Source organism: Schistocerca gregaria, chromosome 6 (assembly GCF_023897955.1).
Source record: "Schistocerca gregaria isolate iqSchGreg1 chromosome 6, iqSchGreg1.2, whole genome shotgun sequence".
NCBI lineage: Eukaryota > Metazoa > Arthropoda > Insecta > Orthoptera > Acrididae > Schistocerca > Schistocerca gregaria.
This window is the reverse complement of record NC_064925.1, coordinates 4,417,604-4,554,172: the sequence shown is the minus strand read 5'-3', so window position 1 is coordinate 4,554,172 and position 136,569 is coordinate 4,417,604. Positions and strand designations below refer to the sequence as shown.

General features: G+C 39.5%; 2 protein-coding genes across 2 annotated transcripts; both read right to left on the bottom strand.

The window, feature by feature from the left end:
• Positions 1-20,266: 20,266 nt before the first annotated feature.
• On the bottom strand, positions 20,267-20,887 carry LOC126278217 (uncharacterized). The gene is made up of 2 exons (XM_049978153.1): positions 20,708-20,887; positions 20,267-20,527 (listed from the first exon to the last, which is right to left on the bottom strand). The coding sequence occupies exons 1-2, from the start codon at positions 20,877-20,879 to the stop codon at positions 20,364-20,366; spliced, it is 336 nt and encodes a 111-aa protein (XP_049834110.1). The 5' UTR covers positions 20,880-20,887; the 3' UTR covers positions 20,267-20,363.
• Positions 20,888-23,593: 2,706 nt separating this feature from the next.
• Positions 23,594-80,312, bottom strand: LOC126278216 (origin recognition complex subunit 6-like). The gene is made up of 6 exons (XM_049978152.1): positions 80,202-80,312; positions 79,194-79,332; positions 56,135-56,298; positions 53,522-53,596; positions 36,779-36,948; positions 23,594-23,914 (listed from the first exon to the last, which is right to left on the bottom strand). The coding sequence occupies exons 1-6, from the start codon at positions 80,270-80,272 to the stop codon at positions 23,799-23,801; spliced, it is 735 nt and encodes a 244-aa protein (XP_049834109.1). The 5' UTR covers positions 80,273-80,312; the 3' UTR covers positions 23,594-23,798.
• Positions 80,313-136,569: the final 56,257 nt, after the last annotated feature.

The window sequence follows — 136,569 nt, the reverse complement described above, 5'->3', positions numbered from 1 at the left end:
TTACTGACAATGTTGCTGTTGCTGTAACTGACCATGCAGCACATGCCCTGGGTAGTGCTAGAGCTCGTACAGTGTGATGACAGTTGTCCATTTCATGGTCAACTGTACAGAAAGTTTTACAGTCAGTTTTACATTGGCACCTGTACAACATCCAGACTACGCAGGAACTGAAGCATCATGATTCACAACAATATTCTGAACTTGCTCTTCAGTTACTGGCATGGATCAAAGTTGATGACAAGTGGTCATATAATATTAATGGAGTGACAAGGCACATTTTACAATACAGGACACAGTGAATACACAGAAATGCTTGACTTGGGGTACTATTAACCCATTAATGGCCACAACAATTTTCTGTTTTTGATTAAATTAAGTCAAAGTAGTCCTTTTAAGGGCAGCAACATGTTTCAATGACTAAAATATTAATTTTTAATTTTCACAATGTTTTATTTCACGTATGATAAAACATATGATGGGCATTTACATTTAGAGTTCAGTAGCACAATGTAAATTTTGTGCAGCAAGAAAGCAATGTTACAGCTACTTTTATTCATAAAAACTGACACATTACTCTTATTTAAATTTATAATCCAATCATTAATGGTATTGGGAATATAAAAATAAACTGGATGAAATCCAACATCACATTATATCAATGATATGTTCTGTTATTTCACACAATGTTTACCTGTGATACTGCTAAAACCCAGAAGCTGGATGAAGATGAACATTACATTTTATGCAATGAAATTTTGTGAATTTTCTGCAATTTTTACATCTCCTCTAATTTAGAATTTTGTCCACAAAGTGTCCAACATTGTCTCTGCAGATATCATTTGGTACACTGTTCCTGGATTTTGTCATGGTTGCCTGAAGGGTTATCCATTTCTGGTTACATCAATAGAGGTAGTGCAACACTTCATCAGAACCCCAATAAGCTTATGTTATTTATGTTTCTATACAGCATCCACATATTAATGAGGCTACCATTAAGGCAGATTCTAACAAGAGGCAAGTACTATGTCTTAGAGCAGATCTTCATTCTCTATAGACCTGTCAGTCTGTCGAAAAGATTGACACCTTCCCACCCCTTTGTTGTAGAGTTGTATTAAGCCTGGTTGAGGCACAGTTACATGTTTTCATTCTGCTTTATTCCATCTGTTGCAGGTTCCCTTGGTAAGACAATCACAGTTACAAGTTTTTGTTCTGCTTTACTCCATCTCTAGCAGGTTCCCTTGGAAAGACACTCATTGATTTGCAGACTTGTTGCTACCACCATCACTTGGCTGTTATCACGCCACTTTAGCAGTTAAAGTCATTCATCTTGGAGATCCACAAGGTTCCTTTTTTAGTTTTTCGTAGAGCTTTCTCAACCCCTCCCCCCCCCCCCTCTCTCTCTCTCTCTCTCTCTCTCTCTCTCTCTCTCTCTCTCTCTCTCTCCCCCTCTCCCCCTCTCTCCCTCTCTCTCTCTCTCTGGATAGTGCCAATGTGGTGTAATTCATGCCTGATGCGTAATTCCAAGTGGCTGAGAGTTGAAATAGTTGTCAATAAAGACAGCAGAATTAGAAGCGAATAAACCTAGACAATGTTTTTCTTTAACTGAAGTTTCCAATGTTTTTCCTTCTTCTTTGTCACCAGCACCAGAGTAAGGACTGAACTTCACAATATGGCCCTCAGATGTTGCAAGGCACCCAACTTTTAACCATAGTGATTAGGTTTTCCCCTTATGAATTTTTCTTTCATCTTGTTATGTCCTTAGTAGGGTTCCATGGCTTCATCTAAAGAGAACAAATGTCCTATTGACTGAACAAGTTGCAGAAACATGCTGTTGAGGTGTTTCAAAAGCGCATAATTTTGTAAGTTTCATTACTTAGATCTATAGTTGTGTTATCATTGAAATGCACAAAGTGATGGATTTTTTCAAACCTGTTTTTACTGAGTGAATTACTTACAAGGTAATTGTAAGTATCTGCCCGTCTCCCAACACATTCGAGGGGAATGGACTGTAACCAGAAAGAATAACGATTCCAAAATATTTGCATAATTCATCAACTGATAGTTCAAATTCTAAATATCCTTTATTAGCAGCATATTTCACTGTCTCTTTACAAATGTACTCCATGAATTCTTCATTGAAAACGTCCTTGAATAAATTTACAATCATCTTATGCGACTGCTTCATTTAAGCCATTAGAACAGGTTCTGTTATATTACCAGTGAAATATACTCAACTGCCAACGTTCATGTTTTCAGGTTTTTTTTCTCTCACAGGCTGCACAATAACATTGTTTCTGTTTCCTTCTAAAGCGGTCTGTACTTCCATTGGCTGCGAAAGAATTCCTTTACAAATGTCAGTAAAACTAATGAGTCTTTCATTGTCACTAGGAGTATCATCAGGCACAATTGGAATCATTTCCCATCAGGCGATGGATGAAGAAATAAATCCGGCTCATCAGCTCATTCTATTTCAATGTAGGTACTGTATTCATTGTTGAGATTCTCAAGTAGTGTTAGAATCTCTTCTGCATCAGCGGAATTGTCAGGATTATAATAGTATTCATTTGACCTGACAATGAAATATATCACCTAAGAATCTAGCAAAATGACCTCGGGAAACAAATGGTTCAAATGGCTCTGAGCACTTTGGGACTTAACTTCTGTACCCTAGAACTTAGAACTACTTAAACCTAACTAACCTAAGGACATCACATACATCCATGCCCGAGGCAGGATTCGAACCTGTTGCGCGGTTCCAGACTGTAGCACCCAGAACCACTCGGCCACTCCAGCCGGCCTCAGGAAACAACTGCATCTATTTATTTTGCTCTAAAAGTAAAAAAAAAAAAGAAACGTTTTCTGAATTGTGTTTCAAAGTAGTGATAGTTTCTCATTGAATGGCATATGATACAACAAAGTATTACTCTATTATATAATCCTAGATAAAGATTTTACAACCAGAAATATCATCATCCTTAATTATTATTCTGATCTAATCCTAAAACCATAAGCCACTCACCTGTCACTCATTATGTTGCTGGTTCAGAGTAGCACCAAAAGTAAATGGCTAACTGTGCAATAATGGTATTTTTGTGTCACTGAAAACTACCACAGTGTGGAGCAGCACCCACTGACTGTACACACAAATATTTGTAAGCAGCCTACACCATTCTATCTTGTGGTAACAACACAAAATAAAAGCACACATGCAATGTACAATATAATACACGATGGGCATTAATGGATTCTGTGTTATGCAAGAAGAACCACTGTACCTGCCATATGTGACTGTGTAGTAAGGATTCACAAGCATCTTTATTCTGAGTCTGTTCTTCTTCGAAGAGAATACACCCAGAGGGCTTGTCAGATGCACCGTAACATCTGCACATTATCGGACCACCTTGTACAGAACATGATTCTTGCTTTGGAAGAGTGGAACTGTGTAGAATCTTTGTTTTCATGCAAGGTGGGCAACATCGCATGTCACTCAAGCAGTGAAAGATCTACTTAATGCAACATTCCATAAACGTATATCTCCACAGGTTTTGCAGATGCGTGGCCTGTAAGATCACCTGATCCGAATCCATGTGTATTTGGCCCTGGGGATATCTAAAATAACAATTCACCAGGGACATGTCCCGTCTCACCTGATCTGAAGGCCACATTACAGAAACACATTGCTCAGATTCCACCAGTACTGCTGCCACCAACTGCTGATCACGTCATTTTATTGATGCAGCATCTCGTCAACATTACCTGTGCTCATATTGAACAAATTGTGTATGCAGCGGTTAATAATAAAATCAATACTATGTTTATTTCACTTGTTTGACCTTTTGTGCACATGTCGTTTTCCTAATCCTTACATACGGAAACATTTCTGTGCATCTTTCCTGCATTTACAGTAGCAGATTTGCACCGGGTGATCAAAATTGGAACTAATTTTTTTCCGCGTAAATCAATCCTACATTAACACATTAGAAAATCTATCAAGCTTCACTGCTATATTGTAATCAGAGCCCATACCGGACCTCCATGAGTAGCAGCACTTTAATTATAACCACCTGGTAAATGCTGATGTCACAAGCCAAAGATGAAGAGATTGTATGGAAAGGAATGGAAGGCAGAGTTACAGGAGAATACAGGTTCAATAGTAGGAATGAGGGAGGAGAAAGATTCCTTTACTCATGCAATCAATTTCAACTAGCAACAGCAAATACACTGTTCAAAAGTAGTAAGATGAGGAGGAGGAGTACTCTGAAAGGGCCTGGAGGTATAATGGTCATGTGGAGACTCTGATATGAGATACTGAATTGTAAGACATATCCAGGGGCAGATATAGACTCAGACCACAGTTCAGTGACGATGAAAAGATGGCCAAAACTTAAGAGAATGGTCAGAATGAATACATGTGTAAGGAAGTGAGATACTGAAGTACTGAGGAAAAAGCATGCGAAGTTCAGAAGAACGCGAAATCCTGAAGATGGGCTAAAATTTACAGACGCGCGAAATTTGGCACGTACTTCGATGCGAGATGCCTTTAATAGGTTCCACAACGAAACATTGTCTCGAAATTTGGTAGAAAATCCGAAGAAATTCTGGTCGTATGTAAAGTACACAAGCGGCAAGACGCAGTCAATACCTTCGCTGCGCAGTACCGATGGTACTGTTATCGACGACTGTGCTGCTAAAGCGGAGTTATTGAACGCAGTTTTCCGAAATTCCTTCACCAGGGAAGACGAATGGAATATTCCAGAATTTGAAACACGAACATCTGCTAGCATGAGTTTCTTAGAAGTAGATACCTTAGGGGTTGCGAAGCAACTCAAATCGCTTGATACGGGCAAGTCTTCAGGTCCAGATTGTATACCGATTAGGTTCCTTTCAGATTACGCTGATACTATAGCTCCCTACTTAGCACTCATATACAACCGCTCGCTCACCGATAGATCTGTACCTACAGATTGGAAAATTGCGCAGGTCGCACCAGTGTTCAAGAAGGGTAGTAGGAGTAATCCATTTAACTACAGACCTATATCATTGACGTCGGTTTGCAGTAGGGTTTTGGAGCATATACTGTATTCAAACATTATGAATCACCTCGAAGGGAACGATCTATTGACACGTAATCAGCATGGCTTCAGAAAACATCGCTCTTGTGCAACGCAGCTAGCTCTTTATTCGCACGAAGTAATGGCCGCTATCGACAGGGGATCTCAAGTTGATTCTGTATTTCTAGATTTCCGGAAAGCTTTTGACACCGTTCCTCACAAGCGACTTCTAATCAAGCTGCGGAGCTATGGGGTATCGTCTCAGTTGTGCGACTGGATTCGTGATTTCCTGTCAGGAAAGTCGCAGTTCGTAGTAATAGACGGCAAATCATCGAGTAAAACTGAAGTGATATCAGGAGTTCCCCAGGGAAGCGTCCTGGGACCTCTACTGTTCCTGATCTATATAAATGACCTGGGTGACAATCTGAGCAGTTCTCTTAGACTGTTCGCAGATGATGCTGTAATTTACCGTCTAGTAAGGTCATCCGAAGACCAGTATCAGCTGCAAAGCGATTTAGAAAAGATTGCTGTATGGTGTGTCAGGTGGCAGTTGACGCTAAATAACGAAAAGTGTGAGATGATCCACATGAGTTCCAAAAGAAATCCGTTGAAATTCGATTACTCGATAAATAGTACAATTCTCAAGGCTGTCAATTCAACTAAGTACCTGGGTGTTAAAATTACGAACAACTTCAGTTGGAAGGACCACATAGATAATATTGTCGGGAAGGCGAGCCAAAGGTTGCGTTTCATTGGCAGGACACTTAGAAGATGCAACAAGTCCACTAAAGAGACAGCTTACACTACACTCGTTCGTCCTCTGTTAGAATATTGCTGCGCGGTGTGGGATCCTTACCAGGTGGGATAGACGGAGGACATCGAAAGGGTGCAAAAAAGGGCAGCTCGTTTTGTATTATCGCGTTATAGGGGAGAGAGTGTGGCAGATATGATACACGAGTTGGGATGGAAGTCATTACAGCATAGACGTTTTTCGTCACGGCGAGATCTTTTTACGAAATTTCAGTCACCAACTTTCTCTTCCGAATGCGAAAATATTTTGTTGAGCCCAACCTACATAGGTAGGAATGATCATCAAAATAAAATAAGAGAAATCAGAGCTCGAACAGAAAGGTTTAGGTGTTCGTTTTTCCCGCTCGCTGTTCGGGAGTGGAATAGTAGAGAGATAGTATGATTGTGGTTCGATGAACCCTCTGCCAAGCACTTAAATGTGAATTGCAGAGTAGTCATGTAGATGTAGATTACGTGCACTTGAAGTTCTCTAAGGCTGTTCATGGTGCAATAACAAATATTATATATGCACTTCAGTTGACAAAAAACGTACAAACCTAAAAATGGAGTAATCAGTGAAGTTGCACAGGCAAATGTAAGTCACAAGGAAGGTAACTGTGAAGAAATTTTTGTTAATAGAAGAAATATTTCAATTCATACATGAAATACAAATATTTTCATGAAAAGATAGGAGCACAGCAATATAAACCACTTAGGAATAAAATCAATAAGACAGTAACGAATATAAAGCAAAATGGCTGCAGGAAAAAGATGGAAAAAGAAATGGTTGTCTGAAAGGCAGATTCATCATATAGCAAAAAGCAAGGTGACAACATTAATGGAGTAAAATGCAGTAGAGAGCATGTAGCACAATGAGGGCCTCTCAAATGACGATATCATAGAAGAAAATATGGATGTCAACTTGGAAAACCAGCAGATACGATATTAGATTAGAGTCTGGCACAGCTTCAGAAGACTCTCAATAACACTAAGTGGAAGGCAAAGGAAACATTCTTTCAGAATTACTAAAATCATTGAGGAAGTGGCAGCTGAAAGACTATTCAAGTTAGTGTGTAAAATTTATGAGATTGGAGACATACTATTAGACTTTCAGAAAAACATCACACACTTAATTCTAATGATAGCAAGGGCAGATAAATAAACGGATAACAGCATAACCAGTTTAACAGCTCACACGTCTAAGTTGATGACAAGAATAAAATACTGAGGAATAGGGAATAAAATAGAGGATCAAAAAGGTAACAAATAGTTTGGCTTCTTAAAAAGTAACAGCAATTGAGAAGAAGTGCAGGCAACACAACTGATATTGGAAAAATCAAGACACCTCCACTTTTTATTCAGGCTAGAAAAAGCACTCAATAAAGTGAAACTGTGCAATATGTGAGAAATGGGTATAAACTGTAGGGAGAGACGGATAATAAACAATATGTATAAGAACCAAGGGGGACTAATGAAAACTGGCCAATAACAAAGGCTTTGAATTAGAAGGGAGATAAGACAGGGACACAGTCTTTCACACCTATTATTCATTATTCATCCTATACATCAGAGATTCTGTGACTGAAATAAAAGGAAGATTCAGGAGTGGGAATATAGGTCAGGGTGAAAGGATATATGTGATAAGATTCACAGATGAAACTTCTATCCTCAGTGGAATAAGGACAAACTGCATGACCTGTTGAAAGGAATGAATAGTGTTCTGAGAACAGAATATGAACTGAGAGGAGACCAAAGAAAGACAAAAGTAATAAGGAGTAGCAGGAATGATAATGGTGATAAATGTAACATCAAGACAGGACATTATGAGATTTTAGAGTTCTGCTACCTAAATAATGCGTGATGGATGAAATATGAGAATATTAAAAACAAGACTAGTACAGCCAATGAGTATTCCTCACTACAACAAATTTAGTACTATGTAACATGGACCTCAAATCGAGATGGAAATTTGTGATAATGTACAGGCATGCTCAAAAGTATCCGAACGACCTGAATTGCACTTCGCCTGATTCACATGCAACCCGCATAACGCAGATGTCTAGCAGGTCCTCTAATCGCTCCTTGGTACAGTCGTTTGACTATTGAAACTGGTTCCAACAAGTCACCACTAGAAAACTTCTGTATCGCAGTACCTCAAGATGTAAAGTAATACTACGATACTACAAATATCAGGGAACACCTTATCACAGATAAGACTGACCTTAAGACTTGTAAGCTCACATTTATAACAATAAATGACATACCTGAAATGTTACCACTCTCATTATTACATCAGATAGGTAATGCACGTATTAAGTCGTCGTGTTCATGATTTCCTCTTCAGAGTAACATACTGTTCTTATTATTTAACAGAAAATGACATTAAAAATTTAACTTACTAACGAGCAGCTAGTTGGGAATATGTATGAACTTCAAATGACACGACGGACCGTCTCGTTCTGCATATGGATTCAAACCCAGGTCATCAGACTAAGCAAAGATTTCGTGACTGACGGAAACTAACAGTCATTCCTGGCTAGGCGTACAGAGAGTGATATACCTCAATTTTAGACAGTATAAGTTAGCAAATATCAACTTTAAATTACACAATGTAAACATTTTTAATGGACGCGAATTCCTAACCAACATCTGTTGTCCATGTTAACCAACTAGAAGGGATGTTAACTATTGATTCTTCACAAATAACTTACTTGAAATGCTGTGAGTTAAAGCTTTGTGTTCGAGAGGGATTCGAACCCAGAACCTAATCGGATTGATATCGAAGCACAATCAACTGTCACATATCGGATTTTCTCGACAGTAGGTAGATGTTTTAAGTGAAATGACGGGACGAAACATTACTTTTTTCCTTTCCTGGACTCGAACCTGGCACCTATCGCTGTCATATTCTAGAGAAAACGAACGTTAAATATGGGATTGTTACACCAGCAGCGACATGTGAGAATGTTTGAATTAGAAATAATATGACGAAGAGTTCAGTGCTGACTGGGAATCGAACCCCACACATACCCTTGTTGACTACACACAAAGAGACGTGAGCTACCGAATTTTTCTCCACCAGCAGCTCGGCATGATATCCTTGAACTTAGAGTGATCTCACAAATAGTTCTGTGTCTCATTGGTAGTCAAAAACGTCAGATATCGTTAGTGCTGACAACAAATGGAAATACATTAAAAATCAAAATTATTATCCACCAGCAGATAGGTGATCTCATGCTAGACCTTGATAATACATAATGAAAACTTTAGTGCCAGTCGAGGATTCGAACCCATTCCCGTGCAATATATGGAGATGCTGAATAATCTGCAGTTTTGAACAAACAACAAATTGTAGTCAAGCTGTATTGTCATGAAGAGGTCAAATTCCGCGTTAAGGGAGGTTTGAGTTGCATTCCCAGTTCAGAACCAATTTTATCGACGTGCAGGAAGTGCAAATAAGAGATGGAATAAGTGTCCTGTGATCCTACATAGCGTTTGTATTGTCACTAGAAATAAATAACTATTATAAGAAAGGTTACTAGTGGTAGAGTTTCTACATGTCGCCACTCCTGACTTTATTTTGGTTCAGCCTAATGTCTACTTGGTAGAGAAGGAATGTCATGATTAATATGAATTTCAGACCGCAATGCCATTACATCTTTACTTGGCGTAGCCAGAACAGAATAGAATCTGTCTCTCATTATCAAATATCAGCGGCAGAAGTTAAAATCGAACCCAGACTGTATATGAACCTATCATCAATTCAACAGACCACCGAATCCTCTTTTCTATGACTCATTTCTCTGGATGAGAATTCTGACACAGGCACCCTGTAGTGGTTTGCAGCATGTTCAGTACATTGATTTACTTGTTTGACCGAATCGCCATGAATTGCTGCCTCGGCTACCCAGTGCATTCATCCGACTCTATTTTGTAATCACCGAAATAAAATCACGTAATTGCCACCTACACAGAACTGCCAACAGTGTAGGATGCAGAAATTTAAATAGGAAGTGTTCCTTTCCACTTGAGCTACTATATTGCGCTATATGTTTGTTGAAAACGTCAAGCAGTGCAAAAGAAAAGCTGGAACTGTCTGTCTCTCAGAAGTCTAGATCCGGCCATATGCATTATCTCACAGCACTGTGGAATGCGGAAGGTCTGGAGGAATTGTTGTTGGCTTCCGGAGCTCTATTGCTACGTGTCACCTAGTAGTGTAACGGTAAGTGTCGTTCACCACAGATAAGACATCGTGAGGTAGAGTACAGGAACTGCTACACTTTTTAAAACGCAGTGCTGCTGTCTGCTGAAGTTATCAGTCTAATGGAACTTCCCTTCACTTCCACCCCAAATAGCCGCGATATTTTGTTCTTTTCAGGTTTAATAGACGGCCAGGCAGCACATGCATCAGAAAAGTACTTCCTACTTTCGCTGTCGTGTGGTAGTGGCATTTTATTCTTCTTCAAACCTTGTTTGACAGCTTTAACTCAGAACAAATTTTCTACATGCATGTAATCAATAAACTGCTTGTGCATTGTCAGACTATTATAGATAACACCTTTGCATACCTCTACAGAGCTGTTCCTAGCACAGCCGAGCATTGGCAACATCGTCACAAACATTTGGCAACACTGTGACAGTGCAATCACTTCCATGTACTGTACTGAATTGACTTACTAAATTCACTTGAATTCCCTTTATGTTTGAATGACTCGTTCTATACAATCCTCAAATAATCTAAGACACTGAGACAGAAAATTTTTAGGTTAAAGAAATGCTATTCTTCGATAAGTGACAACTTTTATTATCTTTCACGATGCATTAATGAGGGTGAGGACACAAGAAGACTAACGAACTATAATCAAAATACACAGAGACGCCAACTTGTCCGTCATCATGGTGTTAAGTCGAAAGAAATAGTTGGGTATTATTGCTTGCATCACCGTCATCCCATTGCCGACTTCTCGTACTGAGATTTTCATATCACCCTGATCACAAGACGCCGAGTTATACCATTATGAGAGTGGTGTGCTGGCAGCAGTGTGTCCATAACCCCATGGTACAGGACGTGCCTCGTTTCGCAATGACTCAGTGAGTCGTCAGTTCTATATGTGGTAGGGGCCAGCATGTGCGAGCTTTTTTTCTGATTTATTTTATGGAGCTGCGAATTTCCAGCAAAAATTCTGTAATGAAATCTGAAGAAAACCTTCACACATCAAGTCCTCTTGGTAACTCGACTCAGTAAGTTGTGTTAACGGTCATAGATCTCGGCTTTCTGACTGCCAAGCTGCTCCACAATACAAGCATCTCTGAGGAAATTCGAATCGACCGTCAACAATACGAATTTCAATATCGCTCTTCACGTAAGACTCCTATGCCAGGGTGATAAGTATGAAGGAAATGAACCTCTTGATTACTATAGGGCCTCTATGCTAAATTTCCACAGTAGCAATTAGGAACTCTCTGCAGACATTTCCTAACAGTGGCTCTAGCAACTTACTGTTTCTCTGGGTAGCTTCAAATATGGGCAATTTTGTCGTCTTAAATCCAATTAAATTTTTTAAATATCACTTTTGAAAAGCATTCACTTCTCCATTAATTAATCTGTGAACCTAAAAAAAGCAATTTGCCTGAGTAGCTAAAGAGCAGGTTCTGAAAGGTATTGACACAATGTTTCGCATCCATTTACCATATGGAATCAAAGAAAGAAACCAAACACATTACATTGCATTTTCTCTCTGTTCCTTACTAACACATATGAATCCATGACATAAACAAATGATTTGAAGAATATTCTGTGTTAGGAAAAAGAACAGGGAGTGACACTTTAATTATAAGCACACTGGATCAGAAACTATCAAATTAATTCTGTGCCACATTGATGTATTGCATACTAGTGTAATAAAATGTTGTTGTTGTTGTTATTGTTGTTGTTGTGGTCTTCAGTCCTGAGACTGGTTTGATGCAGCTCTTCATGCTACCCTATCCTGTGGAAGCTTCTTCATCTCCCTGTACTTAGTGCAACCTACATCCTTCTGAAACTGCTTAATGTATTCATCTCTTGGTTTCCCTCTACGATTTTTAACCTCCACGGTGCCTTCCAATGCTAAATTTGTGATCCCTTGATGCCTCAGAACATGTGCCACTAACCGGTCCCTTCTTTTTGTCAAGTTGTGCCACAAACTCGTCCCCAATTCTATTCAATACTTCATCATTAGTTATGTGGTCTACCCATCTAATCTTCAGCATTCTTCTGTAGCACCACATTTTGAAAGCTTCTATTCTCTTCTTGTCCAAACTATTTATCGTCCATGTTTCACTTCCATACATGGCTAGACGCCATACAAATACTTTCAGAAATGACTTCCTGACATTTAAATCTATACTCGATGCTAACAAATTTCTCTTCTTCAGAAACGCTTTCCTTGCCATTGCCAGGCTACATTTTATATCTTCTCTACTTCGACCATCATCAGTTATTTTGTTCCCCAAATAGCAAAACTCCTTTACTACTTTAAGTGTTTCATTTCCTAATATAATTCCCTCAGAATCACCCGACTTAATTAGACTACATTCCATTTTCCCATTTTCCTCGCTTTGCTTTTGTTGATGTTCATCTTATATCCTCCTTTCAAGACACTGTCCATTCCGTTAAACTGCTCTTCCAAGTCCTTTGCTGTCTCTGACAGAATTACAATGTCATCGGCGAACCTCAAAGTTTTTACTTCTTAAAATACTCATCAAATAAAAAGGGTTTTATGCCACCGTTGCTATCGAGAGTGAAACACAAGGTGTAGACTGATTTTATGGATCACCACTCAACAACATTAAAGCATTTTACAGTGTCGGAGTGAGGAGTGGAGCAGACGTAGGCGGCAGAAGGCGAGGGAGCACAGTGCCTCAGCCCCCGCCAGTAGGCAGCAAAGGGTCCCAGAGAACTGAGACACATGCGGTGTTTAGAGGCAGATCGTCGGCCAACAAATCGCTCGCTAAAATATTGTTGAAGCAAACTGTTATTACCAATGTGACAGAAAGCGAAATGTACTGTAGTTTCACTTGAATTACACTCATAGCGTCGGGACCGACAGGAAAGGGGCGATAAAAATTTTGTCGACGGGTGCTTTCATTTGCCAGAAGTCGTATTAGCTAGTCCCGCGCTTTACCTCAAGACTATGGTCATAGTTAAGGGTGAAGTACGCAGACTGCAGTCAAGATTTCCTCCAGGAAGTGCCTCAGTTACAATGTTGCCAGATGGAGCATACTGCCGGACATAGAATTCTGAGGGGAGCACGACTGTATTGTCCACCTTACGTGAACGACTCGGCGGTCAATTTTTTAGTCTAATACTGTATCTACAACACATATTGCACGCTGAAAACCCAGAAGAATTTAAAAAAGAAAATTAGTTAACTATAGCGTTCGAAGTATTGATAGTATTGTATACGTGTGTGTAAACGCCTTCCAATGCCCACTCAAGGAAGACAAGGATAGACAGTCTAGCTTTAATGTAATAAATACGCCTCTGTTGGTGGATAAACTCATACTCAGGTCACTAATCATTTTGAATATTTAGCAGTACTGTACACATTGGCGTTAAAATCGTTTTCAACCAATGATTCCCACAGTTACAGGAACACTACTTGTGATATCTCCTAGACAAAATACTAATGCAGTGCTATCAGACGAAAAGATCAACCTCTCACAAACTGTGCGAAGTTTGTTTTAGAACCTTTGTACATGGATAAAGAGCTTTTCCTATGACATATCTGTGAACGTTGCTGCATAAGGCGATTTAAGAGGAAACTAAATTCCTTCAGCTATAACAATGTTTTAAGAAATCGTCTAAACGGCACTAAATCGTGGTTTGTGAATCGTTTACCGGCCGTACTCTGCCGCATTTCGCTGGCTGGAAGGCAAAAAACTTAGTGACAAATTTCACATAAGAGGGGGACGAAAAGTCTCCAACTGGAGGTTATGTTGTTTTATTTAAATGATTACAAAATCGTGTAAAACGAACAGTGAGGTTGTCAGTATAAGCACATTACTGTTTTCAGTACGATGTTGTACTGCCCAGGGCCTATAATGAAAAACGGCCCGTGTAGGTCAGGCATATTGTATACAAATGTAGAAGAGAGAGCATCACTAAATTCTACAATCCATATGCATTGCATACACATAGAAATTACTGGTACAGTGTACTTGTGGAGCCCAATGAGTGAACTGCCTATTTTCCAGTGAGAAAGAGCACTGGCAAACATTATCCGCTACATTAGGTTACTTAAACTGGTGTCACTCTGAGCTAGAATTTATGGTCAGCGACTACGCCAATGAGTCAAATGCGGGTTTTGCAACTGTGTAATACTTTCTTACATTATAGAAGCAATATTAAATTTGAACTAATGTTGCTAAAAGTTAGAACTTGGATAGCTTAGAATGAAAATATTTCTGTTTATTGCAAAGGAAAACTATTGATTTTCTAAAATATTCTCTGTCATACACAACTTGAAACAGGTCACGTCGACCAAATCATATGGCAGAACTGACAGCGACGTATATCGGAAGGCAGTAAGATCCCTTGGCTTTTGGTTTGGCAGTAGTCGACAGCCATTTCTAGGCGCAAGTAAATGAAGAAAGGCAACGTGTTTTGTTATCAAGTAACGTCTTCATCAATTACTTTAATTTTAATGTAATCTACGAGTAGTTGCTGATGTTTGATATTAACATGAAAAGGATTCTGTAGACAGGGAAAGAACCTGTTTTCGGCAACTGCTTCTATAATCACCAAAATGCATTAAATGATCTTCAAGCACATGTGTTTCAGCAGCGGTCTGAAGAAAATGATACTAATAATGACGGTAATAATCGAATTATCTGGTAATTTCACACGTCACAGTGGATTTTCTCGAACTAAGAAATTTGTTAAACTAGTGAAAATTTCAAAATGGCTTCACATCGAGGATATGACGCCTAGAAGAGTCTTTACATCCTGCTGACATGAGAGTAGCATAATCTCCGCGTCAGAATCTTGCTTCTACTTAACCATTTAATAGACTCACATTTTTTCTCCCCGTGACTAATTTTGTAAAGTAAGTACATCATCCGTTACAGTACACTCCTGGGACTGGAAAATGTGGCCACAATGGTCTGGTGGAACGAACTATCACAGGTGCAATGCGTGGGTTCAGGCTTTTACTTTTGAGACACACAAACAGGTTTACTTTACCTCTGGTAACCTCAAGAGAAAGACGTTATAATCCAGAATCCGCATTAAACATCACGTTTATGCATTACCAACGGGGCAGAGCCGGTTTGTGTTGGAAAAATGACATTGGCGGAAGTCATGGTAAACAGAAATACTGTCAAATTCAAATTGTTCTGAGCACTATGCGACTTAACTTCTGAGGTCATCAGTCGCCTAGAACTTAGAACTAATTAAACCCAACTAACCTAAGGACATCACACAGAGCCATGCCTGAGATAGGTTTCAAACCTGCGACTGTAGCGGTCGTTCGGTTCCAGACTGTAGCGCCTAGAAACGCACGGCCACACAGGCCGGCCGAAATACTGTCGCCACTAAACTTACTTACATTAGAAAATTTTATTTTATTTGATGAACCGATAGCCATTTAAAGCAACAGGGCTCTTATTTTATTTGTACTTGATTGAAGTAGAGGCGCTGAAAAATTTGGTGCTGGACTGTGATTAGAATTCGTATCTCCTCTTTTGAGGATCTGAATCTCTCGAAACAGTATAGATCAATAATTTCGTTCCTTTTTCGAAGACTGCAGTCTTATATAGGTCTCCTCCAAAGGTAAGTATGTTGGTCCGAATCCTGATCCAGTACAAAAATATTCATAATTTCATTTTCACGTGCAAACCAGCCTGCTAGTGAAAATTAACGTGCGTTTTTAATGTCTGTTCATGTGTTGTCAACAATCGCAGTAGGCGTCGTTATTGCTGGTCAACCACGCACACATCTTACTGTTGGTGACTCAGCAACTGATACTTAAGCTGTACTCGTGGATGATAAAGAAGGACGGTAGGTGTGCGGTTCGATTGTCGCTCAGGCAGAAAAATTTGTACCCTTATTTAAGATTCAAACACCTAGCAGCTGGTAAGAAAAACCGATACGTAACATTTCATTTTACTTAATTAACAATCCGATTATGAGTTGGGTTCGTATCTCCATCACAGAACTTCTCATCATGCGCTTCCTCTTAAAAAGCATGCACTCTTTGTTACTTCTGAATGGAAATATATCAGACATCTTTCATGGTTAATTAACAGAGACGAAAGAGTCTTGATGCGAGTACCATTTTATTACAAAGACAGTCGTCTTTTATTTTCAAACTTAGATTTGGTTACGGATATTGGCGAAAATTTCAGTAATTCCTGACTCTTCATGGCTAGTCGGCAGTATGATATGATTAAATTAGATTAATTCTGATTAGATTAATACTTGCTGCACAGATCATAAATACGACATTTTGTAATGATGCGGAACGCGTCATTTTAATGAAAGCTTTCTTTACATACCATGATTAAATTACTTTTCAACTATTTTTTACTCTCTCTCCTTTTTTTATATTTATGCCTCTCTCTCTCACTCTCTCTGTCACACACACACACACACACACACACACACATACACACACTTTTTTTTTTTTATTTGTTTGTTGCGCTAGACTATCGGCCTGGCCGGAAAACGACAATAAATGAATCTCCTAGTTTTGAGTTCACTTATGAAAGAAATATAAAAATATCTCTGAGAGTTACTGATTTATGATGCTTAGTTTGCAGTCAGTTCTGAGTGTTATTAGTAACTCTACTCCAGTCCCTAAAACTAGTTACAGAAATGCGAATCAGATGCATTACGTATTTCAGCCCATGGCAGCCGCATCTCAGAGACGTCGGCTATGGTCACTTCCCAGCCCGCTGTAGGAACACATCTGTTCGCCCTCTTCCTGCTGGTACTGTAACAGATTTGGCAACAAGGCAAGGTATGTTTGGCGACTCTGTGATCGAAGAGTTACTTCCAGGTGTGCACGGAATTAAGACTCAAATTTCACTTGATTTTCTTGTCATATCCAATGAATAATCTGAGTTATTATTGCTTGAGGTGTAACAAAAGATTGTAAATTTACGGTTTTCAGTTCACTAAAGTCGCTGCACTCTCCTATCGCAACTTATCTCGTCTTTTAAATAGCGTTTTACAAGTTCTAGACAGTACTGGCCTCATAAGAGGAAGTTGAGACACATACAACTTTGCTGTTGCCTTAATAGAAATCTTGTTTTTTTTGTATTTGCTTCAATTCTTACAGGGAATAAGCAAATTTTTAGCTCAACAGATTAAAAGATAATCAGCAAGCTTAATTTATACTTATTTAGTCACTGCCATGTAATACACCACACCAGCTAAAATGCAGCCCCACTGTGAATGCCGTTCTCAAAAACGGAGTGAGTTGGTCGACATTTGCAAGGAGCTGGAAATCTCTCTACTACTGTCAAATGAATGGTAGCTGCTGTGAGTTGTCACATTGGAAGAGCTTCCGAAAGTCATGTACCTGTGGTACGAGTACCGAAGGTACCTGAAGTACTATCCGCTCCTGTGGATCCCGTGTCCTCTGCAGTAAGTATGGGATCTGTCATTACTCACCCACTTTACTGCCAGAGGCATCTCAGCGGGAGAGCTAGGCCTCCTGTACAGGGTGGACAGGGACCAGGAAGGACTCACAGCGTTTCACCGATCCCCCTAAGCAACAAATTTCAGGTGCTGTCTTTCACTGAAACTGAGCCTGTGGGCCTCGCTTCACCTGTTTTGGGGAATCTGTTTGTCCAATATCAAGAGGAGGCAAACACAAAAGGACAGGGGACTATATGGATTAATTGTTGGCAGTTCAAATGTATGACAAATGCATTACTGAAATGGAAGCAAGGGACATGAAAGGACACCTGGTGCACTCAGTGTGTAGCCTGGTGGCCTCATACAGCATGTTGAAGAGGCTATACCTGCGGCCATTTAGGGAAAAGGGTGCATCCAACTGCACTCTGTGGCACACATTGGAACAAATGAGGCCTGTCATCTGGGCTCAGAGGTCGTTACTTGTGCCATTCCAGTGACTGGCAGACAAGATGAGATCAGCTTTATGGAGTTTTAATGGACTCACAATTTGCAGCATATTGCCCAGAACTGATTGTGGCCCTTTGGTCCTGAGTCAAGTGCAATACTGAACCAGAGACTTCGAAGGCTCTGTGACTTCCTGGACTTTGCACCATAGGGTTGAGAACTGTGGGGGTCTCACTAAATGAGTGAGGTGCACACTACACATGTGAAGCTCACACAATACTAGGTACAGAAAGCTGGTTGAAATCTGAAACTGATAGCAGTGAGATCTAGGGGGAAGGGGGAAGGGGGGGGGGCAGAGTTTTATGGGTAAACGAAAGGCTATGCAAATGGGAAATGGAGATGATGCATCTGCCACAGTAAACATGAAACTCATATCCATCAAGATAGAAACTGAAGCTCCATGTGAGATTGATGGGTACACTCAGTATCAATCTTGGGCATAAAATGATAATTGGATTGTTCTATCACCCACTACACTCGTTTCTTGATGGAACCCAATGCTTACAGAAATCCTCAGTTCACTTGTATGCAAGTTCCCCAGTCACAGTGTAATCATCAGTGGAGATTTTTAAACATCCAAAAATCAAGTGAGAAAATTACAGTTTTGTTAGTGTTAGGTGTCATTAAAAAATGTCTACCTGGAAAATATAGTACAGAACCCCACTCATGATGGAAACATATTAGATCTAATGCCAAGAAATAGACTTTATTTCCTTGAGGGTGTCCACGTCAAAACTGGTATCAGTGACCATGGTGCAGTTGTGGCAATGATGATTACCACAGTACAAAGGAAAACTACAACAAACAGAAACTTGTTAATAAGCAGAAAGATGTTCAGTAAACCAGATAAAAAATCAGTAGTGTCATATCTCGATGAGGAGCTTGAAGCTTTCAGCGCAGGTCAGGAGCATTTAGAGAAACTATGACTCAGGTTTAAAAGAATATCTGACCATACACTGGATAGACATGTACCCAGTAGAACAATTCATAATGGGAGGGCCCTCCCATGGTAAAGAGTTCTAAAGAAACAGAGATTACTTTATAATAGGTGTAAAACAAACCATAGGGCTCTAGAGAAGCTAAATGAAACGTGTTTGGCCATCAAGAGAACGGAGCTTTTACTGACTACCGTAGCTGGGTACTGTCAAATGATCTTTCACAAAACCCAAATAAATTCTGGCCGGTTGTAAAGGCTGTTAGTGGCACCACAGTAAAGTGTCCAGTCCCTAGTGAATGAGACAGGAATTGAAACTGACGGTAGCAAAGCAACAACTGAAATGCCTAATTTAATTTTCAAATGTTTCTTTGCAAAGGAAAATTCATAAGAATTGCCCCCAATTTAATCCTTGTACCCCTGAAAAGATGACTAAAAGAAGTATTAGTGTCAGTGTTATTGAGAAACAGCTGGAATTGTTAAAATTGAACAGAGCTCCAGGACACAATTGAATCCCTATCAGATTATATAATGGCTTTGTAGCTGAATTAGCTCCTCTTCTATCTATAATCTATTGTAGATTCCTCGATCAAAACACCAAGCACAGTTCTTGGCAAAAAGCACAGGTCACACCTGTCTACAAGAAGGATAGCATAAGTGATCCACAAAACTACCATCCAGTATCCTTGACATCGATTTGCTGTAGAATCGTAGAACATATTCTGACCTCAGACATAATGACGTAGCTTAAACAGAATGACCACCTCCTCGCCAACCAGCATGGATTCCATAAACATCAATGATGTGAAAATCAACTCTCACTTTTCTCGCATGACATACTGAAGATTTGGATGAAGGCAGGCAGATGAATGCGGTATTTCTTGATTTCCGAAAAGCATTTGACTCAGTACCACACCTATGTAGATAGTCAAAAGTATGATCAAATTGGGTATCAAGTGAAATTTGTGACTGGATTGAGGACTTTTTGGCAAGGAGAAAATGCAGCATGTTATCTTGTATGGAAAGTCATCATCAGATGTAGAAGTAACTTCGAATGTGTCCTGGAGAACTGTTCATGTTGTATATTATTGACTTTACAGAGAATATTAACAGTAAGCATAGACTTTTAGCAGATGATGCAGTTATCTGTAATGAAGTGCTGTCTGAAAGAAGAGGCAATGGGAAAAATGATGGATGTCATTTGGAATCAGCTTTCAGGAGATGCAATTTAAAGTTTGAAACACTTTACGATCAAAGCTTGGGTGTGTAGTGTGAAGCTATGTGCACTAATACTTAAGAGTACTTCACTGCCTCATGTTGTTAATAAATTTTATAATTTTTATTTTAATATTACAGTCACTACATCCAATTTTCAAGTTTACTACACACTATTATCAGAAACAACAATGAATGTCAGATATGTGACACTGAAATAATACATTTAAGGCGATGTCTTTAGTTCTCACTGCTGCACCAAATACTTTGCTTTTTTCTGACACTTGCTCTTTGATTTTTTTCGTCTCATAAAATGGCTGTTTTCATGTAGCAAGCCCTGGCTGCTGGGCTTGCAAAACTGTGTCAAGTGTTGTAGGTCCCTAAACTTTTCAAGTAAGAGTGGGATGAGATCTGTAACAGAGCGTAAATGATATTATTTTCCTTCATAACTGCAGAAATTGATTTCTTGTAATGAAAGATTAATACTAAAACCACAGTGCCAGATATTTTGTTTTATTTTAAGAGCATGAAATGAGAGTAACCATCTTGGTTTGAAAAGTTCTCGGAACGCAACAGCAAAAGAGTACTTACATCGCTGAAACTTTTTATATTTTTTGATGTAGTCTCCTTGTAGGTTAATGCACTTGTTCCGACACAATTCCAGTGCCTTGATCCCATCTCGAAAATGAGTTTCCTCCAGGCCTGCAAAATAGTTGTCAACTCCAGCTATCAGTTCTTCGTTTGAAGCTGAATCTTCAACCATCAAGAAAAATTTTCAGTTTTGGGAAGAGATGGAAGTCTGACAGTGCCATATCAGGTGAACATAGCAGGTGTGGCAACAATTCATACCTTAGTTCGTGTAATTTTGCCATGGTGACGCACATGTGTGCGAGCGCGCATCAAGAGTCGCGGCACCCATCATGCAGATAATTTTTTCATTACTAATTCTTCAGTTAAAATGTGATATACCCTTTAGATGACATCTGACAAGCGTGAATAATTTCACGCACTTTCAGTCGGCAATCCCCCATGACCATTTTGTGCAGTTTTGCAATGATTTCTGGAGTAGTGACACATCTTGGCCGACCACTGTGTGGATCATTATCTAAGCTCTCCCGACCAAATTTAAATTCATTTGTCCACTTGGCAACAGCTGAATATGAAGGAGCAGAGTCCCCCAGTGTATTCTGGAAATTGGTATTAATGTCCTTTTCTTTCATACCTTTCTTTACAAAGTACTTAATCACTGCTCGAATATAGGTTTTTTTTTTTTTTTCCATCTTTGCAAATCACTACGCAGGAACAACAACAGAACCACGTCATTGCCACAGCTCTCTTCCAAGAGCACTAATGTGGCATGTGTTTACAGGCAACAGCCCAATGAATATCACTCATTTCATTAGCACTGATCTCCTGTGGTGATTCTGAGAACTTTTTAAACCACCCTCGTAATCCAGAAGAAAGAATTCTCCAAGATTTAGCTCATTAGCTGTATCCTCAACTTCATGGCGACATGGGCTATGGAAAGGTTGCTTTACTGGTGAACTCTCCCATGCACCATTGTAACAACAGCTCCTTTACCGACTGAATTCAAAAGAGCACTTCTTCTTGAACAGAAGTGATAAAAAGCAAGTCCAAGATCTGAGAAGTGATGCAAATCTTGTCTAGGATACACTGTTTTATTGAGTTTATACACATCAGTCCAATTAAGCAAAAATTTTGCTCATCGTAACATTTCATTTGATAAAATTCTTTAAGAATTTGTAATATCTGTTCAACACACACATTTTCAAAACATTTTAATGTCTTACACTTACAGTCTTGGTCGGAGTCATGAGATGATAAACACAGTGTCATCATTGGCTTGAACATTCTGCCATAGCTTCTTCTCTTCTTAAAAGACTTCTCTGTGTTACATACATTTTGAGAGTCATCTATGTCATCTTCTACATTTCCCATGTTATCGTCTTGCAAATAAATAACATCCATAGGGTGAATACGGAATAAAAGAAACAGATTTGGAAACATGTTGGAATGACAGTCATCATTTTTCCCTACGCCACAACTGACATCTAGCATTGTTTCCCCTCATAGGTAATTTTCAGATCATTACTACACAATCACTATCAGTGTCCTTGCTGTATAACACTGTATGTGCATTCTGTGTCTTCAGTTCTGCATTGCCACTCCTAACTCATTTTCGACAAAAAAGTGGCATCCACCATTTTTCCAGTTGGTTCTTCAAGTAGTAAGTCAGATTGTGATAAGATTTCAAAGTGATGCAAAGATTGTCAACTTGCTTTAAATATTCAAGAACATAAAATTGTGCACATCACACAATGAAAAAACAGTGTCCTTAGGCTCAGTTGTAGGTAAAGCAGGTAGTAGATTTCGGTTTATTGATAGAATACTGGGGAAGTGGAATCGTTTACAAAGGAGATTGCTTACAAATTACTTGTGCAACCAGTTCTAAAATATTGCTCAAATGTGTGGGACACACATCAAATACAAAAGGGGATATTGAATGTATACAGAGAAGGGCCACATGAATGGGACACACATCAAATAGAACTAACAGCGGTTATTGAATGTATACAGAGAAGGGCCGCATGAATGGTCACAGGTTTTTTGACCCATAGGAAAGTGTCAAGAGATACTGGAGAAACTGAACTGGTACTCTCTTGAAGATAGACATACACTATCCCAAGAAAGTCTACAAACAAAGTTTCAAAAACTGGCTTTAAATGACTCTAGGGATATACTACAACCCTCTACATATTGCTCACATAGGGATCACGAGGACAAGATTAGAATAATTACAGCACACTCAGAGGCATTCAAACAATCATTCTTCCCATGCTCCATACATGAATGGAACAGCAAGAAACCCAAATAACTGGTACATTTGGATGTACCCTCTGCCATACACCTCATGGTGGTCTGCAGGGTATAGATGTAGACGTAGATCCAACAAATACTCAAGGACAATGGATGTAAATGCAACTCTGAGATGCAGACACAGACGGGGAAGCTGTTGCAGGCCACAACATACCAGCCATAAGCCTGATGGGGTGGGGGTGGGGGGAGTGGTGGGAGGGGGAAGCCCTCCTCTCTCGGGAGAAGTGGAGGGGAGGAGGTGAAACCTCATATGCTATGGCTATTTTCACAGTTGACACTGATGGCGTAGAATGTTTGTTTATTGCTTATTTAGCCTGACCGTTTTACATATGACCAGAACAACACATACAAAAAACACTGCAAAAACATTCACAAGAATACTGATACTAAGCGAAAGGACTGTGCTTTTTTTAAGACATGGTAATGAACAATATCACAACACGTTAGAAACAGGAGGTGCATGGGTATGAATCAGTGAAGTACAGGTGGTACAACAACTGTTTGTATTAGAGGAAATCATACAGAACATTCCAAGAAAATAAACTGGATATCAGGTTGGGAAGAAAGTAAGTAAAGAAATAATAAGGAAAGTGCTCTATTTATCATAATTTCAGGACATAAACAATAATAAAATACATTAGTTGCACATGAAATCACTGTACATAAAAAATATACAAAGAACAAAGAAAATTAGCTTGTTATTAACTGCATGCACAAATATCTTTCTGAACACAAACAAGTAATTGACAGTATGTTAATCTTCCTTGTTCTTCCTATGAACACATCAGCAGTCATCTGATGATTCATTTATTTCCTGCAGCATTCTTCTCTTCCAGTCAGAATAGCTTTCCTCCTCTTTTGGAGGTGACTGACTTCTTCTTTTCACTGCTTTCTGCAAATCTGAAAGACGTGAATTGACTGCTAAAAGGGTACCAGTTTTTGATAAATATAACAGGCATATGTAGTTTCCTACTGACCTCTATTAAAAACACACAATAATACCACAACAGAGTGAGAAGGTAAAAGGATACGTGAGGGTGTGGGTGGAAAGACAAGGAGCACAGAGATCATAGATGTAGGTGGAAGAGAATTAAACGTTAATGATCAAGGAAACTACAGACAACACTTTTAAACTTGGTTCGACATTTAAAGAGTACTTTCAATCAAATACTGTCAATTCAGTTTCTTTCTTTGTTGGTTCTAGCTCTTTCAATTTCTCTTATCATCTCCGCAAATTGTTTTCTTTCTGATGTCCATATAACTCCTGTTATATTGGTTTTCCTATGTTGGAATTATTCTAATTTTAATAACAACGCTGTACAAAAAGACAGATTGTGGCTTACTATAAAGATGACACGTTGAGTTGCAGACAGCGGCAATTAAAAGACACTTCCACATAAGCTTTCGGCCACAGTCTTCATCTAAAAAAGAAGGAGAAACACACACCACTCGTTCACACGAACAAGCACACCTCATGCACAAGATTGCCAACTCTGGCAGCTCAGAGCAGAATTCTGGTCTGATATTGCAACCCATAGTTTCTATTGTTTAGTCTAAGTTTACCACCTTCTTTAAGGAATTTTTTTCTTTATTTGTGACTAACGAATATTATTTCTTTTCAGATCTTTTTTGTTCCTTTGCTCTGGATCATTGTTCATTTCTTTTATCACATTAAAATGCACATTACCTTTGAAACTTCCTGGCAGATTAAAACCGTATGCCGGACCGAGACTCGAACTCAGGACCTTTGTGTTTCACAGGCAAGTGCTCTACCAACTGAGCTACCCAAGCACGACTCATGCCCCGTCCTCATAGCTTTACTTCTGCCAGTACCTCATTTCCTACCTTCCAAACTTAACAGAAGCTCTCCTGCGAACCTTGCAGAACTAGCACTCCTGAAAGAAAGGATACTGCAGAGACATGGCTTAGCCACAGCCTAGGGGATGTTTCCAGAATTCTGGGCACATTACCCACTAATTCTCTGAAAGATGTCTAAAGCGAATTAATCTCTATGCCACTAATACTTCTGAAATTTTTCATTATTCCAACAGACTGCTTCATCACCACTACTTTTTCTACCATCTTCAGTATGTAAATAACAACAAAAATAATGATGATGCTAATAATAGTAGTAATAATAATAATAATAATTTTTTCAACCACCTTCAGTATATAAATAACAACAATAATGATGATGATGCTAATAATAATAATAATAATAATAATAATAATAATAATAATAATAACCCCATGGAGGCCTAGGGAAAAGAATAGGCCTCCGGTATGTTCTGCCACTCGTAAAAGGCGACGAAAAGAACAAACCACTAATAGGGCTAACCCCCCCCCCCCCCCCTTTAGTGTGATTAGTTGGTTCAGGACACAACTAAAGAAGCCTCGGACAAGCGCCGTCATGGTCGTGGACGACGCTTGAACCCTACGCCCGTCCACAATGGTAACGACACTGCTAGCCAACTGGAAAATGATTTAAATCCAAATAGAGGTGTTTTGCAGGATATGCTTCCTGCAACCACCCTAGAAGGAAAACAAAGACAGAGGATGAGATGGTCAGATGAAGTTAATCAACACCTCATCTTCTGTTATTACCAAGCAACAAACCTAGGAACCAACACAACTGGATACAGATCACAAGTATACACAACATTTATCACCAGATACCCAGAATTAAAATTTTTAACAGAACAACAACTAGCTGATCAGATCCGTGTAATAATAAAAAATAACAGGATACCCCAGGCAGAATTAGAAAACATCAAACAACAAGTACAACAAATGCTGGAACAAAATAATGTGCAATCAGATGAAGAAGAAAATACAGTAATGGACTCACACATCCCAGAGCAAACAAACAAAGAACAACATGCGTCAATTAAACAATCAGAAACCTTAAGACTGCCACCAGAACAAGTACAGATAGAACACGAAGTGACACACATGTTAGATATAGAAGAAAAATTTCAGCTGACATATATAGAAAACAAAGACACAAATACAGACATTAGACCATTCTTGCATAGACCGCCAAATAACCCACAAGTCGAAACAACAATAAAAACTATCACACACAACAAAATAAATGAAAACACAACTATGGAAGAGTTACAACTACTGGTTTATATAGGAGCACTCACTACACTAAATATCCACACTAGGCAGAGATCAGAACCAACCAACACAAAGAAGAAACCCACAAAACCAGCATGACAACACAGGATACAGATCATAATAGAAAAACTGAGAAAAGACATTGGACAGCTAACACAATTTATAAGACATCAAATGTCAGAAAAAAAAAAAAAAATAGGTTAGGTAAAATCACACAACAAGAAGCGATAGAGCAATTAGATGAAAAGATGTGGGAATGTGTTGTTTTATAAGTTTATGTTGTAAGGCAAGCTGTTGATGTATTATTTTTGCTACACTGTCATGTCTTCTGGGGTATTCTGTACTTGCTAGTATTGTACATCTGCTTGTGATGTGATCTACTGTTTCTATTTGTTGTTTGCAAAGTCTGCATTTATATGTTGTGGTATTGGGATCTTCAGTAATATGCTTGCTGTAATATCTGGTGTTTATTGTTTGATCCTGTATTTGCAATCATGAATCCTTCCGTCTCACTGTATATATTGCCTTTTCTTAGCCATGTGTTGGATGCGTCTTGATCAATGTGTGGCTGTGTTAGATGATATGGGTGCTTGCCATGTAGTGTTTTCTTTTTCCAATTGACTTTCTTTGTATCTGTTGATGTTATGTGATCTAAAGGGTTATAGAAGTGGTTGTGAAATTGCAATGGTGTATCCAGTGTATTTATATTAGTGATTGCTTGGTACATTTTGTAGTTTCTGCTCGTTCCGTAAAGAATTTTCTGAAATTGTCTACCTGTCCATAATACACGTTTTTTATGTCAATAAATGCTCTTCCTCCTTCCTTTCTGCTTAATGTGAATCTTTCTGTTGCTTAATGTATGTGATGTATTCTATATTTGTGGCGTTGTGATTTTGTAAGTGTATTGAGTGCTTCTAGTTCTGTGGTACTGCCTTTCACTACTCCAAATGAATAGGTCAATATTGGTATAGCATAAGTATTTATAGCTTTTGTTTTGTTTCTTGCTGTCAATTCTATTTTCAGTATTTTTGTTAGTCTTTGTCTATATTTTTCTTTTAGGTCTTCTTTAATATTTGTATTATCTATTCCTATTTTTTGCCTGTATCCTAGATATTTAGAGGCATCTGTTTTTTCCATCGCTTCTATGCAGTCACTGTGGTTATCCAATAAGTAATCTTCTTGTTTAGTGTGTTTTCTCTTGACTATGCTATTTTTCTTACATTTGTCTGTTCCGAAAGCCATATTTATATCATTGCTTAATACTTCTGTTATCGTTAGTAATTGGTCGAGTTGTTGATTTGTTGCTGCCAGTAGTTTTAGATCATCCATGTATAGCAAATGTGATTCCAGTAATATTGTATCCATAATTTGTATTATTTAGCATGTTGGATAGTGGGTTCAGAGCAAGGCAGAACCAGAAAGGACTTAATGAGTCTCCTTGGTATATTCCACGCTTAATCTGTATTGGCTGTGATGCGATATTATTTGAATTTGTTTGGATATTAAGTGTGGTTTTCCAATTTTTCATTACTATGTTTAGGAACTGTATCAGTTTAGGATCTACTTTGTATATTTCCAGTATTTGTAGTAACCATGAGTGGGGTACACTATCAAAAGTTTTTTGGTAATCAATGTATGTGTAATGTAGTGACCTTTGTTTAGTTTTAGCTTGATATGTCACCTCTGCATCTACTATCAGTTGCTCTTTACATCCTCGTGCTCCTTTGCAACAGCCTTTTTGTTCTTCATTTATAATTTTGTTCTGTGTTGTATGTGTCATTAATTTCTGTGTAATGATTGAAGTTAATATTTTGTATATTGTTGGTAGGCATGTTATGGGGCGGTATTTAGCTGGGTTTGCTGTGTCTGCTTGATCTTTAGGTTTCATATAAGTTATTCCATGTGTAAGTGTATCAGGGAATGTGTATGGGTCTGCAATGTAACTGTTAAATAACTTAGTTAGATGTGAATGTGTTGAGGTGAACTTCTTTAGCCAGAAATTTGCTATTTTATCTTTTCCAGGGGTTTTCCAACTGTGAGTAGAATTAATTGCTTTGGTGACTTCATGTTGCAAAATTATCAGTTCAGGCATTTGTGGTATCATCTTGTATGCGTCTGTTTCTGCTTCTATCCACCGTGCATGCCTGTTATGTTGTACCGGGTTTGACCATATGTTGCTCCAGAAGTGTTCCATGTCTGTTATGTTTGGTGGATTGTCTATTTTAATGTGTGTTATCTATTGTCTGGTAAAATTTCTTTTGGTTTGTGTTGAATGTTTGGTTTTGTTTCCTTCCATTTTCACTTTTTTTTATCTTCTAAGTCATTTGGCCAATGCTTGTAATTTCTGCTTCTTTTCATCTAATTGCTCTATCACTTCTTGTTGTGAGATTATTATTATTATTATTATTATTATTATTATTATTATTAAAAGAAATAATATAGCAGCAATAAAATGGTCACAATATCGTTTTCAGTTATCTCTGCCAAATACAAGACTTAATGTGGTGACCAGAGGCTGAAGCAGCTTACTTCAAGAAGCATCTGGCACAGGACATACCACTGGAACACCCAAGATGGAGCACCCCTTTGGTGCTTGTGATTGATGCAAGCCAAACAGCAGTGGGTGCAACTCTTCAACAAAAAGTAGGTGGCAAATGGCAGCTGTTCGCATTTGTTTCTAAGAACTTAACACATGAGTAGCAAAAATGAAGTGTTATCGACTGTGAGTTACTTGTTATTTATTTAGCTATCAAGCATTTCTGGCCATTTTGCAATTTTTATGGACCTCAAGCTGCTAGCAGCTATCTTTCAGTGAGCCGCACACCTCAGCTCACTGCGACAGTGTAGGCAGGAAGAGCCATCACACAGTTTACAATTCATGTGCGTCACATAACAGGAAAAACAATCCTGTCACAGACTGCCTACCTCAGAACTGTGCACTTTAAACTACATTCACTGGGCAGAGTTGGCATCTAAACATCAGGAAAATCCTCTCTTATGCAGCCATATGGAGGCGCAGTGAACGGCTCTAGCATCTGTCAGCTCCGAATGTGCCTGACAGAATTTGAAGTGATGTAGCAAAGGGGAGGCAACAACCCTAGATACCAGAACAATATTGTCATAACTTGGTACACCCAAGAATCTGATCTACAACCAATACAGTATTCAACAAATTGATGTGGCCTTTTATGACAGTGTAATAAGATTGGCAGGAATGTCTTCCTGCCAACCACTCACTTTCCAATGCCACCAACAGGATTTTCACATATACATGTGGACGTCATGGATCTGCTCCCATACACTTTGGGACAATGTTATTTACTCACTATCATTAATCATTTCACCTGGTGGTGAGATGTCATCACAATCCCATCTGCTGGGATGGTTGCAAGGGCGTTAGTGCATATGCAGTTCTCTAGGTTTGGCTTCCTCAAAACATGATCACAGATTGTGGGAGGCAATTTGAAAGTCAACTTCTCCACAAACTTTTACTGCAGTGCAGCTGCAAACAAGAGTAATTCTACCACATGCTCAAAACTGCCCTAATGTGTAATGCAACATTGTGGACCAAAGAACTGCCTCTAGTCATGGTCGGACTGGGACTGAGGGTAAAGGAAGACATACAGTAATCCTCTGCGCAATTAGTCAATGGGGAGCAGCTGCTGGTTTTGGAAGAATTAATCCTCCCGCTCAGTTGCTCCAGAGCTATGTACACAGTTCGCACAACAACTCAGTGCCAGAATGAGGAACATTCAGCACACTAATATTGTCAGACATGGCAACCAGATAATGTTTGTGTACAGAGACCTGTACAAAAGTACGACGTTTGGCTCAGTGATGGTGCAGTGCGCAAATCACTCAAATCAATCATTTCTCTGTACTCTGGATCGTAACGGGTAGTTTCAACAGAAAACCACAATTTCAGAATTGATAATAGCAGCAAGAAGGAGTCAGTTTCTACAGAGCAGCTCAAACTTGCATACACCTACATGTGCACTCCTCACTAACCTCACATAACTGCACTGGAACATAGAGAACACAAAAGTGACATCCGCAGAACAGGAGCAGCTCGTTCCTGCACCAGCAACCTTTACAAGAACTTCCTGACAAGTACACTGCAAGGTCCCTCAATGACCCGGTGCACCTAGTTCCAAAAACCAGGAGGGCTGATGTGTTGGCATCACAGATTTACTTTGTCACAGTGAATGAGCAAAGCTATTGCTGGCTATAAAAGGAATCTTTGCTTCATTTGGCATGGTGACAATTACGCATGTTAACCCAAAACTATCCACTATACCAGCAGCACAGCACGACTTGTGTGTGCTGACAAGAGATAGTTACCTCACATGTGGTTACAGTGTTGCCAGATTGCCACTCTTTAACGTCCTTTTTCTGCCAGTTGAACTCGCCGGAGAGATTTTTTTTATCATTGGCATGTGAGGATTCATGCTGTGAAGCCCGACTGCACAAATTTCACTTCATCCTGTATATAGACTGACTAATTCAATATAATGAAAAATAGCTCCCAGCTCTCCAACTGGATGACACCTTTAATATTGCTTATGAACTCTTAAACGATCTTACTCGAATAACTACCGCATAATAGGTGGGAAGCATATCAAACAACTTTTTTACTATCCTATATATTGTGCTCATTCTGAAATTGACAATGAATTGTACAGGGTAAGATCTGCTTATAGGAACTAGTCTGAAATCTTGGTCTAAAGGTGCTTGGATTCACTGCTATGAAGTTACATAGCATCAGATTCTGCTGATAGGAAGTAGCTTTACCTGAATGATTTTTTTAATTTTCTGCGAAATGTACTTTAATGTGTCCAGAATGAGATTTCACTCTGCAGCAGAGTGTGCACTGATATGAAACTTACTGGTAGATTAAAACTGTGTGCTGGACCGAGACTCGAACCTGAGCACACAGTTTTAATCTGCAAGGAAGTTACTTAAATGTGTGCTTTATATAAAAAGCTATTTTAACATAGTGGATTCTATATTGGCTGATACATTTAAAATCTTGTCCTTGGCTACAGCAAACAATAAAGCACAATTAAGTATCATTAAATTAAATGTATTGGTACTGCAGTAAACAAAGCACAATTCTCCTTAGTGGATTACTAAGAGCATATTTGAAATCTTACATCAGTTTTTCCACCAAGTACATTCAAACTGATTTCGACCCTGTTCTGATAAACTGATGGAAAATGGTTGAAATATAGAATTCAACTGACACTGATATTGGTGGAGATGGCATATCAGCTCACACAAGATGCAAGAAGGAATCCAAGTGTGATCTTGATTATGACAGAACTATTTTAGGGGACCAAGATCACAGTCTTCAGCACCTGTACTAAGCTACTAAATGCAAATATGGATAAAAAACAATAATCTCTCTCTCTCTCTCTCTCTCTCTCTCTCTCTCTCTCTCTCTCTCACACACACACACACACACACACACACACACACACACACACACACAGGGCATAAGGCACATGTAGCACAGTGATGATGATGATGATGATGATGTGGAGATGTGTGCTTGGAGGAAAGACAGGCGAGAAAGGAGAGACGGAACACGCCAGCAGTATTACAGGACTGAAGGATGTGTTGCAAGTGTACCTCCCATCCATGTAGTTCAGAAAAGCTGGTGTTGAAGGGAAGGATCCAGATGGCATGGATTTGAAGCAGCCACTGAACTCAAGCACATTGTGTTCAGCAGCGCATTCTGCCACTGCGTGGTCAACTCTGTTCTCGACTATAGTTGTCATCTGAACGACCCCTCACACACCCACATTCTACAGGCTCACAAAATTCACACCCCCAACAATACAGGATGTCTCAATAGGTTCCCTGTGCTCCCACTGAAAGAATCTTGGCTCTTAACTAATTAGTCTCTCATATCAAAGATACAACCACATCCTTCATCGACACTCTACCATCCCCGCCCATAACCACCTGGATCCCTACTCGTCACTGCTGATGCATCTTTCTACACACCAACATCCCTCAAGTCCATAACCTTGCTGCTATGTACACTAGCTCTCCTAATACCCTTCCAACTCCAAACCCTCTATATCTCATTCCTTAAACTCCTTTCAATTACATTCTCACACACAGCTATTTCTCCTTAGATGGGAAGATATATAAATAAATCTGTGGTGTACAGTCTGGGCACCTCCATAGCACCTCCTATGCCAACCTGTTTATGGGCCGTCAAGAAGGAACCCTCCTGGCCTCCCGAAACACCAAGTCCCTTGTGCGGTTCAGATTCATTGATATCTTCAAGATCTGTACCTTATCCTCATTCTTCTGCAACCGCAACACTTGACCTGAACCTCTCTGATGGCGCCATACATACCTCTATCCTTATCAAGTCCACTAACTACCAACAGCAGACTTGAACTGCATTTTGACAGCTTTCACCAATTCCAAACCAAATAATTGCTCCCATTTAGCCTGGCCACCTGTAGACAGCATGTCTACAATGATGAGAATACTGCTGCCCAGTATGCTGATGGTCTCACAAAAGCTTTCACAGACAGGCACTGATCCCCAAACCTAGTCTGCAAACAGATTTCCTGGGCCATATCCTCACACATTCCTCATCCGCACATTACCCTTACAAACCATCTGTAGAATGCGCTCCTGACCACACATCATCATCCTGGACTACAGCAACTCAATCATGTCCTTTGCCAGGGCTTCGACTACCGATCATCGTGCCCAAGAAAGAGGACCATCCCGTCAAGATCCTTTCCACCCTTCCTGAAGTGGTATTCCACCATCCATCCAACCTATACAACATCCTGGTCCATATGCCACTCCCACAAACTTGCCTTGTGGGAGGCCCAAATGAGAGATCTGCCTGGTTCACCCAGCCCATCCTGCTCTAATCCCTTCAAAGGCTTATCCTATCCCAAGCAAGAACCACCTCTAAAAGCAGTTATGTCATACACCACCTCTGCTGCAGTTTCTGCACAGCACTATATGTCAGCATGACCACCAACCAGCTGCCCACCAAGATGAATAGGCACTGCCAAAATATAGCCAAGAACAGAGCTGATCATTCAGTAGTGGAACATGCTGCTCACTGCAACACGTTCAACAGTTGCATTACAAACTGTACCATCTGAATGGCACAATACCAGCTTTTATGAGTTACACAGTCTAGAGTTATCTTTGCAACACATCCTTCACTCCTGTAAACCTCCTGGTCACAATCTCTGCTAATCCACTGCACCCACATCTTCTACAGAACAGTCCAGTCCCCCCTTCCTCTGTTCCTTTACCCCCTCCCAATCCATACCACCACATCATTACTGTCATCTTGTGTCGCAAGAACTCACTGGCTACAGTGACAGCATGTCGCATTCCTAACCCTTGCCCTTGCACCTCGCTGCCTCTCCCTCCCGCATTCCATCCCAGTCCACACAATGAGCTGCAACCATTGCAGCATAGTGTGTTCAGATGACACACTGTAGCTGTGCAGGTGTGTGTGTGTGTGTGTGTGTGTGTGTGTGTGTGTGTGTGTGTGTGTGTGTGTGTGTGTGTGTAGGGGGGGGGGGGGGGGCAGCAGTTCATCAACCCTTCCATACTCTAGCTTGTTAAAGTATTTGTCCAAAAGCCAGCAAAGTTTTCTGATCTTTTTTGTGAGAACATCAATGACTCAACATTTCTATGATTTGGTAAGTGGTCCCCCTTACTCATAAATTATTCACATAAAGATCAAATTACATGGGCAACAGGCTGCCCCATTTCCAAATCCTTTAATTCTTGTTAGCTTTTCTAGTAACTTCAATTTCTCCATTTGTGTCCTTAATTAATTTATATTCAACTGAAGGATAGGAGCTTCCTAGTGGGTGTCAGCAATTTTTCTCCTCTCTTGCTATTTATTGAAGAGGGGACAATGTGATGGTTGGAGAGCTCGCAGAGGAGCTTATTGGTTCTCTCTAGCTGATTTCAGTGTCAATATTATCTGTAAGGTGCTCTATTTTTTACTCAAAAAGAAAACTATGGTCTCATGCCATTGGACCTGGCAATATTTGTGTTCTGTCACTTTCGTCTGATACTACCTTGATTGAAACGAGGGGTCTTCTGATATGGTTGTGGTAGGCTCATTTGCTCTCAGTAAGCCTATATGGCTGAGACAATGAGTCCTATTGAAGCTATGACTATCCCTTTTGAAGATGGAGCGAAGGGGACTGCAGAGTTTAGCTAAAATCCACATTTGCATGAAAAATTCCAGGTACATGTGTTCATACTAGCTTGTGTTGACAGGGTCTGAGTTGAGGAACCTTTCCCCTAAGATGTGTTTATCATGGAAGCAAAATATGACACAAAACACAGAGAGGACTTTTTAATATGATAATCTGTCACTACTTCTGAATATATAATTTGCTTCATAAATGTCATTTTTGGTATTTTTGTTTCTTCAAATGTTGTTATGTTGTTACACAGATAAGACTCCAGGTTGAGTGTCCAACCAAAAATATTGTGCTCTTGTTTGGTCATGTGCATGGGATAGTTGACTAGTTGGTGATTAGTATGTATTTCCCACAGATAGCCTACCCTTGAAATGATAATGCTATCTCTCCTTGGTGCTAGCATTTGAAGTAGTGTGTTAGACTTGGAATGGACAGCTTCATCATAAATTGTGTGAAACCAGCCACACAAATGTAGCCATTCAGCAAAGCTTGTTGCTGATATTCATTTTATCCTACAAATCAGCAATACAGTCCCATTTACATTCTTCTTTTAGCTCTTTAATATCAATGCATATTGAATCTATGCATGAGAGAAAATTGCTGCTATAGATGATAATTTGATGAAGCTCCATCATTGCTGGATACTCACTTATTACTCTGCTGTGGCAGGAGGAGGAGGAGGAGGAGGTGGTGGTGGTTTAACATCCTGTAACTGATAGGAGCACTACACAGAAGTACACATACAAGTAAGAACAAGGGTAGGGAAGAAAATGAGTTGTGTCCTTTTCAAAGGTATCACCCTGAAACCTTTAGGTAATTTACAAAAACAATGGACAATCTAAACAGCTGGATGAATATATGACGTGCCACCCTCCAGAATGCAAGTCAAGAGTGCTAACCACTGCAGCAGCACACTTGGCATTCTATGCTCAGGCTTTGTGAAGTCCAATGGGAAGGGACTATCTTCCCATGCAGTGTTCTAGTTCTTAGAAAATTCACCAACTTCAGACTATTGGCCATGCACTGGAAGTCCTTTTTTTTTTTCTACACAGAAGGAATAAAACCTAGTCAAATGAAATCCTGTGCTATTTTTATGGTTGTAAAAACATGATTGACAACACCTGTTTCTTTGTAACTGTAAGTAATTCATTCTGGGCTGAGCTCTATTGATTATCAAAAGCCCTCTTTCACCGGTTGGTGTTACTGGTCGCAGAAGGCACAACTATTTGTAAGGAGGTTTTTCACTTGAGACAATGGTAAATGGTGTGCTCCCCCAAGCAGCAGTTAAATTTAAAGTGAATCCTGTCCCTGTCTCGTAAACCTGACAAAGCCTAAAACAACTGAAATGTAGCTTGTTTTAAAGAATTTGCTTTGATAACAAATCTTTCAATAACCACCACCCCATCAGCATGCAGCCAACATATCAGCATGTACCCGACACTGAGACTGAAAGGGGGGTGGGGAGTCTTTATATAGTTTTTGTAACATTGTTATTGTCTAGAGTTGAACTAAGATCCCAATTTCCTGTGAAAAAGTGTATTCCATTATGGCACTCAGTGGTCTTCACCAGGGTATGCAAAGAGCATATGTTTACAGAGAATTGTTACCACTGTCCAGCCCCCAGTTCAAGCACACCAGTTCTGCCAAACAAACACACACAGTCAAGGCTGGCTGAACTGCGTGACATGTTTGCCTTTGGCATCACACACAGAACACATGCAGCTTTTAAAATTTTGTGGAGATGTTTGACTTTGCTCTTTCCCACCCATGAAAATCTCGGCATACTCCAGTAATGATTTAGGAAAAGCTATGAAAATAATGAATCAACAATGTAGGAAAAGACAGAATGCTTCTTACCATGAAGAAGATGCATCAAGTTGCAGTCAGGCACACTTAAAAGATGCTCACATATATCTTTTGGCCAAAGCCTTCGTGACTAATGGAATTCTGGACTGAGATGTTGGAGTTGGTGGTCGTGTGTGTGTGTGTGTGTGTGTGTGTGTGTGTGTGTGTGTGTGTGTGTGTGGGTGCGTGCACGCACATATGTATGCGTGTACTTGTATGTGTATGCACGTGTGTGCATAGTGCATATGAGTCTCTCTCTTACCGATGAAGGCTGTCTACCTGGAATTAATTGGCATATCACATCAAGATTTATGTTCCGAAACATTACTACTAATCAATAAAGCAGCTGCCAACATTTCTTTTCCATAATCACAATTCCTTTAAATTCCACAAAAATCTCTTTCTGGATTTCTCAAGATTATTACTATAAAATGAAGGCAAGTTATACAGAGCCCCTGATTTAACACTTCAGATGTTCACTAATGACATTTTATAAGCAAAATTACATAATAAAAAATTGAGACTCAATGATTTAAACTCTACTTATGACAAAAAGTAACAATCACACCCAGTTCCTTACCATTCAGATTGACTTCTTTTGATATTGGTGCATGTTCTGCAGGTTCTTCTTTTTGTCTTCTCATAGATGCAACAGATTTGTCAAAATCAGCAACTAACTTAACAAACCCACTTTTTTTTAGATTACACATTTCCATGAATTTACGCATCTGAAGCTTTACTTTTCTTTCCCTGAAAAGATTAAGATTGAATGTCATGAGAAAACTGCTGTGCAATACTAATGGATCAAACAGTGCCACTGCCATGAAAGCTGTACATCTATAATTATCGCAGAAACTAAATTACAGTAAAGGTGCAAAACTATACTTTACAAAATAGCAGAAGGCAAGGCACAAACATTAGCTTTCAGGACCAAAGATTCCTTCTTACTGAAAAATCATGCACGAAATAGGGAGATTATTAGATAACGTTTGAAGTCGCCCACCATTTCATATTAAATTACAATCACTAAGATAGTGCAAGAAGGAAATCAACAATGAAATGTAAGCCACAAATAGGTTTTGTACACCTGAGAAGCCACAAGCAGCATGGAGGGTAGTCAACAATTCAGACTGAAGGGGTGAGAATACAGTTGGGTTTTTTATTGACTTTTTCAAGCAAAGAGAGTTTTTTTCCTAGTTTGGGTTCCCCCAAGAGGTAAATGACTTGCTTTTGTCTAATCCCAAGTTGAATGCTGGGGGTGGACATGGAATTGGGGAGGGGGAGGGGGGGGCCATGACAGCAGTTATATACACAAGCATGAATGCTAATCTGGCAATAGAAGTGTTGAAAATTAAGTGATGAGGAAATTACTAAATCTGTATTTCAATAGCAATGTGGAGAAAAACAATAGATGTCTTTAATGAAGCCAAGAGTACTACGCTAAGTGGAAGCATTGCTACAAGTTACTCATCAGAGCTTTTTAAATCCATGTGATACATCCTACGTTGAATAGGTAGCATTAGCGAAAGCAGCAGTGACTACCTGGACACATCACAGCATTTAAATAGTATTCCAGGCCAGCCAGAATGTGCAAACACTGCTTAAGTACCCAACTAAGCTGCATCCATTTAAGGAAACGTTTTTTTTTTTTTAAATAAATGTTTTAAATTACAAGTGAAACAAGAGATATAAGATGATATATATGAATATAAGGAAAAAATTATATCTAAAGAAGAAATGGCAAAAAGTATACAATGTTTAAAGATTAAAAAAAGCTTCATGATAAGAAGGAATTATAACTGAACTAGCTGAAAAAGATCCGCTTTGTTTTCTAAGAACATTCCAGATCACTCAAGAACATTGTACAAATAAATACTTAAATAAATCATAAAAGTGTTAGTGTTTGACACTCAGAAATACTCTTGAATACTCAAAAATACTCTTATATCCATTTAAGTATTCAACACTACCTATTCAACAGCACCCTAATTTGAAATGTAGTCCTCTTTCATTTCTTGATCTGCACTGAATTGCTGATCATGTTCTTCAACTAGTCTCTTGTTGGCTCAAATCACAGTTTCACTCTTACACTATTTGATCCAGTGCTCTATATTTGTATTTGCATGATGTTAACTAACTGTCATTTGTTCATTACCACTGAAATAAACCTGCAAAAATTTATAAGACTTGTTTGGAAATGGTGACAATGATTCAATTCTGTATCTGCTCTTTTACTGAAAACACAGGACTGAACTGATGTTCTTCACAGCACATGGAAGTAGCACCAAATTTGGTCATTTGAAAGTAAGCATTGTATGGTCTGATATTTTGTAGAAAATGTTTTGATTCCAGATTTTTTCCACTCATGTAGTTAACTAATTCTGGTGGAGAAATTTCCAGTAGTGCTAATCAAATTTTGCCACTCATGCAGCACATTCCGGCACCACAGAACTGGCACACATGATCCATTTTGCCAGAGACAACATGTTTGTGTTTGGTCTAGTCTCTATTGCGATCATAACGGAATGCTTATCATCATCATCATCATCATCTAAGACTGATTTTGCCTTTCAGCGTTCAGTCTGGAGCATAGCCCCCCTTATAAAATTCCTCCATGATCCCCTATTCAATGCTAACATTGGCGCCTCTTCTGATGTTAAACCTATTACTTCAAAATCATTCTTAACCGAATCCAGGTACCTTCTCCTTGGTGTGCCCCGACTCCTCCTACCCTCTACTGCTGAACCCATAAGCCTCTTGGGTAATCTTGCTTCTCCCATGCGTGTAACATGACCCCACCATCTAGGCCTATTCGCCCTGACTGCTACATTTATAGAGTTCATTCCCAGTTTTTCTTTGATTTCCTCATTGTGGACAATCTCCTGCCATTGTTCCCATCTACTAGTACCTGCAATCATCCTAGCTACTTTCATATCCGTAACCTCAACCTTGTTGATAAGGTAACCTGAATCCAACCAGCTTTCGCTCCCATACAACAAAGTTGGTAGAATGATTGAACAGTGCACAGATAACTTAGTCTTGGTACTGACTTCCTTCTTGCAGAGAGTAGATCGTAGCTGAGTGCTCACTGCATTGGTTCTGCTACACCTCGCTTCCAGTTCTTTCACAATGTTGCCATCCTGTGAGAATATGCACCCTAAGTACTTTAAACCGTCCACCTGTTCTAACTTTGTTCCTCCTATTTGGCACTCAATCCGTTTATATTTCTCACCCACTGACATTACTTTCATTTTGGAGATGCTAATCTTCATACCATAGTCCTTACATTTCTGATCTAGCTCTAAAATATTACTTTGCACACTTTCAATTGAATCTGACATCACAACTAAGTCATCCGCATAGGCAAGACTGCTTATTTTGTGTTCACATATCTTAATCTCACCCAGCCAGTCTATTGTTTTCAACACATTGTCCATAAATAATATGAACAACATTGGAGACAGGTTGCAGCCTTGTCTTACCCCTGAAATTACTCTGAACCATGAACTCAATTTACCGTCAGCTCTAACTGCTGCCTGACTATCCATGTAAAGACCTTTAATTGCTTGCAAAAGTTTGCCTCCTATTCCATAATCTCGTAGAACAGACAATAACTTCCTCCTAGGAACCCGATCATATGCCTTTTCTAGATCTATAAAGCATAGACACAATTCCCTGTTCCACTCATAACACTTCTCCATTACTTGCCGTAAGCTAAAGATCTTGTCCTGACAACCTCTAAGAGGCCTAAACCAACACTGATTTTCACCCAATTGGTCCTCAACTAATACTCGCACTTTCCTTTCAACAATACCTGAGAAGATTTTACCCACAATGCTGATTAAAGAGATACCTCTGTAGTTGTTAAAATCTTGCCTGTTTCCATGTTTAAAGATCGGCGTGATTACTACTTTTGTCCAGTCTGATGGAACCTGTCCCGACTCCCAGGCCATTTTAATTATCCTGTGTAGCCCTTTAAGACCTGACATTCCACTGTATTTGATGAGTTCTGACAATTTCATCCACCCCAGCTGCTTTATTGCACTGCAGTCTATTGACCATTTTCTCCACTTCCTCAAATGTGATCCTATTTCCATCATCATTCCTATCCCAAAACTGAAACAATACTGATCGCATTTTCACCTACATTGAGCAACTCTTCAAAATATTCCCTCCATCTGCCCAAGGCATCCACAGGATTCACCAGCAGTTTTCCTGACCTGTCCAAAATACTTGTCATTTCCTTCTTACCTCCTTTTCGAAGACTGCTAATTACACTCCAGAATGGTTTTCCAGCAGCTTGACCCATAGTCTCCAACCTGTTTCCAAAGTCTTCCCAAGATTTCTTCTTGGATGCTGCAATTATCTGTTTGGCTTTGTTTCTTTCTTCAAGATAACTTTTTCTGTCTACCTGAGTTCTAGTATGTAGCCATTTGTGATACGCCTTCTTTTTCCTTTTACAGGCTGCCTTGACTGTGTCATTCGACCAAGCTGTTTGCTTCATCCTACTTTTACACACTACTGTTCCAAGACATTCTTTAGCCACTTCTAGTACTGTGTCCCTGTACCTTGTCCATTCCTTTTCCAATGACTATAATTGACTACATTCAACTAACTGGTACCTTTCTGAGATCGCTGTTATGAACTTGTGCCTGATTTCCTTATCCTGAATTTTCTCCACTCTTATCTTCCTACATATGGACCTGATCTCCTGCACTTTCGGCCTCACAATCCCAATTTCACTGCAGATTAAATAATGATCAGTGTCATCAAAGAATCCCCTGAATACACGTGTGTCTCTCAGAGCCTTCCTGAACTCCTGATCTGTTATTATATAGTCAATGACAGATCTGATTCCCCTGCCTTTCCAAGTATACCGGTGATTGTTCTTATGATTAAAAAAGGAGTTTGTGATTACTAAGCCCATACTAGCACAGAAATCCATGAGTTGTTTCCCGTTCCTGTTGGCCTCCATATCCTCTCCAAATTTACCCATAACCTTTTCATACCCTTCTGTTCGATTTCCAATACTGGCGTTAAAATCACCCATGAGCAGAACACTGTCCTTGTCCTTTACTCTAACAACTACATTACTGAGTGCATCAGAAAAACTATCCATCTTATCTTCATCTGTCCCTTCACAATGTGAATATACTGACACAATCCTAATTTTCTTGCTAGACACTGTCAAATCTATCCACATCAGTCGTTCGTTTGCATACTTTATTGCAACTACGCTGGGTTCCATTTCTTTCCTGATTTAAAGCCCTACACCCCCACTGTGCTATTCCTGCTTTGACTCCTGACAGCTAGACCTTGTATTCTCCCACTTCCTCTTCTTTCTCACCCCTTACCCGAATGTCACTAACAGCTAAAACGTCCAGCCCCATCTTACTTGCAGCCCCTGCCAGCTCTACCTTCTTCCCAGAGAACCCCCCATTGATATTAATAGCTCCCCATCTCATTACCACTTGTTTGCCAAGTCGTATCTTAGGAGTCCCTGGTTTGTCAGTTAGAGGTGGGACTCCGTCACCTCCAAAGGTCCAAGGCATTTTTCTCTGTTTGTTGCCAGCATCATATTTAAAGTACCAGGGAAGCAGGTTGATAGCCTTACTTGCCCCAAGTCCCATTGGGTTTTACCCCTAACGGCTGAGGGACTAACTGGTGGATTTGATAGCCTTTGCCGTATGAGCACAAAGGTGACGACTCAGAATATGTCCGAGATGCCCAGCCTTATTCCAAAGTAACTGGTATCCCGACTGTCGGGACCACTTACTTGGCCACTCATACGTTGCCCGTGGTTCATGAACTAGGACATGACTACAGGAACCCACACCATGAACCACAAATGCTTCTCCTGTGAAACTTTAATTTCTACTACTTCTGCTTTGCACTTCCCATACACTAATGTTTTCTACATCTACATCTACATCCATACTCAGCAAGCCACCAGACGGTGTGTGGCGGAGGGTACCCTGAGTACCTCTATCGGTTCTCCCTTCTATTCCAGTCTCGTATTGTTCGTGGAAAGAAGGATTGTCGGTATGCTCCTCTAATCTCTCTGATTTTATCCTCATGGTCTCTTCGCGAGACATACGTAGAAGTCAATATACTGCTTGACTCTTCGGTGAAGGTATGTTCTCGAAACTTTAACAAAAGCCCGTACCGAGCTACTGAGCGTCTCTCCTGCAGTCTTCCACTGGAGGTTATCTATCATCTCCGTAACACTTTTGCGATTACTAACTGATCCTGTAATGAAGAGCGCTGCTCTCCGTTGGATCTTCTCTATCTCTTCTATCAACCCTTTTTGGTACGGATATCACACTGCTGAGCAGTATTCAAGCAGTGGGCGAACAAGCGTACTGTAACCTACCTCCTTTGTTTTCGGATTGCATTTCCTTAGGATTCTTCCAATGAATCTCAGTCTGGCATCTGATTTACCAACGATCAACTTTATATGATCATTCCATTTTTAATCACTCCTAATGCCTACTCCCAGATAATTTATGGAAGTAACTGATTCCAGTTGCTGACCTGCTATTTTGTAGCTAAATGTTAAGGGATCTATCTTTCTATGTATTCGCAGCACATTACACTTGTCTACATTGAGATTCAATTGCCATTATCTGCACCATGCGTCAATTCGCTGCAGATCCTCCTGCATCTCAGTACAATTTTCCATTGTTACAACCTCTCGATACACCACAGCATCATCTGCAAAAAACCTCAGTGAACTTCCGATGTCATCCACAAGGTCATTTATGTATATTTTGAATAGCAACAGTCCTATGACACTCCCTTCCGGCAAACCTGAAATCACTCTTTCTTCAGAAAACTTCTCTCCATTGAGAATGACATGCTGCATTCTGTTATCTAGGAACTCCTCAATCCAATCACACAATTGGTCTGATAGTCCATATGCTCTTACTTTGTTCATTAAGTGACTGTGAGGAAATGTATAAAACGCCTTGCGGAAGTCAAGAAACATGGCATCAACCTGTGAACCCGTGTCTATGGCTCTCTGAGTATCGTGGACGAATAGCGGGAGCTGGGTTTCACATGACCGTCTTTTTCGAAACCCATGCTGATTCCTACAGACTAGATTTCTAGTCTCCAGAAAAGCCATTATACTCAAACATAATACTTGTTCCAAAATTCTACAACTGATCGACGTTAGAGATATAGGTCTATAGTTCTGCACATCTGTTTGACGTCCCTTCTTGAAAACGGGGACGACCTGTGCCCTTTTCCCGTCCTTTGGAATGCTACGCTCTTCTAGAGACCTATGGTACACTGCTGCAAGAAAGGGGGCACGTTCCTTCGTGTACTCTGTGTAAAATCGAACTGGTATCCCATCAGGTCCACCGGCCTTTCCTCTTTTAAGCGATTTTAATTTTTTCTCTATCCCTCTGTCGTCTATTTCGATATCTACCATTTTATCAGCTGTACGACAATCTAGAGAAGGAACTACAGTGCAGTCTTCCTCTGTGAAACAGATTTGGAAAAAGACATTTAGTATTTCGGCCTTCAGTCTGTCATCCTCTGTTTCAGTACCATTTTGGCCACAGGGTGTCTGGACATTTTGTTTTGATCCACCTACCGCCTTGACATGAGACCAAAATTTCTTAGGATTTTCTGCCAAGTCAGTACATACAACTATACTTTCGAATTAATTGAAAGCCTCTCGCATAGCCCTCATCACACTACATTTCGCTTCTCGTAATTTTTTTTGTCTGCAAGGCTTTGGCTATGTTTATGTTTGCTGTGAAGTTCCCTTCGCTTCCGCAGCAGTTTTCTAATTCTGTTGTTGTACCACGGTGGGGAACTGAATGGGAAATCAGCAGCAATGGGAGTGAAACTCAAACAGGGGGGAAACTAAAAACAGGAGGAAATCTTAGAAAACTACAACAGAAAGGGGGGCGGAGATTGTAATCTGCTAAAATGTTAGATATATCAGGCAACAGCTGTAAAAAGGCACATAGAGATTAAAATAGAGGCTCTGCATGGGGTGCAAGTAGAGTTCGCAATTTGCACCACTGTTCCCAGCTTTTGTCAGGGCTGTACAGTTTGGAGCTGTGTCGAGCGTACCACTGACAGCCTTCATCGACTCGGTAACGGTCTTGGCTGCAGATTTCTATACCTGCATTATAAAATACAGAATTGTAGGATTCCCACTGTAGGGATGCACAACACAACGGGAGCATGTACTTGGGTAGCAGAGTACTTGTGGAGTGCAAATGGTGTTTTTTTTATTTTTTTATTTTTTTATTTTTTTTTATATAGGCTATACAGTAGTTTGAGGTACTCTGGTGAACACTCACCAGTCGATGCACAGATAGTGAATTCAGACTGTAGAGTTAAGACACTGAGACTGTCAAAATCTTATCAGTAAATTGTCAAAGTATTTGTGACAAAGTTCTCGAATTTTATTACACTTCAGGAAAGTTCTCGCACTCAAATTATTCTTGGGACTGACAGCTGGCTGAAACCTGAAGTTGAAAGCTCTGAGATACTTAGTGAGTAATGGAACACACACAGGAAGACAGATTAGACACCAAGCACAGGGAGTGTCCATTGCAGTTGACTAAAATATTGTCTCTGCTGAGGTCGAAATTGAATGTCACAGTAGTTATCAAGCCACATATAACAGGTTTAGGTGAAACGAATTAATTGGTGTTGTGACTGTTATAGTCATTCAAAGAAAATCTAAGGCCAGTCGCGAGAAAATATCCAGGTCATGCAATTCTAGTTATAAGCGACTTTAACCTACCACGTATAGACAGAGATGTCTATGGACTCAGTGCGTGGATACAGACAGATAGTTTTGTGAAGTACTTTTGAACATGTTTTCCGAAAACTGTCTTGAGCAGCTAATTCAGCAGCCCATATACAATGGAAATATCTTAGACCTTGCAGTGACAAACAGGCTGGACCTTATCGATGGTGTCAGTATAGAGGCGGAAGTTGGTGACAGTAAGTCATCATAGCTACTATTGCTATGAAAGTTAATACATCAGTTAAGAAGGCTAGGAGAGTGTTCCTGCAAGAAAATGCAGATAAGCAGTTGTTAGCATCTCATTTAGACAATGAACTGACATCATTTAGTTCCAGTATGATAGAAATAGAGGAATTACAAGCAAACTTTAAACGGATGGTAAATTGTACACTGAACAAGAATGTGCCCACTAAGTGGATTATGGTTGGAGAAGACCCACTGTGGTTTAACAACAGAATTTGGAAAATGCTGACAAAGTAAACACTGTTGCACTCTCAGTTAAAAAGAGAACGCACAAATGGTGACAGGCTTAGGTTAGCAGAGATTCATGCATCTCTGGAATGATCCATGTGTGAAACATTAGCAAAAGACATGACTGACAACCTGAGAAAATTCTGTTTCTTAGTAAAATTCCAAAGCAGTTCCATTAAGTCGCTCTTTGACACATTTGGTGTGGCAGTGGAAGACAGCAAAACAAAAGCCGAAGCTTAAAATTTCACATTTAAGTAATCGTTCATGCAGCAGTATAGCACAAACATACAGTCATTTGACCAACACACACACAATCCTGTATGAACGACAAAATAATAATCGTCCCTGGCATTGAGAAACAACTGAAATGATTCTAATCCCACCAACATACATTTCACATACGGACGACAAAGATAATATGCAAGAAATTAGGGCTCAAACGAAGCCAAATAGACAGTAATTTTTTTCTTGTTCTATTTGTGAGTGGAACAACAAAGGAAATGACTAGTAGTGCTACGGTGTGCCCTCTGCGATGCACTCTACGGTGGCTTGTGGAGGCTGTAGATGCGCATGCAGCTGTATCAGTACCAAAACTAAAATATTCCAAGGAAAGTGTGGCTAAAGAGTTTAAAACTGAGAAACAGATTCCATAAAATCTTCCTTAAAATATCGATCGCTCATTTCCCACATATATTTGTACATTAACACGTGCATACAACCTACAACTTGTCGGACACCCTGTAAATTGGTTCAGCAGTTTTTGCCATGAAAACATAAGACAGAGTTACTTTTTCATTTATGAGTATGGATTTAGTAAATCAAAGATTACATACAGTGCAGTAGGTATTACTGAGTTGTTACGATGAAGGAGCACTGAAGTACTTAAAATATGTTATTAAAATACCAAAACAAGCACAGAAAAAGCTGAAACAATAACTCAGGATATTGTGATTCACTGAACGCTAACATAGAAAAACAAATTCAGCTAAAATGTTGTGTACAGACATTTGTTCACCTCCACCATCGCACAATGGTGAGTGTTCTCACTGGAGGAGAAGCCCACACATAGCACAAGTGACTGTTTGGAGGTGTGTTAATATCATTAGCTAAGTGATTACATGCAAGGACACCAGTTTTTTCATTGTGTGTACCACGTATTCATCCTCGGCAAACTACTCTGCAGGCCCATTTCCTGAATTCTGACTTTTTGTAACTCCCAGTAATATGACAAAACCTTTCTTTTGTCTGTAGGTAAAGAAAGGGATCTTGGGTATGAACAAATTTAGATGAAGGCTACCATAGCTTTGAATGTGTCTCATTGACTTAATATCCTTTACATCACATATATCTCTATACTGAGAACTATGAATTCGTTGGTAGGAAAATCATGAGGACTGATTCAGACAATATCACCGAACAGCTGATGGACTATCCACATATACACACGACAACACTGTTGCATTGTTGTTGTGCTCAGATAAAATGCTACAAAACGCTGACATAAAAACAGCCTGGTATACAGGACTTTTTGTAATGTCGATAACTTTAATATTACTCTGGGCATCTTTCGTAATCAAGGTAGTGAATGGCTCTATCCTTGATCAGTCTTTAATACAACAATGCATCATCATGACAAATGGGAATCACTGATGAACACCAGGGCCTTACAGTTCCATAAGACTGTTCGCATTGGTCAAAACCTGAACTTAGGAATCTCAGGTTAGCCAAACCTGTACCAAACCAAACCAGGGTGCACTTCTTTTGGCATGACCTGAAAGGCACTTGTGGTTTCTTATTGAATGACATGGACATAGCAAGACTCATCTCCCCCTTCCCCCCCCCCCCCCCCCCCCCCCCGACCCCGTGTATTCTCTCTCTCTCTCTCTCTCTCTCTCTCTCTCTCTCTCTCACACACACACACACACACACACACACACACACACACACACACACACAGAGAGAGAGAGAGAGAGAGAGAGAGAGAGAGAGAGAGAGAGAGAGAGAGCTAACATATTAAGGGGTGACAAAAGAAAAACTAGAACATGTAAATACATTTCAATATTTGGATCCAGTAAGGGACAATACAGAACAATACAACAAATATAATTAAAGAAAGAACCCAAGCTCGAACTGGAGCATACTACACAAATTTCTAAAACATTAATCTTTTGGCTGCTGCAGACCTGATTGTTAAACACAGAGCTAAGCACCATGTCATTGTTTAACAGTCCACATCGGGGCTTCAACCTCGGCTGAGGCTACCCAAGCAGCCAGTCTCACTTTGTGCTGAATATTTCGGAAGTGCTTTCTACAATGTCTCCTTCTGTTGTTCCAGAATATGTTACTGCTGAGAGGCACATTACTGTACATGTAAGAATTGACTCCTGACTGAATTAACTGTTATTACAAATCCACAAAGCTTTAAACATGTATTTTTCTTAAATGTTTTCTGATACAATTTTGCTTACTAATTCCAATAATTTAGTGTTGCTTTCAATACACACCAGTAGTTGAGTGGTCCTCCATAGTTATAAGCCAGTAATACCTACTGCACTATATGTAATCTTCAATATACTAAAGTCATTCTCATATCATAAAAGCAAAAGTAACTCTGTCTTACGTTTTCATGACTGAAATGCTGAACAGATTTTGTAGATGAAATCTGGTATGGAGATAGTTTAAACACTGAAAAAGAGCATACGCTACTTTAGAATGTGTGTAGTATAAGATATTTAATGATTTGAACAATATTATGGGAATTGGGGAATATTTACTCTTTGAAAAAGCTACTCAACTCTTTGACTTTTGAACTTTTATATTTGTGAAAACATTTTTATTAGTAGATATGTTCTAGATAATACAATTCAACATAACGGATACAATGCTTGTACGATACTCAAATTGTTTAATTTATATTCACATACTAATATTATAAATGGGAAAATAACTGTGTTATGTTTTCATGGCTAAATCACAAAATTGATTTCGATGAAATTTGATCCTGAGGAACTGTATCACAAGACTTACTTGGCAGCATCATGAATGACTTTTGATGGACTACTTGAATGGTTATCGCATTGACTTCCTAAAATTTTTTCCCATAGTTGACACTATAATTATTATTTAAATTCATAATAACCAGCATATTTTGTCTTACACATTTTTCACAAAATCATATAATTTTTACTGGAATTCTTAATACAACTATCTTCACTATTTACTGAAGCGATGGGAGTGAGGACAATACTGTTTTAAAAGCTCTTATACTGTGTATCACTTTTCTTCTTCCCTGCTTTGCATGCTACACAATTCCTGGAGCGTCCTTTCTTGGTGGGATTGGGAGGGATAAACCTAACAAAACCTGAAAACGATTGCATATAGCTCACAAAATATCACGTCAGTAAATAGACCTACAATGAAACTTTGATTTTTTTTAAGTTCTCTGATCTTACATTTTCCCCAGCTCCTGTGAAAAACACATAACATCAATGCTAAAAATTATCTGATTTTATTTTTCTTCATAGTCAGGTTTAACTCCATTCTACATTCTTACTCGATGTTTTGCTTCAATTCACACCATTTTCTTCCTATTGACACTACACACAGACAGTTTACACCACTGGTGGTTCCAGAGTTAAGGGAACGTGGTAAGCCGGTGCAGAGAGGGGAGATGTGAGAGAGAAAATGCTGACGTAATACACGATCAGCATTGCCAAACCAACTTGCAATGTTCAGCTTCACCGCGCACTTATGAGACAGCTACTGCTACATTGTGGCAGCAATGGAAAAACAGGACAATCGACATGAAGTATTCTGGAGCGAGGCAAAATGTGATGAAGGGACCCAGCCGCCACGTTTTCTCATAACTCAGTCTCGTCTTTTTGGCTGCATTTCTGATGTACTGTATTCAGCAATATCGATTGTTAACCTTCAAATTCAAACACTGAGTTTAGAAGAATATGCCTGGTCAGAATCAAGGAAACCTCGGGCATTTCCAGCTAGTGAGCGCTTATTGGCTGACATCCTGTTACGTTACCCAATGGCCAGTGCACTCACCACACCACACTAAAGCCTAGATTTTACGAGGACACTGTGTTGCACACAACTGCCCTAACAGTCAATGTGCATGTGCGGCATGCATTTGTGCAACTTGTTGATAGGAAGCAACCTCTAACAAGGCACTTAGTAATGTATGGCCTAAGTGAGGCCTCTCTAGCTATCTGTTTATAATTATATGTAAGCACTCAATAAGAATCCTGTACAACCAGTTAAGTACAATATATATTATTTTTTGCCAACGACTTCTAATTATTTTAGTTTTTGCAGATACAGACCATGCAGCCAGCACCTTATTGACATTACTGACAAACCTACTGTTACTTATATGTTTCTATTTAGCATTGGCCACCAGTCAACACTGGTGACGACTTGTTCGTCATCACCATAACAGTTTGAACTGTTGTCCACCTGCTAACCACTGTGCCAACTCGCACTGTCAAGAGACAAAACTCATATGACTTATCCGTAGTGTAATGAATAACATTGTGGTTTAGAGATTTAGATGTGGCAAATTCACATCCTGCTATATGCTAACATTTTTTGTCCAGATTAACATAGTTAACACAGTCTGGGACTTCGTTATGAATGTAATACAAGTATGTCCTGCAAAATTTGTTCTTGAAACATTTCCATCTGATTAGAGAACAAAGGATGAAATAAATATTTGGCTGTCCATTTCCAAATATGTGATGATTTCCGAGTGTTTGGCTAGGCAGGAACCTAAGCGAACATCTTCCTTTTCACAAATACCTCACTGTTTATTTCCCAAATATATGGCCATTTCAGACTGAGTGGTTAGGCAAGAGCCAAAGAGGAAAGCTTTAATTGCTGAGACAAACAAGTAGTGATAAAATTCATATTCTTCCTTCTCACAAATATTTGGCTCTTTGTTTCCAAATATGTGATGATTTCCAAGTGTGCAGTTAGAAAGGAACTAAGGAGGACACCTTAATTGGTGCAAGTGAAACGATGAGCAGTAACATTCATATTCTCCCTTGTCACAAATACTTAGCAAGTTTGCACAACTACAAACACTTTACAGTAAAGAGTCCTCACTATAACTGAGATTCTCCTGTCACTTACGCATTCATAAACATCAACTTTGCACTATAGCAATCAACAAATCAAAAGCCTCGTTTCTCATCACCTTTATAGCATCACTACACCAGGATTATGTCAGGTCATGCAAAAAGTAGTATGAAAATTACTCAATCCACAGACATAAAATGACCTCGCCTTCTGGATGTTTACAAGCAATACACTAGAGGTCACTGTGCTTGCATCATCAGAATATGCTGCACTGCCATTAGCTACAGAAGGAACACACACACACACACACACACACACACACACACACACACACACACACACCGCAATGTTAATTCCAACACCTTTCACTGTATTACAGTTTTCAGTCTGATTCACCGTGTTCATCAATTTTTGCTTCTTTCTCAATGAGCACAAAGGAAAGATCTCTCAAACACACATGTTTTGACGTATAATTTGTAGTCATAGCAGGTCGGAAAATAGCTTGTTACCTCGTACCCAGATACCAATTTCAATTTTCTGACGAATTTTCGCTTGCTGTTATATACCTGTGATTTTTTTTAAGAACTGATGAAATTCATTACCACAAATTATTGTATAACTATTGTATTGTAGATTTATTGCCATGTATTGGAGAGGATTACGATTTTTAATCACATATGCTATTCACAAATATTTTTGCTCATATTTCGCAGGTTTTAATGTTTTCCCTGAGGCTGAATTTTCCTCAATTTTACATTTTTTAAGTCCGGACCACACGAAATCGTGAAACAGCAGTTTCACTGTATTTCTCAGCTTACCAATGGTATATAACATGTCATGCAATCTATTAACAAAGACGAAACAGTTAGAAAGAGCTATAGTGGCTTGGCCTGTCTCACAGTCAGCGACATAATAATGGACTTAAAACCTGTGAGCCTGCTGTATAAGCCAATGGGTTAATCATTAGAGAAGGACAGACTGCCTTTCTCTACTACGTACACTATGGAAAAAGAGCATCTACTGCACAGTTTTCACCCCATTAGGAGATCTGGCAATTTGTTTCTGAGATTTCCAATGATTTCTTGTTGATCAGAAATCTCAGATAGTTAGTAATATTTTGAACTTTAGTGTAACTCTGGAAATCAAGTGTACATAGTCCAAAATGTTCATCTTTTCCTGTGTGTTTTCTGGCAAAATAATTAATATGTGGACAGTCACATACGACCAGTTGTGTTTGGGCCCAAACAGTTAATGGAAATGTGCAAAAATGGTACCTTTGTATTGGAATATGCAACAAAATTTTCAAGACAAGGGAAATCTCAGTGTATCAGTATTTTTACTTATATGTGTGTGCTTCAGTATATAAACAGATGACTGTTTATTATTCTTGTCTTCCTGAAGCATTGCATGCAAAATATTTACTTTTATGCACTTGACATACAAAATAGATATTACGGTACTCCTCAAGTCTGTGTATTTGTCAGTATAGTATCTTCTGTTAAGGATAAAATGAAAAATAACAAAACTGCTTGGATCATTCTCTGGCTGACTGTTTTGCCCCAAAGGCAAATCATCAAATGCACAACTAAGTGGACAATCATTTCCAATCAAATCTGACACCATAACATGCTTTTATCACAAGCATTTCACTATCAATTATATTCCTTGTTGAGACCTTCTATGTTGACAGCTTAAGCCTGTGCTTTCAAAATCTGTAGAGGAGTTATCAGTTACGCTGACATTGAATAATTTATCCCCACTGTTGCTCTTTGTATCTCTGTTATCTGTTCCTATGAAAATAGCTGATGACCCAATCATTGTGATACCTATCTTGGTAAACAGTAACACACCATGTGAAACTGAATGCATAAAAATGGGAATGCAGCGGAACACAACTTATCAGCCAAAAGAGTGAAAAGCTACTAAGGTAAGGGGAAGAAAATCCACTGTATGGGTAAACTCGTCAACAACACACAGATATCCGAAGAGCGGTGCAACTACACTCATAATTGACACTCAGAGTACAGCAAGGTGGCACGAGTTAATTCATCAACAGTGACCAAGGAAAACACAGAGGAAGTGCTTCAACTCATCAACAGCACCTGTAGACTGGCGTTTCATTACAATTTAACTTGTCAACATCAGCCAAATGGTTAAAGAGCAAAATAATTATTAGTTGGATGAAATGTAGTACATGTAAGATACTCAATAGATCAGTTCTTACCTATGCAACAAGTGTCTGGATGCTAACAAAAGCCAATAAATGATGCTTACAAATTTTCTAAAGGAAAATAAATGGAAAAACTATAGCCCATTTGGCATCTGTGCAGATAAATGTATAAATAAATATTTTAGAAAATGAGGACACTGCCACATTTATAACATCACACAGACTAAGATGGCTAGTATATAAATAATGAATGATATGTGACTTTTAAAAGAAATTATGGAAATGGGTATAAGATATTATGGAAATGGATATATCATAACGGAAAAAGGAATAGACCAAAATTAAAATGTTTACATGATGTTATAAAGTATCTGGTAGCAATGAATGCATGAGATAGGAATGGGAAAGCTAAAAACTGACAAAATTAGGAAAATGGTGAAGCATGCCTACGCTAAAACTGAACTGCAGAGCTGTGTGAATCAACAAGGTACTCCTGGTGGCATTCCTGAATCCTGCTCTCTAAAGTCTAAATCTAATTACTGATAATTCTTATTTCAGAGATATTAAAATGCAAACTGCAATATAGTTCTAGAAAGTGATAGATTTTAAGGAAGAAGTCTTTATGTGAAAGCTACAAACATGAAGAGACAAAAGTGGAATATGACTTCAAATAATGTATACCTGTAACAGGATTTTTGTAATATGAATAATTTTGAAAATGTGAGGTTCCAATGAAAAGAAAATTCATATTATTGTATAACAGATTTAACTTAACAATAAACCTGAAATAGCAAAAACAGTTTTGTGATGAGGCTTACCTGCAAGCTACATATACTGCAATTATACCGTACATCTTGTCATTTCTGTCTGCAACAGCATTTTGTTCCAAATATCTGACAAGAAAAGCAAAGATTCATAAGACAAGTAAATGTAGGATGAAGTGCACTACCTTACTCTTGCTATAGCCACCATATAACTTAAATTAATGCACAAAAATATAACTTCATCGAAGTGACACATGTAATAATTATGAGGTAAGATAAAAACACCTTTCACACAAATTTCAAAGCTATAACTAATTACACTCTAGTTTTCTAACACAAATACTGTCCGCATATTTAGTAGCAGATTCTCTCTCTTCACTGGCTACAAAAATTATACAGACTAATTCAAAAGCTAAAAGTGATATATTCATAACAATGGACTGTAGTATCAGTGACTCAGTGGCTCAGATGGATAGAGCATCTGCCATGTACGCAGGAGATCCCGGGTTCGAGTCCTGGTCGGGGCACACATTTTCATCTGTCCCCGTTGACGTATGTCAATGCCTGTAAGCAGCTAAGGGTGTTCATTTCACTGTAATTTCATTATAACGAGCTGCTTGGTCACTGATGGTATCTGTTCTTACGGACATATCCGACATGTCTGAAAGAACAGACACCATCTTAGTATATACAGGGTGTTACAAAAAGGTACGGCCGAACTTTCAGGAAACATTCCTCACACACAAATAAAGAAAAGATATTATGTGGACATGTGTCTGGAAACGCTTACTTTTCATGTTAGAGCTCATTTTAGTTTCATCCACCTACGCTCAATGGAGCACATTATCATTTCATACGGGATACTCTACCTGTGCTGCTAGAACATGTGCCTTTACAAGTACGACACAACATGTGGTTCATGAACGATGGAGCTCCTGCACATTTCAGTCGAAGTGTTTGTACGCTTCTCAACAACAGATTTGGTGACCCATGGATTGGTAGAGGCGGACCAATTCCATGGCCTCCACGCTCTCCTGACCTCAACCTCTTGACTTTCATTTATGGGGGCATTTGAAAGCTCTTGTCTACGCAACCCCGGTACTAAATGTAGAGACTCTTCATGCTCGTATTGTGGATGGCTGTGATACAATACGCCATTCTCGAGGGCTGCACCAGCGCATCAGGGATTCCATGCGACGGAGGGTGGATGCATGTATCCTCGCTAACAGAGGACATTTTGAACATTTCCTGTAACAAAGTGTTTAAAGTCACACTGGTACGTTCTGTTGCTATGTGTTTCCATTACTGATTAATGTGATTTGAAGAGAAGTAATAAAATGAGCTCTAAAATGGAAAGTAAGTGTTTCTGGACACATGTCCACATAACATATTTTCTTGAATTGGCAGACTCAGAAAGATAGACATAAATTATCCTGCAAAAATCTACTCACAGACTTTCAAGAACCAGTATTAAGTGAAAAATCTAGAGATATACTTCACACCCATACATGATGACAATGATAATGATATCTTCGGCTGGGTGCACAACAACGTCTTAAGCACCACTCCCAGACCCCTAGACATCATTCCTGTAGAGTCTGTGATGACAAAATTATACTAACTGTGGTATGCAGAGGCATTTACGTAGTCATTCTTCCCATGTTTCATATGTAACTGGAATGAGAAGAAACCCTAACATGTGCTACCATGCTAAGTACTCTTTACCTACACTTCACAGCAGTTTGCAGAGCATGGAATTCACACATTATAGATCCTGCCAAATGCTTGACTATAGTAACATTTTCTCGTGTCTGATTGCCGACTTTGTGATGAAAAGATACAAAATTAGCTTAATATGTATATGTCAATTCACTGATATAACACAGAATAATTTTCTGGAGCAATTCTACATAGAAACACAAAGAATTCATTCTAAAGCAATGTGCCATGAGGATAATATCTAGTTACAATCCTGAACTTATATGTCACAAAAACAAGCAGTGCTACTAGCAACTGCTTCACAATACATTTATTCTTTTTTGAAGTTTGTTGTTAACAATCTGGAACTATTTGAAAATAATTTTAGGTTCATAAATATAACACATCAAACAAAAATAGCCTCCACTATTCGTGACTTAACCTTAGTCACATAAAGTAAGTAGCCATAAAAATCTATGACAACTCCCTTGTGAATAAAAGGTGACGGCAGATAGTTTAAGTTTCAAAAACGAACTGAAATGATTTCTACCAGACAACTACTACTCCACAGATTACTTTCTGAGTAGGCAGTATGCACATGGTTGGGCTATATTCATCAAATTTTGTCACTGACCGAGATCTTAACGGAAAGATTGAATTGCGTAAATGGCTAGCATAGCAGTGTTTACACTGATAAAATGTAACCTGCCAACATGTTCCACATCATGGTAAGATGTCACTAATAAGAACCATGGAACAAGGAAAAAGTACAAAACTAAACTAACAATCAAAATGTAATGGTTATGGTTATAACAAAGGACACATATATTATGGTTATAACTCATATAACACAATAAGTAGGTAATTTATGGATACACAAACACATGGAAAATTTGCTATGGATGATAGCACTGTTGCCACTATGAAAAATTTTAAACAAATATTAATGAGATTTTGAAGTTCACTTACTGATCCAAAATTGTCTGAGCAAAGTTGCTTATTTCAGAAATGCCAAGTTGTACACAAATTTTATTCACATCTAGTGTCTCCTCCATTCCTACAAGCTTTTCTATTATGCTGCGATTTGTTATGTATAATCTATTCTTCATTCCAGAAAGTCTTACATAGTCATCCTGGAAATAGACAACATTCAAATAATTTAAATCAGAGGAGCGACATATTATCATCAATCAAAAGAAAATGTTCTTTGTTACTGGACATTTCTAGCATCCTGCACATTAAATATAATACAATGTCTAAATCATCAATGAAAATTACTTATCTAATGTTAAACAGACCTAATTAATAGTTGTATAACACTAAAAAGATTTCCAATTTGCACATATAACTCAAAGACAATTTAATTCTGTTTTCCATTTTAGTTGCTTCATTTCTACTGAGTAGGGTAAGTTCAGGTGCTGAAAGTAGTAACACAATGCCTGCTCGTGGGAAAGCACTAGTCATGCAGTGGTATGTCAAGTTTCCTTCTATCATAAGTGGATATATAGTTTTTCATTGTGTACATTACAAATCAATAACACATATCACATAATTTAAAAAAAAAAAAAAAAAAAACCGGAAAATTTGTGATGGATGACAGTACATTTCTAATGAATCAGTAAAGGATATTTGCCAAACGTTACTGTGCAGAGAATGGAAGTAAATTTCACGGACTGCACAGGAACTTCAGATATCTGAAACAATTGTGCACAACATCCCCAAAAAGCAACTGAGACTGCATACATAGAAAGCCCAGATCCTACAGAGGTCACTGCCAATATATAAGGTGCAACAATGCCACTCCACATGCTACATTTTAAATAATATTGCCAGACAATAATTTTCTGAAATACATTAAATGTATTCACATTTCCGAATATGGACAGCCATCAACCGTATTATGGAATGACAACAATGAAAATTTGTGCCAGACCAGGACACGATCTCGAACTTACCACTTATCGCGAGTGGTCGCCTTCATGGCCAGACCCAAACTTCCATATGTTGTCAACCATGTGTCCTCAACCTGTGCGCACACATCTACTATGTATATTCCCATACAGTGCAGACATTGTCATTGTAAAGTTTAACGGGAAGCCATTCTATTTCCTTAATTTCTCAACCCTTGCTGTTGATGTTGTATGTTAATGACTTTGCAGACAATATTAATATGAGGGCTGTTCAAACAGTATCTGACTTTTCTTTACACAGTCAATCTTTATTCATATACAATATTGTGAAAAGAAAAGTTGCTACTCACTATATTGCAGAGATGCTGAGTTGCAGATAGGCACAACAAAAAGACTGTCTTTTTCTACCTATCTGTGACTCACCATTTCTGCTATATGGTGAGTAGCTACTTCCCTTTTCACAATATCGTTACATGCCATCCCGTGTTTTCCATTGTTTGATTTACTCAGATACAATTGTTTGACACTAATCACTTTCAAAGTAGTTCCCTGCAGCTTCTACACAGCCTTCCAATGTGCTGCTACTGCTGGAAGCATCGCTGGAAAGCCTCTTTTTCTATGCCGCACAGCTTCTTTATTGAATTCTGCATAGTGTCTTCCCTGCTCTGAAATCTGATCCCTTTCGGAGACTTGGGAAAACACAGAAGTCACTTAGTGCTACATGAGTGGAATAGGTAGGACGACAAACCACAACCGTGTTGTGTTTGGCCACAAACCTCTGAATTAATTGTGAGTAATGAGCGGGTGCATTACCGTGGTGGAGGTGCCAGCTGCCCGCTCCTCAACATCTGGTTGTTTGTATGTCACTGCTCCTTGAAGACAACGACAGACCTTCTTGATAGAATTCCTCATTAACATTAGTACCTTCTGTGGTGTCCTCGAGGCGAACCACATCACTGGACTCGAAGACAGTCAACATAACTGTCACACTGCTATGGTCCGGCCTTACTTTTTGGGGTGTTAGGCACCATGAATATTTCCACTGCAATAAATGTAACTTTGTTTCTGGGTAACATCCATAAGCTGAGCACTCATCATCAGTGATCACTGTGTTAAGAATGTTGAGATTAGTATTCACAATATTCAACATGCCCAGTGTCATCTCCGAATGAATTTGCTTCTGCTTCGGCACAAATTTTGCTGAGATCCTCCTGTGGTCTACATGTTCTGTTGAAATGAAATGAATTGACCCATTACCAATTTTAATCTGATCTGCAAGTTCTCTGATCATCATTCATCTATCCTGGATCACCAGGGTACTTACAGGATCAATAACAACCTCATTTGCAGATGTTAAGAGCCTATATGAATATGCTTAAGCTTCACTTGTGAGTAGTCACCTTCGAAACAGCTGTACCACTGCTTTATGTGTGTGGTACCCACTACTCCACCCCCGAACACTTGTTGAATCTTGCATATCGTTTGTTTAAACATGGGAATGCCAAGCTTAAAACAAGATTTGATACAATAACATTGTTCCACTTTTTCTGTCATTTTGTTCGCAATACAAAATCTGATGACACCAACTTACCAGTGTTCAGTCGTCAACAGCTAGCAACTGACTGGCTGTTTTGTAACAGGGTATAAAAGGGATGACCAAGGCAGTAGACAAAGGAGGCAAGGACATGGGTCCTCCAGACCCAGCATGTGGCAGGAGATGCCTCAACCCCAACCACTCACCACACCATCAGCCTCAAAATTGCTTAGAACATTATATCTTTCATGGAGAAAACAGAGAAACAAACCAACTGTTCACTTTCACAGAAAAGATGGAGAACCAGTCGAAGTGTCTACAAGTCATCTGCCAATTATAGAGGCAAAAAATTTGAAAGACCATGTTCAGCATGGAGAACCAGGGGGGCAACGTTACACCAGGATGTGTGGGAGGGAGGGGGGGGGGGGGGGCAAGAGGTGTTGCTCATTAAATAAACTAAAACTATGGAATAATCTGGTATGACTGATGTAGAGATAACATAGGACACTGGATTCCTTCTGTGAGGAATGAAAGGAAGAGCACCATGCAGTAGAAGTCCCCTCAACAGAGCGGATTTTATTAGATGAGGTAGTAGACCACTCTCCGAGTGATGAGAAGTCTTATTTTAGACCACGAAAATGCACTTGAGATCATGAAGTGAATGTAGGACATGTAATTTCATCTCTTGTCAAATAGTCAGCCATTTCACTTCACAGCATACACATGCAACTTGGGGCATAGAGAAAGATGACGGAGCATGCAGTATGGCTCAGGTCAGAGAGAAGGCCACAAATTGCAGATACGAGTATCACAGAATGACTAGAGTTACATCAATCAATAACTCGGAGACTGCTCATGGAGTCACTACAAATTAAAACACAGTCGAGGGAGGTGTGTTTCATAAAATGTGGGGTTCTGTTAGTGGCTTTTTTTGAGCTCTGCTGCAACACACTACATGTTCTCGGCAACAAATGTTGCTCTTGACAGGCAGGTGATGTGAGAGCTTATCCCGTCTACATCTACATCTACATCTACATGGATACTCCACAAATCACATTCAAGTGACTGGCAGAGGGTTCGTCGAACCACCTTCACAATTCTCTATTATTCCAATCTCGTATAGCGCGCGGAAAGAATGAACATCTATATCTTTCTGTACGAGTCTGATTTCCCTTATTTTACTGTGGTGATTGTTCCTCCCTATGTACGTCAGTGTCAACATAATATTTTCGCATTCGGAGGAGAACGTTGGTGATTGGAATTTCATGAGTCGATTCATTCGCAACAAAAAATGCCTCCTTTTAATGATTTCTGTGACACTCTACCCCATATTTCGCAATAACAGAAAACGTGCCACCTTTTTTTGAACTTTTTCAATGTACTCCATCAGTCGTACCTGGTAAGGATTCCACACCGCGCAGCAGTATTCTAAAAGAGGACGGACAAGTGTAGTATAGGCAGTCTCCTTAGTAGGTCTGTTACATTTTCTAAGTGTCCTGCCAATACAACGCAGTCTTTGGTTAGCCTTCCCCATAACATTTTCTAAGTGTTCCTTCCAATTTAAGTTGTTCGTAATTGTAATACCTAGGTATTTAGTTGAATTAACAGCTTTTAAATTAGACTGATTTTTCGTGTAACCGAAGTTAACGAGTTCCTTTTAGCACTTGTGGAAACCTCACACTTTTCGTTATTTAGGGTCAACTGCCACCTTTCGCACCATTCAGATACCTTTTCTAAATCGTTTTGCTGTTTGTTTTGATCTTTCTCCAAAATCACCTATGTAGATAAGGAACAGCAAAAGGCCTATAACACCACCTTGGCGAACACCAGAAATCACTTCTGTTTTACTTGATGGCTTTCCATCAATTACTACGAACTGTGACCTCTCTGACAGGAAATCACGAACCCAGTCACATAACTGAGACGATATTCCATAAGCCTGCAATTTCACTACGAGCTGCTTGTGTGGTACAGCATCAAAAGCCTTACAGAAATCCAGAAATACAGAATCGATCTTAAATCCCTTGTCAATAGCACTCAACACTTAATGTGAATAAAGAGCTGGTTGTATTTCACAGGAATGATGTTTTCTAAACCCATGTTGACTGTGTGTCAATAGACCATTTTCTTCGAGGTAATTCATAATGCTCGAACACAATATATGTTCGAAAATCCAGCTGCATATTGACATTAATGATATGGGCCTGGAATTTAGTGGATTACTCCTACAACCTTTCTTGAATATTGGTGTGACCTGCGCAACTTTCGGTCTTTGGGTATAGATCTTTCGTCGAGTGAAAGGTTGTATATGATTGTTACGTATGGAGCTAATGCATCAGCATACTCTGAAAGGAACCTAACTGGTATACAGTTTGTTCCAAAAGACTTGCTTTTATTAAGTGATTTAAGTTGCTTCACTACTCCGAGGATATTTACTTCTACGTTACTCATGTTGGCAGCTGTTCTCAATTTGAATTCTAGCATATTTACTTCGTCTTCTTTTGTGAAGGCATTTCGGAAGGCTGTGTTTAGTAACTCTGCTTTGGCAGCACTGTCTTTGATAGTATCTCCATTGCTATCGCGCAGAGAAGGCATTGATTGTTTCTTGTCGCTAACATATTTCACATACGACCAGAATCTCTTTGGATTTTCTGACAGGTTTCAAGACAAAGTTTCGTTGTGGAAACTGTTATGGGCATCTCGCATTGAAGTCTGTGCTAAATTTCAAGCCTTTGTAAAAGATTGCCAATCTTGGGGATTTTGCGTCTGTTTAAATTTGGCATGTTTGTTTCGTTGTTTCTGCAATAGGATTCTAACCCGTTTTGTGTACCAAGGAGGATCAGCTCCATCATTTGTTAATTTATTTTGTATAAATCTCGCAACTGCTGCCAATACTATTTCTTAAAATTTAAGCCACATCTGGTCTACACTTATAATATTATTTGGAATGAGAGGAGATTCTCTCTTAGGAAGGTGTCAAGCAAATTTTTATCTGCTTTTTTGAATAGGTATATTTTTCACTTCCTTTTCGAGAATTTGAGGATTTTAATATTCAATCTCACTACGACAACTCTGTGTGCATCTTATCTACAGTTTTAGAGCTGTCAGTGTAAATGATGACAGCACCCTGATACTCCTGAAGAGCTAAGAGGAACAGACACTGAGAGGTCATGGGTACGACTGAAACTGCAGGACTTGAAATAAATCAGTCCCAACTTGTGGTCTGGGTATTACCCGAGGGGAGGGCGTGCAGGGAAATGGGGAGCACATACTACAGAGGTTCAGTGGAGCTCCTGGCAGAGGGTTTCAAGGTGCACTCAGCTGATAATCCCACACGAGGCTCGGTGTTGGGATCAATGCCCATGGTATGCAAGAAGAATTTTATAAGTTGGATGATTAGGATATTTTCAGATCGTGATTTCGCAAGCGAGTAAAAATTTGTACCATCAGAACTTGTTGTGTACTACTTTACACACAATGGTAAGGAGGTGTGGGCTAGAGAAGCGTGCAACAGTTGTCGTCATACACAAGCTGGACAGGAGTAGAAATGATTAACAAACACACAAATACAGTAAAGACAAGTTTTACTTAACTTGTAGCTTTCTTCCAGCATTGAGAAGAAACTTTACAAAAGAACAAACAGCAATTAAGTCCTGCTATTACAAGAATCAAACTAAAGCATCATACAGTGTGAGGCTACTGCCACTCGTACACGAGCAAAATATCGATTGTTGACTAAGACTGAAGACTGTCACAGACTGTGACTGAGCTGTGTGTAGCTGCTGCCAGCCATCCTACACTGCAGGGGCAGAGGGCGCTCTTAGTTGAAGCAACTGAAGGAATGGCCCAGCAAGCGTGCATCACTGGATCCGCAGGGTCCCTGCACGACCCCTTCGGCATGTGTTTGCATTGCCAACAGTGACAGGCCAGTGAGCATGGTGTCGATCTATGATATCAGTGAAATGAAGAGGGAATATCAACACATTGATAAGGAGACCATCTACAGTTCTAGTCCAGAAGGTTCCCGTTGTCAGCCTCATAATGACAGACTGGTGTTGCTGATCCATAACCCTGACAACCGCAGCTCACTCAAGATTAGACCAGAGCCCAATAAATGTGGAGAACAGTAGAATGATGTGCACCTTAAGATGCAGGAAAGGAAGCAGAGAGCATTACACTTCTACAAGCACCTAATCTTTAGTCGACAAAGATGGGACAGCCAAATAAGCTTTTTTATAAAAAGGGAGACCCAAAATCTAAGACTGTGTGACAACGTCCAAGTGCAGGGTGCGTAAGTAGAATTCCGGGTCAGGATGGACTGTCATATGATGACAGAAATGCACAATTCGCATTTTCATGGGAGAGACCCAGAAGCCATGGAAAAGTGTCCACATGAAGGCCCTTCGGAGGCACCTTGGTGCTGGCATTCAGCCAATGTCACAGTTTGGGCACTATACCAAATGCCAAAGTCACTGACATATACTGCAAGGGTAAGCAGCAGTCCAACAGAGTACATGAGGCCATTAATGCTGATGAGGAAGTAACACTTGTAAGCAGGATTGCACAATACTGTTCTCTTGGAAAGCTGAGTAATGTACCAACTCTAACTCGAAACAACTGGTGGGGTAAAAACTGACAAACCAAAATCTGCTGAGATCCTCAAAGCCCCAGTCATAGAGGGTAAGTAAAATGTCATGAAGCCAAGTGGTGTGGTGTAGTAAAAAAAACTGCAATTAGCTGTTGGTGTTTATAAGAAGCCCATCAAATTGCTATTTCCAGCCCCAACAGATTGCTTGTTGAGTATCGCCCATCCCAGAAACAAACCTGATAGGGCAGACAAAAGGCTCGTGATTCAATGACATAATCATCATGTTATCATCCTTTCAAGCAGTTTGTAGGGCATGTTGGCAAGACCAATCTGGCAGTAGCTGCAGATGTAGGGTTTTTGTCTGGTTTAAGGATTAGCATGATGGTAATATTGAAAAGCCAAAATAGTTGAAGACCTCAAGGATATGGCACCTCTGAGTTAACAGTCGCATGTTGGATCATTGGATTATAAATTTAATCAGGTCCTGGAGCTGTGTCATGCGCCAAGTGAAGAGCCTGAAGCAGTTCCCAGTCAGCATAATATTCATCACATTATTTGGCAACAGGTGATGGACAATAGGCAGGTCTCTTCAACTTGGTTTTTATATGTTCAAAAGGTAGCAGAGTAAGAAGAAGAAGAAGAAGAAGAAGAAGAAGCCGACACTGTCACAAAGTGGGTCGCAAGGTGTTCAACAAGAACTGGGACTTGAAACAAACACCATCACGAAGGAACAGGCCAGGAATGGTGGTTGATCTTTGGTGGCGCAGAAGACTACAGAGCTTGGCCCACATCTGAGATGAAGAGGCACGTGGTCCCAAGGGGGAGATATAGTGCTCCCAGCATTCCTCCAAGGGGGGGTGGAGAGACTGTGAAAGGTGTCACTTGGGACACTGCACAGATCTTCAATGATCCTAAATAAATGTTGTAATGTCTTTTGTCCACCACGGCACCACTAGGAAGCGAAGAGGTTCTGTAGAAAGGGGAACAGCAGTTTCAATGGCATGGATGATGGTGTTGAAGACAACTTCCACAACTCCACAGATGCAATATGATATAGGGGTGCAGCTAACAACAGAGGTATCCCCCAACTGCCAGTTGGTTCTTCAAAGAGCCCAACATGGCAACTGGCATATCAGATGGTGACAAGGAAGTGACTGTATCACCATTAAAAACTTGGTTTTCAATAAAGCACAGTTTAAACAGAGTTTGAAAGGCTTTATGGTAAGTAAGTCCTTCTACTTTATAGATGAATGAATATCTTAGCTGGGACTGTTAGACAAGCTTAAGTAAAAGTATCCGTTAAATTTCAGTTTTGACAGCATTTAGTCACAACAGGCAAGGTTATGTATTCTGTGTATCATAAATTTATTAAAATGGCATAACTATGCTTCGTTCTGGCAGTGTATTAATTCTGCAAATTAAGCTTTTCCAGCCACCGTCAGGTGGCTTGCGGAGTACGGATGTAGATAGATGTATTCATATATCTTGACAATCTCCTGACAAATAATCAGGGAAGTGAGTATTACACTCAAATATGACATTACTGTTACTTGCCTGGACATCAACAAATTTCCTCTTGTTCTCAAGTGTGTGTTGTTCTCCAAGAAACACACTTCATTGGTAATCATTCCCCAACCCTTTGAAGTTACCGTGTTTTTTGTCAGAGCTGTGTTTTTCTGAGAGAGCACCAGAAGGGGGCTGTACATTGATCTGCACAAATATCATCAGTGAGTGGATTCCTCTTCATACCATTTTGGTAGCAACAGCAGCGCCAGGGCAAATGGCCCCAGAGATGTTGGTAATGTTTGTTTACTGTCAAGCTGTGCACTTATGTTGAGATGGCCACCCTAATCCAATAACTTAGACCATTCTTCCTACTTGGGGATAAGAGTGCACACCACCCACTTTGGTGACATACCATTTTGTCTGGTAGGGGCGTTCTGATTGACCAGCTTCTTTCCAATCATGGTGAGTCTCCCTCAGGTATGTTATTCTTACCCACCTCAGTGCTGCTCGTAGCATCTTTTTGGCTACAGATCTTAGTCTCTTCCTCCAATCTCGCAGCTTCAGTGCAAAGGTCACTACACAACAATCTTTATGACAGTGGACACTTAGATTCGGTTTTCATTCCACAGACCCAAAAGTGCGATGATTCAGAAACATACATTATTTAACTTTTAGTCAAAAATGTAAAATACATAATTTCTGGTAAAAACAAGTACATCACAAAAAAATATACAATATTGCACACTGAAGTGCCAAAAACTGGTATAGGTATGCGTATTCAGATACAGACAGATGTAAACAGACAGAATGCAGCACTGCAGTTGGCAACACCTATACAGGGTGACACAAGTAAAACTGTTTGTCGGAATATTTGGCGAAATACACATTGGATTAAGAAAAATGGTAACAAATGTTTTTCACCTCGAAGAGGGACATCAATTAACATAACGCTTGATCCCCCTGCACCACCACGGAGGCAGGTGACTTTAAAATCTTAAATAGAAATCCCTATTTTTATTGCAAATTATCTCTGCGAAAAAATATGTAACTTTTATATGAAACATTTCTTTAGTTTCATGATAGAAGGTGCTGTAATTGATACACATTAACATGGGATGACAATTGTTGCAAAACAGTAATATCTCACAAAAATGCACATCCAATTAGGAAAATCAAACTACATTATTTGATATTTGGGAAAATTCTATCATATGACACCATCTACCCTCCTGCAATGCATTCTTAGACTACATTTAGCATTACCCAAGAATGATGCCGTGGATGTAGTAGTAACATGTTCCCTTCAGCGTGCTTGATTTTGTTGAGTCCCTTTGCCTCTCACTATGGCAGGGTGCTTGATTACTGTGAATCCCACTGTCTCTCAAAAGTGTTTCACTGCAGCAAATGTTCGAAATGTTGTCCGTTGTTTGTAATGCACACTGCAACTCTGTGTCTGAATGACACAACACGGATTAGTGTCTCTGCACTAACATTTGCACATTCATTGCAAATTCGTTGCCTTACATCCACGTAAACTCTTGTGTGGGCCATGTTTGAGGACCTCCTCCCTCCTTGTGCAATCCATCAACCTGGATAGTTTCGATTCAAAACTTCTTGAGCTAGTCGTGATTAATGTACTAGGCATCCATTGTGCTGAAACCACATATCCAGTCTTGTTTAGAGTGGAACATCATCCATTAGTATGGGTAGAACATTATCCATGATGCTGCTATACATTTGACCAGTGACATAACCTTCTATGAAGTAAGGACCAATTACCTGCACCTGCATACCTAAAGTACGAAACACCCCATGGGCATTCATGTTCAACTTGTCTTATCCACTGGAGATTCTCCACTGACCAATAATGAATATTATGTCGATTCACTTGACCACAATTGGTAAAATTTGTTTCATTGGAGAAAAGTATCTGTGAAATGATATTATCAATGACTTCCTGTTGTTCCTGTATCCAGTTGCAGAAATTACAGTTTTTGTGAAAATCGTCACCATGCAGTTCTTGTTGCAGCGATAAATGAAATGGATGCCATTTATGTGCATGCGGTATGCACTTTTGCCAAGAACTAATGTGAGGATTTGCAGCAATCGCAGCTAAAACATTCAATGTGTTATTTTCGTTTGTCGCAGGCTGCAGTCAGACTCTTTCTCTAGGTTTAGCACTTCTCATTTCAGGAAACAGGTGGGCAATACTGTGAAATGAAGTTATAGACAGAACATTCCTATCGGAGAACAGAGTAGCATACCTTTGACGAGTTTTGTCAACATTTCTGATGAGATGTTCAAATGGCTCTGAGCACTATGGGACTTAACATCTGTGGTCATCAGTCCCCTAGATCTTAGAACTACTTAAACCTAACTAACCTAAGGACATCACACACATCCATGCCCGAGGTAGGATTTGAACCTGCGGATGTAGCGGTCACGCAGTTCCAGACTGAAGCACCTAGTACCGCACGGCCACACCGGCCGGCTGATGAGATGTGTACAGTCTGAATCATTCAAATAACATTCACAGTCTGACCATGGACTGAGTGAATGATCATGTTCTCTGCTTCATTTAAGTGTGGGAGGTGTCACATGATGTTGTTGTTGTTGTTGTTGTTGTGGTCTTCAGTCCTGAGACTGGTTTCATGCAGCCGTCCGTGCTACTCTATCCTGTGCAAGCTTCATCTCCCGGTACTTACTGCAACCTACATCCTTCTGAATCTGCATAGTGTATTCATCTCTTGTTCTCCCTCTACTATTGTTACCCTCCAAGCTGCCCTCCAATACTAAATTTGTGATCCTATGATGCCTTAAAACAGGCTCGTCCAAACTGTGCGCCTGGGGTGCTAGCACCCGCGATCGCCTGCAGCCAGCGCCCCGGGCGAATTCGTATGTTGTCGCAGTGGCTGAGCCGTGTCACATAGCTGGCCGTGCAAACCGCCCGCCGAGCATCGCCATGCTGCTGTGTGCGTGCTTTGTACATAATTGTCTTCTTTAACAATGTTGACTGTAAGAATTAAAGAGCTTTATAACCTTAATTCTATTTTTTAATAAGTATTCAAACTTGCTCGGTTAAAATTATTACGTACAAAACAGCAAACTAAGGATCCAATTTCTAAATTCTGAAAAGGGATACAAAAAGATGAAGCCCCAAGTATAACAAAAAATATTTACTTGTAACTGCTAATAGTAAGAATGAGACTCTGTATCCCTTACAGAAAATTATTTCTAAAATAGAATATTTATAACTCTAGTTCATTTAAGAAACTGACATTTTTCAGAAGAGGCCTATTGTACATAATGATGAGTATGCATGTGCAGTACTAATAGAATGAATCTGTGGGTCAGAAAACAACTAAGATGTTCTTAAATTCTTGTTTTGGGTATTGTTTTCTAAACCTTTGCGTAGTAATTCTGCCAAACGAAAACTAGTTCTTACTTAAACAGTAAATGGTTTGCTTGTTTTACCACTCATTGACCTCTTTTACAGAGGTGCGCTTCCTCTGTTACTTTGTTAATGTTGGATCTGACTGCGGGACAGTCCAGCGCAGCGCAGTGTTGTGCGGTCTCACTTGCTCTGCAGCTCCTATGCCGACACTAGCAACACACGGTCGCGGCGCTGAAATACCCTGCCTTGTGCAATTCTTGGATGAGCCTGCCTTAGAACATGTCCTACGAACCAGCACCTTCTTCTTGTCAAGTTGTGCCACAAACTCCTCTTCTCCCCAATCCTATTCAGCACCTCCTCATTAGTTATGTGATCCACCTATCTAATCTTTAGCATACTTCTGTAGCACCACATTTTGAAATCTTCTATTCTCTTCTTGTCCAAACTATTTATCATTCATGTTTCACTTCCATACATGGCTACACTCCATACAAATACTTTCAGAAATAGCTTCCTGACACTTGAATCAATACTCGATGTTAACAAATTTCTCTTCTTCAGAAACACTTTCCTTGTCATTGCCAGTCTACATTTTATATCCTCTCTACTACGACCATCATCAGTTATTTTGCTTGCCAAATAGCAAAACTAATTTACTACTTTAAGTGTCTAATTCCCTCAGCATCACTCGACTTAATTCGACTACATTCCATTATCCTCATTTTGCTTTTCTTGATGTTCATCCTCCTTTCAAGACACTGTCCATTCTGTTCAACAGCTCTTCCAAGTCCTTTGCTGTCTCTGACAGAATTAGAATGTTATCAGCGAACTTCAAAGTTTTTTATTTCTTTTCCATGGGGTTTAATACCTACTCTGAATTTTTCTTTTGTTTCCTTTACTGTTTGCTCAATATACAGATTGAATAACATCAGGGATAGGCTACAACCCTGTCTCACTCCCTTCCCAACCACTGTTTCCCTTTTGCACCCCTCAACTCATAACTGCCATCTGGTTTCTGTACAAGTTGTACATGGCCTTTCGCTCCCTGTATTTTACCCTGCCACCTTCAGAATTTGAAAGAGACTATTCCAGTCAACATTGTCAAAAGCTTTCTATAAGTCTACAAATGCTAGAAATGTAGGTTAGCCATTCCTTAATCTTTCTTCTAAGATAAGTCGTAAGGTCGTCAATATTGCCTCACATGTTCCAACATTTCTACAGAATACAAACTGATTGTAGATTGTAGTAGATTGTATTTTATTGGTCCTGTTGTCTACATAGCAGCTTATGCATAAGACATTGGACAAGTCAAGTTATAAATACACAGGCTGAAAGTAATTTCAAGGCATACATATTTAAGCTTACAATAATACACTTTACACGTAAGTAAGTATTTATATAACACATTTCATAAATTTAAATATTCTTCAATGGAGTAAAAGCAGTGATGCTGTAAATGACTTTAGAGATTTTCCAAATGTATTGACCTCAGTGATAGCTTTTATGTTTTCAGGAAGTTTGTTATAAAGCTTAACTCCCATGTGAAAAGTACCTTTTGGGCACAGTGCTGTGCTGATTTGAGTCATATGTAAGTTTCTGTTTTGTCTGGTAAAGTGCTCATGTATATCATAGTTTTTTTGTAGTCTCCGGTCCTTGCCTATTACATTTAATTTAAAGAACAAAAGGGTTTCCATAATGTATACACATGGTAATGGGGGAATACCAGATTTCTTAAACAGGGGTTTACAAGAGTCTCTAGGCTTGCACTCACACAAGATTCTAATGGCCCTTTTTTGTAGATTAAAAGTACTATTAGCTGTTTTAGAGTTTCTCCAGAAAGTGACCCCATATCTAAGACGAGAATGAAAGTACGCATGATATGCATTCAATACTGTTTTCTCACTACAGCACGATTTTAATAAAGACGATAACACGTTTTGCTCAGTTCTGCATTGAGATATTCAATATGCTTATTCCATTTGATGTTACTCTGCAGCCAAAGTCCTAAGAATTTGGTTTCAGTACTGTTACCAACTGGTTCGTCATTGATAGAGACTGATGGGATAAACATGTCCTTGTTAGGAACATTGTGGAATTTTAGAGCAAGAGTTTTCTTACTGTTTATTACAAGCTGATTACTCTGTGCCCAGTTACTAAGTTGTTTCGTGACAGTGTTTACTGTCTGCTGTAACTGTTCATCGTCGCCTCATTTTAGTAGAATCGTGGTGTCATATGCAAATATGATTGTTTTGTGTGAATCAATATTTAAGCTTAGATCATTTATGTACAGAAGAAACAGAAGGGGTCCCAACACGGATCCTTGGGGTACACCACATTTTATTTGTTTATAGTCAGATAACTGATTAGATACAGTTTTTAGTTCAATATTTGTGTGCTTGACGCACACTGCCTGCATACGATTTGTCAGGAAGGAACTGATCCACTTGTTGGACAGACCTCGAATACCATATCTTTCTAGCTTTGATAGCAGGATTTTATGGTCCACCATGTCAAAAGCTTTTGACTAGTCAATAAAGACTCCTATTGTTTCCTGTTTTATGTCCATCAGGTTTAGGATGGAATTGATGCACTCATAGATAGCAGTTGTTGTTGACCTCTTATTTCTGAATCCATGTTGTTCACTACATAGGATGCTGTTTTTATTAATAAATTTTATAAGTTTCTCATACATCACTTTTTCCAGTACTTTAGAGATGCAGGAGGAAATTGTGATGGGTCTGTAGTTATTTACATTGTCTTTATCCCCTTTTTTATATACAGGAATAACTTTTGATGTTTTCAACACATCAAGGAAAGTGCCTGCCTGAAGTAAGCAGTTGATAAATGTGTGAGTACTTCTTCCCCAAGGTCGGCGTCTACCAGTTTTCCCATTCATCTGTAAAGAATTCCCGTTAGTATTTTGTAGCTGTGATTTATTAAACTGATAGTTAGGTAATTTTCACATCTGTCAACACCGGCTTTCTTTGGCATTGGAATTATTATATTCTTCTTGAAGTCTGAGGGTATTTCGCCTGTCTCATACATCTTGCTCACCAGATAGTAGAGTTTTGTCAGGACTGGCTCTCCCAAGGCTGTCAACAGTTCTAATGGAATGTTGTCTACTCCTGGGGCCTTTTTTTTGACTCATGTCTTTCAGTGCTCTGTCAAACTCTTCACGCAGTATCGTATCTCCCATTTCACCTTCATCTACATCTTCTCCCATTTCCATAATATTGTCCTCAAGTACATCACCCTTGTATAGACTCTCTATATACTCCTGCCACCTTTCTGCTTTCCCTTCTTTGCTTAGAACTGGGTTTCCATCTGAGCTCTTGATATTCAAACAAGTGGCTCTCTTTTCTCCAAAGGTCTCTTTAATTTTCCTGTAGGCAGTATCTATCTTGCCCCTAGTGAGATAAGCCTCTACATCCTTACATTTGTCCTCTAGCCATTCCTGCTTAGCCATCTTGCACTTCCTGTTGATCTCATTTTCGAGACGTTGGTATTGCTTTTTGCCTACTTTATTTACTGCATTTTTATATTTTTTCCTTTCATCAATTAAATTCTATATTTCTTTTGTTACCCAAGGATTTCTACTAGCCCTCGTCTTTTTACCTACTTGATCCTCTGCTGCCTTCACTACTTCATCCCTTAGAGCTACCCATTCTTCTTCTACTGTATTTCTTTCCCCCATTCCTGTCAATTGTTCCCTAATGCTCTCCCTGAAACACTCTACCACCTCTGGTTCTGTCAGTTTATCCAGGTCCCATCTCCTTAAATTCTCACCTTTTTGCAGTTTCTTTAGTCTTAATCTACAGTTTATAACCAATATATTGTGGTCAGAGTCCACATCTGCCCCTGGAAATGTTTTACAGTTTAAAACCTTGTCCCTAAATCTTTGTCTTACTATTATATAATCTGTATGATACCTTCTAGTATCTCCAGGATTCTTCCATGTATACAACCTTCTTTCATGATTCTTGAACCAATTGTTAGCTATGATTAAGTTATGCCCTGTTCAAAATTATACCAGGCAGCTTCCTCTTTCATTTCTTACCCCCAATCCACATTCACCTACTATGTTTCCTTCTCTTCCTTTTCCTACTGTCGAATTCCAGTTGACCATGACTATTAAATTTTCATCTCCCTTCACTACCTGAATGATTTCTTTTATCTCATCATACATTTCATCAATTTCTTCATCATCTGCAGAGCTAGTTGGCATATAAACATGTACTACTATAGCAGGCATGGGCTTCGTGTCTATCTTGGCCACAATAGTGCGTTCACTATGCTGTTTGTAGTAGCTTACCCGCACTCCTATTTTTTTTACTCATTATTAAACCTACTCCTGCATTACCCCTATTAGATGTTGTATTTATAACCACGTATTCAACTGACCAAACGTCTTGTTCCTCCTGCCACCGATCATCATTAATTCCCATTATATCTAACTTTAACCTATCCACTTCCCTTTTTAAATTTTCTAACCTACTTGCGTGATTAAGGAATCTGACATTCCATTCTCCGAACCATAGAACGCCAGTTTTCTTTCTCCTGATGACGACGTCCTCTTGAGTAGTCCCTACCCGGAGATCCGAATGGGGGACTATTTTACCTCCGGAATATTTTACCCAAGAGGACGCCATCATCATTTAACCATACAGTAAAGCTGCATGCCCTCGGGAAAAATTACGTTTAGTTTCCCCTTGCATTCAGCCATTCACAGTACCAGCACAGCAAGGCAATTTTGGCTAGTGTTACAAGACCAGATCAGTCAGTCATCCAGAATGTTGCCCCTGCAACTATTGAAAAGGCTACTGCTTCCCCTTATTCATGATAGCATTATCAAAAATATAAAAAAGTACTTCAAATTTCTTAATCGGATCTGTATTCGTTTGAGATTGTACCATTTTGCAACAACGGTCACTTCACTTCCATGTCTGCTGATTACAGTGCCATCTATCATGAAACAAAAGAAATGTTTCCTACAAAAGTTTTTCACAGAGAATCCCAATCTGCAATAAAATATATGTGATCCTATTTAAGATTTCAAAGTCACCTCCCCACTCACTCCCAGAGATGCTGCAGAGGGCCCGAGAATTATGTTAATGAATGTTCCTCTTCGAGATGAACAATGTTTATTACCTATTTTTTTGACCCGATGTGTATTTCGCCAAATATTCCGACAAACAGTTTTGAATGCCTCAGCCTTTATAAGATGCCAAGTGTCTGGTAGGTTATCAAGATTTAAGTGAGTTTGAATGTAGTGTTATAGTCGGTGCACAAGTGACGGGACGAAGCATCTCTGAGGTAGGGACAAAGTGGGGATTTTCCTGTATGTCTATTTCATGAATGTACCGTAAATATCAAGAATCCAGTAAAACATCAAATCTCCAACCTCACTGCAGCCGGAGAAAGAACCTGCAAGAGTGGGTCCATGACAACTGAAGAGAATCATTCAACATGACAGAAGTGCAGCCCTTCCATAAATTGCTGCAGATTTTAATGCTGGACCATAAACAAGTGTCAGTGTGGAACCACTCAATGGATCATCATCAATATGGGCTTTCGAAGCCAAAGGCCCACTCATGTACCCTTGATGGCTGCACGACACAAAGCTTTACGCCTCACCTGGGCCTGTCAACACTGACATTGGACTGTTTATGACTGGAAACATGTTGCCTGGTCAGACAAGTCTCGTGTCAAATTGTATTGAGCAGATGGACATGTACATGTATGGAATCCACGGACCCTGCATGTCAGCAGGGGACTGTTCAAGCTGGTGGAGGCTCTTTAATGGTGTGGGGCATGTGAAATTGTAGAGTTATCGGACCTCTGATACATCTAAATATGACTTTGACAGGTGTCAGCATCCTGTCTGATCACCTGCATCAATTCATGTCGATTGTGCATTTTGACAGATTTGGGCCAATTCCAGCAGAAAATGTGACACCCCACATGCCCAGAATTGCTACGAGTGGCTCTCGGGAGTTTAAACATTCCTGCTGGTGACCAAACTCCCCGACATGAACATTATTGAGCATATCTGGGAAGCCTTGCAACATGCTGTTCAGAAGAGATCTCCACACTCTTGTACTCTAACAGATTTATGGACAGTGCTGCAGGATTCATGGTGTCAATTCCCTCCAACACTACTGCAGACAATAGCTGAGTCCATGTCACGTTGTGTTGCAGCACTTCTAAGTTCTTGCGGGGGCTGTATACAATATTAGGCAGATGCACCAGTTTCTTTCTCTCGTATGTGTGTACACCAGAACAAAAGTATGGAATATCGTAGAGTTTACAACAATGATTTCTTACAGCACACACATTGAGGTTTGTAGAATACCTTATTAACGAAATAAACATAATTCCTTCTGAAAACAAGAACTAATTTGTTTAGTTACAAAAAATCATTACAAAACAAAGCAGGCTCTCTCTTCAGTGTACATTTTGAAAGCAAAAACAATGAAAATCTTTATCTCATGATGATCATGTAAGTCTTCCCTGTATTTGGACGAGTTCTTCCACTTTGCGAGGCATGCTCTGGATGAGACCATGAAGTTTATCTTGGAGTGTGAGGTCCCACTCATCAATGGCAGCTTCACTGAGGTCATGAAGATTGTCAGATGGACTCGGATGCTGGTGGCCAATGCATTTGGTTGCTGTTGCATCTTTGAAGTTACCAAGACCCTGCTAGAGTACTGAGCGGTCTTGCATTGTCATCAACCAGGATGAAACTGTCACCAACTTCATGTCTGCAGGGCTTCACAGGCATTTGTAGGGCCCCTCTGAGATATTGGGGACCAGTCAAATTACCATGGTTAGGAATTAGAGGAGTCCACTGGCCCATCATTATTGCTGCCCACAATATTACACTTCCACATGCAAATGAATGGACTTCCTGAACCTATTGGCATTCCTGGTGTCATCTAGCACTTCTCCAAACCCTAACATGTCTAGTGTCTGGTCGCAAACAAATCCTTGTATCATCAACAAGCATGACATTACTCCATTCTGCAATGGTCCAATGTTGATGTGTAATAGTACATGTCCTCTGATTGCATAGGTTTGGCTGGTTCAGTGGTCTTCTGGAATGAAGATCACCCTGATGCAATCTTCTACACATTGCTTGGTCTGAACACAAATCCCTGTTGCCTAAGAGAAGTCATTTCCAATATTAATAACAGTAGATGTTGGAGGAAATTATGCTGCATTGGTATTGTCATACAAGGATGACCACTGCAAGGTCTATCGTTCACTTATACTGACTTTCTGTATTGTCTCCACACCTTAGACACACCACTTTGAGTGAAATGCAACCAATCGGCAAAATCTTACTGTGTAAGACCTGCTGAAAGTAAAGCCACTATCCGACTATCAAAGTGTTGCATGCCTCTACGTGGCATGTTACTGCAGCGCTGAATGCAAACTGAATTAAGCTGTTGTTGATATTGGGCTGCTTGTGGGGTCATGCTGTGGCAGCGGTATGTTTACGTGACTGGGAAATGGCGGATACGTGTTGCAGCATTTCTGGAAATTTAATTCCATGGGGTGAAAGCTTTTTTTTAAATATATCATTATTAAAGTACTACTGAAGTTTTTTAAAGCTACATCTACAAAAATTGGTATTTGACTTCTCAGTTACAGATAAAAAAATCCATGTTTCAGTGTTTTTGGAAGTTGAACCCCTAAGGGGTGAAAAATGGGATGTAATTTTTTTGTGGAAATATTTTATTATGAAAAAATTTTTAAAGCTAAATATATGAAAAATAAAATATGGCTTCTCATTTAGAAATAAAAAATACATCTTAAACTATTTTAGGAAATTCAACCCCTAAAGGGCTGAAAGAGGGTCAGACTGAATGAATCACTGACTTATTATTGCCCAGCCCAAACTGCTACGGATAGAAACCTGAATTTTGGAGAGGGTGAGGATCTTATACTGTAGGCATCATTGAAAAAGAGAGTGGAAGAAACTCCACTCCTAAGGGGGTGAAATAGGAAATGAAACGGTTTTTTGAAAGTATCTCACTATTACAGGTATTTTCAAGCTCGAACTACGCAACTGGTATTTGGTTTCTAAGTCACAAAATACATGTGTTTCAGCATTTTTGGAAATTCAACCACTACGGGGGTAAAAGAGTGGGTGAAAGTTTTTTTGGAAATGAAAAGCACTAAAGGATTTTTAAGGTTACATTTATGAGAGTTGGTATTTGACTTCTCAGTTAGAAATAAGGAAATAATACATGTTTCTTTGTTTCTGAAAATTCAGTCCAAGAGGGAATGCAATAAGGGATGAAAATTTTTAAGAAAATATTTTGTTAAATTATAAAAATTTTAAAGGTAAATTTATGAAAGTTGGTAGCCCAATATCACTTCTCAGTTAGATATAAAGAAATAGTTATTGATGGATGAAAGTTGCTATCGAAATATCTCCACAAGAAAGCAAAAGACATGATTAATAAAAACTTTGGACTACAGCTACCAGAACAGTTCAGAAGTACATTCAGAAAAGACCATGCTTATTCGGCGTTAGCACTACACACTTACAAGGTGTTGCAATTTGTGAAAAAAATAAAAATTCAATTAAAAAGAAATCTCTGCAGGCCATACAGTGTTCACGAGCGAAGCAGTGGGTGATCAGCTTGTGTGTGTGTGTGTGTGTGTGTGTGTGTGTGTGTGTGTGTGTGTGTGTGTGTGTTTATATACAGGGTGATTCAAAAATGCATGTAAATATTTTAAGGGTGTATTTGTGAGGTAAATATAAGACAAAAATGTTCTATACAATTTTTGCTATACTTGGCTTATTACAGAGTTATGAACAAAACATGATAATACATTCAATACAACGTAAAGTATTTACTTCCCAGAGTTCACAGTTTAATTACAGTGCATTTGGACTAAAAATGCAAACTGGTAAATAAACGTGACGTAACAAACTGAAACAATTCCTCGCGAATACTGTATTACTTTAGTTCCTGTTTATTGAACTAAATCAATGCAAAATAACTAAGGAAAATACGTGAAGAATTTACAGACTGTACTGTACTGTATTTGCACAAATCTTAATGCAATGCATGTTCAAAATGCTGTCCCTGCACTTGCAAACAGACCCGTGCCCGTCGCAGCAATGATCTCTGCACATTACACAGTCCGTTCAACTCTCCACGAATAATTTCACAACCACCTTCAATTCTTTGTTGTAGCACTTCTCTGTTCGGTACTGCAGAAGAATACACCAATGTCTTTAGTCGGCCCCATAAATAAAAGTCTAAAGGGTTCAGGTCAGGTGATCTGGCTGGCCAAGCAATTGGTCCTCCGCGACCTATCCATCGATGTGGATACGCATCATTGAGGTATGCCCTTACGTTGCGGCTATAATGGGCAGGAGCACCATCGTGCATAAACCACAAGGTGGCTCGTGTTGCAAGAGGGACATCCTGTAACAATCCAGGCAATTCCCCCTCCAAAAATTCGTGGTAAGCGTGCCCAGTCAGCCTTGGAGGAAGAACATGAGGTCCGAGTAAGTAATTCCCCACAATACCACACCAAATGTTTATGGAGAATTGATGTTGATATCCACGCACAATTCTCGCGCCAGGATTCTCGACAGCCCACTGGTGCATATTATGCGAATTGATTACACCCGCACGAGTAAACATGGCCTCATCTGTGAATAATATCTGCCGAATGAACATTGGATCATTCAAATGACGCTCTTGTAACCACTGGCAGAATTGCTGACGGCGAGGATAGTCTGCAGGTGTCAATTCGTGCACTTTGTGCAGGTGAAATGGATGCAACTGTTGTCTCCGAAGCAGCCGCCATACAGTAGATTGTGGAAGTCGTACAGCTGCACTAATTTGTCTCGTACTGATGGCTGGATCTTGGTCTACCAGGTCCAAAACATGTTCCTCGACGTTCACTGCATGCTCAAGTGGTCGACCTGAATGTGGCCCAGGACGAATGCCATACTCCCGCATATGTCTGTCCACAGATACAAACGTCTGATGACTTGGTAACCGTCGTCTTGGAAACAGCTCACTGTACCTTCGTCTTGCTGCAAGTGCGTTTCCATCTGCTGCACCATACACAAGGTGCATATCAGCATACTCACTGTTTGAGTACATCATGTGCACGAAACCTGTAGCCTTCCGACGATGAATGAACGACAGGAAGTACGTTTCCGTTACCAACAACATCAGCGCCATCTTCTGTACAGTAGGAGTAAACAGCAATTGCAAACACAAACAAACACTATTCATGCAGTTTCGAATCAACTGTTGGGAGATACGTATGTGCATTACGTACCAGAATATGGCATCCTGCTGCTTGCACTGACGTCGTTTTGATACGGACATGACTTTCGTATTTTAACGATAACTCTGGAATTAAACGTTTATGGAAAAACATTTATAGAACATTTTTGTCTTATATTTACCTCACAAATACACCCTTAAAATATTTACATGCATTTCTGAATCACCATATATATATATATAAAAAAATCAATGTTTAACTTATGTCAACGTCCAAAAACTGATAGTTACGTGGGTGGCACATATATGAATAAATACATAGATAAATAAATCAATAAATCTAAAATCCCACCATAACATGAATTATATTTATTCTTCTGATAGGCCTATCACTTTTGTTGGTTTACCAATGCACAACTAAACTGTCATCCCACACTTAGCTACAGATCAGTATATCACCACAATTAATATTTCTTACATATTTTCAGCATCATCACCAGCTTAAAATAGACCATGAGCTACACTACAGACAACTCTGTCAACAAAACCCTGAAATCTTCATTCCCAAAAGTAATACAGATTCACCAATTATGTTGTCAGTTTTCTGTTCTTGAATATGTTACAACACACTGTATCATCATTTCATCACAGGTCAAAGCTGACATCTGATTGTTCAACTCACAGTAAAATAATAGTAAACCAATGTTCCAATAGTGCTGAAGAAATAAGAATGAACATTAACAACAGTTGGTTACAGCTCACAGTACACAAGTATGCTCTAAACAAGTACAAACACATGCCTACTTAGGAAATGTCTTGGAAATACTATACCCTTTCACAAGTTATGCCACAATGCAGAGCTGCTAGATCAGCACACATCACTGCCTTTGCGCTTTCACTTAATTTTAAATTTTTGGCACCTCCGGATGATATTTTCAGGTCTAGTATGCGTTGCAGCTCTGAAGCCTTCCTGAAAGATACAAAAATATTTGTAAAGCATATGACGTATTTTGAATTTTCATTGCACTTCTGTTTGAAATAAAGGAGTAGATTTTATTGATTACAGCAGCCTATTGCTTTACTGTACAAGGTATATGAAACAAAGGGGTTGCTAAGAAAACGACCTCATATTTTGGTCATACACATTTAGTACCCAAGACAATATTCCTACTTATAACGGTCCTGTATTCTTTCAGCGAACAAATTTAACTCTTGAGCAAAACACTACATTAATGGCTACATGAACACAAGCATAAAAAATGGTGCAACAAAATCAAGAAAACTATTTACTGAATATTGATAAAAAACTACATGTGACTGGACTATTTTGGTAAGGAACTTAAAAGCTCTAATTAAATAAGGGTCAAGTAAAAAAAATCGTCTATTTCTTCCCCGGCAAAGAGCGTCGTGGCAATAACATTTCTAAGAAATTCATTGCGTGCAGCACATTGTAGTATGGTATCACAGAACTCAGTTTCAGTTGTATCCAAATTAAATCATCCACACAATTATCAACATTTAAAACATCATAGCACACACATTCGTTACACCTGATTTCGTGCTTGCCAGGACGACTCACTACAATGATTTGCTGAATAGGGTACGTAAAGTTTCCTTTCACTTGGCATTGACACAATAACATAAAAAACATTCACGATTATCTGGGTGTCTATATCGCTTTTCCTTGTACACGAAGAAAACAGTTTCTGGGGTAAGGATCATTTTGGAAAATCGCTATAAATCGATGTGCCACGTCGCTCTAGTTTGACACCAGGTTTCTTTTTGCCATGAATTACTCTTCTTGCGATTCCAAATACTCATAAATAATTCGCTACTTACTTAAGGACTTTATCGTCTTCTATTCCGAGTTTCGGAAGTAACGACTTCAAATACGTGTTTTGAAAAGCCATTAGTAGCTCGTCATCATTCAAAATAGTAAACAAACTTTATTTCCCGCGCATTCCAAAGTCATTCCACACTCAAGGCTCTAGTACGTACCGAATGCGAAAGTTCCTCTACATGTCATGCTGGTCATTCGACCATCGATACCACTACTAATTAATTTATTTGTATATTAGACGTATTTACTTATTTATTCATCCATGGGCCATTTGTTTCAATAGTATCGGACTTGACAGAAACATACAGCTATAATATATACAGAGACAGCTGCAATCCTCTAGTCGGAAAAGTGTAAGAATTGTCCAGGATAATTAACTCTTTAACGGGCACATTTTTTGTGGCGACTCAGCGAAACTAATTTTTTTGCATCGAATAAGAATTGTGATCAATTTATTATTTTTAATTTTTGGTAATTTTATTTTTGTAATTTAGGTCTAAAAATTATGGTGGTAAATATATCACCACAGCACTGTTTTAAACCTTACATTTTCGGTGGTAAACCGATTTCCCACTTGTGAGCTTTACACTTTGGTGGGAAGAAGATATCGCATTTCCATTTTATAAGCTGTAACATGTTGTCATTACATGTAAAAATTTTTTAAGAAGACGATGATTTATTTTTATTTTACTTTATTTCAAAAACATTTACATTACAAATTTACAGGTAATAATTCTTTTTCAACAAAATGTTCAAATGATTGATTTACAAGTAATAATTCTTTCACAAGCTGCGACATCGATGTGAAAAAACACAGTGACCCGTATATGTAATAAGTTTCCTTTAATTTACGTCTATGGTCACAATCTTTTTTGTTTAACAGATTACCGGTTTCGGTCTTTAATGACCACCATCAGATCTGTTTCATAAAAACAAAGCTCTAATGTACTGCAGCTATAGTGGCATCCTCAAATGTTAAATGCGGATTCAGCTCCAGCATCGTCAAAAAAAAAAAAAAAAAAAAAAAAAAAAAAAAAAAAAAAAAAAAAAAAAAAAAAAAAGAATAGGTTTACTGATAACATGACTCGAGCATGTGATGTGATTTATATGATGTATATGTATTTGACGATGCTGGAGCTGATTCCGCATTGTTCAACAAAATGTTCAAATGATTGTTACATTTTCTTTTTATTTTCCATGAAACTGACGGAAGCATGGTTCGATACACGTTGCAGGAGCAGCGTACATACTTTGTTCTCTTGTCATGAGCTTTTGTTGAACACTCTCGGTACCGTCTGTAGGTTGTTTCTAAAACAGGCATAAGATCGCCTACTTTTGCCAGTCGAACATGATTTGGTACGGTGTTCTTCTTGGTTAGAATGGTTACTAGACGTCCTTTTCTTTGCGGGATGTAAAACCATCTACCAATTGTTTAGCGATTCGTAATCGAAAGTTCAATTGATCATCATATCCCTCTTGTCCTTTATTAGTTTTATACAATATAAAGGCACTTACAACAGCCATGTCTAATAGGAAATAAAGAATCTGATGCCACCACTTACGAGAACATCGACCTATTACATAACATTCTCTGAGTTGATCAAAGTGATCTACACCTCCTATTATTGTATTGTATGTTGCCACAGCTGTGGGACACGTAACCATGCTGGTTGTGCCATCCTTATCCTTTCTTGAAACAAGTGTGGTATCTCTAGGATTGTCTAAAGTTGTCAAAATAGTGACAGGTTTGTTGTCCATCCATTTCATAGCTGCAATGCCACGTTTGCTTTGAAATTGAAATTCTCCTCTTTTCGAGGCACATTAATCTTTCATCATTGAAGGAAGCCCTTTCCGGTTTGCTCTGACAGTCCCTTAGAGTAGATTCCATTGTTCAAAAGCATTTACATTAGATTCACTGTGGTGTAGAAGTTGTCAAACACTACTAAACTGCTACTATATTTCAGGTCTTGTGTGAGGCTAATGACTACACGCTCTCCCAGAGAATTTTCTGTATATCTGTCATATGATTTTCCTGTGTAAATATCAAATTTTATGACATAGGTAGACTTGGAATGTGCCAAACACCATACCTTGTATCCTCGTTTTACTGGCTTGAGAGGCATATACTGCTTGAGTGAAGACTGGCCCTTGAAAGGTATCATGCTTTCATCCACAGCCAATACCTTACTAGCAGTGTATGGCTTACGAATTGTGTTGTTCAGAAAGGTTATAAGAGGTCTGACCTTGTGAAGTATCGTGGTTTGGATGCCCTCTTGGGGAATTCAGCATGTTGTCATTTATGTGAATAGTTTCACATATATTCTTGAAACGTTTGCATGTCATAGGTTTCGATGTGTAAGGCTGACCTAAGACAGGTTCTGAACTCCAGTAGTGCACTACACTTGGTAACACAACCACACCCATCAAGATATTCATTCCAACTCAAGCCTGTAACTCCTCTACAGATACATTTGTCAAGTTATTTGTTGACTCACAGTCTGACCAGATTGCCGTTTTTGTTTCTGTTGCTCGGATTACAGATTTGTCTGCTGAACCACATACTCCAGCATCTCATTGGTAAATATAGAAAGGAAGTAGTCTCTGTCTGTGCTGTGTTTTGTCAGTGGGTGGTTGACAACTGGTTCTCCTTGAGTATCAACGCGAAGAAAGTCGAAAACAGCAGTGTCATTGGACCATTCCTCTTCTGCCAATGGCTCTTCTGCACTTACGGTACTGTCAGTAGAAATATCGATGTCCATGGAGCAAGAATTGTTTGCATTGATATTGATATTAGGTTGTGGAACCAAACACGGACAAACGTCTGAAACAAATTCATCTTCTGATGCTTCATTACTTTCTATTTCAGAATCCTCAGGATCGCTAGGTAGTGAAAACAGCAACTCCAGTACTTCTTCTGGTGTGTATTTCTTAGTATAGGCGTGCTTCTTTGACATTTTTGCTGCGAAAGCAAAGAAAGATTGTGAGGCGAACAATAAGTGATAATATGATATTCCAATTATATTTGCCACCAATATTAAAATTCACTTACCACAATGTGAAAACAGTAAAGCTATGAGCTGATAATATTGACACAGACATATACTTCAGAAGCGAAGCAGACTCTTCCGAAAACAGTAGTGATCCAGCGATACACACATACTGATTGTTGTAGCAGTTTTCATACACCTGGTACAGTGTACTACCAAAAGATGCCAGGCAAATACAGCGGTGGTAAGACGTATTCCCAGAAGCATTGTGATACCTCGACGTTTGTGGTAAGTATGCTTCCCAAGGATCACAAAAGACATTGTGGTATATATATTCACGAGCCCCTTTCAGAAACGACTTTTGGTGGTAAGCATACTTCCCAAGAACCCTGGGAACACCATTATTTGGTGGGATACATACTTCCTGCAGCCCTAAAAGCTATTTTAGCAAGAGACAGAAACCAGATCTAGTGCAGTGGACTACCACTAGGGGCCAGGAGCGTACTGGAGTGGGAACACGTATTTCCATGAATGTAGTAAAGGAATACCATTAGTGGGAAGTATATCTCCCACAGCCTGCGTAAGGGTTAACCTACACAGCTTGTATACCTGCAACTGCTAAAATAAAGGAGGCCTATAAACAAAGAAGACAACATGTATAATTTAAGTTTATAAAGTTCTACAGTTTGCACAAGTACAAATTACAGCTCCTTGCTTGGGGATCATGAAGACCAATTCAACGAAAATAAGGATATACACCACCATCACAGTAGAAAATGCATGAAATTAAGAATTCCACAACATAACACACCTCAAATTGAGAGAGGCATTGATTACATGACAGTACAGTTATACAACTTTTTACCAGCACACATCCCTATTGTCAAATCGAAAGCTAAATTTAAGGATCTGAACAAGCAGCTACTATTAGAAACTCCTTTATATTCACTCACAGAATTTCTTTCACACGAAAATAACTGAAGTAAACAGATGAGGTATAAAAAAATGTATGCAGAAAGAGAGAAAAAGGAAAAGTGAATAAAGGTAACCTCGTAACAACATTTTTGTATCTAAATATAACTTTGGTACAAGTATTACTTGTATTGCTTTCAATGTTTTTGTATTAATGTAAGCAAAACTGGAGCTAGAATATATATGATCTATGTGACTGTCTTATGAACTATATGTAAAATGATGTAATATGGTATCAAATTATTGCAGTTAAATGTTCATTCATTTATGTACTGAAAATATGTATGCCTCATAAAATCTATTTGGCTTACTTCATCTAAAATTGCGCAACAATTATGTAAATTTACAGAAGTATTGTGGCTAAAATTTATAAGTTATCTAAGCAAAGCAGTTTGATTCAGTAGAAGTAATGTTTTGTAATGTAAAACTGACGATGCAAATATGTATTTGGACATGCTTCATAGATGTACATTATAAGCTGATCTATGAATAAAAATAAAGTAAAAAAACATTTCAAAAATAGGACATGATAAGGTGAGGATATGGCAGGAAATCGGCCATGGCCGAAATAAAGGAACCATCACAGATTTCACCTAAGCTATAATCTTCAAAAAACGAGTCCACTGTATTAAGACTGGAGTAGTCAACTTGCTCATATACACTACTGACCATTAAAATTGCTACACCAAGAAGAAATGCAGATGATAAACAGGTATTCATTGGACAAATATATTATACTAGAACTTACATGTGATTACATTTTCACGCAATTTGGGTGCATAGATCCTGAGAAATCAGTACCCAGAACAACAACCTCTGGCCATAATAACGGCTTTGATACGCCTGGGCATGGAGTCAAACAGAGCTGGATTGGTGTGTACAGGTACAGCTGCCCATACAGCTACGCCTGGGCATTGAGTCAAACAGAGCTTGAATGGCGTGTACAGGTACAGCTGCCCATGCAGCTTCAACACAATACACAGTTTATCAAGAGAAGTGACTGGCGTATTGCGATGAGCCAGTTGCTCTGCCACCACTGACCAGACGTTTTCATATGGTGAGAGATTTGGATAATTTGCTGGCCAGGGCAGCAGTCGAACATTTTCTGTATCCAGAAATGCCCGTACAGGACCTGCAACATGCGGTCGTGCATTATCCTGCTGAAATGTAAGGCTTCACATGGATCGAATGAAGGGTAGAGCCATAGGTCGTAACACATCTGAAATGTAACGTCCACTGTTCAAAGTGTCATCAATGCGAACAAGAGGTGACCGAGACATGTAACCAATGGCACCTCATAACATCACGCTGGGTGATACGCCAGTATGGCGTTGACGAATACATGCTTCCAATATGCGACGAATACACGCTCCCAAAGTGCGTTCACTGCGATGTCGCCAAACATGGATGCGACCATCATGATGCTGTAAACAGAACCTGGATTCATCTGAAAAAAAAAATGACGTTTTGCCATTTGTGCAACCAGGTTCGCCGTTGAGTACACCATAGCAGCATCCAGGGTAGCCACAGCCATGGTCTCTGAGCTGATAGTCCATGCTGCTGGATACGTCGTAGAACTGTTCGTGAAGATGGTTGTTGTCTTGCAAGCGTCCCTATCTGTTGACTCAGGGATCGACAAGTGGCTGCACGATCCGTTACAGCCATGCGGATAAGATGCCCCTGATCTCGACTGCTAGTGATACGAGACCGTTGGGATCCAGCACGGTGTTCCGTATTACCCTCCTGAACCCACCGATTCCATATTCTCCTAACAGTCATTGGATCTCGATCAACGCGAGCAGCTATGTCGCGTTACGATAAACCGCAATCGCAATAGGCTACAATCCGACCTTTATCAAAGTTGGAAACGTGATGGTACGCATTTCTCCTCCTTACACGAGGCATCACAACAACGTTTCACCAGGCAACGCCGGTCAACTGCTGTTTGTGTATGAGAAATCGGTTGGAAACTTTCCTCATGTCAGCACGTTGTTGGTGTCGCCACCGGCGCCAACCTTGTGTGAATGCTCTGAAAAGCTAATCATTTGCATATCACAACATCTTCTTCCTGTCAGTTAAATTTCGCGTCTGTAGCACGTCATCTTCGTGGTGTAGCAATTTTAATGTCCAGTAGTGTATGATTGAAAGGGGAATAACAAAATACATCACCTACATTGTGAATGCAACATACACAATAAGTAAATAAATGAAAAATAAATTTTGAAAATAAAAACACTACTGAAAAAGTGAAAATACGTGACTAAACTACACGCATCAAAAAAATTTTGGGTCACCTCTGTTCCAAGAGTTCCAGAACCTGTACACTAAATTGGAATAGAGATCAACATAAACATCATTTTCACCTATTTTATTACACATGGAAACCACACATTGCATGTTGTACCACCATACATTGAGACCTTCAGAGGTGGTGGTCCAGATTGCTGTACACACCGCAACCTCTAATACGCAGTAGCATGTCCTCTTGCTTTGATGCATGCCTGTATTCATCGTGGCATACTATCCACAAATTCATCAAGGCACTGTCGGTGCAGATTGTACCACTCCTCAACGGCGATTCAGCATAGATCCCTTAGAGTGGTTGGTGGATCGCGTTGTCCATAAACAGCCCTTTACAATCTATCCCAGGCTTGTTCGATAGGTTTCATGTCTGGAGAACTAGTCGAGCGATGTCGCTATCCTGAAGGAAGCCATTCACAAGATGTGCACGACAGAGGTGCGAATTATCGTCCATGAAGGCGAATGCCCCTCGACAATGTGCTGCCGATATGGTTGCACTATCGGTCGGAGGATGGCATTTAGGTATCGTATGGCCGTTACTGCACTTTCCACGAGCACCAGTGGCGTATGTTGTCCCCACATAATGCCACCCCAAAACAGCAGGGAACCTCCACCCTGCTGCACTCGCTGGACTGTGGGTCTAAGGCGCTCTGCCTAACCGAGTTACCTCCAAACACAGTTTGAGTCGTAACACGATGTCCTGTGAGTGCACGAAAGGCATTATTCAACATGGTTGCATTGCTGTCATTGTTCCTCCGTGACATAATTCGTAGATAGTGGTCATTCACTGCAGTAGTAGCCCCTGGGCAGCCTGAGCAAGGCATGTCTTCGACAGTTCCTGTCTCTCTGTATCTCCTCCATGTCCAAACAACATGGTTTTGATGCAGTCCAAAATGCTTGGACACTTCCCATGCTGAGAGCCTTTCCTGGCACAAAGTAACAATGCGGACGTGATCAAACCACGGTAATGACTGTCTAGGCATGGCTGAACTACAAATAACAGGAGCCGTGTACCTTCTTCCTGGTGGAATGACTGTAACTGATCGTCTATTGGACCTCCTCCGTCTAATAGGCACTGCTCATGCATGTTTGTTTACATCTTTGGGCGTGTTTAGTGACATCTCTGAACAGGCAAAGGAACTGTGTCTATGATACAATATCCACAGTCAACTACTATTATCTTCAGGAGTTCTGGGAACCGGGGTGATGCAAAACGTTTTTTGATGTGTGTCCATCAAACTGCATAAAAATACAAAATGGACAATATGTCAGTCAATTCTGTGGGTGAAACATGGAACTGATTTAAAATACCCCTCATAAAATAAAAACACAAGAGCACATTACATAGCACTGAAAACGTATGACAAGCACACAAAAACCTGCCAAAACTGTAACCATTATGATGGGTTTAGCATTCGATCCTCCCTCAGCAGAGGTGTGTCACAGTGCATCTGACTAACGGAAGAAACATTCAGTGTAGGCTTTCATGGCTAGTGTCTTTTTCAGTTAAAACTTCAGGGCTAAGAGGCCATGGTCAATGTATAAAATTGCTTCCTGATGTTTTGTCTCCAACTGCAAGAGACATCTTCCGTGGCAGTAGCTGTTTTACATCGGAAAATATCACCCACAGTTGGAAATTAAATGTCAGGAAGCATACTTCTACTACAGCCTCTCAGTATGGAAGTTTTAATGGGAAGAGCATGAACATTCTTTGCAAAGACAAATGCAGCATCGATGTTTCATCAGTTTTCAGAATCAAAAGAACCCATGAATGAATGATGGTCTTGTAGTCCTATTAGCTAACTTATTCATTTATGTTGTAAAAACACTTCTCAATAATAAATGGTTTTAACTGAACTCTAAAAACCTTTCCCTCTCCAACGTCTTTACGTATGTTGGCAGCACATTATAAAGAATAGCACTAAAGTAGCTCACATGTATTTGAGTGCAGGCTATCCTAACTTGTTCAGTATGGAGGGAATAACTGTTGCACAATTATAACTGTGGTGTCAGATTTGTTTGTCATCAACATACATTTGTGCACGTACAAGAAGGGGACAGTAGGCAAACACTACTTTTTAAATACAGGCTTGCAGTGACCCCTAGCTGAGCTCTGGGACAAATTTGAATAGCTTTTTCTGTAATGTAAAAATTTCATTTAATTGATTATTAATTTTACTCTAGAAAACAATTCCATAAGGTACAAGGGACTGGAAGTAATGACAGTAAGTAATTCTAGCAACACCAGGGCACCAAACTTTAGAAATAATTCTCAGGCAAAAATATGTAGAACTGAGTTTCTAGGAGAGATTATTTACTTGGTCTTTCCAGTTTGTCTTATTTGACATGCATTCCTAAAAGTACCCTTTTTAACTCATTTCTGCCCAGGTCTTGGATTAGACTTATTTTCCCAAACTGTATATAATTTGTTTTCTTCACAATTAGGGTCAGCCTGTTGGCATTGAACTGTGAGGGCAAGAACTTAAAGGACTTCATCAGTTGCAGTGGCCAGATATTCCTTAATGACACTCACTATTACACTAGTGTCATCTGTGAATATCATGATTTTGGCAGCAGTAACAGAGGTGTATATATCATTTTATAAATAAGAAACAGTAGGGGCCTAACACACTACAGAAGGGTACACCTATTTCAACTCTTCGTGCATCAGATACTAATCTGATTTTATGATTAGCATGAGCTGATGTGAACTGCACCACCTGTAACTTATTTTGCAAATATGTAAGATGGGACTCACTTGTTTACTATTCCTTTATCGCTGTTGCATCCAAGTTATGTGAAAGGATTTCATGACTAACAGTATTGACAGCTTTATAAAGGTCTAAATTAACTCTGACAACACTGTTGTTGTTGTCCAGATTTCGGACTATTTTGTTGGTGTAACCATTTATCTCTACTGGTACCAGTTCAGAAGCTATGCAGGCTGTTATACTGTAGCCTCCGGTTGTCTAAGTACATGCCAACGTGGTGCTTCATTCATCTCTCAATTACTTTAGAGATGCCAAGAGGACGGAAATGGGCCGGTAATTTTCAACTTTATTCTTGTGTACATAAAGGTATCACTTTCGATATTTTTAATCTTTTGGGGAGTACACCCTCAGTGAACAATAAATTAACAAAATGAGCTAAGAACTTAACAATTTGTGGAGCAGCATGTATTGTATTATAAATGACACAGGAACATTTTCTAAGTCTTTTAATAATCTTTACTACTTCATGATCTTTACTTCATAATCTTTACTACTAGCTGAACCTAACTTAATGATGTATGCTGGTGTGTAAAATCTAAATTTCTCCTGATTTGCAAATTTTAAGCTAAGTTTCTGGAAAGTCATTATAAAGTAATCCTTTATGTAAATTGGCAGGTCTTTTTTGCCAATATTGATATCAACAACAATTGTAAGAGAAAGTTCCTGCTATTCATGTATCTTCCCTGTTTCACTTTTTACAATAGACCACACAGACTTCGATTTGTTTCCTGGCATCCTTATTATGTTATAATTTCAAAGCAGCTTTGTCTTTCCAATTACCTGTCCATACATTTATGATTGACTGATCTGGCCTTGTAACAATAACCTTGCTGTGCTGGTACTGCGAACGGCTGAAAGCAAGGGGAAACTACAGCCGTAATTTTTCCCGAGGGCATGCAGCTTTACTGTATGATTAAATGATGATGGCATCGTCTTGGGTAAAATATTCCGGAGGTAAAATAGTCCCCCATTCGGAACTCCGGGCGGGGACTACTCAAGAGGACGTCATTATCAACAGAAAGAAAACTGGCGTTCTACGGGTTGGAGCATGGAATGTCAGATCCCTTAATCGGGCAGGTAGGTTAAAAAATTTAAAAAGGGAAATGGATAGGTTAAAGTTAGATATAGTGGGAATTAGTGAAGTTCGGTGGCAGGAGGAACAAGACTTCTGGTCAGGTGACTACAGGGTTATAAACACAAAATCAAATAGGGGTAAAGCAGGAGTAGGTTGAATAATGAATAGGAAAATAGGAATGCGGGTAAGCTACTACAAACAACATAGTGAACGCATTATTGTGGCCAAGATAGATACGAAGCCCACATCTACTACAGTAGTACAAGTTTATATGCCAAGTAGCTCTGCAGATGACGAAGAAATTGAAGAAATGTATGATCAAATAAAAGAAATGATTCAGATAGTGAAGAGTGACGAAAATTTAATAGTCATGGGTGACTGGAATTCGGTAGTAGGGAAAAGGGAGAGAAGGAAACATAGTAGGTGAATATGGACTGGGGCAAAGAAATGAAAGAGGAAGCTGCCTGGTAGAATTTTGCACAGAGCACAACTTAATCATAGGTAACACTTGGTTCAAGAATCATAAAAGAAGGCTGTATACATGGAAGAAGCCTGGAGATACTGACAGGTTTCAGATAGATTATATAATGGTATGACAGAGATTTAGGAACCAGGTTTTAAATTGTAAGACATTTCCAGGGGAAGATGTGGACTCTGACCACAATCTATTGGTTATGACCTGTAGATTAAAACTGAAGAAACTGCAAAAAGGTGGGAATTTAAGGAGATGGGACCTGGATAAACTAAAAGAACCAGAGGTTGTACGGAGTTTCAAGGAGAGCATAAGGGAGCAATTGACAGGAATGAGGGAAAGAAATACAATAGAAGAAGAATGGGTAGCTTTGAGGGATGAAGTAGTGAAGGCAGCAGAGGATCAAGTAGGTAAAAAGACGAGGGCTAGTAGAAATCCTTGGGTAACAGAAGAAATATTGAATTTAATTGATGAAAGGAGAAAATATAAACATGCAGTAAATGAAGCAGGCAAAAAGGAATACAAACGTCTCAAAAAGGAGATAGACAGGAAGTGCAAAATGGCTAAGCAGGGATGGCTAGAGGACAAATGTAAGGATGTAGAGGCTTATCTCACTAGAGGTAAGACAGATAGTGCCTACAGGAAAATTAAAGAGACCTTTGGAGAAAAGAGGACCATTTGTATGAATATTAAGAGCTCAGATGGAAACCCAGTTCTAACCAAAGAAGGGAAAGCAGAAAGGTGGAAGGAGTATATAGAGGGTCTATACAAGGGCGATGTACTTGAGGACAATATTATGGAAATGGAAGAGGATGTAGATGAAGATGAAATGGGAGATACGATACTGTGTCAAGAGTTTGACAGAGCACTGAAAGACCTGAGTCGAAACAAGGCCCCCGGAGTCGACAACATTCCGTTGGAACTACTGACGGACTTGGAAGAGCCAGTCCTGACAAAACTCTACCATCTGGTGAGCAAGATGTATGAGACAGGCGAAATACCCTCAGACTTCAAGAAGAATATAATAATTCCAATCCCAAAGAAAGCAGGTGTTGACAGATGTGAAAATTACCGAACTATCAGTTTAATAAGTCACAGCTGCAAAATACTAACCTGAGTTCTTTACAGACGAATGGAAAAACTAGTAGAAGCCGACCTAGGGGAAGATCAGTTTGGATTCCGTAGAAATGTTGGAACACGTGAGGCAATATGGACCCTACGACTTATCTTAGAAGCTAGATTAAGGAAAGGCAAACCTACGTTACTAGCATTTGTAGACTTAGAGAAAGCTTTTGACAATGCTGATTGGAATACTCTCTTTCAAATTCTGAAGGTGGCAGGGGTAAAATACAGGGAGCTTAAGGCTATTTACAATTTGTACACAAACCAGATGGCAGTTATAAGAGTCGAGGGACATGAAGGGGAAGCAGTGGTGGGGAAGGGAGTGAGACAGGGCTGTAGTCTATCCCTGACGTTATTCAATCTGTATATTGAGCAAGCAGTGAAGGAAACATAAGAAAAATTCGGAGTAGGTATTAAAATCCATGGAGAAGAAATAAAAACTTTCAGGTTCGCCGATGATATGGTAATTCTGTCGGAGACAGCAAAGGACTTGGAAGAGCAGTTGAATGGAATGGATAGTGTCTTGAAAGGAGGATATAAGATGACCATCAACAAAATCAAAACGAGGATAATGGAATGTAGTAGAATTAAGTCGGGTGATGCTGAGGGAATTAGATTAGGAAGTGAGACACTTAAAGTAGTAAAGGAGTTTTGCTATTTGGGGAGCAAAATAACCGATGATGGTCGAAGTAGAGAGGACATAAAATGTAGACTGGCAATGGCAAGAAAAGCGTTTCTGAAGAAGAGAAGTTTGTTAACATCGAGTATAGATTTAAGTGTCAGGAAGTCATTTCTGAAAGTATTTGTATGGAGTGTAGCCATGTATGGAAGTGAATCATGGACGATAAATAGTTTGGACAAGAAGAGAATAGAAGCTTTCGAAATGCGGTGCTACAGAAGAATGCTGAAGATTAGATGGGTAGATCACGTAACTAATGAGGAGGTATTGAATAGGATTGGGGAGAAGAGAAGTTTGTGGCACAACTTGACCAGAAGAAGGGATCAGTTGGTAGGACATGTTCTGAGGCATCAAGGGATCACCAATTTAGTATTGGAGGGCAGCCTGGAGGGTAAAAATCGTAGAGGGAGACCAAGAGATAACTACACTAAGCAGATTCAGAAGGATGTAGGTTGCAGTAGGTACTGGGAGATGAAGGAGCTTGCACAGGATAGAGTAGCATGGAAAGCTGCATCAAACCAGTTTCAGGACTGAAGACCACAACAACAACAATAACATTTCTACAACATATAAAAGCAATGTTCTGACTGCCTGATTCATTGAATGACTCATGATCGTCCAGCCCAATGATAGAGACTTGAAATTTAGAAATGGCATTTATTTTACCCTGCAGATGTTATTTAAGAAGGCATTTTTCAAAATTTCACCCTGAGTGAAATACAGAACGAAAGGTTTATGAAAAGTAGTCACTATTAAGGCAATTATGAAACTAAACCCCCAAAAACTGTTATTAAGTTTGTCAATGAAAAATAAATAAATTTTTGGAAATTTAACCCCTATGGGGATGAAATAATTGGTGAAAGCTTTTTTTGGATGTATATCATTATTAAAGAACAGATACAGTATTTTTTCAAGCTACATCTATTAACACTGGTATTTGACTTCTCAGTTACAAATAAAAATGAATGTTTCAGTATTTTTGGAAATTCATGGACTAAGGGATGCAAAAGGTAATAAAATGTTTCATTACGAAAGCATTTTTAATGCTAAATCTGGACATTTGAATTTGGCTTCTCAGGTAGAAATAAATAATAATCTGTGTTCACTGTTTTGTGAAAATTCAACCTCTTTGGGGATGAAATAGGAGATGAAAGTTTTTATGGTAATGTTTTCAGTTTTGAAGCTGAAGGTATGAAAATTTGCATTTGGCTTCCCTGATAGAAACAAAATTATTGCATTTCACTGCTTTTTAAAATTTAACACCTAAAGAGCTGAAATAGGTCGTGAAATGTTTTATGAAATTGGTTCTAGTGAAAACATTTTTAAAGCTAAGTCTTTGGAAACTGGTATTTGGGATCTCCATTAGAAATTAACACATATGTGTTTCTTTGGTTTTGGAAATTCAGCCCACTAGGGAATGAAAAGTTTTAAGAAATTATTTTATTATGAAAGTATTTTCAAAGATAAATCTATGAAAATTTGTATTTGGCTTCTCTGTTACACTTCTTTTTTAAAAAAAGTGTTTCACTGTTTTTTGGAAATTTAGCCCCTAAGGGGCGAAATAGTGGATGAAAATTATTAAGAAATTATGTTGTTATATTAAAAAAGTTTAAAGCTATATGAAGAAATGTGTGTAAGGGAATGGAAGTTGCAATGGAAATATCATTGCAAGGATGCAAGAGGCATGACTAACAAAAACCTTGTATGCAAGCTACCAGAATTGCTTTTTGGTCTGATGTACATTTGGAGAAGACCCTGGGTTCTGGTCTTAATTAGCATGAAAAGTGTAGAAGGTGTTGCAGTTTGTGAACAACATAAAATGTGATTAAAGAAAAACAAACAAAAAAAGTCTGCCTAGACCTAACAGTCTACAAGAGCAAAGCAACTGGTGGTGAGATAGTATTCTACAAACTGGGGATCTGTGGATCTCCTCACTTGAGACTGAGCATTTTTAAAGTCCTGCATAAAATCTTAACACCTGATGCCATCCAAGAACTACTTGTGGTATCAATATTTGAAAGTGTGTTATCTACTAGACTGTCCATTCTGTTTGTTATTCTTGCGCAGTTATTTATAAAAGGAAAAGTATTGAAGCTGTGTTATACATTAAGAAGCAGCTTCCTAGTTGCAGAGTCATGAATATGATCTCTATTGAAGTCCACACAGACAATTATAGTGGCTTTTTTTTAGTAAACATAATACCCAGCAGAGGCTCAAATTTATTCATGAAAGTGTTTAAGTTCCCACTAGGTGCTCTATAAATTGCCATAATTATTATGTTACCTAGCTGCCCATGCAGTTGAACTGTAGTGGCTTCAAAATGTTTGACAATACTCAGAGCTTCTGCTTTTGTATTTATTAATATAGGCTTTTTTTTAGTTTAAGAACTGTCACATCACACTTGTAGGCTATTTCCCACATATAATATACAATTTATATGGTACCGGTAGCTCACAAATCATGAAGTTTGTAAGATTTCCTATTTTGGTCACATATTAAGTTTATTTACTTATTCATCCAGAGATATTCCAAGATTGTGGGACACATGAGTGGTTTGCAAACATTGCATGCATGCACAAATGTGTGCATACGACATCCAAGAACTAGATTTAGTGACCCTACAGGAATGGACTCCAGTCAATTTCACACACACACACACACACACACACACACACACACACACACACACACACACACACATGGGAAAGTGTTGTAACAATGTACAACCAAGTGGAACTTTTTGTGGCGTGACAAACGTTCTGTATCATAAATTGCACCTTAGAAAAATACATTGCAACAGCAGTGTGCCCCTAATTGTGGTGTCACTTTTGTGGTGTATGGGAACCTGGCTTGAGGTTCAGGAGGCAACATGTTTATGTGAGTTTTACAGTCAAATGTCTTTCGCTGCTAACTGCGTGTCTTGCTAGTCAGTCTGCTTTGATATTATATTTAATACTCACATAATCTACATGAATTCTATAATTTAACCAGTCTTCTTTGCGTGATGACATTGACCTACTAGATCCTGCTTTGTGAGATGATAACTGTTAATGCTTTGAGAATTTTGAGCGGTTTTGCATATTGTGCTGCCTGCATAACAGTGAATGTTTGAGATACAAGTATGGAAGCACCATGTGGTAACTGAAACTTCCTTTCTTCCACACTTTATGGAAACACATCCTGTATGATTTTATGAACGCATTTTTAAGCCATCTCTTTATATTTGAGTATGTCTGTCAGGCAAATGCAGGTGAAAACTGTCCACGTCCTTTTCCTTTGCTGGAACAGTGGGCATGTTACAGGAATATTTTGATAATAACTGTGGTAGTCACATATGGAAGATGTGTAGGATTTTGTACTGCATTTTCTCTGGGAATGCTAGGTACTTTTTAGCAGTGTTGTGATAGATTGTGCATCTGTAATCTATACAGGAATGTACCACTCTATTTTATAATGTAGGCTCAATGTTCAAGTGAGTTCTCCACCATATTTTGTCATCTGAAAAGGTTCAACTCACTTTTTGTGTGTACTGATGACAGTTTTGATATGAGGTCTCCAACTCATTCCTGAATCAAATAGAACACCAAGAAACGTAGCATGGGATTTTATTTGTATTGTATGAGCTCAGAGTTGTGCACTGTTCAAACAGCTTGGTAGAGTTTGTTTCGCGAGAGTAACAATTATACATTTTTCTGGCAGAATGTTCAACCCTCAGTTGTGTAATGTCTGATCCAATATCAGTCAATTAATCAATTCCTTTTATTTGTCTGAAGACAACATTGCTGTTGCATAAGACATCATCAAGTACAAGTTATTTCTTTGTGAACAACAGAATATAATGTTACATATAACTTACATACATTTTAATTTATACTTTTATAAGTTATATCCTTGTGGGCAACAGAATACAATGTTACATATTAAACTTACATAAATTTCAGTTTACAATTTTGTATTATCCAGTTTATAATATACATAATATAGTTCACATTACAGTTAAATCATAAAAATTCCTGACCATTATAGAAAACCTTTCTTTTTTGCCATGATTCCATCACCATCTTAAATTTATTCTATGGCAGTTCTTTAAAACTTACTGGTATTTTGTTCAGAAATACCTTGCCCATGTGCGTACAATTGTTTTTGGTCTTGGATAGTCTATTCCAGGGGAAATTTATCAAGTTTCTGTTCCTGGTTTCATAAGTATGGACATTAGCCATAGTTTCATACATAAGAGCATTCTCTTTGGTGTAGACAAGAACTCGCAATATGTACAAGCTGGAAACAATACGTATTTTCTATTTGATGAAGTATTCTTTGCAGGAAGTTGTGTTTTGTAGAAAATGCACCTTACTACTTTCTTCTGCCACAAGAATCATTCCCCCAGAGTATTATCCCATAGTTAAAATGTATGTGAAAAAATGCATAATAGGCTATGAGGAGGAGGTCTTGATTGGCACAGCTTTTTAATTTTCTTATCAATTACAGTACTTTTGATAATTTATTACAGTCCAGATGGATGCCTAACAATTTCACTGAGTCTTCCTTGAGTTTGTGCATGTCAGTATCAAGGTTCCTGGGGAATAAAAATATGTGTTCTGTTTTATCATGACTTAGCTTTAATCTGTTATCCCTGAACCACTCACTGGCCTCTTCCATCATTAGTTCATTCATTTGTATCACAACCTTTTCATCTGTATGACATGTGATGAAAGTGGTGTCATGTGCATACATCACTACTTTACATGGCACCATACTTTGCAAGTCATTTACATATATAACAAACAGGAAGGGTCCCAGCACAGAACCTTGTGGGACCCCATACATAACATTCTGAAAATCAGATGTTTTTGCTTGGATTTATGATCACCATTAGTTTTATGTTAGATAAATATGATCTCAAAAATGCCAGTACATTGCCATTTATTCCATATTGTTCTATTTTGTTTATTAAAATATTATGTGAAACAATGTCAAAGGCATTGCTAAGAGCCAACAAAGTGGAATAGGTATGTTGTCTATCTTCAAAGCCTACATTTTGAATGGCCTTAATTGTAGACAAACCTATTTCTAAACCCATACTGAGCCTTGTTTAAGAGGTTATTACTTTTAAAAAATCATTCAGTTGGTTTTTTACAATAGTTTCAATAATTTTTGATATTATTGGGACTATTGCAATAGGCCTATGGTTTTTAGGTATCTTCCTGTTTCAATTTTTATGCACAGGCAATATGGTGGCTAACTTCAAGCTGTCTGGAAATACTCCTTTTGTGAGCATAAGGAAGATAATAGGGTGACAGAATGTATTTACAATTTTTCAATGGTAAAATTGGACAGACCATAGACATTCTCTGTTCTAGAGTTGCTCATCTTGGAGACAACATCTATTATTTCCTTAGGGTCACCAGAATTTCAGTGAAAAAAATGAGATTTTCACCCTGCAGCAGAGTGTGCGTTGATATGAACCTTCCTGAAAGATTAAAACTGTGTGCCGGACCGAGACTCGAACTCAGGACCTTGGCCTTTTGCAGAGAAGTGCTCTTCCATCTGAGCTACCCAAGCATGACTCATGTCTCAACATGGTCCGGCACACAGTTTTAATCTGCCAGGAGGTCTCATATCAGTGCACACTCCACGGCAGAGTGAAAATCTCATCTGGAAACATCCCATAGGCTGTGGCTAAGCCATGTCTCTGCAATATCCTTTCTTTCAAGAGTACTAATTCTGCAAGGTTCGCAGGAGAGCCTCTGTAAAGTTTTCAAGGTAGGAGACGAGGTACTGGCAGAAGTAAAGCTGTGAGGATGGGGCGTGAGTCATGCTTGGGTAGCTCAGATGGTAGAGCATTTGCTCGCAAAAGGCAAAGGTCACGAGTTCGAGTCTTGGTCTGGCACACAGTTTTAATCTGCCAGGAAGTTTCAACATTATCTAGGCATGCATTTTTCTTGTATGTTTACTGTTGAGACAGAAGAAATTATATGATCTCAATGTATCTAACAAGAGGCTAGTTTGAGAATTATGCACATTCACATGTATATTAATATCTGCAAAGATAAGAATTTTTATATGTCTTATATCTGAGCAGAAACAATAACAATTTTTCTATTTGTTGCACTGTAACTTTTGAGTCAGTACTGGGAGTACAGTATATGGAAATCACAATAATCAGGCATTCTGGAAACTTAACAGCAGCAGCTTAAAATTCTCCTACTTGAGTTAAATGCTTAATATCTATTACGCTGAATTTAAGCTTTACACAATCTCTTACAAGTATACCTACATCTCCTTTCCACATAATGGATCTAAAATAGACAGATGCTATTTTGTAGCCATCACGAATGTGTACAACTGGCTTTCATTTTTTGTGAGCCAGTGACCATTAAGACACAGAACATCACAATGTAACTCTTCTAAAATTAGTTCTAATTGAGGCAATTTGTTTCATATTGATTGTTTATTTATGAGAAAGAAACAAAGCTGTTTATTATTCATCTCTGGTAAATCTAAATCAGATTCTGCATTATTTAGTAAATACACAAGATGTTCACTTTCACAATTATCTTAGTCAAGTTTGGGATATTTTGCTTCACATCTCAAGGTACAAACTCCATTTTGTAAATTGGGTGGGTACCCAAGTACAATTTGGATGGCCCCTTTCCGTGATCTAGCCAGCTGTGTGCTATTGTGCGTACAGAGTTTGCTTCTGATTTAGAGCTTAGCAAGTATATAAGCCCATTCATAAATTTCTGTTTACCCATTCTGTTCATATGCAGACTTTTAGTTCTAAAGAAGTGACTGTCATAATTACTAATATCTAGTACACTGACATTATACTAAACAATCTGGAATAACTTTTCTGATCTCCACGTTTACACATGACCAGTCAGGGAGATCATATCTTACTGGGAAGATTGCAGCTGTTATGGCCCATCTACACGCAACGATCTGTCTGTGCAAAATTCTGTGCACATCACGTGTGCGCAGACAGATTGTTGCGTGTGGACAGAAGATTTGCACCAACATAAGGTGTGTGCAAACCTGGAAGTTGGAGTTGGAGGTTTGAGCGAAACCTCTCAAATCTGTGGGTTCAAACCACATTTGCGCAGACAAGTTGGAGCGTGTGAACAGGAGATCGCCGCAAATCTGGCGCGAAACAGCTGTTTGCTCAGCCTAGTGTTTGTATTTGTGCGCACAGGGCATTTAAATGGCTGATACTCGGAAGTGTTCTCGAGATTTTGTAAGTGAATTCATTGAAATATACAGAAACCACCCATGTTTGTGGAAGATTAAAAGTAAAGAATATAGTGACCGAGACAAAAAGACAGCAGCATACAATTTTAATTGAAAAATTGCGGGCGGTTGACGCCTCGGCAAGCAGAGAAACGGTAATAAAAAAATAATTTCGTTGCGAACTGACGAAATTATTTGCCAATGGATGTCGAAACATATAATTATCTCTTAAAGCTTGTAACTCCTCATATTATGAGAAAAAATACTTGTATGAGAAGGGCAATTTCTCCTCATGAACGGCTGGCGGTAACATTAAGATTCCTAGCAACAGGAAGGAGCTACAAGGATTTGGAATTTTCATCTGTAATATCGAAACAAGCATTGAGTGAAATAATACCCAACAGATGTGAAGCTATTTACGCTTTCCTGAAGGATGAGTTCATGAAGGCAAGTCAAGTAAATTAAGTCTGTCAGCGAACTGTTTACCTTAAAGTGTTATCCAAAGTTCAGAAATCTAGGTGGTCTGGTGTAGGAGTAGATCAAGTATACCAGCCAGTGTTATGGTATTTTGATCTGCTCGGCTTTCTTAGTGATCAAGAAACGCCAAGACCAAGCAGGAGTACAATTGAAGATGAAATTGGAGTGTCAATGTGCGAGGAAATGGAACACGAGGTAATGTAAAACAAAACTGGTTCGCCCTGCAGTTCTCGCAGTAAATTTACGTGAGGAAACTGCTTTCGCTTTAGCAGCCACTGTCTACACCATTTTGACCGCTTTCTCTGTTTCCTGCAGTTGGTCTGAATGTTTTTTTGCAACACAAGTTGCGAACACAGACCACAACAGAACTTCCTCCATTTCTATATTTCAAAATGACTGAATTAAATTTTGACGTTTACGGGGAGCAATAGTCGCTTGCCACTGATATTTCATTTCTAGACCGACAGATGGCGGGCGAGTGCTTTACTTTGGAGTTCCTTAACTGTTGCAGTTTTATATCTAGCTGAGTTAGTATGTTATATGATTCATTGCAGTCAATGTCATTTGAACCAGCAATAATAACAACACTATCGTTTTTAAAGAGTCCATTGTTACTCTTATCTACGTCTTATAAAACATTTTTGAGTTTCACACCTCCTTTTACAGTGGCACTAATTTTGAAGTCCGTGCTGTTATGTGGAGTCTTTGAGACACCTTTCCCGTGGCTGTCGCTGAATATTTGAACTTTCCTCTTGACACTGCCTTTGACAGTTCACATACAGCCTGATCCAGACCATTGGTTGACACATAAATACAAATATCATCTGCATACTGGAAGATTTTCACTGGAGAAGGGACAGTTCTATGCCACTCAGCAGTGTAGAATGCAAAGAGTATTGGGCTGACAAAAGATCCTTCCGGGAGACCTAGTGTAGGTATACATAGTGCAATTAATTGATTCCAGAAGTGAACCTATATGCTTCTTTTTCGAGAATAATATAACTTATATAAATCAGATATGGTGGCATTCCAACAGATTCCAACTTTCTTAGCAACACAGGTATATGAAAATTACCATAGGATCCAACAAAGCAAAACAGTTGTGTGAACATTATAATAGGCCCCAAAAACATCAAGGACGACAGCTGCAACATTCTCTTTAATTGTTGCTGCATCATAGATTTCATAGGTTAAGATATTTAAATTATTGACGATCCCTTGTTTTTTTCTGAACCCAAACGGACTCGATAGCAGTGTCTTATTTGATTACAACTACTGATCCAAACGATTTTTGACCAAAACATTCTATAATTTTGCTGATGCAGGAAGAAAGGAGAATAGATCTGGACACAGGTTTCTCGTCTTCTTTATGTGGCTTCAGTATAGATATCACAAGCTGAGTTGTCCTATCACCTATTAGTTCACAGTTCATTCATATGTGATTCAATATCTGTAACGTATTTTTTTTTTCTGAGCGCTATGTCAGGAATATTTTGTATCAGTTGGTACTAGTGTATTCTGCCCTTGCTGGCTCAGGAACTTTTTTGTAGTTCCAACATAGAATCACATAACTACTGACAAATCGTCAGTGGGAGCCTAAGGCCGCACTTTTCTGCTATTTTTCAATGGATTTCTTGCTACTTTACTACATTAAATGTGGTTTGTGTAGAAACAACTAGTAGTGAAAAATTATTGTTCAAACAGTGTTCAGATTTAGTTCTATGGCAGTTACTTCTCAATGAAATATGCAAAATGCTGAAGCACATTCAATGTTAAGGTAGTTCTTGTTTCCTTAACAATAAAGCATCAGTATTCTTGTATTAGCAATTATGAAATGGAAGCTCCATTAAAGACACGTGTTGTACACATCATAAAATTATATTATATACGAGTAGAGCCTTGGTTGGAGAAAAAATCTTTTATATTCTGTATACAATCCTCAGATTTCATGGCCATATTAACTGGTGTAAATACTGAAACCAATAATGTAAACACATGCAGTTGCTCTCTTTTCTCACAAAATCTGTAGCTCTTATAACTGAAAGTTTTTTTTTATAGTTTAAGTAGTTTGTGAATAGAGAATATCATATGCAGTAGCATTTCTAAGTCAATACCCTTTTACTACAAGCTATAAAAAATGACTGAAGCATCTGCTGAAAAATTTCATTTGTAACTGTTGTTCGCCGGCCGCGGTGGTCTCGCGGTTCTAGGCGCGCAGTCCGGAACCGTGCGACTGCTACGGTCGCAGGTTCGAATCCTGCCTCGGGCATGGATGTGTGTGATGTCCTTAGGTTAGTTAGGTTTAATTAGTTCTAAGTTCTAGGGGACTAATGACCACAGCAGTTGAGTCCCATAGTGCTCAGAACCATTTGAACCATTTTTTTGTAACTGTTGTTCAGCTCAATTTAACTGGTACAGCCCGAAAGGACATAAGAATCATAAACAGTTAGGTGCTCCTCATACGAAATAATTGCTGAAGGCAATCTGTAAACAAATTACGAAAACAAATGGATCAGCATAATATATATTCACTTAAATTTGTCTAAATACTATATTTTGCAACATAAAACAGTATTTAGAAGAATCTTAGCAAATAATAAATCATATCTTTTGTAAGTAAGCCTCTTACACATCATTTTGTGACTGCTTCTGTCACAGTCTTCCGGAACAGTGATTTATGATCTTGAAATGCTCAAATAAAATAGGTTTTATAAGAGTGGAGTGATGATTTCCTGTAAGTTCAATGTTCGTAATACATTCATTAATAGACCCAAAAATATTGTTATTAGTTTCTGACATAGCACATCAAAAGAGCACTAGCATTACTTTTTTACTTTTTTCAGTGTGCCATTTCCCTCCTACAAGCAATAACCTTGCTCTGTCACTTCATATAGTTTAACAATATCTGTGGAAGGCACCTTTATATCTCCCATACTCCTAGTCAGCTGTTGATATTCACATTATAACATATAAAGAATATGCACAATTGATATGATTTTCTGCAACTTACATTTAATGAACTCTACTGCGGACAGGGCTGTTGCTAGATGTACTGCAGCCTTAGGCTACATTTGCAAAATGGTGCCCCCTCTGTTTTTCTACCATCAGTGTCCACTATATCCGCTCCCCACTTCCTCCACCACCAGTGTCCAATGACACAACAACGCAAATCTCCTATTATAATTTTAATCATTAAATTAAGGTAACCAGGCACCATCACTTTATGGGGACATTCCTCAATTCTCATGCTTTGTCCTCAGTTCCTTTAAAACTGTTCGAGGATAACAAATGCCCTAAGTTTCTTACTTTTTGTTCTCAGTTTTTGAAATTTCCCAAGATTACTGAAATAGGAAGAATGTACTGAACATTTTAAACTGAAACTCTACTGAATATACCAGTGAAACCAAATTTTGTACCAATTACTTATTTTATTTTATTTCAAGAAAATGGACTAATAAGGGTGTAGAACTATTTTCTGGTGTGACTGAATTTTTCCTTGAATTTAGAAATAACTTACATTTCGATGTATGGGCAGGGGCGTACCCAGCGAGGGACAGGGGGAGGAGGGGGGCAGCTGCCCCCCCCCCCCCTTGAAGATATTCGCAGTTTTTTACTAGTTTATTGTTTTATTTAATAAGAAATGCTGCATGTTTTCTCAGAGTGTACAAATGCATTCTTGTATTGAAAATGTTTATTAAAAGCAGTTTTTCACTGGTTTACTGTTTTATTTAATAAGAAGTGCTGTGTGTTGTCTCGAGTCCTTGTTTCCTGAGACTAGAATGACCCCCCCCCCCCCACCCGGCCCCTAGTTCAGATCCTGGGTACGCCCTTGTGTATGGGTATGACGAAATGCACTTGTCTTTTACTCCTTTTAGATATGTTGAAACAGAAGTAGAAAATCTAGCTTGTGAACAGGCAACCAATTATTCACAGAAAGTAATAGTAGTTGTATTGAGTGGTTCTGTTGATGTCTACTATTAACATCAGCAAAACCACTCAATACAACTGATGTTTGACAAATGATCTGCTGAGACAGAAACAAAGAGAGGTGCTGAGGGAGGTATGAGATCAAGTTACAACATTATTGCAAGGCAGCAGTTATGCCCCACTCCAGTGTTTGACAGTGGTGAAATTAGGACATGTTTGTTCCCATTTCATATTCAGTGGGGGCTGCTTTAGTTTTGATGTAGGTTGAGGCTGTGTGTTTACTTTTGACAAAGTAAGTAAAGACTTATTAAGTAATTGTTCAGTATGCTTTTGAAAAAAAATGAAGTAGGTCTAATTTCTCCTCTTTTTCATTGTTTTTCCTCATTTGCTCATTTTTGTCGCTGTTTTATACGAAATTAATTTTTTATATCCTTTGCCACCACTAAAATTTTGCCACCATAGGCGACCACCTAGTAATGCCTATTGATAGAAATGGCAGTGGCTATGTACACAGCTACATTCGTTACATAATGAATTTTCACTCTGCAGAGGAGTGCGAGCTGATATGAAACTTCCTGGCACATTAAAACTGTGTGCCATATTGAGTCTCAAACTCCCACGTTCCTATCTCGATCTGGCACACAGTTTTAATCTGCCAGGATGTTTCATTCCTTACATACATTGACAGTCTGTCAAAGCAGACAGAAAAATACTACAACAGTTACCATAAGACCCTGTTTCAACATCTGGAATTTCAGCATTGAAATTAATGGGTTTGTCTCTATTACACTTAGTGCTGAAGATATATTCAGAATATAATACTCTTTGGTGGCCAAATGACTTGCAAAATCTGAACCTCTTAAATGCTGATGAAAGAGTAATATTTTGTAGGCAGCTTTGAACTGATTAGCAGTGGGACTGTTGTTATCACCATCATACATACTGATCAAACTGGAAAAGGTCTCAATCTGGTCTTGTAACAAATAGTGTGCCAGTAAGAACTTACGTTTTGGAGTAGAGCTGTTTATTAGACAAACTTATAATCTTCTTAGACTCAGAATTTGCACATTAAAACTAAGAAAACCAATCTTTCCAATTTGTTTAGAAGACAGATGGGTATTTACACCCAGTCTTAATTACCTTACATATTCATCCAGCAATAACAAAATATGGCTTGTTGTCTGCAGTGAGAGAAGTGCTTTACATCAACTGGTTAACAGATTCCTACAATTAAAGCAATAGCAACTACTGTTTATAAACCTTATATAATGTGTTCGGAAAAATTACGTACCAGAGACGCATATTTAATGTTTTGTGTTAGTTCTGTAATTACGATATTTGTGTTTCGCCTCTTTCGTTGAAAAACAATGTTATGTATGATAATATCGGAAACTAAGCAAACAGACTTCATAGAAGATATTCCATGCCCTCTGCTGCTGAAACAAAAGCATCTAAACTCGGAGTGATAAGCAGTGGTTTTATATAGCAAACGAAGCATTTCCAGACACTTTATGGTTGATAAGTAATGTTTACATCCTTGTCCTCTACGACATCAACTAGCAACAGTTACTCTGATACACCTGCGTATAAGCTTTCTGCCCTGCATTGTATTATTTTGCGTTATTCCTTTGGCGGTATCCTCTTTCCAAATACAATACAATGACATATCACAGTCTGTATAATTTCCTCGAATGTTTACGTATTCTGTAATATAGAATAACACTGCATCTAACATTCAACTGAAGTTAGTAATGTTAATCGATTATATACATATGTATAGTACCATGAACAAATGTTAATTCGTTCAAATTCCGACTGCAATATGTCGTGGAACATATGATGCTGTAGTAGTATAAGCCAGTAGAAAAATACTCCTGTCTGGGCACAAAAGGACTAATTTGCTCCTCTTGAAACGACTTTGACAAAAAAGTGAGGAACCAGCTACTTCAGTCCTCATTCTGCCTTGCTCACCAAAACTTTTGGCACTGAAACATATTTCCTGTCTCAGAACATTCTAAAGTAATTCCTCAATTCTGTCTTTGTAGTGAAGTCTTCATACTCTGAATCTCCATCTCACTGACACTCTCTCTATATAGTGAGGTGAAAAAGTCAAAGGATACTTCCTAGTATTGTGTCATACCTCGTACAGCCCAGTGTACAGCAGCATTGCATGGACTCAAGTCGTTTGGAGCCCCCTGCAGAAGTATTGGACCATGCCACCTGTACAGCCATCCATACCTGTGAAAGAGTTGTCGATGAAGGATTTTGTGCAAAAACTGGTTTCTCAAGTATGTCCCATAAATATTCGATAGGATTCATGTTGGCTGATATGGGAGAGACCACCATTCTTTCAGAATGTTCTTCAAACCAGTCACGAACAATTATGACCCGATGACATGGCCCATCTTTATTTGGGAACGTGAAGTCCATGAATGGTTGCAGATGGCCTGCCCATATCCAGAATAACCATATCCAGTGAATTATCAGTTCAATTGGACCATTTAAAGACAGCCCACGCCGTTATAGAGCTACCACCATCTTGCATAGTGCCTTGTTGACAACTTGGGTCCATGGCTTCGTGGGGTTTGTGCAACACTCTAACCCACCAACTGCTCTTACCGACTGAAATCCAGACTCATCTGACCAGGCCTAGGGTTTAGTTTATAACGTCTCGAGTCCAGTAGAGGCGCTACATGCAATGTCGTTCTGTCAGCAAAGGCACTCGCGTCAGTCGTCTGCTGCCATACCTCATTAACGCAAAATTTCGCCACGTCGTCCTAACAGGTACGTTCGTCGTACGTCCCACATTGATTTCGCGGTTATTTCATGCTTGTTAGCACTGACAACTCCACGCAAATGCCGCTGTCGTTAAGTGAAGGACGTCGGCCATCATGTTGTCCATGGTGAGAGGTAATCCCTGAAATTTGGTATTCTTAGCAGACTCTTGACACTCCGGACCTCAGAATGTTGAACTGGCTAACGATTTCCGATAGGGAATGCCCCACGCGTCTAGCTCCAAATACCATTCCACGTTCAAAGGTTGTTAATTCCCCTCTTGCAGCTACAATCACTAATCACTAATTACCTACTAAATATGATGGAAGAAAGAAGGAAATTAAAAAATTCTGTGAAGAAGGAAGACCAACTGAAAGCATCATGGAAGAAGAAGCAGAAGTAGATGCACACAACATAGGTGAACCTAAATTAAAGGAAGAGTTTGAACTAGCTCTGAACAAACTGAAAAACAACAAATCACTTGGTAGAGACAATATCCCAGCCGAACTTCTGAAATCTGAAGGAGCAAAATTGAATCAGGAGTTGTGTAATGTTGTTTTCAACATGTACGAGCAGGGTAAAATTCCCACAGACTTTGAGAAAAACATTATGATCCCCATTCAAAAGAAGGCAAATGCTACAATATGTGAAAATTATAGGCCGCTCAGACTAGTTACTCACGCCTCTAAAATGTTAACCTCAATTATCCTAAAACGCATAGAACAAAAGTCGAAGCTACACTCTCCAAAGACCAGTTTGGATTGCGGAAATATAGAAGAACCAGAGAAGCAATATTTGCTCTAAAACTAATAATAGATAAACGACTAGATAAGAATCTGAAAACATACATAGCTTTCGTAAATGTAGAGAAAGCCTTTGATAATGCTAAATGGGATAAGATGTTTGAGGTACTCAAAAAAGTAGGAATAGACCATAAAGATAGAAAAATGATATGGAACCTGTACAAAAATGAAACAGCAGTTATCTGTGGACGGACAAACCAGAAGAGGTGCAGATACGAAAAGGTGTCCGACAAGGTTGCGCACTATCTTCTGTTATCTTTAACGTATACATTGAAGAGGCGCTGAAAAAAGTAAGGAAAAATTCACAGACAGTTGTAGTAATTCATGGGCAACGAATAGATATGATAAGATATGCCGATGATATAGCTGTCCTGACTGAAAGTGAAGAAGATCTTGTAGTCCTACTGAATAGAATGGTTAAAGTTATGGGTGAAGAATATAATACGAGAATTAATAAAGCAAAACAAAAGTAATGGCATGCGACAAAGAAGATGAAGTGAAAGTCCAAGTTCATGTAGGCAATGAACTGCTTGAACAAGTTGATAAATTTACTTATCTGGGCAGTAATATTGCCAGGGATGGAAGGAGCAAGGCAGAAGTGAGAAGTAGAATAGCTCAAGCAAAGGATGCTTTTAACAAGAAGAAAAACATATTAACATCTAAGAGCATCAGCCTTGAAATCAGGAAAAGATTTTTGAAATATGTGTGGAGTGTGGCATGCTATGGGTGTGAAACATGGACTCTCGGGAAAGAGGAAGACCAGAAGCTAAATTCTTTTGAAATGTGGTGCTATAGACGCATGCTCAAAATAAAATGTATCGACAAGGTCACATACGAAGTGGTTCTGGAAAGAGCAGGTGAGAAGAGAAGCTTATGGAGTTTCATTGTTAAAAGAAGAGTGCAATTTACAGGCCATCTATTAAGACATAAAGGACTCCTGAACACAATCTTAGAGGGATATGTCGAGGGAAAAAAGACCAAGAAGAAGACCACAACTGAGGTACATGGATCAAATCGTGAAAGGTGTGGGATGTAACACGTATAAAGAAACGAAGAGAAAAGCTGAAAGAAACCACAGAATGGAGACAAGCTGCCATTGTAGCTGTTGCAAACCAATCCTTGGATTGACCACTACAGAAGAAGAAGAAGCTTCAATCACGTCGGAAATATTTTCAGGTGACTCACCTGAGTAGCCCTCCAATCCACCACTTTTTAATATCTTGTGTATGCGATATTACCGTCATATTTGTATGTTCATAATGCTATCCCAAGACTTTTGTCACCTTAGTATGTTTGTCTCTTTTCTCCTACTGATTTGCAGTATATCCAGCAGCCACTGTCTCCTCTGTCACTTGCGCTCCCTCCTTTTGTCTTTCTTTGCATTGCCACTGACTTCCCCATACCCTGGCAGCTCAAGAATTCATCTATACTCATGTGCAAAAAGCTCTGGGCGGGTCCAGACTCCCAAAGCCTATGTATAGTGTCCATTCATCTCACTTCAAGTGCCTTCTCATATCCTCCCACTGCCACTATATCCATCCCTCTTTCTCTCTCTCTTTTATTGCCACTGTCTCTCTCTGACAATCACTATCTCCTCTCCCTTTGAATGTCAGTGCTGTTGCCTTTATCCACCACTCTTTCACTGACACTTTCTTTCTCCCACCATCATTGATTCCGCTCTTTTTCTCTCCCACAAGCAATGTCTCATCTCTCTCACCGTCTCTCTGCTACTCTCTTTCAGCACAAAAAAGAGCTAATATGTTCGCATTCCAAAATTTTTGGTGAGAAAGTTCAAACGAGACAGATGGCTTCCACTTTTCTGTCAGTCTCTTCAAGTGGAAGATATTCGCATTTTGTTCTCCGACAGGATCATTTTGCCGCTGGTTCCCTTTTCTCTATTGTAGCACCGTATGCAGCTTATATAAAACGAATCGTTTGGTCAGTAAAGTTTCGACGTTTATTTATATACTTCGACATATTTATATATTTTGACTCATATCAGCAACAAATAAGCACACATAATCTAAGGTTAACATTAAAACGTTCACTTTACATTTTTTCTCAATACTTGGTTGCAATTCATTGGAAGGAGTCTTGTCTGTGGATTTTTTTGGAGGTTGGTAAAATAATTCTGAAGACCCCATGTGAGGTTAAAAACGCTGAGAAGGGCCGTTAAAAACAAACGACGCCTACTATTGACTACTAGCGTAGTGCTCTTGCTCTGTCACACACTGCCTGGTAATTATAAGGATTGTGTTCAGATAGGACGGTTTTGAACATCCAGACTTGGCTCCAAGTGATTTTCATTTCTTTGCACATGTAAAGAAGTGGCTTGTACTTCGATGGTGAACGTCAAGATACTACCACAGGCTACAAGCAAATATTATATGGATAGAACATTTCAGGTAGTGAAAGGCAAAACGTGCTTATTTCTGAATGGTGGCTTTGTAGATAACTAACGTAACTATTTCAGTATTTTATTTATACAGTAATAGAGTTTATTTCCCGAATATCCCTCGTATGCATGTCCTGGAATGCACACAGGGTATAATAGGGAAGACAGACAACTCAAAATAGGAGGGTGGTTTGAAAAGTTCTCGAAATCATCACGAGAGGTCAGCGCTATCGGAACGAGTTGTTCACCTGATATTCGTTTATAATACTAATACTAATAATAATATTAATTTTATTGTCATTCGACCACTACAGCAATAGACAACATCAGGCATATAATACAATATAACTTAATTCAAAGAAAACAAGAGGCATGTCATTAATATTACAGAATTATATTACATTTGAAATAATCATTTGTGTCATAGAATGGGTAAGCAACTAGCCATTCATACAGTTTTTGTATGGATGCTTGTTCAGGTAGTCCTTGACATCTTGTAGAATCTTATTAAGTAATTTGTGTCCCATCAGTTCAGGGCTGTTAAGTGACTATGACAGTCTGTGGTAAGGAGTATAAATGCATCTGCTCCTTCTCGTGTTGTAGAAATGTATATTTTCTCTTCGTTTTGGTTCCGGCAACTTCTTTTTTGTGTGGAATAAAACATAGTAAATATATAGGTTTGTTAACTGAACAATGGTTTCAGTGTGCTTTATATGGAGAACCAAAAATTATCCTAACGTTTTTCTTTTGCAGTATTAGGATGTCGAGCACAGAACTCGCGGTCCCACATAAAATAATACCATATGTTAGGATACTTTGGAAAAATGCCAAATAGTAAGTTTCAACAAATTTTGAGCTACACAATCCATAAGTCGCCGTAGCAAATACGTCACTCTACACAATTTACCACTAATATATTGTACATGAGTCATAGGACTAGGGAGATGCTGGTGCATTTTGTTAGGGAGGGTTGCCTACATCAGGGGCAGGTATGTACTCAGGGGCAAACCTTTGATTCACAAGTACTTGACCTATTGTTCTCCTTTGATTGACAGGTCCTTAACCTATTTTTCTGTTAAGTGGTTTTCCATGCCATCCCCATTTATTTTTGATTGATAGGCACTTATCCTTTTGTCCCCTCACCCCCTCCTGCAACCCCCCTCCCCCTTGCCGCTACAGGTACACTTTCAGGTCTGAGTTATTCGAATAGTTGCTCTCACTCTTAAAAATTTGACTTACTACTTATTTAAATTGATTAATTAATTAACCTCTAACCCACTGGTAAATCCCCTCTCCTCCCCCAGAAAATGGCGGGAACTTCAAGTTCCATCAAGACAATGCAACATACCATGGCTACCTCCACTAACCTAAGAAAATGGCGGCAAAAAAGGGCACTCGGGCTACCTCCACTAACCTAAGTCATCCATCCGCCACCTTTTCCTAGGAATTGGCTGGAAAAGGCCTCAGCCTATGCTGGGTAGGACAGACATAAGCCTTACTTAACATATTGTTCTATTAAGAGGTTTTCCATGTCATCCCCATTTCCTTAAACTATTGCACCGCCTTTTATGCCAAATTAAGTAATTAGTTATGTCCTCCCACCATTTTCTTGTATACTTTTCGAATTTCACATGCTTTTGAACGCAATTTCTGGCACATTCTTCTTTGTCACCCACAGCTAACACCAAGTTGATATAAAAAATTTATGCAAATTAATTAAATCGATATTTTTCACATGTATGTGGTAGTTTTTTTTAATTCACAGCATCCTACTGGTCGGTGAAATCGATGGAATATAGTTTAAACAAAAGATCGCTAATAGAAAACACATCCCCCCCCACTCCACACCCAACGCTGACACCACAGCCACCGCCGTCAGCTGCCAAGCGATGCGTAGGTGTCAGTTCGTGTCCAGCAAGGATTAGGTGATGAAATCTCTTTCATACATGACACCCAAAAAATTCCTGTCGAAACACTAGTTCACCTAGGTACCGTTGCTGGTACAATGACGCAGAGCTGCGATGCAGGACTAGCTCCGAGATAGATGCCCCAATGCTTCCCAGAATAGCATAGGGTGCATTCTGCCTAGTGATTGTCACTGAATTTACCAGTGAAACTGCTGCTGCTGCCAGTGTGGGAGCACTGTCTCAAATCACAGTTTTTGCTGAAGATGAGTGCTATGAAGGAGGTGAAGTTTATGATGGAAGATAACAAAATATATATAATGGTTGCGTGGGATTATGCATATCACGCAGCACAAATTGTGTTATAGGAGCAGGAGGCATGTGACCGTGTCTATTTGCAAAGATATATAGCAGACATGTCTAAAATTATATCTGATCTACTTGAAGAAAACCACAGACATAGCATGTGGATAAAAACTGTACACTGTCACAGTGGTAGCAAGGTTGAGAAAAAAGAACACAGAGGTTGTGAGGTAGAAATTCATTTATTTCTGATCCAACATAAAAGTAATTTTACATTTTCATAAGCAGACATGGCAACACTTTTGATACATGTTCTTCAATCAATGGAGACAAGGACACCTGTAGAATTCCAGGTCTTGAATAGCAGCAAACTTAAAGATTCATCGCATCCATGAGATTCTCTCCTTCCCCTTCACGTAGACGTTGGTATCTTTGTGATCGAATAATTTAAGCGCCGTCACCGTATCTTTATAGGGAATGCCAGGATCGTCCTGGTGAATTCCATGGTACGAATGTGTTAAACAATTCGCACTCCTCCCTGACCTAGCACACTTCATGTACTTGAAGGACCTCGGTGATGTAATGTTTGCTGAGAATGTGTCTATTATTCCAGCATCTTGTGTGTACGCTATGAACGCAATATCTTTAAATATGAACTGTCTATGGTCACCATCATAGAAACACTGAGTGTCTGTAATGATCACGCCTTCAGACACCATTGTGAAATGCTCTAGTTGTGGGGCAGCACCTATTCATTTATACAGCTCGTTGCACAACACTGGTGAGCAGTCAGTAGTTGAATACATGGTCATGTAGAACTAGAGCATACGTGGCAGTGAGTTCTGGGAAATTTGTTGAAGATTCAAATTTAGTTCGCACATCTATAGGTCAGGTTTTAAATTGTAGGACATTTCCAGGGGCAGATGTGGACTCTGACCACAATCTATTGGTTATGACCTGTAGGTTAAAACTGAAGAAACTGCAAAAAGGTGGGAATTTAAGGGCATGGGATCTGGATAAGCTGAAAGAACCAGAGGTTGTACAGAGTTTCAGGGAGAGCATAAGGGAACAATTGGCAGCAATGGGGGAAAGAAACACAGTTGAAGAAGAATGGGTAGCTCTGAGAGATGAAGTAGTGAAGGCAGCAGAGGATCAAGTAGGTAAAAAGACGAGGGTTGCTAGAAATCCTTGGGTAACAGAAGAAATATTGAATTTAATTGATGAAAGGAGAAAATATAAAAATGCAGTAAATGAAGCAGGCAAAAAGGAATACAAACATCTCGAAAATGAGATCGACAGGAAGTGCAAAATGGCTAAGCAGGGATGGCTAGAGGACAAATGTAAGGAAGTAGAAGCTTATCTCACTAGGGGTAAGATAGATACAGCCTACCGGAAAATTAAAGAGACCTTTGGAGAGAAGAGAACCACGTGTATGAATATCAAGAGCTAAGATGGCAATCCAGTTCTAAGCAAAGAAGGGAAGGCAGAAAGGTGGAAGGAGTATATAGAAGGTTTATACAAGGGCGATGTACTTGAGGACAATATTATGGAAATGGAAGAAGATGTAGATGAAGACGAAATGGGAGGTAAGATACTGCGTGAAGAGTTTGACAGAGAATTGAAAGACCTGAGTCGAAACAAGGCCCCCGGAGTAGACAACATTCCATTAGAACTACTGACGGCCTTGGGAGAGCCAGTCATGACAAAACTCTACCAGCTGGTGAGCAAGATGTATGAGACAGGTGAAATACCCTCAGACTTCAAGAAGAATATAATAATTCCAATCCCAAAGAAAGCAGGTGCTGACAGATGTGAAAATTACTGAACTATCAGTTTAATAAGTCACAGCTGCAAAATACTAACGCGAATTCTTTACAGATGAATGGAAAAACTGGTAGATGCGGACCTCGGGGAGGATCAGTTTGGATTCCGTCGAAATGTTGGAACACGTGAGGCAATACTGACCTTACGACTTATCTTAGAAGAAAGATTAAGAAAAGGCAAACCTACGTTTCTTGCATTTGTAGACTTAGAGAAAGCTTTTGACAATGTTGACTTGAATACTCTCTTTCAAATTCTGAAGGTGGCAGGGGTAAAATACAGGGAGCGAAAGGCTATTTACAATTTGTACAGAAACCAGATGGTAGTCATAAGAGTCGAGGGGCATGAAAGGGAAGCAGTGGTTGGGAAAGGAGTGAGACAGGGTTGTAGCCTCTCCCCGATGTTATTCAATCTGTATATTGAGCAAGCAGTAAAGGAAACAAAAGAAAAATTTGGAGTAGGTATTAAAATTCATGGAGAAGAAATAAAAACTTTGAGGTTCGCCGATGACATTGTAATTCTGTCAGAGACGGCAAAGGACTTGGAAGAGCAGTTGAACGGAATGGACAGTGTCTTGAAAGGAGGATATAAGATGAACATCAACAAAAGCAAAACGAGGATAATGGAATGTAGTCAAATTAAATCGGGTGATGCTGAGGGAATTAGATTAGGAAATGAGACACTTAAAGTAGTAAAGGAGTTTTGTTATTTAGGAAGTAAAATAACTGATGATGGTCGAAGTAGAGAGGATATAAAATGTAGACTGGCAATGGCAAGGTAAGGGTTTCTCAAGAAGAGAAATTTGTTAACATCGAATATTGATTTATGTATCAGGAAGTCGTTTATGAAAGTATTTGTTTGGAGCGTAGCCATGTATGGAAGTGAAACATGGACGATAACTAGTTTGGACAAGAAGAGAATAGAAGCTTTCGAAATGTGGTGCTACAGAAGAATGCTGAAGATTAGATGGGTAGATCACGTAACTAATGAGGAGGTATTGAATAGGATTGGGGAGAAGAGAAGTTTGTGGCACAACTTGACTAGAAGAAGGGATCGGTTGGTAGGACATGTTTTGAGGCGTCAAGGGATCACAAATTTAGCATTGGAAGGCAGCGTGGAGGGTAAAAATCGTAGAGGGAGACCAAGAGATGAATACACTAAGCAGATTCAGAAGGATGTAGGTTGCAGTAGGTACTGGGTGATGAAGCAGCTTGCACAGGATAGAGTAGCATGGAGAGCTGCATCAAACCAGTCTCAGGACTGAAGACAACAACAACAACAACAATCTATAGGTCCAGACTTAATTAGTTCGTTCTGTTTCGAACAGTCTATTACGATGATCGGTGAAAGCTCCTTGAACTTACATGGATTGAGTAGACACCCCCTCTCTCTAATTCAGCAATTTCATAGTAAGAAGCATGAAAACTTGCATACATGTCATAAGCTAGACTGTATACTGTTTGATTCCACTGCAGATGTAAATTGTTATATGGGTAGAATTCTGAATTGAGGTAGACTTTGAGAATAGTTAACTTGCAGTTGTCGAACACAGTTGAATCATTTGTTATATTGCCTCTTCTATCAGTCTGAATTGCAAGTAGGATGAATCTAGGTGTCTCTAGCTACGAAGAGGATTTAATAGCCCATGTTTTTCTGGTCGCTGTCGTTAACACTGGGTACTCGAAAACCTCCCACGATCAAAATGTCAGTGACAGAAATGTACTGGAATCCAGGACTTTTAAAAGCTTCAAATGCTCCTTGTCGGATACACTGATGAGAGGCATTTTCCATATTATCTTGCTGATTGTGATCATATTCTCCTCTTGAGCTCCTTGAATGCATGAGTAATTGTCCATCGCATCCTGCACCAGAATGAGCTCCTGTTTAGCGTTCAGAATAATCTGTCTCATGCCCTCAAAGTACCATATAAGCATTTTTGGAGGTATGCATGCAGTAAATCGCTTGTACTCTGCAACTGTTCTATCCTCTGGATCGTCTATGAATCATGCCGCATTTTCTAAACTATGCAAAGCTCTGGGTGATGCAGAGACATATGTTTTAAGTGTCGATGTTATGCCGACATTGCGTGTATGGTCGATCTCAGACCCACTGATTTCATAGGGTATCTCTTGGAACAGGAATGCCCAAGCGTTACGTGTAAGCTTTGATCCCACTGTATCGCTACCTTTTCTTGAACGACCCATCTAGATATATGAAACTCTTGCATGGAACATGAGTGCATCTTGGTGCTGGATGACAATCCTAATGTCATCGTCTTTGTTAAAGGTTGTTGAAGCATAAGTTTTATGAGAGAAGTATTCCTGATGTATAATTATCTCATCATACTCTACCGACTGAGGATGTCATTGCACTGTTTCAAGCCAACCAATTTAAGTATCTCTTAGTTCGCACGTGTTATCTCTTTGCTGTTCGGTAGCAAAGTGACATGCTGTGGGTTGCGGGTGCTAGTTTTATGCTGTACGCCCATCCCGCCTTAGACATAATTGTACAATGATCTCCTCACCACGAAAGTAAACAAGTTGGATATTCTGGCCCACAATACGCAGCCCCAAGTAATCCAATGTCTGAGCTGTCACTGGAAGGTATACTACATTGGCATGGCTCTCAACAATCTTATACTCCGTTGCAACTGAGGGGAAGAATCCATGAATAGTATGAATCAGAGTATCATTGTGATATGAGTACGCTGCAATGTTACACTCGACTCGGATTGTGCTGACGGGAAATATGTCCACAGTTTCATCTGACTTGTAAAATTTACTTGGATCCTTCTTCAAAGCCGGCCCTTTTTGTGAAACCCAGCAGGCGCCCTATTGAACCTTTTTGGTTAAAGTTAGTCGTTGCATTTACGATCCTTATTTCACATTTTAGTGTATTGATGTTTCCACGCAGTTCAATACCTTTTCCAGACTGTTTTAAGACTTTGTTTAAATCGACGATATGGTATGCACCCAGTTCTATTTCTACAATATCTTTTTCACCCTTAATATCCAGATGCAGTTCAGTCTGAATGATATTTGGGATGCTGTTTACGTCTCCAGTCCAATCAATGCAATACTCTATTGACCAACGCTCAAATCAGTTGGCGGGAAGTAATTTGCACGCAATAAAGATGATAGTTCTTTTAACGTCAAAGTTTACGACATTGTACCTGAACCTCAGCTGATGAAGGAATGTTTAAAGCTCCTTGTATAACATGCTTCTCATTTGCAAACGTCAAGAGAAACACGATGCATAGATGTCCGCAGGGGTATGTTTTAATATCCTGATAGCGCGGATAGTTGCAGATCACACGTCTTCTGTGAGTGGAGTATCGCTGTAATTCTTCTGGCGGTTGCAGCTCACCAAATGAGTCGATATAGTAGACGGCATCCCCATTTTTCGTAACGTACGATACCCAGTGGGTGTCAGAGCCTCCAGCAACATCTAAATTCACAATGCCACATTCACCAGTTTTCCACATAGTCTTTGGTAACGTATCCCGCATAAACACACCACGGAATCTTGGTATGTTGAATTTGTTTCTAACAAACTTAAGAAGATCAGTATTTGTGAGTGGTCGATCTGGTAGGACCGCGAATGGGCTTTTTTTAAATTTATGAGTAGATCAAGACCTTTCCTGTACAGTTTCAAGTATAGTCCTTTTCCGATGGCTGCGACTTCCACCATATGGTTAAGACTTCTAACTGCGCTTGGGAATTTTGCGCGTTCTTGACCGTTAGAACGATAACTGCAGCACCATCAGCGAGGGAACCTACCGCCGAGAGCGCGGAGAGAGTCGGGATGAGAAATGGAAGGAAACCGCCAGATATCTTGGGTATTGATAGAGCTCGAGGTGCTTTAATCGACCCTCTTCTTCTTATTATTCTTCTTCCAGCATCTTTCTGCTTCAGTGCATTTGTAGCTGCAATCGCTGTCAGGATACAGTTCTTCAAACAGCTCTGCTCCCCGCCTTTGTCCTTCTTCTTGTTTAGTGCGCAACGTGCAGCATTCGTAACTCGCTTGAAATTCATCACTCTTAAACCCAACTTAATTATTCCTCGCATGGTTTTATCAACTGCATATGCTGCGATGCGTTGACCTATTGCAATATCCTTTCTTCTCCGTATCGTCTTAGTCTTATCAGCTATAGTCCTATCTGCAACGTAATGACTTGATAGATATTTATTTGCAGTGTATGCAGTGTCACATTCCATACACCCTTCGTCGAGCTGATTAACTCCCTTATCACCTCGTGCCAAGCATTTCTGAAGCTTTGTCTCAAGTCCACAGTAGTTATACCAAGGGATATATAATTCCACTGGGAGTTTGTCTAGAATACCACCACCTCCTCTAATATGTCACGGTCTTGAAATACCTTTTATGGAACTCCCCACCATGATCAGTTTGGAGGCTGTCTGGGCATCGATTCGTCCCTGTCTGTAGAAAACGCTCAAACACATCCGCAACATTTCTACCCATTTTTGTTTTAACAGTTAAATTTGGAGTATGTATCAATAACCATTAAAATATATTTGAGACCTAATTTTAATTTTAATAATCAACAGGCTCAGTTGCATCGTTTACCTAGAATTTGCCTAGGTTTCAATCGGAATAACCCAACCTTCTTCAGAATAACAGTAACTACTGTTTGTCCATAGTGGACATCGTCAAACTAAAACTACAAATCCATAAATTATCGACAGACTATAAAACTCATCTGGAACTGCCTCGGATCCACTTCGCGAGCGCGATGCGCAGCCACGACTGCTGTACTGGAACTGACCGTAGCGTCATGAGGCCCGCCTAGGCGGACACAATCTCTTGCTCCTGCGCCTGAACTGTATGATAGTTACTTGTTGGGACAAGGCGTGAACTTAACTCCTGACCTTAAATTTACTAGTAAAGTGAAATAAAAGGTATAGCTGAGGAAAAGGGCATATATGTTAACCTGTGCAGAACGTACTTAAATTCTAGGTAAACGATGCAACTGAAGCTGCTGATAATTAAAATTAATGTTTATACATTTCCTGACAGGGTCGCAAAATGTTGAAGATATTTAAATATTTGAATCCGTTATTCTCATGTGAATATTCCCTCATATCTACAAGATCAGCTTGCCATAAGTCATCCAAACCTTTAATCATAACATGCCTACGGGTATGTTTTGCGTGCTGGTTTGTGCAGTTCTCGAACTACTGTCTCCATACTTATTCGATGATACCACTCCCTCTAAGCCAGAGATTACTGAAACAACCTCATTCGAATGAGCTGTAGTACCTGCAGCAGCTGATACCATGACCAGCCGTAGTCGATCTATTAGTTCGTTGGGGTCGTCATAATATATATGTCGAGAGATTCGATTGTTCACTGCTTTATGCTCAATGTCAATACTATCACCGCTACTGCTGTTGTTGCCGTTTTCGCCTTCAAGTATTGGGTTTATAATGGTTTCATATTTCTTGTTGCTCCGGCTTTTCGCGATCTTGTGTACACCAGTCATGTGCAGTATTTCATGGTACGTTTCCCTATCATTAACAGAATAATTTATAGGTTTTTTTGTAGGTTAGGAAAATGAGATTCATTAAGGTGTTCTCTCAAATCGCCTATCACCAATCTGTATTGTGTCATCAGTCACAGTTGTAGGATGCATACTCAATAGAACGTTCTACTTAGCGCCTGCTTTGTCTTACCTTCCAATCTAAAGAGAGTGGAGGGGATGACCCAGTAAGGGAACATTTCAATTCCAATGTGTTTATTAACTACCAAAAACAATCTCACAAAAAATTTACATACGATGCTCAGGCAAGATTATTTACGAAACACTCATTATATAAAATCATAAGCGAGTTAATAAATCATTAGCCAAAGATCTCCCATAAACATTGAGAAACGCCACTCAGCAAAATATTTAAGAAACTCTCATCGCATTAATAAACTAATAAACCATTAGCAACGCAAAATTGACAGAAGCTACTAAGGCTGAATTTGACCATAACTTTAACATAACAAATCTAGTTAAGACATGTTATTTAAGACCCTTTCAATTCCAATACGTTAATATTACATGTAAAATAATAGTGGACACACAGCCACTTATAACGTATTTATTAAAACGTAACTTGGGCAATCTTGGAAATTACTAGACTAGAGAACCTTGAAGAGCGAACCACGAAATTATTCAAATACCCATTGGCTTGTAAGATGGGCTTTTAGGCCATATAAATGTGGTGTGCATATTGTAAGACCTTCGGTACACATACCATCAGATTATTTGACTTCTCGCTCTAACGAAGTAGGCGAGTGTCAGCAATGTGTGTCATGGTCTTATCGTGGCGTGTTTATCTTCTGCTGTTAGGTCAGACGATAGAAATGCCACTTGCACGCTTTGAGTAGCAGATTGACGGTGACCAACTTTAAACAGAACTTGATTAATTTTCACACACATTTATTAACAAGCATAAAAATTACTTAACTTGATTCTGGATGCTATATACAATTGACAATCTGAAGTTCCTTTGGTCTTGGTACGTTAATCTTATTCTCATGTATCTCTGATACTTGATCAAGTGTCTATACATTTATCTTCATGGCTATGTATAGGAATATGATAATCTTATTAGCAGTAGACTGAAACTTGGCTATAGACTGGTACAGGCAAATGCAGACTGGTGCAGACAAATGCAGACTAATGCAGACTGACTAATCGGAGGTATGTACACTCGTTATAATACCTCGTGTGTTCATGTATCACTGCACGAGTGTGATCCGCAAGGAGGAAAGGTTCTACATTAGCAGCAATCTCATTGGCTACGTTACATATTAATACGCCGATCGGCAGAAGCTGGTCCGTCTCTAAGGCAATGCCATCTCGTAGTGCGGAGACGAATGAGCGCTGCGCCTGCACTGTTGTGCTTAGCAGGGCGTGCTTTAGTGGGAAAGTTGTGTACGTGCTGACTACGTGGAACTATGTACACAACAATAAAGTTACAACTTTGTACAATCATAAATGTGTAATAACAGAAGTAAGGCCCAATCTTGTAAGGCTGAAGTTTAACTATGAACAGTGAAACCGACTGAGTGACGTCATACTTAACTTTGAACCAAGATGTGGCTCTGTTTCCAACCCCACGTCGAATAGGCCACCGAAGTGTGAATCATGGAAATGCTACTGAAGAGGAACACACAAGCTTAGTCGAAGTCCATCGTCCATAAGCCAAACTTGTAATCTAAAGGGAAGACCTGCGCTTCGGTTGCCCACTGCCTCAGCTCACTGAAACACAGAAAACACCCAAGAATAGGAAGCCAAAAATACTGTTTTCAAGATTGACCAATAAATTAACACTATAAAGGCTCAACAACACTATTTACACTCGCAAATCCTTTCTTAAATTGAAACAGTACCTGATAAACGCTAAGAGTGGGAAATGAACCTAGCTCGCGAGAACTGACACTCACGACAACCTAATGGCACACATATTGGCCACCTAAAGTGGGACTGCAAAGCTCAACATGGTAGCCTTAAGAAATAAAAACCCAGATTGCCCGCAGATGGGCATATTGACATTGATTAACTGATAACATAAGCAAATTAAACACTTGGTAATAATAGCCAATGAAATAACATTCTGCAAATACATCAATATTGTGCGGAAGCAGAGCACACACTTAATAAGAGGCATCCAATGAAATCGAATACACATAACATCACGCGTTCGGCAACATCTTACTATACCAAGAGCGATCGCAATCACAGTTAACTAAAGGCTCTTAGTAATTAGAGTACTTAACTGGGTGTCTTGATGCTGGGGCGATTTTGCGAAGATGTCAGACCATCACTTCATCACTTCGCAAGACCGTAACAGCGTATCCCTCCAAGGAAGCGGGCACATCCACAGCTCACGAGGTTCCCGAAGAATGCACAGCGCCAGCCAACTCCCGCCGCCTCCAGTATAACCACGTCATAACCGGCGCCTGCCGCCGTCTTCGCTTCTGCCCGCCAGCCAATCGCCGACTCGCGCACCGCCGTCTTCCGTTCTCAAAGCGTTGTTGCCATTACTCGCGGACGGCACTCGCTTATATCCCGAGACGGCCCAAGCCCCCTGTACTAGGAAATCGATCGTACTCACGTCAGAGACACTACTGGCGCCGGTCCCGCCACAGCTCACCGAACATGTACGGTCTTCCCCTGCTAACGCCGAATGTTCTATCTTACCAGGGGCGTGACGGCAATAGTCAATGGCAACACCTTCGTTATCGTGTGTTTTTGTTATTGCTGAGAGCTATCGGAGAGATTCAGTAACCGGCTTAATGGTCTCTCTCAGTATTTGCTGTCGATCCATATGCCATAACCTCAGCAACCGTAATTTCTCACGAACTGCTTTCCGCGCTTGAATCACTTTCTGCTTCGTTGACATCTCGGTGTATGGTAATCAGACATCTGCGCAGTGTTAGGCTTTACATATCCGCTCATTTTCTTCTTCCTCTTACTATGTACCTGCTCCCTCTTCTCAACAACAAGGAACTCTACTATCTTCCCCTTAATAGCCTCGACCTTTACAGTTAAGTCAGCTACTTTCTTACCGACTTCATTAACTAACTCATTTAACGCATTCATCATTCTCAGAAGAGTCTGGTAATACACCTTTAGTTCCCTGCACATACCTCCAACTTTATGCACAATAGCCTGAATTTTCACATCCGTGTAAAAGAGAATGTTCTGTCTGTGTACACCCATACTCTCGAGTTGAGAACTAGACATGCGCGCGAATCTATCAATGGTGCAGTGTATACTGATGTACTATCCTCTCTTACCGTGCTATATATGCAGAAACTCTCGAAAGTTTCGCCTGTACCTACCATCACTGAGTTTTCTAGTTTTATCAATAACGAGAAACCCATACTGCGAATGATTCCAGCAATCAGTACATATCTTTACAAAATCATTGAACGACATGTCAGTTCCGACATGTGCCTGATAAATGTGTTTTAAATTCAGATTGTCTTGCTTGAAGGCTATAATGAGGTTTGCATTATCCATAACCAACTGTTTCGATATTCTTGAATATGTTTGGCTTAGATAAAATACATCAGTACCCATATGACGACCAAAACAGAAATATTTTAGAATTTGGTCTTGGTTTTCCACAGCAACTTCATCAAATATGAAGACAGTGTTTGGCTTTGCCTTTCTAGGTGGAGGGATATTACCGCTTACACCGAATGTCGTGTATGTAACACCATCTACACCGCACAATATCTCCCATAATAGCTGTTACTTGGGTTAAAACAGTGTTTTTGAGAATACAAAACATGTTGAAATCGGACTCCATCTACATGTGTTACCAGCGTCATGAGAACATTAGTCTTTCCGCAATTGGATGGACCTATAATAATGGCTCGTAAATTATCAGAAAGGAGAATCCATTCTTCTTCTTCAGGTCTTCTTTTGCATCTTCACAGGAGCAGTCACCGACAACAAAGTCCTTGTGACGAGGATGTTTCACCCACCCTTCCATGATACTAACTACGCCAGGTACTGACAAGTAGGTGGCATACATGGAAAGGTACACTTGAAGGAAGAGTAAGAGTATGTGTAGCCAATATAGCTCAGTCCAAATTCACTGATCCAGAGGCGTAGTATAGCACTGTACTCTATTGTATCCAGTCACCTTCGCATTTGGGGAGCGCTTTCTCAGTTTTCTTTATGTCTGTAAATACACATGTGGAAGTCAACGCATCGCAGCATTTGTAGTTGATAAAACCATGTGAGGAAAAATTAAGTTGGGTTTAGGAGTGAAGAATTTCAAACGAATTATGAATGCTGCACGTTATGCACTAAACAAGAAGGACAAGCGTGGGAAGCAGAGCTGTTTGAAGAACTGTATCCTAACAGCGATGTATGCAGCTAAAAACGCACTGAAGCAGAAAGATGCTGGAAGCAGAAGAAGAGGAGGAGGATCGTTTAAAGCACCTCGAGCTCTACCAATACCCAAGACATCTGGCGGTTTTCTTCCATTTCTCATCCCGACCCTCTCCGCGCTCTCGGCGGTAGGTTCCCTCGCTGGTGGTGCTGCAGTTACCGTTCTAACGGTCAAAAACGCGCAAAATTCCCAAGCGCAGTTAGAAGAGGTAAGAAGACATAACCATATGATGGAAGCCGCAGCCATTGGAAAAGGACTATACTTGAAAATGTACAGGAAAGGGCTTTGTCTATTCACAAATAAAAAAACAGTCCATTAGCGGTAATACCAGATCCACCACTCACAAATACTGATCTTCTTAAGTTTGTTAGAAAAAAATACAGCATATCAATATAATTACATCTAAGGTAGGAGGGGTGTATAGAATAAAACAAGTGCACGGAAACCACAGCATGTCACTTCACTACAGAACAGCAAAGAGATAACATGTGTGAACTATGAGTTTCTTAAATCAGTTGGCCTGAAATCGCGCAATGACATCCTTACTCAATATAACCAGTGTGGTAGAGTATGATGAGAGAATTATAAGTCAGGAATACTTCTCTCATAAACCTTATGCTTCAACCACATTTAACTAGAATGATGACATTAGGATTGTCATACAGCACCAAGATGCACTCACACTTCCATGCAAGAGTTTCAGATATCTAGAGGGATCATTCAAGAAAACCGACAGTAGCGATACAGTGGGATGCAAGTCTTTTAGACTAAACACCATCTGCTGCATTTTGTTATCGTTCAGTAGGAAGCTATTGCCTTTAAACCAATAGGATGCTTGAGCCATCATCTCTTTAACACAAGATTTTAGGCAACTGAAATCATTACTACGATGAAGGAAAGTTGTATGTTCTGCATCTAGTACAGTCATGGACTTGATGAATGATGGCAGATCATTAATCATTATTAGAAACATAAAATGCCCCAGTACAGATCCCTGTAGTACACCTATTTTAACTAATTCAATACTGCTTCTTTTCATTACACACACCCGATTTTCTATTTACTTTAGCACCTATGTCTGATACTAAAGTCTGTAAACTCGTTATTTTTCCTACATCCTCTTCTCAAGCTACTTTCACTTTTTCAGCTACCGTGCCCTCTATTGTGGGACCAACAGTCTCTACCAGTTTCTGTTCGATCCTCCCTCCTTCAGTTTCGAAACGACTATTTATGTCTCCTAACTTTGTTTGGGCTTATTTATGTCTCCTAACTTTGTTTGGGCTTCCTCCATATCATGCTTCAGATTACCGATTTCGGTACTCAATGCTAATACTTCTGCTCCAATATTATCTACCTTTGTGTTAACAATTCCAATATTACCGTTAACAGTTTTAATTGCTTTATTCTGGTCATCCATTCTACTGATTAACAAACTGAACAAATGTTTTACATTTCCGGAAATCACAGGTTGAAACTCCGGTTCTGTCTTAATAGATTCCTCGTATCCGTCATCCGTCGATTTTCAGCAGCAGCGTCTATGATGCTGGCCACCAAATTCTGAATGGGTCTCGCTTCCTGGGTCGTGCATTGGTCGACCGACTGTTCCGCATTTGGTACATCAAATTACTCGTTTCGCCTAATTTATTCATGTTGCGCAGTTTGCTAATTACTGTGAAACTTAAATATGCGGCTTATTTCTGCCACTTACTGTTACTGTACTTGAGCGACTTTGTTTATAGCAACAAGTTATTATTCGCTACAAAACTGCACAATGCAAATTCGTGCCTAGAACAATACCAAACTGATATTGTCCTGTCACCTGCGTCGCCACGTGTAACCTCCCCCTTACTAATCGGCCTATCCTGCTTGCGATATAAAATATAATCGTGGATCGCGTGTGTACCTTATGCAATTTTTCTAATTGGATAAGGCTATCTATCCCGAAAAAGTAATACCGATAAGTAGGGGGAAAGTGTACTATCGATATTTCTGATAGAAAAGTCTACTAAAATTAAAAAGTAACTAAACAGAACAGGGCTACAATTTGTAAAACTGAAAGTTGTTTTGTGCATTCACTCACGAACAACTCCGGACGGAAAAGGGGTACCACTGATCATGAATCCAAAAGTTACACTAATGAATGAAAAGGAAATAATTACGGTCGCCAGCCCACTAGGGCGATTTACATCCACAATCCTGTACAAGATGACGGGAAAGAAAAACATTTGCAGATGGAATGAAGACATGTAATTATAATTCCGGTACCTAAACAAAACAAACCCTGCAATACTATTAGTGTGTGTCAATGCTATAAGACTTGTGAGTACAATTTGCTAGAACACTGACTGTCAAATAGATCCTTCGGGATTTCCAGGCAGAGTAGAGAGACGTGTAACTGAAGGAACATTAATGTGCAACGTCAGTATAAGACTCGTTAACAGGTGTGGAGCTACCCCTAAACATGTACGTCCTCGCCAAACACAGACGAGAGTGAGCAGTGGCCACAGTGCAGCAAAAATAAACTCTTCCTACATACAAATGATGGGTGTCACTACACGAATCTCGCTAGGCTATGAAAAATGCGATATTAGAGATTCAGTACCTATTAACCTTCCACCAACGTGATTGAAATTCCGAACAATACGTGAACAATGACTGCTGGAAAAACATACTGCACATGCCTGATAACAGTACAACAGTACAGTCATCAATGACGAAATGCTGTGCGTCTTTGTCGACGCTACCGACACAGGACCGCAGACGGTGACTCTTGGAGTGCAAACTGACAGCGACGTCCATCATCCCTCCTGCTTGTCCCAGGGGAAGAGCCTTCTCACTGGCTCCAAGTATCCACTGAAAAATTACCGAACGGAAACTGATAAATGAGGGGAATCACCGACCTGTGGATAAGGCCAGCTAATTTCGCTTCTCACCTGTGGTCAGAGCGTCCAGAATACTGAGGCGGCAACGTATCTGTAATACCTGAGCAGCGCCCCACTGTATCAGTCGCCACATACCGTTTGGATGAGGCTACCACAGTGTCACGAGTCGAAACCTGTAAGGATAAAAGCATTGTAGTATTAACCTTGTTCATGACTTTGAATTGCTGGATTTATCCATACAGACCTACTAACAAAAATGCATTACTTGGTAGTAACAACACGCCCTACTCATACTAATTACAATAATATCATCAGGTGTATAGTGTTGGACGTTAAGATTTTACTGGGAATCCATCTCTCGCCATGAGCATAAAATAGTATAAATACGGCCGCATTTGAAAGGTACGACCCAAAGTTTTGTGATGTTGCGCCTTACCCTTAGGTTTTATGCTGATCACCTACTTAACTTTTTTTGACCAGTGAGGACGTAACGCAAAATATTATATAGCTGTTTATAATTTTTATATATTGCGATTGCGCAAAATCATCATTGTTGGCGTGTTCTCGTAATTAGTTACCATGTAAATCGATTATGCAAACTCGTGATATTGATGTGCTTTCGTATAAAAATGCACATTACTTTATCAAAATACATATCTATCTTTATTGACGTCGGGCCACTGCATTGATAAATGTACACCGCTAAGCGTCGATTTTGGTGTGTAGAGTAACCTTATGTGCGAGGGGCGATCAGTAACTATGGCAAGACATTTTTTTCTGAAAGCAGGTTGGTTTTATTCCCGATTCCAATAAACACATTACTCGTCATTCTTTTGGCTACAAAACCCTATTTCTCAACATAATCTCCGGTCAATGTTACGGCCTTAACGCCACCTTACTGGGAGGACCCGTATGCCCGCATAGTACCACCCTATCGGCCGACTTCGGAGACAACGTTTTGCTGCACCTGTAACCTCCCCGTCATCAATGTAGTACTTGTCACGGGGCGAATCCTTCGTTGGACCAGACGGTGGAAGTCAGAAAGTGAGAGATCCTCGCTGTAGGGGGGGATAAGGAAGAACATTACAAAGAAGTTTTGTGAGCTGCACTCGGGTGCGCAGACTTCTGTGACGCCTTACGTTGTGATGGATAAATTGCTTTGCACTTTTGTGGCGACGAACACACTTGAAGTCTTTTCTTCAGTTTCATGAGGGTAGCACAGTACACTTCAGAGTTGATAATTGCATAGTGAGGTACGACATCAAACATAACAATCTCGAGGACTGTCGCCATGACATTACCAGTTGAGGGTGAGGGTTTGCACTTTTTTTTCGCAGGAGATGCCACTCCACAAATCGCTGTTTTGTTTCCGGTTCGAAGCGATGAACTCAGCTTTCATCGTCTGTGACAATGTTCGGCAATAAACTGTCACTAACAGCCTCGCAACGCGCATGCAACTCCTTCGCTGCTCTTAATGGTCTTCTGTTCGACGGCGAAGATCCTAGCGGGTACACACATTCGAGTACACCAGCTGGTGGACGAGTGGGTCAGCACTAGCAACAAACACGCCCAGTTGGGCAGTGAGGTATTTTATTGTGGTCCGTCGATCACCTTGAATGAGAGTGTCCGCAGTTCCAACACTGTAGGAGTCACAGCTGTGTGCCGCCTGCCGGCATGCGGGGGATGGGACAGGGTTGCGCAACATTGTTGCCATGATGGCACACACCTCGCCCAACGACTCGCCGTGCTTCCGTCCACTGCCAGGTCTCCGTAGACATTGTGGAAGCGCCTAAGAATAACTGCGATGCTCAGGTTTTCCGCCAAAACAAACTCAATTACAGCGCTCTGCTTGGAACCCACCCCATTACAGACGCCGTTTTGAAGGCTACATATTGCGCCGACACCTATCGGGACTTCAAGAAAGGATAGGAGCTGAAACGGGAATATTTTCAACCGAAATTGGCCGAGAAAGAAAATGTTGCATTACTTGTTGAAAGCACCTCGTATGTTGCATGTCGTTGCTGGACTTTTCGCTCCCCACCAAATGGCTCTCGCGGTATATCCACATCACGGCACATTCAGTTTAGAGAAAGTTCAACCACGTGAGTGGAAGTGTTGCCATCATGCTCTTTACCCCATTATTATTTTTTGCTGCTGCACTCAACAATCATAAAGCACTTCCTGTTCGTGTTCATACTGTCATGCTATGACGCACTCCAGTGTTTGTCCTACACTTTTACGAATCCTAAAGCAAACTGCCCCCCCCCCCCCCCCTGAACCATGGGCCTTGCCGTTGGTGGGGTTGCTTGCGTGCCTCAGCGATACAGATAGCCGTACCGTAGGTACAACCACAACGGTGGGGTATCTGTTGAGAGGCCAGACAAACGTGTGGTTCCTGAAGAGGGGCAGCAGCCTTTCCAGTAGTTGCAAGGGCAACAGTCTGGATGATTGACTGACCTGGCCTTGTAACAATAACCAAAACGGCCTTGCTGTGTTGGTACTGCGAACGGCTGAAAGCAAGGGAAAACAACAGCCGTAATTTTTCCCGAGGACATGCAGCTTTATTGTATGATTAAATGATGATGGCGTCCTCTTGGGTAAAATATTCCGGAGGTAGAATAGTCCCCCATTCGGATCTCCGGGGGGGGGGGGGGGGGGGACGACTACTCAAGAGGAGTCGCTATCAGCAGAAAGAAAACTGGCGTACTACGGATTGGAGCGTGGAATGTCAGATCCCTTAATCGGGCAGGTAGGTTAGAAAATTTAAAAAGGGAAATGGATAGGTTAAAGTTAGATATAGTGGGAATTAGTGAAGTTCGGTGTCAGAAGGAACAAGACTTCTGGTCAGGTGAATACAGGGTTATAAACACAAAATCAAATAGGGGTAATGTAGGAGTAGGTTTAATAATGAATAGGAAAATAGGAATGCGGGTAAGCTACTACAAACAGCATAGTGAACGCATTATTGTCGCCAAGATAGATACGAAGCCCACACCTACTACAGTAGTACAAGTTTCTATGCCAACTAGCTCTGCAGATGACGAAGAAATTGAAGAAATCTATGATGAAATAAAAGAAATTATTCAGGTAGTGAAGGGAGAAGAAAATTTAATAGTCATGGGCGACTGGAATTCGAGTGTAGGAAAAGGGAGAGAAGGAAACGTAGTAGGTGAATATGGATTGGGGCTAAGAAATGAAAGCCGCCTCGTAGAATTTTGCACAGAGCACAACTTAGTCATAGCTAACACTTGGTTTAAGAACCATGAAAGAAGGTTGTATACATGGAAGAACCCTGGAGATAATAAAGGTATCAGATAGATTATGTAATGGTAAGACAGAGATTTAGGAACCAGGTTTTAAATTGTAAGACATTTCCAGGGGCAAATGTGGACTCTGACCACAATTTATTGGTTCTGACCTGTAGATTAAAACTGAAGAAACTGCAAAAAGGTGGGAATTTAAGGAGATGGGGCCTGGACAAACTGAAAGAACCAGTGGTTGTACAGAGTTTCAGGGAGAGCATAAGGGAACAATTGACAGGAATGGGGGAAAGAAATACAGTAGAAGAAGAATGGGTAGCTCTGAGGGATGAAGTAGTGAAGGCAGCGGAGGATCAAGTAGGTAAAAAGACGAGGGTTGCTAGAAATCCTTGGGTAACAGAAGAAATATTGAATTTAATTGATGAAAGGAGAAAATATAAAAATGCAGTAAATGAAGCAGGCAAAAAGGAATACAAACGTCTCAAAAATGAGATCGACAGGAAATGCAAAATGGCTAAGCAGGGATGGCTAGAGGACAAATGTAAGGATGTAGGGGCTTATCTCACTAGGGGTAAGATAGATAGTGCCTACAGGAAAATTAAAGAGACCTTTGGAGATAAGACAACCACTTGTATGAACATCAAGAGCTCAGATGGAAACCCAGTTCTAAGCAAAGAAGATAAAGCAGAAAGGTGGAAGGAGTATATAGAGGGTCTATACAAGGGTGATGTACTTGAGGACAATATTATGGAAATGGAAGAGGATGTAGATGCAGATGAAATGGGAGATACGATATTGCGTGAAGAGTTTGACAGAGCACTGAAAGACCTAAGTCGAAACAAGGCCCCAGGAGTAGACAACATTCCATTAGAACTACTGACAGCCTTGGGAGAGCCAGTCCTGACAAAACTCTACCATCTGGTGAGCAAGATGTACGAAACAGGCGAAATACTCTCAGACTTCAAGAAGAATATAATAATTCCAATCCCAAAGAAACCAGTTGTTGACAGATGTGAAAATTACCGAACTATCAGTTTAATAAGTCACAGCTGCAAAATACTAACACGAATTCTTTACAGACGAATGGAAAAACTAGTAGAAGCCGACCTCGGGGAAGATCAGTTTGGATTCCGTAGAAATACTGGAACACGTGAGGCAATACTGACCTTACGACGTATCTTAGAGGACAGATTAAGGAAAGGCAAACCTACGTTACTAGCATTTGTAGACTTAGAGAAAGCTTTTGACAATGTTGGCTGGAATACTCTCTTTCAAATTCTGAAGGTGGCAGGGGTAAAATACAGGGAGCGAAAGGCTAGTTACAATTTGTACACAAACCAGATGGCAGTAATAAGAGTCGAGGGACATGAAAGGGAAGCAGTGGTTGGGAAGGGAGTGAGACAGGGTTGTAGCCTCTCCCCGATGTTATTCAATCTGTATATTGAGCAAGCGGTAAAGGAAACAAAAGCAAAATTCGGAGTAGGTATTAAAATCCATGGAGAAGAAATAAAAACTTTGAGGTTCGCCGATGACATTGTAATTCTGTCAGAGACAGCAAAGGACTTGGAAGAGCAGTTGAATGGAATGGACAGTGTCTTGAAAGGAGGATATAAGATGAACATCAACAAAAGCAAAACGAGGATAATGGAATGTAGGCGAATTAAGTCGGGCGATGCTGAGGGAATTACATTAGGAAATGAGACACTTAAAGTAGTAAAGGAGTTTTGCTATTTGGGGAGCAAAATAACTGATGATGGTCGAAGTAGAGAGGATATAAAATGTAGACTGGCAATGGTAAGGAAAGCGTTTCTGAAAAAAAAGAGAAATTTGTTAACATCGAGTATAGATTTAAGTGTCAGGAAGTCATTTCTGAAAGTATTTGTATCGAGTGTAGCCATGTATGGAAGTGAAACGTGGACGATAAATAGTTTGGACAAGAAGAGAATAGAAGCTTTCGAAATGTGGTGCTACAGAAGAATGCTGGTAATGATGTTCAGTCCCAATGGGGCACTGTTAAGTGGGGGGGTTCCCCAAGGGTCAGTGATGGGGCCACTGCTGTTTCTTATTTCTATAAATTATATGCCTTCTAGTATTACAGGTGATTCAAAAATATTTCTGTTTGCTGATGACACCAGCTTGGTAGTGAAGGATCTTGTGTGTAATATTGAAACAGTATCAAATAATGTAGTTTATGAAATAAGTTCGTGGCTTGCGGAAAATAATTTGATGCTAAATCACAGTAAGACTCAGTTTTTACAGTTTCTAACTCACAATTCAGCAAGAACCGATATTTTGATTAGACAGAATGGGCATATTATTAGCGAGACGGAACAGTTCAAGTTTCTAGGCGTTCGGATAGATAGTAAGCAGTTGTGGAAAGCCCATGTTCAGGATCTTGTTCAGAAACTAAATGCTCCTTTATTTACCATTAGAACAGTATCTGAAATAAGTGACAATTCAACACAAAAAGTAGTCTACTTCGCATATTTTCATACGCTTATGTCATATGGTATTATTTTTTGGGGTAATTCTTCTGATTCAAAAAGGGTATTTTTGGCTCAAAAACGGGCTGTTCGAGCTATGTGTGGAGTACGTTTTAGAACCTCTTGTCGACCCCTATTCAACAGTCTGGGAATTCTGACATTGCCCTCACAGTATGCATTTTCTTTAATGTCGTTTGTTGTTAGCAGTATTAGCTTTCACTCAGTCGATAATAGGCAGAAATCAAATCTGCATATGGGATGCACTTCCTTGACTCTTGTGCAGAAAGGAGTGCAGTATTCTGCTGCATCCATTTTCAATAAGCTACCACAAGAACTCAAAAATCTTAGCAGTAGCCCAAACTCTTTTATGTCTAAACTGAAGAGTTTCCTCATGGCTCACTCCTTCTATCCTGTCGAGAAGCTCCTGGAAGAGCTGAAAAATTAAGCAAATTCCAATGTTACAGTGTTGATTTTCTTTATTTAAACTTACGAATTGTCGCCTGAATATGTTACTTATATTTCATTTTATCTGTTTCTACTACCGTGTTATAATTTCATGTACTGACTCGTTCCATGACCATGGAGACTTCTGCTTAATTTGGTGCTACGGAACAATAAATAAATAAAATTAAATAAATATCTTCCTAGAGTTCTTTTTTGCGTTAAGAACATGGAAAATTCTAGTGACCATAAATATAAGAATGGAGAGCCAACAATACATCTCGATAGTGTCTGACTGTTTTGCTGGCAGGGAATAAATTACGTCTGTCTGATACGTAAAGGATGGAGCGTGCTTTTGGCAGACTTAGACCATTACCTATAAAAGTTTTCGTGTATATAATCCTAAGACCGTTCAGCAACTTGCCTACTGGGATAGGAACTCTATATTTGATGTTGTTGATCATGACATCTTTTTACAGTTATGACTCCTCAAATTGGAAAACATAAGTGTTATATTTTTAGTTGGATGTGTACGTGCTGTGGAAGATTGTAGTTTGGATGGATTATTCTGTAATGACAGGACGTAATACCTCGATACTATACTTAAAAAGAGACAATCAGGACCTATAATGGTTTATAAAACTATGTGCCGTACGCCTATAATTTTAAAGTGGAAATCAGTTAAACGAATACAGCGATACTGATAGCGATTTACTTACTAATCTGATGGAGGAATTCAGAGTTACTTCGCCTGAGAGCTGAAATCATCTCGTCTGTCCACGTTACTTCCTACACAACCAAGACTGGCAAAATAACTCTACTGTTATGGCAGAAACATTGTTTTTCCAGATGTGTCGTATGTGCTCAGGACGTAGCTCCGTGACGTAGCAAAATCGGCGCAGAAATTGGCGCCAAGAATCTCCATTGGTGGACTAGTAATGCATCGGCAATAGAGTGGAATTTTCCGCCGTTTTCGAGTTGCTGATTGGAAGGTTTAACCACGGCCACTGTCGTGGAGGCGGCAATGTTCTGTGTTCGGCTTGTACGGGTGCTCTTGAGGGGAATCGGCTCTCGCCTTTCGGTCGGAGTAGGTTACAAGACTGAGCTCTCGCTCCTCTGGACAGCCTGCCTTCCGTTGGCTGTATAATATACTTTAATTTAATTGTAACTGTTTGACGAAGTTGCTGAAGTTTCGACTTCAATGTAACCTTCCGAGTACAGTTGGCAATTGAGCGTTTTGCGTACAAGCGGCCTATGTTGTCTGTCTTGAGCAGTTTTGGCTAAAGTTGGCTGTATCGGAGTTACTGTGTGACTTCGCTTGTTAAAATCAATCACTGTACCATCAGTGATTGTGTGGCGAGCCTTCTTCGTCTCCATCAGAGGCGCATTTGTATTGCTATGAAGTCTTTAGTCTGGAACAACCAGACCAGGATAATTTGTTTCGGGCTATACTTGCGACATTATCATCACCACGATGGGACGTCGAAGCAACCAACCATCGCCTCCGGTACGCCAGATCGTGTCCTTGCAGTTAAGAAGACAGCTTGGTAATGTACGTCCGCAGCACCGGCAAAGCAGGCAATTTTGCTAGGTGATAATCAGAGCTCAGCAGAGCGCGCCTGTTCGTCTTTTCTAACTTCGTTCTATCTTGGGTGTTCGTTGTCTGAGTTCTCACTACTGTAGCAGCAATTAATGTTGCGTTGGCTGTGTGTTTCTCTTAAGATTTGAGTTGCAAGGAATTGGCTCCACATACCACTTCGCCATAAATGTCACAATCTATTTTAGGGACAACTTAACCTTCACCGCATTTATTTGAGTATCCAATTTGAGCCAATTTGATGTATTGTAAATGTTTCATGTGTTTTGTATATTATTTTGAGTTTAGTCATAATAAATCATATTGTTATTTTGGACAGAATTTTCGTTCTATTAATCGGGAGAGCAACCCTGTCATTTCTCACTACGTTGATGAAACTTTCCTTTATTTAACTTATTTATCAAATTAAATTACTGCAGGTGCCAAACTCTTTTCTACTCCACTTGCGGGGTCGATTACACTCAGTTCGCGTTTCTTCTTAATCCATGTGCAACAGCAAAAGACGGAGTTAGAATGGGGGGGGGGGGGGGCGGGTGGCTTAGAGCATCATTTACATATGTAGATTCTAGAAGAACTTAATGTTAAATACATTGCTAGCCCCGGCACCTCGCAACGTTGGTGGAAGGTTAATTGGTCTTTGGAGAATGTGTTTATCATGGACACTGCTGAAACTCTAAGATCGCATTTTTTAGAGCGTAGCGAGATTGGTTTAGTGACACCCATCATTTTTATGTAGGAAGTGTTTATTTTTGCTACACTGTGGCCACTGCTCACACTCGTCTGTGTGTGGTGAGGGCTTACATGTTTAGGAGTAGCTCCACACCTGTTAACTAGTCTTATATTGACGTTGGACATAAATGTTCCTTGAGTTACACGTCTCTCTATTCTGCCTGGAAATCCTTTTGGATATCGTCGACAGTCAGTGTTCTAGCAAATTGTACTTACAACTCTTACAGCATTGACACACACTAATAATATTGCAGGGTTTATTTTGTTTAGATATTGGAACTATAATTAGATGACTTCAATCCATCTGCAAGTGCTGCCTGGTTGTAAGCGGGATCACCCATGCTAACTCTGGAATGCAAGATAGTTGAGGGAGGAGGGTGATTTTTCATCTTATTGGTCTAGAGAGAAAGAGTGGAGAGGAGGGAATTGCTGGACACTTAATCTGCCAGCAACGTCTATTCGTGAATGGGTCGACAGTTTTGCTCTGGCGAGCGCGTACCTGTCTGCGAGTTACGACTGGCTTGCATAGATGGTGGTGCCGCCTCAAAAAATGGTTCGAATGGCTCTGAGCACTATTTCCTAACTTACCTAAGGACATCACACATATCCATGCCCGAGGCAGGATTCGAACCTGCGACCGTAGCGGTTTCGAGGTTCCACCCTGGCCGGCGGTGCCGCCTCTCTGAATGACTGAGATTCATTTGTGCCATCCACGACAATGGAGGTGACTACGTACACATTGTGCACATTCCTCTACCATGACTGGGAAGCAGTTGTGGGTAGTGTTGGGCAAGCATCTGATTTGGATCGCTCAACCTGCGAATGCTGGGGTGTGTTCCTTGTAATCTGGGTGTGTCTATGTAGTAGTATTTCACATTACAACCAACATGTTTGGATCTGTTTGCCGTTATTACCCAAGGCTGGAAATCCCTCGCTAGAGCTAATACAGGGGCAGTTACAGCCACCACGACGGAGATAATAACGAGTATAAGTACTGGTCTTCTCTAGGCCATTGCTAGCGCCGTGTTTACAGTTACACCT

Excerpts from the sequence above, each read along its gene's own strand:
- LOC126278216 (XM_049978152.1), bottom strand. The coding sequence starts at position 80,272 with ATGGCTTTTCAAAACACGTATTTGAAGTCGTTACTTCCGAAACTCGGA. Across the intron at positions 36,949-53,521 it reads GCAGTATATGTAGCTTGCAG|GGAAAGAAAAGTAAAGCTTC; the intron begins GTAAGCCTCATC and ends TAATCTTTTCAG. Across the intron at positions 23,915-36,778 it reads AAAAGAAGTCAATCTGAATG|ATTTGCAGAAAGCAGTGAAA; the intron begins GTAAGGAACTGG and ends CACGTCTTTCAG.
- LOC126278217 (XM_049978153.1), bottom strand. The coding sequence starts at position 20,879 with ATGGTTGAAGATTCAGCTTCAAACGAAGAACTGATAGCTGGAGTTGAC. Across the intron at positions 20,528-20,707 it reads ATATAAAAAGTTTCAGCGAT|ATCTCATCCCACTCTTACTT; the intron begins GTAAGTACTCTT and ends GCTCTGTTACAG.